Raw genomic sequence first — 144,179 nt, 5'->3', positions numbered from 1 at the left:
GCAGGACCATGGAAGCTTAAGTTTGGACCAAAGACACCTTTTCAGGCCAAAAAAGCAAATGCACCCATGTGTGTGAGTATGCTCCAGCGTTTGGAGAGGACAGGCTTTCTGCCCCATTGTTCAGGAAGAATGCTAATCCCCAGGCTTCAGAGATGGTGGCCATATTCTCTGGGGATTGCAGAATCTGGCTGTTACCCCAGCATTCTCAGAGGGTAGAACCTTCACTCCAGGGTTCAAAGAGAGCATAGCCAAAGCGCAAGCACTTGGAAGGGGTGGGGCTGCCACCACATCAGATCCAGAGGACAAAACATCATTCTATAGGTGACTCTGGGACCTTGACATCTAATGGAGTATGCCCTACAGGGTTTTGGAATTATTTGGGTCCCATGACCCCTGTTTTCCTTCCAGTTTCTCCCTTCTGGAATGGGAATGTTTATCCTATGCCTGTCCCTCCTTTGACTACCGGGGCAGATAACTTGCTCTCTAGAGTTTCATAGGTCCACAGATGGAGGGGAGTTTTGCCCCAGGACAGACACACCTAAAACCCATTTTGATGAGACTTTGTACTAGGCATTGTTACTGAAATGACTTAAGGCTTTGGAATATTGTGATGGAATGAATGTATTTTGCATATAGAAAAACATTTCTATTTTGGGGTCCAGAGGGTGGAATATGGTGTGATTTGAAGTTGCATGTACCCCAGAAAGACATATTCTTACCTGTAATCTGTTCCTGTGGCTGTGGATCTATTGTATGTAGGACCTTTTGATAAACTACTTCAATTGAGGTGTGACCCAACCTCACTCACGATGGGTCTTAATCCTCTTACTAGAGTCCTTTATAAACAGAAAGAACAGAGAGAGAGAGAGCAAACAAAAGCCATGGAAGAAAGAAGCTGAAAGCAATGAAACCTGAAGAGAATGAAGAGACCAGCAAACATTGTCTTGTGCCTTGACATGTGACAGAGGAGCCGAGGACTGCTGGCAGCTGGTCTTCAGGAAGAAAGCATCACTTTGATGATGTCTTGATTTGGACATTTTCTTGGCCTTGAACTGTAAATTAATAAATTCCCCTTTGTTTAAACCCACCCCCATTTCATGGTATCTGCTTTAAGCAGCCTAGGAAAATAAAGCATCGCTCTTTCTACCCCCCACTGGGTTCTAGGTCCTCTTGCCATTTTTCAATTATGCCAAGTTTGTCTCTTCCTTGAAAGCTTTCAACTAGTTCTAGAATATCCCCCCTAATCACACCCCCTTCAAGATGCTACTTCTTATCAGAGAAAGCCTAAAAATGTCACCCTGCCAATGTGGCCTTTCCTACCATCCAAACTAAAAACTCATTTATTCCCTCTTCAGTCCATGACCCCATGGGCTACAGAGCACTTCTCTTTGAAATGTGTCTTTGTTGTCTGTTTATTACTAGGATAGAAAGCTCCATGAGAACTGAGATTTGCCTATCTTGCTTACTGCTATATTTCCAGTACCTAGAACAGCACCTGGCTCATGCTACACTCTCAAATGAGCAAATAAATGAAAGAGTGAATGGATTCAGTGAGGAGGAATCCTCCTATACTCTCCATCTTCCTAAAAGTTCCACATAAAAATTACAGACATCACCAAGTCTTTGTCTACATATCAAAGACAAGGAACTCAGAGTTGTTCATTAAGAAGATAATCGTAATGCATGTTATGAAGAAAATTAACAATTATTTTCTAGAACAAAAGCTAAACACAAAGTCAACAAATTTATACTGCTTTGGAAGCTTGGTTGTTTTAAATATTGTGTCTTATAGAAAAAAACACATTTTACTTAGGGAGAGCGAAACAAAAAAAGAAAACCTTTTGAAACAAAATCCTCTGAATGAAAGCAGACCTATTTTAGATAAAATAAAAACATGTAAGACTTACTTAGTTGTTGTGGTAAGTGGGTAGGTAGGTGGTTGTAAGTTCTTTTATAGATTGAAACCCAGTGCTCAAAGATGTAGATGCTCAAAGGCTGTGAATTGTCTTAGAGCTGGGAAAAGACCATATGAAAACACCTGATTCAGACTTTCATTTTATAGATGAGGACAGAGAAGAACAATGAATGGTCTAACTTTCCAGTTTTGGAGGAGCCAAGCCTGAGCCAGAATGTAGAGTTCTTGAGCCACTTTCAATCCAGAGACCTCTTCATTTGACCAGGATCTCTCCCAAGTTCTAAGCCTATTTATACAAAGTTGCCAAAAATATCTTTTCCTTCTTATCAGCATTGGTAATCCTGGAGATTAAATTTCTCTTTAGCAATACTCTGCTGAACCTAAATTATCAGCACACTAATTTTTCTTTTTTTACCATGCCAATCCCAATAGTTCCTCCATAGTCATCTTTGCAGGCTCTTTTTCCTCTCCGTATCAAAATATCTCAGAATTCAGGGCCATTCTCTGTCTCCAATTTATCCCATAGCCAACTACTTCCAAATTTATCTTTGGCCTGATTGCACCATTTAATTTAGACTTGAATATCCAATCCTTATTTAACATCTCCACATGGATGCTAAATGGGAACCTCAAACTTAAGATGTCAAACACTGAATTTTTGTCTCAGTTCCACATACACCCAAGTTAGCCTTAAACCCACCTCTTGCATTTCAATAAGATGCAGCAATAATAGTTTAAGCCAAAAACATAATTCAGACCTGATTACTCTCCACTCTTCCCAAATTCAATTCATAAGAAGATACTGTCACTCCAGTTACTTTTTGTTTTCAAATGCAGGAGCATTATGTTACTAATCAAAATCCTTGGCTTGTAACACATCATCATTAGTTCAGGCATGACTTTCTTATCAACTCTTTTATGTCTCTCTCTCTCTCTTTTTCTTTTATAGAAGTTGTGGTTTACAGAACAATCATGCATAAAATACATTATTTCCATACACCATCCCCCCGAAAACAACTTACATTAGTTTGGAACACTTGTTATAATTGATGAAACCACATTTTTATAATTGTACTACTAATTAAAGTCCATGGTTTAATTTAGGTTTATGTAGTGTGTTATCCCATGGTTTTCTTTTTAAATTTTTATTCTGATACCATATATGCTGTAACATTTTAACAATATTCGGATATTGATTTCAGTACTATTTATGTAGTTCACAATGTTGTGCTACCAGCACCACCATCCATTACCAAAACATTTCCATAATTCCTAATAAGAGAACTGCACATTTTTTAAAAGACTTATTTTTATTTATTCCTCTCTTCTTCCCCCCCCCCACCCCCTTACCCCCGTTGTGTGCTCTCTTGTGTCCATTCGCTGTGTGTTCTCCTTGTCTGCTTGTATTGTCGTCAGGCAGCACTGGGAATCTGTGTCTCTTTTTTGTTGCATCATCTTGCTGCATCAGCTCTCCATGTGTGCAGTGCCACTCCCAGGCAGGCTGCGCTTTTTTGCACAGGGCAGCTCTCCTTGTGGGGCATACTCCTTGCGTGTGGGGTTCCCCTACATGGGGAATGCCCCTGCATAGCTTGGCACTCCTTGTGCGTGGTAGCACTGAATGTGGGCCAGCTCACCACATGGGCCAGGAGGCCCTGGGTTTGAATGCTGGACCTCCCATATGGTAGGCAGATACTCTATCAGTTGAGCCACATCCACTTCCCAGAACTGCACATTTTAAGCTTTACAGACCTATTCCCAACCCCCAGCTGTCCCCCTGGTAACTTATATTCTATTCTGACTTTGTTAGTTTGCTTATTCTAATTGTTTCATATCAGTGAAATCATACAATATTTTTTCCTTTTATGTCTTATTTCACTCATCATGATGTCTTCAAGGTCCATATATGTTGTCACATTTATCAGGACCTCATTTCTTTTTTTTAAACTTTATTTTATACATTTAATAATTGAAAATATAAACAATTAAAAACTAAAAAGAAAACACAGTTGAACAAAAACATACATTTGTCAATTAAATGTATTGGACAACCATACATTTTTAAAAAATCATACAATATGTTACCCAATATATTTGGTTCATAGTAATGCAATATTACAGTATTTGTCCTTCTGTGCCTGGCTTGCTTCTTACAACATAATGTCCTCCAGGTTCATTCATGTTGTCATATGCTTTGCGACTTCATTTCTTCTTACAGCTGCACAATATTCTATCGTGTGAATAGACCACAGATTGTTTATCCATTCTTCTGTTGGTGAACACCTGGACTGTTTCCATTTTTTGACAATCATGAATAATGTTGTTATGAACATTGGTGTGCAGATGTCTGTTCGTGTCACTGTTCTCAATTTTTCTGGATATATACCCAGTAGTGGTATTGCAGGGTCACGGGGCAAGTCTATATTCAACTTCTTTAGGAACTGCCAAAGAGTCCTCCATAGTGCCTGTACCATTCTGCAAACCCACAAACAATGAATAAGTGTTTCTATGTCTCCACATCCTCTCCAACACTTGGAGTTATCTGTCTTATTAGTAGTGGACATTCTGATAGGTGTGAAATGATAGCTCATAGTAGTTTTGATTTGCATTTCCCTAATCATTAGTTATGCTGAGCATTCCTTCATGTGTTTTTTTTTTTTTTTTTTGCTATTTGTATTTCTTCTTTGGACAAATGTCTACTCAAGTCTTTTGCCCATTTTTTTTAATTGGGTCATTTGTCTTTTTATTGTTGAGTTGTAGCATCTCTTTATATATCCTGGATATTAAACCCTTATCAGATATGTGATTTCCAAATATTTTCTTCCATCGAGTTGGCTGCCTTTTCACCCTTTTGACAAAGTCCTGTGAGGTGCAAAAGTGTTTAATTTTGAGGAGTTCCCATTTATCTATTTTTTTCTTTTGTTGCATGTGCTTTGGGTGTAAGGTTCAAGAAACCACCACCTGTTGCAAGGTCTTGAAGATGTTCCCCTACACTTTCTTCTAGTAGTTTTATGGTCCTGGCTTTTATAGTTAGGTCTTTGATCCATTTTGAGTTGATTTTTGTGTAGGGAGTGAGATAGGAGTCCTCTTTCATTCTCTTGGTTATAGATATCCAGTTCTCCCAGCACCATTTGTTGAAGAGATTGTTTTGTCCTGTTCACATTAGCTTGGTAGTTTTGTCAAAAACCAGTTGCCTGGAAGCAGCAAGATAGTGGTGGAGTAAGGAGCTCCTAGAGTCAGCTCCTGTTACAGGGCAGTTAACAAACACCCAGGGCTCTCTGGAGCTAGCTGAAGCACCTATTTGGGGCCCCAGGAGACCAGAAGAGCATCCTGCAACACCCTTGAAGAAGTGGAAGGAGGAGACTGAAAATACTCATAAGTAGAGCACCCCATGCCCCGGTGGCCGGTGCCCAACCTCTGCTGGAGGCATAAGGCGCCTTGGGAGCTGTTCCGTAGCTGGAATGGGGGAGGAAGAGAGAGACAGTTGGGCACCAATTTCAGCTATTGATGAGTAAATTCAATGGGCTACAGTATAATCCTGAGAACAGCTAAAGTCTGTCCAAGTCAGAAAGAGGCCGGTAGCCGCAATCTTAGCTCTGTGCCTGGGATGAGGGGAAGCAGGACAGACTGAAAATCCCAGTGCTGGTAGGGACCAGCTTCTTTCCATCCAGATCAGATTGCAGCTCTAGCCTAGGCCCCAGTGCCACCTCCAGCATGTAGGAAGCTACAGGGACCTGTGCCAGCCTTTCCTAGAAATTACCTGCCAAGCCGCTGAGGTGGTGATTATCCTACTCTAGGAGCACAAGCTGCCCCAGGAGCTATTCTGTGGCTGGAATTGGAAGCTCCATTTCCCAGAAACAGGGGAGGAGGAGACAGTTGGCTGCCAATTTTGGATACTGATTGGTAGACTTGGCTGGCTAAGATAGAATTCTAGGAATAGCTGGTGTGTGAACCAGCCCCAGTCAGAAAGAGGTCAGTAGCCACCATTTTGACTCTGCCCCCAGCTTGAGGGGCAGCTGGGCTGACTGAAACTCTCAGTGTCAGCAGGAACCAGTTTCTTTCACACTGATCAGTCTGCACCCTAGCCTAGGTTTCAGCCCCGCCTGGCAGGGAGGAGGCTGAGGAGCCCTGCCACCAGCCTATAAATGTAACTGCAGGTAACTTTAGCTGGCATAGACTGAAAATCAGAAGTCTACCAGGGCAACTGCAATCCTCTTGGACCCATACTGTATAGATTGCCGCCCACACCTGCAGCTCCATCCCCGCGCCAGGCAGGGGAGAAAGGGATGTGAAGCTTCATCAGTTTTCTGGGCAACTATAGTCTAGACCTGCATTTGGATTATTCCACACAGCTACGATTCTGTCCCTACCCCTGGCAAAGGAGAAAGTTGGAAGAAGCTTCACTGGTCCTGGTGCAAGGAGGTCAGCTTGAGCCTCCACAGCTTACAGCACCAACTACATGCTTGGCTCCTACTGCACAACCAGCAAGGGAGAAAGGATTGGAAGCCCTAAACTAAAGAGAAAAATGCATCCAGAAAAAATACTCCAGTAAGCCAGATACAAAGACACCAACAAAAAATACAATCCAAACCAAAAAACAGGAAGCTATGGCCCAATTAAAGGAACAAGATAAGCCTCCAGATGACATAAAGGAGTTGAAACAACTAATTACAGATGTTCAAACAAATCTCCTTAATAAATTCAATGAGATGATTAAAGAGATTAAGGATATTAAGAAGACATTGGATGAGCACAAAGGAAAATTTGAGAGCATACATAGAAAAATGGCAGACCTTATGGGAATGAAAGATGCACTAAATGAAATTAAAAATCATTGGAGGGAAGTGGGCTTGGCTCAACAGTTAGAGTGTCTGCTTACCACATGGGAGGCACATGGTTCAAAACCAGGGCCTCCTTGACCCATGTGGAACTGGCCCAAGTGCAGTGCTGATGCATGCAAGGAGTACCGTGCCATGCAGGGGTGTCCCCATGCATAAGGAGTGCACCACATAAGGAGAGCTGCCCAGCATGAAAGAAAGTTCAGCCTGCCCAGGAGTGGCACTGCACACATGGAGAGCTGATGCAGCAAGATGACACAACAAAAAGAGACACAGATTCCTGGTGCTGCTGACAAGAATAGAAGTAGACAAAGAAGAACACACAGCAAATGGACACAGAGAACAGACAACTGGGGCAGGTGGGGAAGGGAAGAGAAAAAAATATAAATCTCTAAAAAAACAAAAAACATTGGAATCATATAATAGCAGATTTCAGGTGGCAGAAGAAAGGATTGGTGAGCTTGAAGAAATGGCCTCTGAGAGTGAACATACAAAAGAACAGATGAATAAAAGAATGGAAAAAATTGAACAAGGTCTCAGAGAAATTAATGACAGCAAAAGACATGCAAACATACATGTCATGGGTGTCCCCAGAAGGAGAAGAGAAGGGAAAAGGGGTAGAAGGAATATTTGAAGAAATAGTGGTAGAAAATTTCCCAATCCAATTGAAGGACATAGGTATCTGTCCAAGAAGCACAACATACTCCCATCTGAAAAAATCCAAATAGACCAACTCCAAGACACATATTCATCAGAATATCAAATGCCAAAGACAAAGAGAGAATTCTGAGCAGCAAGAGAAAAGCAAAGCATACCATATAAGGGATATCCAATAAGATTAAGTGTTGATTTCTCACCAGAAACCATGGAGGCAAGAAGACAGTGGTCTGATATATTTAAGACACTACAAGAGAAAAACTTCCAGCCAAGAATCTTATACCCTAGCAAGACTGTCTTTCAAAACTGAGGGCAAAATTAGAATATTCACAGATAAACAGAAACTGAGAGAATTTCTAAGCAAGAGACCAGAATTTCAGGAAATACTAAAGGGTGTGCTACAGCCTGAAAAGAAAAGAAAGGAGAGAGGGGTCTGCAAGAGAATCTAGAAATGAAGATTATATCAATAAAAGTAAATAAAAGTGCCAAAAGTGATGAAAATAAAATATGACAGATAAAACTCAAATAGTCAGGAATAAACTTAACCAATGATGTAAAGCTCTTGTATTCAGAAAACACTGCAACTCAATGTTAAAGCTAATAAAAAAAAGCCCTAAATAACTGGAAGAACTTTCCATGCTCATGGATTGGAAGATGAAATAGCATTAAGATGTCAATTCTACACAAATTGATATACAGATTTAATGCAATCCCAATAAAAATTCCACCAGCTTTAAAGAAAAAAATTGAAAACATGATCATTAAATTTATTTGGAAGGGTAAGGGGTTCTGAATAGCCAGAAACATCATAAAAAGGAAAAGTGAACCCTCATCTCCAGACTTTAAATCATAATACCTATCTATAGTGGTAAAAACAGCATGGTACTGGCCTAAAGACAGACACAATAGACCAATGGAACCAAATTTATGGTTCAGAAACAGACCTCACAGGTATGGTCAAGTGATTTTTGACTAGCCTGTCAAAACTCATGCAGCTCAGGCAGAACAATCCATTGAACAAATGATGCTGGAAGAATTGGATATCGATAGCTGAAAGATGGAAAGAGGACCCCTATCTCACACCTTATCCAAAAATTAACTCAAAATGGATCAAAAAACTAAAAATAAAAGCAAGGGCCATAAAACTTCTAGAAGAAATTATTGGAAAATGTCTTTAAGATCTGGAGGTAAGTGGTGGGTTCTTAAAGGAGATAAGAGAAGGACTGAGTGGACTACTGATGTTTAATATATGTAGAAGTTTTAATTAGCTTTACTATAAAAGTATTGAAATGTGTAGAGTGCATGGTAACACACAGTGAGTAACAGCTAGTTTATAAATTGGGATGTGACTGAAAATGGTAGTCTATTTACATAAATACCAATTGACAGAATGCTAGAGAATAATCTAGGAACTGGATAGCACAGTAAACCAAGAGGTGTATGAGAATTATGGTTGATGGTACAGATGCAAGAGTATCTTTTGTTAGCTACAGCAAATGTATATCACTACTGTAGAGTGTCGGGGATGTGGAGAAGCATGGGAAAAATACAGCTGTAGTGACCTATGGACTGTCATTGGTAGTAATAATAAAATATTCTTGCATCTATGCAGAAGATGTACTGTGTTGATACAGGGGCAGTATGGAAAACGTGAGTCAAATGTACACTATGGACATAGTAACAATCAGGTGCTATTATTTTATCTGTAGCAAATGACACCACACATTGTGGTGTGTTGATGGAGGGGTGTTGTTTGGAAATTCTGCACATGTGCATAATTGTTTTATAAGTTACAGCTTCTGTCATAAAAAAATATATTTAAAAAATAATAATAGGGTGGATTGGGGGGAAAACACACCAAGTGTAAGACAAGGACTATGATTAGTAGTAAGATTTTAACAATATTCTTTGATAATTTGTAACAAATTTCTCATGACAATGCAAGGTGTTGGTGGAGGGTTGATGTATGGGGCCCCTGTATGATGTTATGCATGTTTGCTTTGTAAATTCCCAACTTTTACTATACACTTAATTGTTTTTGTATATTCATATATAAATGATATAAAGATAATAAAAACACAATTATTGGGGAAAACTAATTTGTTTAGTAGTAATATTTTGACAATGCTCTTTAGTCATTAGTTAAAAAGGTTTAACAACAATGCAAGTTATTGGTGGTAGAGTGAGTTATGAGAATCTTCTATGATGTTATATATGTTTGTTTTGTCAGATTATACATTTATTGTTTATATATGTTATGTATGAGTAATATACTTCAATAAATTTAATAAAAAATAATAAACAGTTGCCTGTATAGGTGAGGGTTTATTAGACTGGGTTCTCAATTCTATTCCACTGATCGATGTGTCTATCTTTATGCCAGTACCATGCCATTTTGACCACTGTAGCTTTGTAATATGTTTTAAGATCAGGCAGTAAAATTCCTCCCACATTGCTCTTCTTTTTTAGAAATTTTTTGGCTATTCAAGTGCACTTTCCCTTGCAAATGAATTTGGTTATTGTCTTTTCTAATTCTGTAAAATTGGTAAAAGTCGATTGGTATTGCATTGAATCTATAAATCAGTTTGGGTAAGATTGACATATTCATGATATTTGTTCTTCCAATTAATGAACATGGAATGTCTTTCCATTTGTTTAGGGTTTTTTTTTCATTTCTTTTAGCCTTGTTTTGTAGTTTTCTGCATATACATCCAGTACTTCTTTGGTTAAATTAATTCCTAGATATTTGAGTCTTTCTGTTGCTATTGAAAATGGAATTTCCCCCCTCAGATTGTTTAATACTAGTGTACAAAAACATTACTGATTTTTGTGTGTTGATCTTATATCCTGCCACTTTGCTGAACTCTTTTATTAGCTCAAGTAGTTTTGTCATGGATACTTCAGGATTTTCTAAGTACAGGATCTAAGTACAGGATCTTCTCTAAGTACAGGATCTAAGTACAGGATCTTTTCTAAGTACAGGATCTTCTAAGTACAGCATCTGCAAACAGTGAGAGTTTTACTTAATCTTTTCCTATTTGGATGCCTTTAATTATTTTTTTCTTGTCTAATTGTCCTAACTAGAACTTCTAGTACAATATTGAATAACAATGGTGACAGTGGGCATCCTTGTCTTGTTCCTGATCTTATAGGGAAAGCTTTCAACCTTTCCCCATTGAGTATGATGTTGGCTGTAGGGTTTCCATATATGCCATTTATCATACTGAGGAATTTTCCTTCTTTTCCTATCCTTTGAAGTGTTTTTATCAAAAAAGGATGCTGGATTTTGTTGAATGTCTTTTCTGTACTGATTGAGATTATCATGTGTTTTTTTCCCTTCAGTTTGTTAATATGATGTATTATGTTGATTGATTTTCTTATGCTGAACCAGCCTTGCATATCAGGAATAAATCTCATTTGGTCATGATGTATAAGTCTTTTGATATGCTGTTGGATTTGATTTGCAAGTATTTTGTTGAGAATTTTTGCATCTATGGTCATTAGAGAGATTGGGCTGTAATTTTCTTTTCTTATAGTATCTTTATCTGGCTTTGGTATTAGGGTGATGTTGGCTTCAAAAAATGTGTTGAGTAATTTTCCCTCCTATTCAATTTTTTTGGAAGAGTTTAAATAGGATTGGTATTAATTCATTTTGAAATGATTGGTAGGATTCACCTGTGAAGATTTCTTGTCCTAGACTTTTCTTTGCTGGGAAATTTTTGATGATGGATTCAATCTCCTTAAATGTAATTGGTTTGTTAAGTTCTTATATTTCTTGTATCATCAGTGTAGGATAGTTGTGCATTTCTAGGAATTTGTCCAATTTATCTGAGTTGTCTAACTTGTTCACATACAGTTTCTCTTAATATCTGCTTATGATTCTTTTTATTTCTCTGGGGTCAGTTGTAACTTCCCCCCTTTCATTTCTGATTGTATTTATTTGCATCTTCTCTCTTTTTTCTTTGTTAGTATAGCTAGGTGTTTGTCAATTTTATTGATCTTCTCAAAGAACCAGCTTTTGGTTTTGTTGATTTTCTTTATTTTTATTTTTGTTCTCAATTTCATTTATTTCTGCTCTAATCTTTATTATTTCTTTCCTTCTGCTTACTTGGGATTGGGTTGCTGTTCTTTTTCTAGCTTCTCTAGTTTTTCATTAAGTCTTTGAGTTTAGCTCTTTCTTTTTTTTTTAATATTTGCATTTAGGGCTATAAATTTCCCATTCAAGACTGCCTTCACTGTATTCCATAAGTTTTGAAACATTGTGTTCTCATTTTCATTTGTCTCAATATATTTACTGATTTCACTTGCAATTTCTTTTTTGACCCACTGGTTATTTAGAAGTGTGTTGTTCAGCCTCCACACATTTGCGAATTTACTTTTTTCCTGCCTATTATTGATTTCCAGTTTCATTCCATTATGATCTGAGAAGGTGCTTTGTATAATTTCAATCTTTTTATATGTATTGAGAGCTGCATTTTGCCCTAACATGTGGTCTACCTTGGAAAAAGATCCATGGGCACTTGAGAAGAATGTATAACCTGCTGAATTTGGATGCAGTATTCTACATATGTCTGTTAGGTCTAACTTGTTTTATCATATAGTTCAAGTTCTCTGTTTTCTTGTTGATCTTCTGTCTAGTTGTTCTATCTAATGATATGAGTGTGGTGTTGAAGTCTGTAATGATTATTGTAAAGATGTCTATTTCTCCCTTCAGTTTTCCCAGTTTGTCTCATGTATTTTGGGGCACCCTGATTAGATACACAGACATTTGTGACTGTTACATCTTCCTGGTGGATTGTCCTTTTTATTAATATAAAATGGGCTTCTGTATCTCTTATAATTTTTTGCATTTAAAGTCTGCTTTGTCTGATATTAGTATAGGTACCACTGCTCTTTTCTGGTTACGATTCACATGTAGTATCTTTTTCCAACCTTTCAGCCAGTTCATATACCTGGGTCTAAGGTGAGTTTCTTGTAAGCAGGAGATGGATAGCTCATTTTTTTAATCCATTCTGTCAACATGTTATCTTTTGATTGGGGAGTTTAAGCCATTCATATTTAATGATATTATGTAAATGCATTACTTACTTCCTCCATTTTATTCTTTGGTTTTCATATGTTCTATCTTATTTTTGCCTGTCTTTTTACTCTTTTGGTTATCCTTTCTGCTATTCATTCTTATTCATTCTTCTATACTCTGCTCCAAACCTGTTTCTCTCTGTCTTTTTCCTTCAGGTTCTAAGGTTTCCTTTAATATTTCCTGCAAAGGTGGATTCTTTTTTGAAAACTCTCTTTGTTTCTGTTTGTGGCTATTTTATAGTCATCTTCATATCTGAAGGACAGTTTTTCTGGATAAAGAATTCTCAGCTAGCAGTTTTTCTCTTTCAGTATCCTAATTGTATCACACCATTATCTTTTCACCTCCATGGTTTCTGAAGAGAAATCTGCACTGAATCTTACTGGACATCCCTTGTAAGTGATGGTTTGCTTCTCCCTTGCTGCTCTGAGAATTTTCTCTTCATCTTTGACATATGACATTCTGAGTAGTATGTGTCTTGAAGTAGGTCTATTCAGATTTATTCTGATTTGGGTACGGTGTGCTTCTTGAATATGTACGTTCACTTCTTTCATGACAGTGGGAAATTTTCAGGTATGATTTCTTCAAATACTCTTTCTCTCCCTTTTTCCTTCTCTTCTCCTTCTGGAACTCCCATGACATGTATGTTGTTGCATTTTGTGTTGTCATTCAACTCTCCATGCCCCTGCTCAATTTTTTCCATTCTTTTCTCTCTCTGTTCTTTTCTCTCTTCAATTTTAGCTGTTCTGTCTTTTGTATCACTTATTCTTTCTCCTCTCATTTCAAGTCTGTTGTTGTATGCCTCAAATGTGTTTTGATCTCACCTATTGTGTCTTTCATTATCATGAGCACTCTTAATTTTCTGTTCAGGTTTTCAAATTCTTCTTTGCACTCAATGTCTTCTTGATGCCATTTATCTTTTTCTATATTGTCTTTTAACTCACTAATTTGATTTTGGAAATTTGTGCACATCTGACTGATTAATTCTCTCAAATTCTCCATCTCTTCTGGGACTTTGATATATTCCTTTTCTTGGGCCATGTCTTCTATTTTCTTAGTATGGCTGTAATTTTTTGCTGATCTCTAGGCATCTGATTAGGATGTAGTTTACTCAGATGCTCAATTTCTTTCTCTTTTGTAGGGATTTAGTGGCAGGATGCTGTGTGTTACCACTGGTCTTTGATACTTGGCTTGATCAGGATTGTTAGGATTTTCCTAACTGGTTGCTGGTTGCTCAAAACTGGGCACTGGATCCAGTAATTGATTGTAGAGTCACTTCCTAGGGCCTTGGGGAGGGAGAAAAAAGCCAGAAAAAGCCTCTCCTATTTATTTTTACTTTTCTTGTGTGCACTTCCTTGGTCTGCCAGCAGGTTGCACTCTTTGACAGTTCTCAGTTCAATGCCTGATTGAAGTGTACTTGTTGCAACACAGACTGAATCTGTGTGACAGAGCTTCCTGTCTGGAGGCTATGAGCCTTGTAATTCAAACTTTCTCTGAGACAGTTCTCAAGCCTTCTCCATCCCCCACTCCCTTTTCCCGGAAATATTTCCACTCCCCTCTGAGTCCTCAACTTCAGTCCCAGTTAGTAGGGGAGGGGACTGGGAGGATTGTGTATCTTTAGCCCCTTGCTGGCTCCAAGGAAAACAATGGTGCAGCCCCACCCGGCCTGCAAGAGCTCCTGAGAAACAGCAGACCAAAGTTGTGGGTCAGAAGCCGAGTCAGCCTTAGGCTGTGTGTCTCTCTCTCCTCTTTCCTGGGGTAGTAGATCCCTGGAGCCTCCTTTGTCTGTAGTCATAGGCTCAGAGGCCAGAGAAGCCTAAAATGTCTTTAGTGTGGGGGATGTTGTCAGCAGCAGCAGCTGGTGTTTTCAGCTCATGGTTCTGTTGTTGTGATTCCTCACCTTTGTCCCTCTCTCCTCTGGGTGGTGTCCAGCCTTTGCCTGGTGTCCTAAACCTAGATCTTTTTTTAGGCTGTTTCAGCCTGTCCTCTCGCTATTTTTTCTGGAGGAGAAGAGAATACTGTGTTGTTCTAGTCTGCCTTCTTCCTTGAAGGGCTTCATTCCTTTTTATGGCTGAATAATATTCACATATATATATATACATACACATATATACATTCCCATTTATCCATTCATCAGCTGATGGACACTTGAGTTGCTTCCATCTTTTGGCAATCATGAATAACACTACTATGAACATCAGTGTGCAAACATCTGTTCAAGTCCCTGCTTTCAATTCTTTCGGGTATATACCTAGTAGTGGGATTGCCAGGTCATACAGTAGTTTTATACTTAGCTTTCTGGGAAAACACCAGATATCTTCCACACCAACTGCACCATTTTACATTGCCACCAGCAATAAATGAGTGTTCCTATTTCTCTGCATCCCCTCCAACACCTGTTATTTTCTGGCTTTTTTTTTTTTGTTTGTTTGCTTGTTTGCTATGAGACACTGTCAAGGTCTCATAATTAATGAAAAAGATTAAGAGAAAAAACTGCTTAGTCATATTCATATCTCACAAAACCAAACCCCATATTCTTTTTTTAACCTTTAGCATTAATATACTACCAACTTTACTTTTCTACAAAAACATTACAATGTTGTTGTTGTCTATAGTCTATAAATTACATAAGTTATATTTTCCTATGTATCACCATTTTCTTAACACCTTGTAGTAGAATAACATTCCTGTATTTATAATATTAACCAGAATCCTCATCTACTGCCAAAATCATTGTTATATATCCCCTAAATTATCCTCCAGCTGTCCTTCAAATAACATTAATGGCAGCCATTCTAATGGGTGTGAAATGGTATCTCATTGTGGTTTTAATTTGCATTTCCCTAATGGTTAATAATGTGGAGCATATTTTCATGTGCTTTCTGGCTATTTGTATATTTTCTTTTGGCATTTGGCATTCTGTATATTATGTCTTGGGGTAATCTATTTGGATATATTCTAATTCTAGTATGCTGTGTTTCCTGGACACGTATATTCATGCCTTTCAAGAGAGTTGTGAAATTTTCAGCCATTATTTCCTCAAATACTCTTTCTACCTACTTTCCCTCCTCTTCTCCTTCTGGAGCTCTTATAGCATGTATGTTAGTGCACTTTGTGCTATCAGTCAAATCCCTGAGCCCTTGCTCAATTTTTTTTTCATTCTTTTCTCTCTGTGTTCTTCTTTCTTTCCAATTTCAGTTTGCCTTTCCTCTACATCCCTGATTCTTTCTTTCAGGATTTCAAATCTGCTGTTGTGTGCCTCTATTGTATTTTTAAGTTCTTTCATTCCCATAAGTTCTCTTATTTTTGTATCCAAGATTTCAAAGTTTTCTTCGTGCTCACCTAGTGTCTTCTTAATGCCTGTTATTTCTTTAGCCTTGTTGTCCTTCAGCTCCATGATTTGATTTAGGAGAGTTGTATGACTCTCATTGATTAGCTGTTTCAAATCCTGTGTCTCATTGGTACTTTGACTTGTTACTCTGCCTGAGTCATATATTCCTTTTTCTTAGGTTGCCTTGTAATTTTTTTGCTGATGTCTAGGCTTCTAATTATGTGCAGAGTTTATTCTGATACTCAGTTCCTCTTGCTTGGTGATTTACTGTTAAGTAGCTGTGTGCTACCACTGTTCTTTGACTCTTGGTTCAACTTCTAGATACTTAAAATTACCTTTAACTGTTCAAAACAGGGCTAAGGACCCAGTAATTGCATGCAGGCCAGTTTCCAAGATACTTGGAGAGCCGGGTAGGCCCCTGCTTGCCTCTTTTGTTTCTTTTTTTGCACACTTTTCTAATCTGGCCAGCAGATGGCCCTCTCAAATCAGACCCCAGGTGTTAGGGGACAATGCCTTGACTGTAGCTCCAGGGTGTCCTCAGGGCTGGCCAAGCCTCACAAACAAACTTTCTGTTTGGCCGGCCACACCCTCCCTCTCCCTCCTCAACAACCAGCCAGGGACAGTTGGGAGAAGGCAAATTATCTTTAGCTCCCTGCAAGCTCTGAGTGCAAGCAATGTCAAGGCCCCACCCAGCTTGGAAGTGCGAGATCCCTCCAGTGCAACAGACTAGTTTGCTGGCCAAACTGTGAATTTGCTGAAGACTGTGTCCTTCCCTTATCCCTCTCTTGGGGAAGAGGGCCCCTGCAACCCCCTTAGTCTGTAGCCGCTACAGTCCACAGCAGCTGCAGTCTACAGACTGCTGTTTGCTCCAAAGTCGGGGGATAGACACCCACTGCTGCTTATGCAGTTTTACTCACAGGATTTTTCAGCCAGTTGAGAATCCGTTCTTCTGTTATTGATTTCTAACTTCTTTCTGTTGTGATTGGAGAATATACATTGTATTCCAATACTTCTTTAATTTATTGCGATGTTTTGTGTCCTAGCACATGGTCTATCATGGAGAGTTATCCATGTGCACTTGAGAAGAATGTGTATTTTGTTTTTATTGGGTCCATTAAGTGTTCTATGTCTGTTAAGTTTAGCTAGATTAGTTTATCATTCAAGTCCTATACTTCGTTATTGATCTACTGACTAGATGTTCTATCCATTACTGAGCGTGGTGTGTTGAAGTCCCCTACTATTAATTTAGAACCATCAAATTCTACCTTCAAATCTGTCAGTATTTGCTTGATATATTTGAGGGCTCTGCTCTTAGGTGCATACTTATTTGTAATTATTACATCTTCGTTCAGTGGTCCCCTTTATCAGTATATAATGACTGACTTTCTTCCTGGTAATTGTCTTTTACTTAATCTATTTATCCAATATTACTATAACCATCCTGGCTCTCTTTTGGTTACTATGTGCATGATATCTTTTTTCCATCATTTCACCATCAACCTACTTGTATTTTTTAATTTAAGGTGAGTCTCTTGCAGACATCATTTAGATGGGTCATGTTTTCTGATCCATTCTGCCAGTCCCTGCTTTTGGACTGGAGAGTTTAATCTATTTGTATTTAAAGTCACTACTGATAATATAGGACATTTTTCTGCAACTTGCTACTTAGCTTTGTGAGTCTTATAACTTTTTTGTCCCTCACTTCCATAAAACCTACTTTTTCTTATTAAGTAGTTTTATTGAAATATATTCACATACTATATAATCCATCCAGAGTGTACAATTCCTCTCATTATAATCACAGAGATGTACAATGATCACCACAATGTATTTCAGAATATATTCATTATGCCCAAAACCCCTTATTATTGACATTTAGCTTTGGAATGATAACTTTGTTTCTTTTTATTAATTAATTTTTTTATTTGTAAAGCTTTAGATTACATAAATGGTACATCATAATATAGGGGATTCCCATATATTCAAATTCCCTTTCCCCCGTTAACATCTTTCATTAGCATGGTACATTTATATTGAAGCATTTCTACTAACCATTGCTAATATTTTTATTATAGTTTACACTTTGCACCACATAATTTTATAGGTTTTGACAGAATGTATGATGGCCTACACCCATCATTACAATGGCATGCAGAACAATTCCAATGTCCCCAAATTGCCCCATGTTACACCTATTCTTCCCTCTCTTCCCCTCGGAACTTCCAGTGACTACTTCCTTTATATTAATGATACAAGTTCTTCCATTGCTAGAATAATAAGTTTACTTTAGTCCATAGTTGCATTCCCCCCTTATGTTTGTTTATTTCCTCAATCTTGAGGATTTTGGGATGGTGACACCCACTCTGTTTCTGATTGAGAGGGGGTTTCCCATGGTGCAGATGGATGGAACTGTCTTGTTGCAGTTAGTGGATACTTTCTGTTTTGGGACACATCATCCCTTTGTTAGTTGTCCTGAGTGAGTCCAGTCAACCAGTGAGTAGGTGTTACAACTTTGCTGAGATTCAGGGCTCAACTGGCATATGAACAGACCAAGGATTTAAGACTTTGGGACATATATTTAATGAGTGGTAATTATAAGTTCAAATAAAAGGGGCAGCAGAGCTATAAATTAATGAGTCTAACTCTGTTACATGGGGAGCATGCATCCCAAAGTAAAGCCAACTGACAGGGTGCCAAATTCCTGAGATCGTCTGCCCTGCCTATAGTGTCTAGATATCTGTAAAACCCTCAGGAGCCCTGCTGTTTGAGGCACTGTTTACTGTGGCAGTCAATGAGATCCTGCTGAGATGTGCAGAAGCACGACATCTGGAATGATCTCCTGACTCACTTTGAAATCTCTTAACCATAAAAATTCATTTGTATTTAATATTTCCCCCTTTTGGTGTAGGTCTTTTTACAAATGCTTTGCTAGCTGGCACTTGGTAATAATCCCTCAATGCCAGGGAGGTTCATACCTGGGTGTCATGTCCCACGCTGGTGGGAAAGTAATGCATTTATAGGCTTAGTTTGGCTTAGAGAGAGGCTACATTTGAGAACCAAGGAGATTTTCAGGAGGTAATTCTTAGGCAATATATAATATGAGGCTAAGTTTCAATTTCACAAGTTCAAGATTTATATATACAACCATTAATAAGGTCCTGGCATAATGGCCTGTTCTCCTTTGCTAGGCACTGCTTATGGAGTTGGGGGACTCTTGCTGCTCTATTAGAAAATGTAGCAGAACTTCCCAGGATGGGAATTCAATATTCTTTCACTTATTGTGTGGGTCTCCACCCACCAAGATAACGCCCCATGACCACTTGAATATATTCCTAAGCCAAAGAGGCATGTGCCAAGTACAATCCTCCCCATTCATTCCCCATCACTGACACTCCACACCAGTGAGCCTCCCCTGCCACAGTTGTGACACTTCTGTGATCCAAAACCTCACCAAAAAATAAAAGCCAAAAATGTAAACAAATAAAAATAACAAATAAAATATTTAAAAAATAAAAACTTTTTGTTTATCTTTCATCACTGGAAGATTTCTTTTATGTAGTGACAATTTCTTCTGTATGTTCCCCCAGTGTCTTTTTTTTTGCTTTATATTCAAAGAAGCTTTAGGTTATAGAAAAGTCTCATAGAAAATATAACAGATTCCCATATATCCAATTCCCTCCCCTGCTCCCACTCTCCCTTATTAACATTTTACATGTGTATGGTACATTTGTTACAATTGATGTACAAATATTGAAGTATTGCTACTAACAATGGTCAATGGTTTACATTATGGTTTACAGTTTGCACCATACACTTTCATAGGTTTTGACAAAATTTAAAATGGCCTGTATACATCATTATGGTAACCACTAACTTTCAATTTTTGAAGAATAAGATTCATAGTTACATGCAATAATATTGAGGTCTTGACATATTGGTCTATTTTCTTTTATTAGCACTGCCTATGTTCTCAAGAGACTCTTGCCCCTCTAATTGAGAACTTGGAAGGTCTCCCCAGAATGTCAGTTTAATATTTTCTGGTTTATTGTGTGGGTCTCCACCCACTGAGATAACACACTATGACCAGATGAACATTTCATATTCTTTAGAAACTTGCCCCAGGTGCACCGGATCTCACATATTCCCCCACCCCTGATGCCCTAGACCAGTAACCCTCTCCTGCCTATTTGTCAAAAGAACATTCCCACCATTGTAGTTTTAACTACAGACCTTCAAATCCCCAGAGTTTACCTGTTCCTGCCTCCAGCCCTCCCCCCAGTTCAATGGAAAGTTCAACCCAACCTCTACATTTCCCCCCCTTACATTCCAGCACCATCAAACCCAATCACATCATTGCACCACTATCACCCCCATCCACTGCCCAACCACCCCCTTCCACCTTAGGATAGATTTTTCCCATATTGAGCATTGACTCACCACCCTCTACTCCCTTCCTGTCCTATCTTCCAGACTCTAACTCTATGAGTCTGCTCAATTTGATTAAGCCATATCAGTGAGGTTATGTAATATTTGTCCATCGGTGATTGGCTTACTTCACTCAACATAAAGTCAAGATTCATCTATGTTGTCCATGTGTTACTACTGCATTCCTTCTTAAAGCTGAGTAATATTCATTTGTATGTATAAACCACACTTAGGTTTATCCATTCATCTTTTGATGGACACTTGGGTGCTTCCAACTTTTGGCATAGTGAATAGTGCCACTATGAACACTGGTGTGCATATATCTGTTCATATCCTTCCTTGCCTTCAATTCTTCTGGAGATCCCAGCAGTGAGATTGCTAGATCATATGGAATATCTACAGTTATCTTCCTGAGGAACCACCAAACCATTCTCCACATTGTCTGCACCATTCTAAATTCCCACCAGCAAGTTTTGTCAAAATCAGCAGTGGGGAAGCGACATGGTTCAACAGATAGAGCATCTGCCTACCATATGGGAGGTCCAGGGTTCAAACCCAGGGCCTCCTGGCCCATGTGGTGAGCTGGCCCACTTGCAGTGCTGATGCACTCAAGGAGTGGCATGCCACGCAGGGGTGTCCCCCCATGAACAAGGAGTGAGCCCCACATTGAGTTGCCCCATGTGAAAAAAGCACAGCCCACCCAGGAGTGGCGCTGCACACATGGAGAGCTGACACAGAAAGATGAAGGAACAAAAAAAGAGACAGAGATTGCCGGTGCTGCCAAGAATGCAAGTGGACACAGAGAACACACAATGAATGGACACAGAGAGCAGACAATGGGGGGGGGGGGGGAAGGAGGGGAGAGAAATAAATAATAAAATAAATCTTTAAAAAACAAACAAACAAAAAAAACCAGCAGTGGGCAAGGGTTCTCTTTCCTCCACATTCTCTCCAACAATTGCGGTTCTGTTTTGTGAATAGTTGCCTGTCTATTGGTGTAAGATGATATCTCATTGTAGTTTTTTCCTTTTTTCTTTTTTTTGTTTTGTTTTGTTTTTGAGGTAACAGGGCTGGGGATTGAAATCAGGACCTTGTATGTGGGAAGCAGGTGCTCAACCACTGAGCCACACTGGTTTCCCTGAGTTGGTTTTTTCATTTGTTTGCTTTTTGTTTTTTTTCTTTTTAGGAGGTACCAGGATCAAACCCAGAACCTCCTAAATTGGAAGTAGGCACTCAACTGCATGAGTCGCATCTGTTCCCCACATTGTAGTTTTTATTTGCATTTCCCTAATAGCTAGTTATGTTGTGCATATTTTTATGTGCTTTTTACCCCTTTGTATTTCCTCTTTGGAAGAGTGTCTGTTCAAATCTCTTGCCCATTTTTTAAATTGGTCACTTCACTTTTTATTTTTGAGATGTAGAATTTCTTTATATATGCTGGATATTAGGCCATTTCTGGGTAAATAGTTACCAAAAATTTCCTCCCATTGAGTAGGATGCCTTTTCACTTTCTTCACAAACTCCTTTGAAGCACAAAATTTTTAATTTTGAGGAGGTCCCACTTATCTATTATCTTTTGTTGTTTGCAGTTTGGGTGTAAAGTTTATGAAACCATTTCCTACTACAAGATCTCATAGATGTTTCCCTACATTATATTCTAGGAGCATTATGGTCTTAGCTCTTATATTTAGGTCTTTGATCACTCTTGAGTTAATTCTTGTATATGGTGTGAGATGGTGATCCTCTCTCATTCATTTGGATATGAATATCCAGTACTCCATTTGTTGAAGAGGCCTTTCTCTCCCAGTTGAATGGACTTGGTGACCTTTTCAAATAGGTTGACCATACTTGCAAGGATCTATATCGGAACTCTCAATTCTGTTCCATTGGTCAGTATATCTGTCCTTGTGCCAATACAAGCAGTTATGACTTCTGTAGCTTTGTAGTAGTAGTAGTAGTAGTTTTTAAAGTCAGATAGCATGATTCCTCCAATTTTGTTTTTTCTTTTTCAATATGTTTTTGGCTATTCAGTGCCACCTGTCCTTCCAAATAAATTTCATAATTAGCTACTTGATTCAGTAAAAATTGTTGTTTTAATTTTGGGGGGGATTGTATTAAATTTGTAAATCAATTTGGATTGGACAGTCATCTTAATGATGTTTATTCTTCCAATTCATGAACATGGAATATTCTTCTATTTGGTCTTCTTTGATTTCCATTAACAGTGTTGTGTAGTTTTCTGTGTACAAGTTCTTTACATCTTTAGTTAAGTTTATTTCTAGGTATTTGATTCTTTTAGTTGCTATTGTAAATGGAATTTTTTTCTTGATTTCCTCCTCAGATTGCACATTGTTAATGTACAAAAATGCAACTGATTTTTGCATGTTCATCTTATATCCTGCCACTTTACTGAATTCATTTATCAGCTCTAGAAGCTTTGTTGTAGATTTCTCAGAGTTTTCTATGCATAGGATGATGTCATCTGCAAATAGTGAAAATTTTACTTCTTCTCTTCCAATTTGGATATCTTTTGTATCTTTTTCTTGCCTAAGTGCTTGAGCAAGTACTTTCAGCACAATGTTAAATAAGAGTGGTGAACAGTGTGCATCTTTGTCTTGTTCCAGATCTTAGAGGAAAAGCTTTTAGCATTTCACCATTGAATATATTAGTTGAGGGTTTTTTCATATATTCCCTTGATCATGTTGAGGAAGATTTCTTCTATTCCTATCTTTTGAAGTATTTTTATCAAGAAAGAATGCTGTATTTTGTCAAATGCTTTTTCTACCTAAAAAGAGATGATCATGAAATTTTTTATCTCAATATTATGTTGATTGATTTTCTTATGTTGAACCATCCTTGTATGCCAGGGATGAAACCCACTTGGTCATGTTGTATAATTCATTTGATATCTTTTTTTTTTTTTTAAGATTTATTTCTCCCCCCCCCCCCCCCTCCATTGTCTGCTCTCTGTGTCCACTCACTGTGTGTTCTTCTGTGTCTGGTTGTATTCTTATTAGATGGTTCTGGGAACCTAACCTGGGACCTTCTGGAGTGGGAGAGATGTGATGATTTTCTTGTGCCACCTCGGGTGCCTGGTCTGCTGTGTCTCTTATTATCTCTCCTCTGTGTCTCTTTTTGTTGCATCATCTTGCTGTGCCAGCTCTCCATGTAGGCCAGCACTTCTGTACAGGGCAGTACTCTGCATGGTCCAGCTTGCCTTCACCTGGAGGCCTTGGGCATCAAACCCTGGACCTTCTGTATGGCAGATTGGAGTCCAATTACTTGAGCCACATCTGCTTCCCTGATATCTTATTGAATATGATTAGCAAGTAATTTGTTGAGGACTTTAGCATCCAGTTTCATTAGAGAGATTGGTCTGTAGTTTTCTTTTCTTGTAGTGTCTTTATGTGGTTTTGGTATTAATGTGATGTTGACATCATGGAATAAGTTAGGCAATGTTCCCTCTACTTCTATTTTCTGGAAGAGTTTAAGCAGGATTGGTATTAGTTCTTTCACAAAATGCTTGGTAGAATTCACCTGTGAAGCTGTCTGGTCCTGAGTTTTACTAAATTGGGAGGTTTTTTATTATTAATTCAATCTAGTTACTTATGATTGGTCTGTTGAATTCATCAATTTCTTTTTCATCAATGCAGGCTGCTTGTGTGTTTCTAGAAATTTGTCCATTTCATCTAAGTTATCCATCTTGTTGGCATACAATTTTTCAAAGTATCCTCTTATGATACTTTATTTCTGTGGAATCAGTGTTGATATACCCTCTCTTGTTTTTCTATTTTATTTACTTGCATCTTCTTTTTTTTTTTTCCTTTTTTGTTCTAGCTAAGGGTAATTCAATTTTATTTATCTTCCCAAAGAACCAGCTTTTTTTCCTAATTTCTAGTTTTTTTAATTCTAAACTTCATTTAGTTCTGCTCTTATCTTTGTTATTTTCTTCTTTCAGCTTGTTTTGGGTTTAGTTGTTCCTTTTCTATTTCCTCCAAGTGTACAGTTAGAATATTGATTTTAGCTTTCTTCTTTTTTAATATAAGCATTTATAGCTATAAATTGCCCTCTCAGCACTGCTTGTGCTGCATCCCGTAGGTTTTGATATATTGTATTCTAATTTTCATTCATTTCAAGGTAGTTCCTGATTTATTTTGCAGTTTCCTCCTTGACCTACTGATTGTCTAAAATTGTGTTGTTTAAATTCCATATATTTGTGCCTATTCTGCTCCTCTGCCCCATGTTGATTTGCAGCTTTATTTCACTGTGGTCAAAGAAATTACTTTGTACAATTACAATCTTTCTGAATTAATTGAGAGTTGTTCTGGAAAGCATGTGGTCTATTTCCTGGAGAATTAACATTCTTCTGTAAGAAGAATGTATATCTCACTGTATTTGGGTTTAATATTCTGTATATTAGGTCTAGATCCGCTAAGGTATTATTCAAGGTCTCTGTTTCTTTATTGCCCCTCTGTTGAGATTTTCTGCCTAATAGTGATAATGGTGTGTTAAAGTTCCCCACTATAATTATAGAAGCATTTATTTCTCCACTTAATTTTTTCAAAGTTTGCCTCATGTATTTTGGGGCATACAGATTAGATGCATAAATGATTATATTGTTCTTTCTTCTTGACAGATTACCCACTTTATTAATATATAGTTTCTTTCTTTGTCTCTTACAATAGTTTTGCATTTAAAGTCTATTTTGTCTGATATTAGTATAGCTACTCCTACTCCTTTTATGGTTATTGTTTACATGTAAAATCATTTTCCAACCATTCACTTGCAACCTCCTTTTATCCCTGGGTCTGAGGTGAATTTCTTATAGACCACATATAGATGGATCATATTTCCTTATCCATTTGTCAATCTGTGTCTTTGAAGAGTTTAATCCATTAACGTTCTGTGAAGGCAGAACTTACATTAGCCATAATTTTTTTTAGGTTTATATATATATTTTGTTTTTATTTCTCTTTATCTTTTTATTTACTATTAATTTTCCTTTCTATATGCCCCTCCAACTCTCTCCTCTTTATCCTTTCAACCTACATAACTCCTTTAATATTTCTTGAAGGGCAGGCTTCTTTTTCACAGACTCTCTTAATTTCAATTTATCTGTGAATATTTTGAATTCTCCCTCATTTTCGAATGCCACTTTCATAGATACAGAATTTTTGGCAGTTTTTTTTTCTTTTAGCACCTTAACTATGCGAATCCAGTGCCTTCTTGCTTCCATGGTTTCAGATGAGAAATCAGTACTTAATCTTATTGGGCTTCCCTTGGGTGTGATGGATCTCTTTTTTCTTGCTGCTTTCAGTATTCTCTTTGTTTTGAGCATTTGACAATTTCATAAGTTATGTCTCAGGGTAGACCTGTTAGGATTTATACTGTTTGGAGTGTGCTATACTTCCTGGACATGTATGTCCATGTTCCTCAAAAGAGTTGGGAAGTTTTCAGCTATTATATCTCCCAACACTCCTTCTGTACTGTTTTCCATCTCTTCTCCCTCTGGGATGCCTAGAAAGTGTACGTTTGTGTGTTTTGTGTTCTCATTTAAATTCCTTGAGTCCCTGCTGAATTTTTTCTATCTTTTTTATCTATCTGTTCTATTACATGTCTGATTTTAGATGTACTATCTGTGACATCACTAATTCTTTTCTCTTGCCTGTTCAAATCTGTTGTTATGTGCTTCTGGTGCATTTTTTATTTCTTGTGGTGTGCCATTCATCACCATCAGATTCATTATCTTTTTATTTTTTTTTATTTTTTATTTTTTATTTTATTGACTTTGTAATAATATTACATTAAAAATATATATGTGAGGTCCCATTCAACCCCACCCCCCCACCCCACCTCTCCCCGCCCCCAGCAACACTCCCTCCCATCATCATGACACATCCATTGGATTTGGTAAGTACATCTTTGGGCACCTCTGCACCTCATAGTCAATGGTCCACATCATGGCCCATACTCTTCCCCATTTCATCCAGTGGGTCCTGTGAGGATATACAATGTCCAGTGATTGCCTCTGAAGCACCATCCAGGGCAGCTCCATGTCCCAAAGACGCCTCCACCTCTCATCTCTTCCTGCCTTTCCCCATACCCATCAGCCACCATGTCCACTTTTCCCAATCCAATGCCACCTCTTCTATGTGGACATTGGATTGGTTGTGTCCATTGCACCTCTATGTCAAGAGGAGGCTCAGATTCCACATGGATGCTGGATGCAATCCTCCCACTTTCAGTTGTAATCACTCTAGGCTCCATGGTGTGGTGGTTGTCCTTCAACTCCATCTTAGCTGAGTGTGGTAAGTCCAATAAAACAGATTGTAGGTGCTGAAGTCTGTTGAGGCTCAGGACCTGGCTATCACATTGTCAGTCCAGAGATTCAAATCCCCTAAATATATCTTAAACCCCAACATTAACTGCACCTCCAGCACATTAGCATGAAAGTCTTATGAAGGGAGATCCCATCTGAGTCCAGATTCATCACACATAAACAGCATTTCCAAAGAGGGGCCATCTGACCTGGTAGTTAACCCCATCGGCCATGACCATAACTCCCATGGGTCTCTTTAGCCCTCAAAGGAACCAATATCTGGGGTTTGTATCTGCTTTATCTGTCTCTCTGACTCTGCTCAGTTGTGCATAAGGGCAATCCTTCTGCCAGCCTCCAGACTCTTTTTTAGAAACTCGTAGCCATATAAACTCATTTCTCCTTTCCATTTCCCCCTTACTTTAGGTCAAACAGCATTTTAAAGTCATGTTATTTTATGTAGACAGGGATATTCTGCTGATCCGCATTGAACCTTCCGTATAAGGTCATTTTCCAGTTGCATCATCAGTTGGTAGTTGATAGTGGTCCCTCGTTGCCAGGGAGGCTCATCCCTGGGTGTCATGTCCCACGCTGGGGGGAAGGCATTGCATTTACATGCTGAGTTTGGCTTCGAGACTGGCCACATTTGAGTAACATGAAGGCTGACAGGAGGAAATTCCCAGGCACAATGTTGCTCTAGGCCTTGTTCTTATTTTAGGCTTATCAGCTCACAAGCATAGTCATTAGCATCAGGGGCTCACTGTTGAACCCTCACTCCCTCCCGGTCCCCGCCGCTGCACCTGGGAGACTGTCGCTGCTCCCCTAGGGACCACGACAGAGCACCACTGGCCAGGAACCCAGTACCCCCCCTGCTGTGGTTTTTAATTGTTACCACTATGAGTATATCCAAACATTACCATGCACCCTGGACATATGTTCTGTACAGCTCCCTGTCAGCCATATACCACCTGTCAATGGCATCCCATACCAGTATCCCTCCATTGCCATTGTTGAAACACTCTGTGATCCAGAACTCCCCGAAATTTGAAGCCCAATATAATGTCAGGGTCCCTTACTAGGGAATGGCATATAGCGATGGGTTTAAAGGTTAGATAAAGAACACGTGTTTACTTGGAAAAAATTCTACATCCTATCTTTTTCTTTTTTTTTTTTTTTTCCCCCCTAATTATTCAGCTTCTCTTCACAGGAGCCCTAGACCACAGCAATGCATATATATAATGTACAGCACTCCCATACATCCACCACAAAACCTTTTCCCTTCCACAGTGCTACTCTTACACCCTATTCACATCATATTTACTTAACGTGATGTATAGAGTCTGAGACACTAGCTTTCTAACAAGGTGACATCTGTGCTTACACTATGGTGCATACTTTAGGATACACAGTTTTTTACATTCTTAGTTATCCTATGTTTTACATTATGGTTTACATTATCAGTCTGTTATCTCCTATATGTTATGGTGTAATATTACATGTTTTATATCCATCCTTGTGTACTCTCAAGAAACTCCTCTCTTACCCCCCATTTACCTTGGTTCCACACATTTAACATCCATTTTCCCTTCCACCTTGGTGCCCACAGTGACAGCCAACCTCTGTTTCCTGAGGAGCCACTTCCAGATATAGATGGAATAGTGTTCAGGGCCTAACTTGCTCAACTGCGCCAATGCCCTGGGAGCCACTCTTTCTCTCGAGGGATACAGTTCCCTCTATTTGATGGCATTAGTCCTCCCCAGGATGTGGGTCCACCCCCACTCTCACTACCTGGGTTTCTACCCCATGGTGTCACCCACTCTGGCAGAATGAGCATTTAGACATTCCCCAGGAGGCTGTCCTGCATCAGACCCTCCCCTCCGAGCATTCTAAACAGGTAACCCTCTTTATTATATTTTGATATGATTTTCTCGGCATTTTACTCTCCACCAACACCTGACCCTCTCCTGTGTTCATATGCTACCCCTCCCTCCCCCCACTTTTGGGCAGTGTTACCCATCCGTCCCTCCCCAGCCACCCTCAAACCCACAAAGCCCCAACCAAAGGCAACCCCTTGCCCCCCTTTTATCTCTTCTTTGTGTTCATACTTACCACCATCTCGTCTTAAATTCCACCCCTGCAGACATCGGCTCACATCCTTCCTCCACCCTCCGATTTCCTGTAAGCCTATCGTTCAGTCTCTTGCTATCTAGGGCACCTTGGTTATTTCATATCATTGAGGTCATGTAGTATTTGTCCTTCAATGTCTGGGTTGCTTCACTCAACATAAGGTTCTCAAGATTCATCCATGTTATCACATGTGTTTGTAGTGTGTTTGTTCTTACAGCCGAGTAGTATTCCATTGTGTGTATATACCACATTTTATTGATCCACTCATCTGTTGATGGGCATTTGGGTTGATTCCAACTTTTGGCAATAGTGAACAATGCTGCTATGAACATTGGTGTACATATATTGGTTTGTGTCCTTGTTTTCAGTTCTGCTGGGTATATACCCAGCAGTGGTATTGCTGGGTCATATGGCAAATCTATGGCTAGTTTTTTGAGAAGCCGCCATACTGTCCTCCAGAATGGTTGGATCCTTCTGCATTCCCACCAGCAGTGGATGAGTGTTCCCCTTCCTTCACATCCTCTCCAGCACTTGTATTCTGTTTTTTTCATAGCTGCCAATCTTATGGGTGTAAGATGGTATCTCATTGTAGTTTTGATTTGCATTTCCCTGATAGCTAGAGATTTGGAACATTTTTTTCATGTGCTTTCTTGCCATTTGTATTTCTTCTTCGGAGAAGTGTCTGTTTAAGTCTTTTTCCCATTTTTTAAATGGGTTGTTTATCTTTTTATTTTCAAGATATAGGAGTTCTTTATATATGCAAGTTATAAGTTTCTTATCAGATATATGATTGCCAAATATTTTCTCCCACTGTGTGGGCTCCCTTTTTACTTTCTTGACAAACTCCTTTGAGGTGCAGAAGGCTTTAATTTTGAGGAAGTCCCATTTATCTATTAGTTCTTTTGCTGCTCGTGCTTTTGGTGAGATATTCATAAATCCATTTCCTATTACAAGGTCCTGTAGATGTTTCCCTACACTGCTTTCTAAGGTTTTTATGGTCTTGGCTCTTATATTTAGGTCTTTGATCCATCTTGAGTTGATCTTTGTATAAGGTGTGAGATGGTAATCCTCTTTCATTCTTCTACATATGGCTATCCAGTTCTCCATACACCATTTGTTGACTAGGCCACTCTCTCCCAGTTGAAAGGGTTTGGTGGCTTTATCGAATATTATGTGGCTGTATATGTGAGGTTCTATATCAGAGCTTTCAATTTGATTCCATTGGTCTATGTGTCTCTCCTTATGCCAATACCATGCTGTTTTCACCACCGTAGCTTTGTAGTATGTTTTGAAGTCAGGTAGTGTGATTCCTCCAATTTCGTTTTTCTTTTTCAGTATGTCTTTGGCTATTCGGGGTCTCTTTCCTTTCCAAATAAATTTCATAGTTAGTTTTTCTAGTTCCTTAAAGAAGGCTGCGTTGATTTTTATTGGGATTGCATTGAATGTGTAGATCAGTTTTGGTAGGATAGACATCTTAATAATGTTCAGTCTTCCTATCCATGAACAAGGAATAGTCTTCCATTTATTCAGGTCTTCTTTGATTTCCTTGAACAATCTTGTATAGTTCTCGGTGTATAAGTTCTTTACCTCTTTAGTTAAATTTATTCCTAAGTATTTGATTTTTTTATTTACTATTGTGAATGGTATTTGTTTCTTGATTTCCTCCTGATCTTGCTCATTATTGGTGTACAGAAATGCTACTGATTTTTGCGCATTGATCTTATAACCTGCGACTTTACTAAACTCATTTATGAGTTCTAGAATCTTCGTTGTAGATCTCTCAGGGTTTTCTATGTATAGGATCATGTCATCTGCAAATAATGAAATTTTGACTTCTTCCTTTCCAATTTGAATGCCTTTTATTTCTGGTTCTTGCCACAGTGCTCGAGCAAGTACTTCTAAGACAAAGATTCATTATCTTTTTATGTATGCTTATGATTTCTTCAGTATGTTCACCAAGTGTCTTCTTAATACCCTTTATCTCTTTCTTCACGTCATTGGTTCATGACATTCATCTGGACATCCTTGATTAGTTGTTCCACATTCTGCATGTGCTCCTGTTTTTTAGTTTGTTCATTAGACTGAGCCATATCTTTGTTTCTTAGTATGGCTTGTAATTTTTTGTTGGTGCCTAGACATCTGTGAATTTTGAGAGGCTTATTCAGATGGTTTCCTTCTTTTTCTACTATAGGGTTTTATTTTGTTCTGTTAGTTCCTTTTTGACACTTGGTTCCAGTTATTCTATATTCTTGTAGTGGTCTGTGTTCCCTTGGATAAATATTAAGGCCATACAAAAGGAAAGAGAAATGAAGAAAAAAAGAATAATAGTAATAATAAAAAAGATAGAAATGAAGCAATAAAAATGTCAGGAAAATAAATAAGTGATAAATCATAAAAAAATACAAAGGAATAAGAATTTTAAAACGTGGAATAAAAAAATGAAAGAAGAAAAAATAGAATTTAAGACCAGAAAGATGAGAAAAGAAGAAAAAAAAGATAGAAAATTTAAAAAAATGAAGGCCAAACAAGAAAAGGTGGAGTGAAAGAAAAGCAGCAGAAGAGTGGAAAATGAAAGAAAGAAAAGAAATAAAGAAATTAAAGAATAATAAAAGAAAAGAAGGAAACAAAGAAAGGGAAAAATCAACAAACAAAAAACAAACAAAAAGAATCCAGGAAAAACAGACTTCCCTTTTAGCCCACTAGGAACCATCTCAGGCTGCTGGTACTTATTAATTAATCACCCTGCAACGTGCCCTCCACAGTTAAGGTACCCAGTTTTAGTGAATAAAATAAAGAATAAAAAATAAAATAAAAAATAGCAGATTGAAAAACCTAAAGCAAAAAACAAAAACAAAAACAAAAAACCCAAAACAAAAACTCTCAGTATATTAAGTTCCTTGTCATAAGGTGCTGGCTGGGTGCCTGACAATCCAGTGGATCACTCCCTGGATCCCTTCTCTTGGGAGATACAGGAATCGAAGCAGGGACCTAGTATATGTGACCTACACTGAGCTACACCCACTCCATAGGTGAGGTAGTCTTCTGAAAGCTTATATTGCTCTCCTAGCCCCTTGTACCTCAGGAGAGTTGGGCTTCTAAGAGTTGGCTGGCTATCTCTCCTGGCTTTCTTCTCTCCTGGGCTGCTTAGGTGCCTGTCTCTGCCTACCACCTAGCTGACCTAGTTCCTTTCTCTCCCAGGGTGGCTGGGTGTGTCAGCCTGCCTAATCTGATACTCCTCCCCTCTCCCTGGGGCTACCTCAGTGCTGGGCTGCAGTCCTTTTGGAGATTCAGTTGGGGCTTAGCTGGCCAAGCTCAATGAAGTAAACCCATTTTCTGTCCAGCAGACCTCTCTTCTTCCCATGGAGAATTATCTTTTCCCACTCAATTGGCTTCAGTGAGCCAGGAGTTTTACCAAGGCTATTTATCTTGAGGGTGGGATATATGTGCCATTCCCAGCCACAGGGGCAAGTACCTCATGGTTTTCATTTAGCTACTTTGTCTCTCTGTCCCTCTCCCTTCTGGCTGATGTGCGGCACTCCTCTAATCTGCAGATCCCCAAAGTAGTTCCCTTGGATACCTTTTTCCCCTTTCTTTGTTGTTTTTGAGAGAGCTGAGTCCCGCCTACCAACTTCAATGCCATCTTCCTAAAATCCCATAACATTGTTTCAATTGATTAAAAAATATTAAAATATTATATTTAACCACAGTTTGTAATTTGCATTAGTAGTATTTTTTGCATTTACCACACTATTGTTAAAACCTTTGTAATAATGACATACAATCGTTCAAGTTCATCAAAGAATATTCTTATATTCATACTATTAACCAGAGTAATTGTCCACAACAGTGTTCTCTGTGTACAATCCCATAGGTTTTTCTATGAAACTAGAAGAGGCGTAAGTTTATAGAAAAATCATGCAAAAAATACAGCATTCTCATAAACCCCTTACTGCTGCCACTTTGCACCAGTGTGGCACTTTCGTTACAACTGAGGAAAAAATATTAAAATATTATAGTCCCTTCACTGCAACTGATGAAAAGTATTACACCATTTCTGTTAACTATAGAACTTGTATTAGTCTGTCAAAGGGATGCCAATGCAAAGTACCAGAAATCTGTTGGCCTTTATAATGGGGGTTTATTTGTGGGTAAAAGCTTACAGTTCCAAGGTCAAATAAAGGCAACGGCAGAGATGCTTTCACACCAAAGTCAGCTACTGTTGATCCCAGTGTGTTGCCACATGGTGAAGCAAGATGGTCCCTGATCTGAGGTTTCAGCCTTCCCCTCTGTGCTTCCTCTCTCAGGCTCAGCTGGTCTTTCTTCACAATTTCAGCTTGTCTCTTAGTGCTTCCTATATCAGTGTTGCTGTTCCATGAGCTTCCTAATTCAGCTGTAAGCTATCAGGCAAATAGCTCCTCTCTGCCTGAGGCCTCAGCTGTTTGAGCCTTCTCCTTTCTGTCATAAGGCAAGGTAAAAAAAAATGACAGAGCTCTCTCTTCTTGTGTCTGAGTGGTTGTCCATTTATATCAGAGCCAGCAAGGGGACTCTGACTCAGCATGAACCTGAGTCATGCTCACTGACGTAGTTGAATAAAAAAGCTCTAAATCAATCTTAACAGCTAATCAAATCAAAGGCCCCTGAAATGAATTTAATGCAATCAAAGGGTATCAGTATCACACCCAGAGGACCAGATTAGTTTACAAACATAATCTTTCTCTTTTAGGGATTCATAAAGTAATCTCAAAACTGCCACAGGCCATGAGTCCCATTGGTTGTATTGCCTCATATATCACCTTATTTTCAACACCTTGTAATATGACATACATTTTTTTCTGGTTCATGGAACAACATTCTTGTATTTGTACTATTAACGACATTCCTCATTAATGCCTAATTTTATCGTCACTTGCTTTTTTGTGTTGTACCATATTGAGTGCCTTTTTTTCTATCTGTAGATATTTTTCTTCTGTTTTCCTTGTGGTTACCAAAGGGTTAAAATTTAACACCCTAAATATATAACTATTATATTGGGTTTGATATCAACTTCACTTCAAAAGCATTTACATACTTTTTCTATACTCCTCTGTCCCCATCCCATTTTTTGGGTACTTTTTACAACTTATATCTTTGTTCATTGTTCCCCAAATCTAGATTTATCATTACTTTTTTTTTTGAGGAACTGAGGGCCAGAGATTGAACCCAGGACCTTGTATGTGGGAAGCCAGTGCTCAGTCACTGAGTCACATCACCTTCCCTGAGTTGATTTTTTTATTTGTCTTGCTTCTTATTTGTTTTTGTTTATTCAGGAGGCACCAGGAACCAAACCTGGGACCTCCCATGTTTGAGGCAGGAGCCCAACCACTTCAGCAACATCTGCTCCCTATCACTTTTTTTAAAAAAAGATTTTACTCCCTTCTTTCTTTCTTTCTTTTTTTTTTTTCCTGTCTGTTTTATTGTCTCTTCTCATTTTCTCTCCTCTAGGATTCACCAGGATTCAATCCTGGAGACCTCTGGTGGGAAGAGAGTTTCCCTGTTAACTGTGCCACTTCAGTCCCTGGATTCTGCTGTGCTTCACCTTGACTCTCTCCTTGTTTGTTTGTTTTTTTGTTTTTGTTTTTTTTTGATGCATCATCTTGCTGCGTGACTCACTTGCAATGGGGCACTGGCTCATGTGGGCAGGAACTGGCTCACCACGTGGGCACTCGTGTGGGCACTGCCTTTGCCATGCAGGCATGCTTTCTCTTCTTCCTTTTCACCAGCAGGTCCCAGAGATTGAACCCAGGTCCTTCCATATGGTAGGCAGAAGTTCTATCACTTGAGCCATATCCACTTCTCCCATCATTACATTACTTTTTCTGCATTTGCATTTTAGCACCTGTAGGAAGAAGTGGAGTAACATACCAAACAATACAAAAACACTGTTGTTCATAATCAACAAAATGGTTACCTTTACTGCAGGTCTTTATTTCTTTATGCTGCTTTGAACCACTGTCAGGTGTCCTTACCTTTCAGTCTGAAGAATTCCCTTTAGCATTGCTTGTAGGACAGGTCTAGTGGTGATGAACTCGCTCAGCTTTTGTTTATCTAAGAATGTCTTAATCTTCCTCATTTTTTGAAAGTCTTGCTGGATATAAAATTCTTGACTGGCAGTGGTTTTCTTTCAGCATTTGAAGTATTTCAACCAACTGCCTTCTTGCTTCCATGGTTTCTGATAAGAAATCAGCATTCTATCTAATTGTGACTCCTTGGTATGTAACATTTTGATTTTGTCTTGCAGCTTTCAGAAATCTCTTCTTGTCTTTTACATTTAATAGTGCAATCAATATAGGATGGGTGTGTTTTTCTTCATATTTATCCTGTTAGGTATTCTCTGAGCTTCTTGGATATGCATAGTCACATCTTTTGCTAGGTTTGGGAAGTTCTCTGTCATTATTTGACTATTCCTTCTGTCCCTTTCTTTTCTGGGACTCCCAAAATGCACATATTGGCATGCTTGTGTCCCAGGGCTGTCTTATGCTGTTTTCACTTTCAAAACATCTTTTGGCCCCTCAGCCTGACTCATTTTAAGAGTCTTGTCTTCAGGTTCATGGATTCTTTCTTCTGCCAACTCCAATATACTCTTGAAAACTTCCTGGGCATTCTTCCTTTCAGTTATTGTGGTCCTCAATTCTAGGAGTTTTGTTTGGTTTCTTTTCTTTTTTTTTAATATTTATTTTTCATTTATTTCTCTCCCCTTCCCCCCCTCCCAATTGTCTCTTCTGTGTCCATTTGCTATGTGTTCCTCTGTGACTGCTTCTATCCTTATCAGCAGCACTGGGAATCTGTGCTTCTTTTTATTGCATCATCTTGCTGTGCTAGCTCTCCATGTGTGTGGCACCATTCTTCGGCAGGCTGCACTTTCTTTTGCGCTGGGCAGCTCTCCTTATGGGGCACAGTCCTTGTGCATGGGGCTCCCCTCCGCAGGGGACACCCCTGCGTGGTACAGCACTCCTTGCGTGCATCAGCACTGTGTGTGGGCCAGCTCCACATGGGTCAAGGAGGCCCAGCGTTTGAACTGTGGACCTCCCATGTGGTAGGTGGACGCCCTATCCACTGGGCCAAGTCCGCTTCCCGTGTTTGGTTTCTTTTCAAAATTTCTACCTTTTTACTTAGACTCCCATATTGCCCATTGATTGTTTTCCTGATATCCTTTAGTTCTTTCTCTGTCATTCTTTCATCTCCTGAGCAATTTTATTATAAAATTTTAAGGCTTTGTTCAGTATGTCCACTTCTCATCTTCTTCACTGGTCTTTTCAGTATTTTTATCCTCTTTCTTTGGGTGGGCCATCATTTCCTATTTGTCTCATACACCTGTTACACATTGCACATTTAATGCTTCACAATATTAACTCTGGGATTTATTTCCTGAGCTGCCTGTTTCTGGTTTTTTAACCAGCTGATGATAAGACATATTTTCTTGAGCTTCAGCCATCCTATCAAGAGGGTCTGCCCAAGGTGAATGCAGTATGCAGGGTTTTCTGTCTTTCTGGGCCTCTGCCTTGTCCTGCCTGGGCTTTTGCTTCTTAGTTTTCTTGGAGTTCCCCTGTTCACTGAAGTCCATTGTCCCTTTTGTTTCCCAGGAGACCTCCATAATTTTTTACACTCCTTTCATATTCTCAAACTGCTTTTGCCTAGAGGGCAAATTCTAAGAGAGGGGGTACACCAGAGAGGAGACTCCCAAGTCAGTCTTTTTCAGTCAAAACAGAGCCAGTGAACAACAAAGTGGGCACAGTTTGCCCAGGGGAAGGATCAGAAAGGTTGCCAAAATCTTCTTCAATAGCTCCCCAAAGCTGAGCTTTCCTGGCCTTCCCAGCAGACACAAACCTTCAGCTTACTGTCCCCCACAACCCTGAGGAAGCACTCCAACTTTAAAATCTCTATTGAATCCTCTCCTGTCCAGGGAAGGTTGAAACAATGGCTGCCACTGCCTTTGTCTGGGATATACTGAAACAGCAGCTGCCCAAATAGCTGGGCCCCAAATGATCTATATTTGCTAATCAAAAGTTGTGATCTGTAATTGGCCATGTCCACCCACTCTGGGGGAAGATGTTATTTATGACCCTTTCTGTCACCAGTAAGCTTGCTAGGGTCTGGACAGTAGTCACGAGATTGAGGGGTGGGTGCCAGTAGTCACCATGCAGAAAGCAATTTACTGCCCTTAGCCATAGCCTACCAGTCCCTTCCTCCTGCTTTTCCCTGTATGCTGTACAGTGTTCTTCTGGCTTCTAGAATTTTCAAATAGTTCCAGACAGTTCCTTCCTGGTTAATAACTGTTTTGATGGAATGACTGAGTCCCTAATCTGCCATCTTCCCTGGAAGACCCCCTATATATTTTTAATGACCAACAGCCACAAATCTATCACTCAACACAGGGACAAGAATATTAATAATGACTTACCATATTTGCTCATCCCTATTCCCTCCTTTTACCCTATCCCCAGAGGTAACCAGTATATTTTAATTTTGTGCTTAATACTGCCTTGTTTTCCTTTTCTTTAAATTGTTTTGTCCCTTATCTATGTATACCTAAACAATTTTAGTTTAAGGAGTTTTTGAACTTGTATGTATCTAAGTATATTGGGGGACTTTATGCAGGATTCTCTTTTGAGTATATGGAGAGGAACTGCTGTAAACAAATATTCAATTTTTCACCTGGTTTTTCAAAGTGGATATACTAATCAGTGGGAATCAGGGATGTGAGTGATCCTGTTGGCTGATATACTCTCCCAATACTTCACTTTGTTGGGCTTCTTAATTTTTGCCAGTTGAATGAATTTAAACATGCAATTGTGGTCTTGGTTTGCATTTTCCTGATTATTAACATGAATGAACATCTCAATATATTTATTGGCTCATATGTACTTCCAATTCTATGGAAGGCCTGTTTCAGTTTTTTGGTCAATTTTTCTATTAGTTTTTTCTTTTTTTGTTGATTTGTAGAATTTATGTATATATTTTTGACACTATTTAGCACTAATTCATTGTTGGTTATATGTGTTACAAATATCTTCTCAGTTTGTAGCATGGCTTCCTTAAAATGTCTTTTCATAGAGTTCTAAATTAAGAACTTACAAGAGAAAGTTTTTTTCTTTTATGGCTTTGTTTCCTGTTTAAGAATTTACTTAGCAGATCAAGAAAATATTTACCTATAAAGTCTATTAAAAATTCCAAAGTTATGCTTTTGACATTTAAATCCTTAAAAGAATTTTTTTGGTGTGTGTATGGTGTGAGGAAGAGACCCAGTTTATTTTCCTTTCTCTTCTGTGTCAGAAACCTTTAATGAATAGTTCTACCTTTGCCCTATCATGCTTCTGAGGTATTCCATAAAATTCCCAAATATATAGGTCTGATTTGGCGCTACTGTGCTCCATTGGCTATTATGTCTATTTCTACACTAATATCACACTGTCTTAAACACTTCAGACTCAAAAAAGTTGTTCCAGTAGGACAAGTTCTTTTTCTTCAGAAGTGCCTTCATCATTCTTTTTCCTCTAGCCTGCCACATAAATTCCAATTCCGGGAGGAACTTTGGGATTTAGTTTGGAGATATTCTGAATCTATAATTTATTTGGAAAGAACTGACATCTTTGTAATACTTTCTACTTAGAAGATGAAGTCACTCTAGCCCTCTTTAATGTCTTTTGGTAAACCCATATCTTCCTGTATATAGGTCTAGCACAGCTTTGGGTAGTTTTGTTCATAAACGTTTTAGAGAGGGTTTTGCAATTATAAATAGCATCTTTTTAAAAAATTCTATTTTCTAATTGTGACTGGTATTTAAAAGTATAATTTATATATATGGATTTTTTCCTTCATTTTTAAGTCCCATCAAATGTCATGTATTGCATTTAATTGTCATTATCTCTATAATTTCTCTTTTTAAATTATGGTAACATATATACAACATAATTTTTCCCATTCCAAGCCCCTCCCAAGCATACCACTCAGTGGAATTTATCACATTCACAATATTGCAGTACCCTCATCTCCATTACTATAATTTTCTCTTCACACCAAAAAGAGACCCTATATTTACTTTGCATTAACTTCCCATTGCCCCCTATCTCTGTAACCTATCCTCTGTCTCTGAGTTTGCATATTATCTGGTGTTTTCTTTGTGGTTACTATGGGGCTTACATTTAATATCCAAAACCTTTAGCAATCTCATGTTATATGATACCAACTTGACTTCAATAGGATACACTAATTATTATCTTAGTGCTCTCTGTCCCCCCAGCTTTATGTGATTCTTGTCACAAATTTCATGTTTATACATTATGATCCCCAAACCACTGATTCATGATTACATTTCAAGCATTTACCTTTTAGCTCCTATAGGAAGTACAAAGTGAAGTTACAAATAAAAAATACAATAGTACTAATATTTATTCTTATCCATGTCATTACCCTTCTGGAGATTTTTATTTCTTCATGTGGCTTCAGTCTATTTGTTTAGTGCCTTTTCCTTTCAACATGCAGAACTCTCTTTAGCATTTCTTATAAGGCTGGTGTAGTGGGTGATGAAGTCCCTCAGCTTTAGTTTATCTGGAATTGCCATAATTACTCCCTCAGTTTTGAAAGGCAGTTTCACCAGATACTGAGTTTTTGGTTAGTAATGTTGGCTTTTAGCACTTTATGCCATCGCATTGCTTTCTTGACTCCATGGCTTCCAAGTAGAAATCAGCACTCAGAATCTTATTGAGGATCCTTTGAACACGACACATTCTCTGTAGCTTTCATTTAACAGTTTGATTATATGTTGCAGTGTAGGTCTCATTTGTCTTTGTCCTTTTTGGAGTTCACTGAGCATCTGGGGTGTATATTCCTGTCTTTCATTAAATTGGGTAAGTTCATAGCCATTATTTCTCTGAATATTCTCTCTCCCCTTTTTTTTCTTATCCTTGTGACTCCCACAATGCATTTATTGGTATGCTTGATGGTTTCCCACAGGATCCTCAGGCTTTCACTTTTCTTCATTTTTTCTCCTCAGACTGGATGATTTCCATTCTCTTACCTTAAAGATCACTGGTTCTTCTGACAGCTCCAATCTGCTATCAACGACCTCTAGAAAATTTTTCTTTTCTTTTAGTGTGGTCTTGAACTGTTTGGTACCTTTTCATAATTTCCATCTCTCTACTGACATTCTCTTTGTGTTCATCTATTGTTTTCTTGATTTCATTTCTCTGACCATATTTTCTTTTAGCTCTCTGAGCATATATAGAACTATATTTTAAGTCTTTGGTATGTCCCAGATCTGATACTCCTCACTGATGGTTTCTAATACCTTAATCTTCTCCTTTGCCTGTACCATCACTTCCTGGTTTTTGTATTTTTTAAATAATCTTTGCTTGAAACCTGGAAATGTTGGTATTTTAATGTGTAGATTCTGAGGTGTCTGTTCCATATGTTTCCTTAAGCTTCCATACAACTAGTGTTATGACAGAGCTTTCCTTGAATGCCATGGATTTAACAACAAAAAAGAAAACACCTTCTGCTTTCTTTGCAAATTGACCTGTGCAAATGCTCTTTCAGAATTTACCCATATAATAAGTTTAGACAACTCCAAATCACTGGCACCTCCTGGATCCTTTCTATGTATGCATCTTGCCATGGGCATGATGTGTAGCCCTAGGAACTCCTCTGCATACACAAATATGGATGTTTCCTCTTTCCTAGGAAATAACATCCTCATGGTCCCAGATACCATATTATCTGTCCTACAGCCAGCAATCCCTTGTCCCAGGCAGCCATAAATTGACAACTTCCCCACAGCATTCTGGGACAACTTTCTGAGCTGCTTTCTAGCCTTTCACTCACAGGGCAAATTCTGAGACAGCAAACCCCACAAAGAGTTATCCTGGTACAGTCATTCAGGCCACTAGACCAGGCCAGACATACATGTTTCCAGTGTGTGCATAAGAGTTATTCTGCTTCCTCCAGGGCTGGTACAGAGATCTGCACTGACAGTGTGGGCTAGCTCCATACCAAGCCAGTGAGAATGGTGAATAATAGAGAAGGGACTAGCCAGTGCACCACAAAATACTACCACTTTTAAGTTGCCTTCTTCATGATTCAGCACTCATCCCATTACTGCAATCCTTTAACTATTTTTTAGAGCTTTGAGAAAGATGTCTGCTAATTCTTGCTGGTTGTTAAAAGTTTCTGTGGGAGGACATTGCCCTAAAGTTTCTCACTCCCCACAATTACATACTGATCTCCTGATCAGCCCCTTAATAAATTCTTCAGTTATGTTTAATAATTTTTTTAGCAGGTGCCAGGGATTAAACCAAGGACCTCATACATGGGAAGTAGGCACTCAACCATTGAGTCATCAAGCTATGCCTGCTCTATGTTTAACAATTTGATGGAAGACATTTTGGCTATATTGACTTTTATGTAAAGAGATAACTTATTCTATTTTCTTGAAGAATTTATGTAACATTAGAATAACCCATTGTTTAAAGTTTGGTAAAACTAATGATGCCTATAGTTTTTTTTTTTTTTTTTGATTGCTAGACTTTAAACTACTTCACTTCCTTTAACAGTACTCTTTCTTCGTAGACAAAATATAACATTTTCCCAGGAAACTTTCCATCCAAAATCTTCAAATTTTTTGGCATGTTTTTTATAATAACTTCTTTTTATCTGTTAAATATTTGCAGCATCTCTAGTGACACACCTTTTTTTTTTTTCTGAAAAGGCTTTGCCTTTTCTCCTATTGTGTTGGTATTGTAATGAATTTTAGTTATTACTCAGTCTTTTTATTTTGTCATCAATGAATTTTCCTTTTTCTTTCTTTCCAAATCTCTTGTAGCATCTCCTGAACGTTTCTCTCATTTTAAGTACTTTCTCTTCAATTAAAATTTACAGTGTTGCTGATTTTTATCTTTACATGGAAATTTCCTGAAGCCCTGAATGCTGAGAATATCTTTATTATGCTCCCACATTAGAATGATTATCTGGATCTAAAATTCTAGTTTCAAAATTATTTTCATATTTAACCTCAGATTCTTGAGCTGGGCATAATGGTGGTTTCAACCATACTATCCCATACCCCTAAGTCCTTTAGTCTGTGGCCTTCCATCCAGCCTGGCACCTAGTCCTTCCTGGAAAGAGTGACCAAAATTCTCTGAGTAAGGAACTTAAAATGGCAGCATCAGAAAACCAGCTCTCTCCTACATTGTTGCTGTGAATATACATTGGTTCAACATTTCTGGAAGGCACTTGGCAATGCAGATCAAATTTAAAAAAAACAAACAATACTTTGAATCAATAATTTTACTTTGAACCCAAAAATGTTCAAATAGGTACACAAAAGTATACTCATCACAGCAATATATTTTTAAAAATCCTATTCTTCAAAACAATTACATTAAAATCCTATAATCAAAACTGTACGGTGATTAAGATAGTGCAGATTTATCAATGGGGGAAATTTAAGTTAAAAAAAAACAAGGCTACTTTTTGTTTTAGAAATATTCATATGTAGGTGAAAAAAAATATGACAGTTGAAAGGCTATTCTCCAAAAATATTAATAGTGGCTTTCTCTGGATAGAGAGATGGACATGGTTTCTTGTTTCTTCTTTTTTGCTTTTCTATACTTACTGTTTTAGTTTCCTGGGATTTCAAGCAAATACCATAAAATGAGCTATATTTTAAAATGGGCATTTATTCACTTACTATTTGAGGCAGGGAAAAACTCCAAATCAAGGCATCAAGGCAATGCTTTCTTCCTGATGACTAGACATTCTAGGGCTATCTGCTTAGCTGTCCTTGGTCCTTAGCTTGTCAAATGGCAAATACATGGGAGTATCTCTCTTCCTGGTTCTGCTGGTGTTCAGCTTCTGCTGCTTCTTCAGGCTCTCTCTCATTCTGTCCGAATTCCATTCAGTTTAAAAAGGACTTCAGTGACAGGGTTAAGACCCATCTTGATTAGGCTGGGCCAAACCTTAACTGAAGTAACCTCATCAAAAGGTCCTACTTAAAATGCATTCACACCCATAGGAATGGATTAGGTTTAAGAACATGTTTTTCTGGGGTATATACAGCTTCAAAACACCATACTCCACCCTCTGGACCCCAAAAAGACATGTTATTCCCATATGAAAAATACATTCATTCCATTCCAATATCCCAAAATCCTGAAGTATTTCAGTAACAATGCTTAGTAATACAAATTCTCATCAAAATGGACTATGTGTGTAGTCTGTCCTGCGGCACAATTCCCCTTCATCTGTGGACCTGTTCAACCAAAAGAACAAATTATCTGCTTCCAATATACGAGAGGGCCAGGCATAGGATAAACATTTCCTTATGGAGAAAGAAAAGGAAAACCAGGGGTCACGAGTCTCAAGCAACTATGAAAACCTGCAGGGCAAATTATTAGATCTCAAGGTCTGAGAGTCATCTATAGAATGATGTTATATCCTTTGGGCCTGATGGCATGGCTGTGCTCTCCCCAAACACTGAGATGAAGACCCCATCCTCTCCAAGCACAGGGGTGGCAGTCAGGCTCTCTGTAATCCTTGGGCATAAGCCCCACCATCTCCAAGCAGTGGGGTGGCAGCCAGGCTCTTCATGAATGCTGGGGCACAGTCCCCACTCTCTTCAAGCGTTGGTGTGGCAGCACTCTTCCTAAATAATGGGGCAGAAGGCCTGCCCTCTCCAAATGCTTGGGCAGACTCAAGTGCCCTTTCCATACACATGGATGGGCACATTCTCTTGGCCTAAGGAGATCTCTTTGGTTCAAACTTCAGCTTCCATGGTTCTGCCCTTAAAGTCATTCTTCCTTCAGTTTGTCCCTTCTCTGTCCTTTTCAGCCCAGCTGGCAGTTGTTTTTCATACAAATGTTGCAAAAATGTTGTCGCCTTTGCATGTAGTTCACAGGGATCTAAACCATCAATTACTGGTTTCTTTGTGCCTAGGAGTTCATTTCTCAACTTATCCCCTTACTCTCTCATTTCACTATAAGGTCCAAGGAGATTTCCACATTTAGCTTGGAAACTTCCTCAGCTAAGTATCCAAGTTTATCACTTTTGAGTTCTGCCTTCCATCCAACATGGAAGAACTCAATTAACCAAGTTCTCTGCCACTTTAAAACAAAGACCATTTTTCCACCAGTTTCTGATTAACACATTAAACTTCTAAGGTCTCACTGGAAGTATGTTTAGCATCCATATTTCTACCAACAGTCTCTTCAAAGCGATCTAGGGCTTTTCTATCAAGCGCCTCACAATTCCTCCAGCCTCTGACCACTACCCAATTCCAAAGCTTTTTCCACACTTTTGATATTTACAGTAGCAGCACTCTACTTTGCTGGTACCAGAATCTCTCAGTTTTCTGGGCTGCTGAAGCAAATACCATGAAATGGGTCATGTTAAACAATGGGAATTGATTCACTATGATTTGAGGCTGGCAAACATTCCAAATCAAGGTATCATCAAAGCAGTCTTTCTTTCTGAAGATTGGACATTGTGGGGCTGACTGCTGGTGATCCTTAGTTCTAAGCTTGTCACATGGCAAGGTACATGGTGGCATCTCCTGGTCTCTCCCCTCTCTTCTGCTGATGGTCAGCTTCTGGCTGCTCCCTCTGGCTTTCTCTATGTCTGAATTTCATTCCAATTATAAAAGACTCCAATAACAGGATTAAGACCCATCCTGATTGAGGTGGCCCACACCTTAACTGAAGTAATCTCATCGAAAGGTCCCACTTAAAATGCATTCACACCCACAGGAATGGATTAGGTTTAAGAACACATTTTTCTTGGGTACATACAGCTTCAAACTACCAGATTTACTATATTCCCACCATGAGCCTCTTTACTCATAAATAATTCTAATAACAAACATTTACGATTTGGAACTTAAAAATCAAGTCGTTTTATGATCAATATATACTTTGCACATAACACTCCTTCAACTCACATACCTTCAATCCCCCTTGAGCACACAAACCCCTTATCTTTATATCCCTCCACTGTGCACTGCAGTGCATAACATATAGAAAGTATGAATACATTACATCAAGATGTTCTAGAACACAGTTCTGCGATAAAAGGTGACAGATGCCTCTACTTATTTACTTAACAAATCACCATTAAAAAAAGGGGGCTCTTTAAGTTACAAGAGCAGAATGATTTCTTCAAATTAAATATATTTCAAAGGCTAATATATAAAGCCAATAAAAATAAAGCCATTCTAGCAGGGAGAAGGAAGCTGAGTCAACTCAGTCATCCTCTTTACATCGCATAGATTGCTGTGCAATTTGAAAACTACTATCAAATACAATTCAACTGACCCAAATGGCAGGTCAGATCTAGAAGAGAAAGCAAAACACATTCAATCTAACAATTATTTATTTAGCTTTTTTCCAACTATAAATTACAATCACTAGTATTCCTGTAATTCTTCTTTACAGTGTGTTCAACTAAAGAATAAACTAACACAGTATAGGTCAGTTTAAAACAAATCACAGTATTTCTTAGTGTAATTTGCAAAAGCAAGTCTTGGACCCATTCCTTGGAAATAAATATCAAGTAACCATAAAAACAGTCAGCCATTTTCCAGTTATTCAAGGAGGTTCATGCATGTTTCACAGGCACAGCATCAGAGTTCCTCTTTGAAATATCCCAACTTTGCCAATGACATCTCTTTTCTTAACTGCATAACTTCCCAATACATCTGGTCAACTACACAAAAGAAGAGAAAGACATGTATATCATTTAAAAAAACCTCATTATTTTTCATCTTTCATGGAAAATTTAAGTTTAGCTAAAATGCCAACTGGGCATTTCCTAATGATGTATCCGATACCTAAGTATTCTACATATATTTCACAAAGACTTTTCTAAGTATTTGTAAAGTATCCCAGTTTTATCAACAAACAATATTCACAGTTTTGTCACAACTATTTGTTAGATTAATCAATGACCAGCACTCTAGTCCTTTTAAAAAAGGTATAGACATTTACGTGTCCTCAGTAAATATCAATGTTGTTGCCTTCAGAAATAATGCTCAATAACTGGAATATATTATCTACCTTATGGCTTTTCTTGCTCTAGTTTGCTGTTATGTTAGCCATTTTACTCTTCATTAATAATAAGATAAGTAGGAAAAAGGAAAACACAAGATAATCCAGAAAACAGTCACATTCTTTGTAATAATAGGGAGAGGTTTTATGTAGGCTCAAATTATAAATCTAAGTATTAAAGGATGATTTGTAAATTTCAATTATCTATACTTTCAAAAGCCTCCACATATATGGAAAGAAGTTGGCTCTATATTTCAAACAATAAAATGTATTCATGATATATGATGGGATTAGATTGAGATCAGCAGTCTCAACCAGGGGAGATTGTGCCCCCTCCCCCCAAGAGTACATATGGCAGTGGCTTGAGAAATTATGGGTTGTCACATGTGGGTGTTGCTACTGACATCTACTGAGTAATGATCAGAGATACTGCTCAACATCCTACAATTCCCAAGACCGCTTCCACAACAAAGAATTATCCAGCTCAAAATGTCAACAGTGCCAAATTGGAGAAATCTTGATTTAGATTTTAGCTGTCTTAAATCCTATTTGGCATAGGCACAGATAATAAACAGATTTTTAAATTAATAATATTTATTTGCTGCAAGCTCACACAGTATATGATGTGTACCAAAAACTGTGTAGAAGAGGGAAAGAAACTAGAGAAGATATCGCTATTATCACTGTCACCCCCACCATCACTCATGAAACTTTATTTCATAAAGTGAATTCTTTCAGTCTTCCCTACAAAAAACAGTTCAATTTTAGCAAGACAAAAAACATGCCTGATAATTTTACTTAATACAAATCATCTGTTCTCCAGTTTAAATTATATTACTAAGTATTCTAATATATTTCAATTTTATTAAAGTTATAAAAATATTATATAAAAGACTACTTTTATGTTGAGCAGCCTCCTGAAATTCAAGCATTAAAACCCAATTATATGAGATTCTAAAACCAAATATGAATGTCTGCAACATATCAGAGTTGAGAAAAGCTAAACTAAGTTTTTATCAGCATGATTAATTTTTCCATAGAAGATTCACTGGTTTACCCAGTTGAAAAATAATTGGCTTCTACCAGTATAAAGCATGATAATATAATCATAATATTTTTACCGTCAAAAAAATCATAGAGAAAAATTTCCCACGACTTCAAATACAAAATTGGCACAGACTTGTCTCTAGCCCAGTACTGCTTTTTCTGTTTTAAAGCAATTGTGTACTCAAGAAACACTGTTCCAGAACTGTTACAGACCGTATCAGTCTCTACCTGCTGTTTAAGATATCTGGTTATAAAACCATCAGACTATATTAAAAATAATCAAACATTTACATGAGGTTGGCTCTCCTGGATATATCATCTGCACATTTCTGATTTAGGATACAGTAATATTTATTCCATTCAGAATTATCCTCATGATTGCTTTATTAATTCACAAGTGAAAGTAGAAAATATAGGAAAAAAATTTATGGTAGCTCCTTCATGGCATCCATGAATTAAAATAAAACTGACCACTTCTAAATCTTGTTCATTTTCATTTCTTAAAGAATAAATTCAATCAGCTCTGCACTGTCCTCACTTTATCATTTGATTTATCATATACCTATAGTAATTAAAACAGTTCCTGCCTAAAATTCAAAATTAAAGTAAAATGAGACAAATAGGACTAAATAATTTTTTTTAAACAAAGACACCTGTTTACAAATTCTCCAAATATTTTATTAGGATTATAAAAGGAATTCAAAATAAATATATCAATAATGAATTTTATTTGAATATTACTACTGTAGTCTAGACTTTTTACTAAACTGTTTACGTAAATATTTATAATTAATTAAAAACACTTACCATCTTGCTGTTTCACGAGTCCCTGCTGAATATATCGAATGTATGTAAAAAAGTTACATACAGAAGTGATCTAGGCCAACAGAAGAAATGTCATGAACAGTCAAATGTCTCGTATCAAAATGAGTTTTATTAAAATTCATATTTAAGTTACTTACCCTGTATCTACAAAAAGGAGAAATATAATAATAGTTGCTTGAGTCCCCTAATTTAATTCTGTGTTTACAGGACTTACTCTGGCCAGTGAGGGCACATTTTCTGTAAAATAATGATAAATTTTAATGGTTTGGTTTGTTTACTATTAAAGGCATTTGCTCTCCTACATTCTGTACAAGTTGTATATTCATTCCATTAGACTAAATATTTGAGAGGACCTACTATGCACCTGGAACTGTTCTAGAGGCTGGGCTACAGTGATGAACAAGACAAAATTTCTGCCCATGTGGGGCTTATATTCTAGTATAAGCAATACCATTAACATTAACCATGGTTCTAGAAATATAAACTAGATGTTTTAAATATCTTCTGAATTTGTCTAAATAATTCTTAAGAAATACTTATTTTAGTACTATTTGTTACAATCACTACTAGGCTATGAAAAGAAAATATTGATACTCCTTTTTCCTCCGAATATACAATCCTAAGCAATGAGATTGATAATGCAAAAGGACAGTGAATGATTTACATTACAAATCAATTGAGAAGTAGAGTATAGTTGACACAGATGGTCCCAGAGGAAGAAGTCTTATGTGTGATTTAAATCTGTCCTATCCAGGAACAAATTTACACATAATTAATCAACTTCAGGGTAACTCTCAGCTTTTCATCAGGATTTCAACTTCTTTCTCAATTGAAAAAACTTAATGATAATTTTTCAAGTCTCAAAACATTATTGGTAGGTTACAGGATAACATGTTATCTGCCTCCAGATGGGGTAGTTTTGGGTTTGGTTGGTCAGTTTATATGCATTTAATGTGGCGCCTATGCCTAAGAACTACAGATGAATAAGCCACCTTATAAAAATACTGAATCTTAACAATATAAGTAGTTATATTGTTTTAATCTTTTCAATTATCATACTACAAAATTTAAAGTTTGGTATGGGGGCCTTTCTGGCTGGGATTGGGCTCTAAGTCTCTTGAAGACAGGGACTGTACACTTATTCACTTTTGAAGAGCTGGCACAAGAAGAGCCTGGCACACAGCAGGTATTCAGTGCTGTTGATTTAGTGATGGCCTCCTGTCACTGCAATGATCAAGATGGAGATGGCTTGTCTATCAAGCTGGATTTTAAACAGCTGGATTGGTTACCCTTCTAAACTAGGAGCTTGGCTGAACACAACTACCACTCTCTGTCAACATAAAAAGTAAATCTAAGTAAAATAAAGTAGCTACAGAATTTTGTATGTTATTGAAAATTAGATACTAAAGAAAAATATATTACATAAACATCAAATTTCAGCTACTTTTCTAGGAACAAGAAATATGATGTAAATGTACCTCTATATTAAGAAAATAAGTGAAAATGCATATAAAATAGTATAATTTTGGGGTGGCCTTTGAATCACACAAAAATTCTTATACCTTTACAAAGAGATTTTGCCTCAATCTTCCTTTACCAGCACAATTCTTGTAATGGTCTGTACTAAGTATTTAAAAGCACTCTCTATTTTCTTGGGGAAGATAGGAGATAAAGAAATTTAAGGAGCAAGTTCTAGAAGCCCTAGGAACTTCAAAAAGTTTAATTTATGCAAGGGAAAAAATATCAAACTGATAAAAATCAATTTACACACTATTTTTTGGAAAACAGACATATGCCAGTTTGTACTTTTTTCTAATATTAAAAGGACTCTGATAAAGTGGTTCAGAATTCCAACTTTAAAGTGTTTCTAAAATTATCTCATTTCTAAAGTTGTACATTCATCAAACTCAATATATTTTTACTTGAACCAAGATTCAATGCTGTCTTCTGACTAAAAATACCAATGTTCCTTTAACATCTACATTACTTACATATCTCTCTACAGCTCTAGGCCCAAGATTTCAAATCCTTGCCTGATATTTTCATTTGCAGATGTCAATATGCCTAATCTAGACTCACTACCTTCCCAAAACCAGAGTTTTTCCTATTAATTTCCAAAATTATTTTAAACCATTCATCCAGTCAGTTATGTCTAACACCTTTTACTTTTACCCATCTCCCACTCCAAAGTAATCCTCTCCTAATTTTTTCTTAAGATTTGCCACATCACCTTTACTTTCCAGACACTCACCATCCTCTAAACACAAATCGTTTTCTTGGATTTCAGTAATACGTACTATTCCTTCTGTGCAAAATGCACTCTTTTTTATTAGGTGGACAGACTATTTTTTATCTGTCGAAATTCTACCCATGCTTCAAAACCCAGATCAAATCTCCCCAACTGGAATGATGTAGGCTTCCTCAAAATTCCTATAGCACTATGCCACAAACCTGACCTATATACTACTAAATTCATTTCAACTGAGATCCCCAGTTGCTATCATTTGATATTTGTATAATTTTATGTGTGACACATAATGCAAGCACAAGTATAAAATTCTACAATAAAACTTTCAGGGTGAGTGTAAAACTGGACCCAACTCCAGATGTATTTGTGGTTCACAGAGCAAATACGTAACTAGGTACCCTCCATAAATGGCCACCCAAATACCAGCATTTAGGGAATGTAATGTGTATAACAGGAAACTGGAATAATCAGAAGACTCCTTCCTATACAGACTTCAACAAATATCTATTAGTTAATGTCAATCTATAGTCCTTTCCTCTTCTGGCTTCAAAATGACTCTAACAAGACTCAAATATCACTCTCTATAAGTTCTCAGGCTTTCCAGTCTCCTATACTAATCAAGTTCTTAACCACTAACTAAGGCAGCTTCTGAGTCACTTTTTTAGTTTGTTTTTGTTTTTGTTTTTGGAGGTACCAGGGATCAAACTGGGGACCTCATACATGGGAAGCAGGCACTTAACCACTTGAGTGATAATACATTGCTCCTCTAAGTCACTTTTTAAACACAGGCCAAGGGAAAACCTTCAGCTGTGCCAAAGGTTGTAGGTACTGTTGGTTTCAAGTCTTTCCTCCTCCTAGGATTGGATGGAAATAAATTTCCCCTGCTATGAAATGTAGGAGTCTTGTCTGTGAAGGTTTATAATGGTCAAATATCTCTCACATAAGGAAGAGAGAATTTACTTACCAAAATGGGAATCCTTTATAATGAAAGAACAAAAGGAAAGGACTAATTAAATCTTTTTGGTACACTGTTTTCATGCTTGATAAGATCTGATCTAACTCGGTGTCTTTCCAAACTACTTTCTATGGCAATCCTCAGAAGAAATACTTTACACAGAAATCTAGGACATACTGCTATACATTATATAAATATTACACAAACAAAAAATTTTCTACTTATGATCCACTAAACTGACTTCCTAATCCACTCATGGATCACAACCTGTGGTTATAAAACATGTTTCCAGTCCATGGTTGCTATGAGTGGATGTGAGGTACACATATTGGTGCCTATAGGTACAAAGCCTAGCAAAGAAGCAAAAGCAGGAACTCCACAGGCTCTAGGAACTTTAGTCTCTCGTCACAGAGCCATCATCTACATATAGTATGTGTATATTTTCATAATTAAAGGGGCTCACCTTTGATCCTGTTTGAAATGCTATATCCCATGCTATCTTAGGGTTTTTTATTTGGGCTGCATGGACTATAAACAGAAAATTAACTAGAAATTTAACTACATTTAAAACAAGAAAAACTAAAAAACAACACATAACAAAATTTAAAAACTCAGTATCTTTCACAAATCATTGATTTGAAAACATACTTTGGTCCTCCACATTCAACTGCGGAAGCTTTCACAAATCGAATCGGTTGTAATCCCACTGGTTCAATGCTTAGAGTATTGTTTTCCACAGCCTCCAGAACAGCTGAAGCCAACTTTAAAAAAATGAAGAAGTATTAGATGCTATGCTGACAAAAAAGCATCAAAATTGAATTCTATAGTAAACTGATTTTAAGAAGTATTCTCCCCCTAAGTTTTAATGGCCTAGTCAACAAAAAGGAAAGAAACCACATAATCTTGGTTTGAATACTTTTAGAACGCAAACGTTGTTATTAAAGGCAATTCAGTTATAGTTAAATATCTGGAAGAGGATTAAAGGCATTAATTCCAGTCTCTTGTTTGCTCCCTACCCACAATTATAAAAATATCCACTGTTAATGCCCCTTCAAAACGAACACTTTATTTTGCTACATTTGTGCATATTTAATATTGGTTATTTACCAATATTTAATATTTAATATTGGTTATTGACAACACAGCAACATATATTATAGTTACGTATTTTCTGAACTTATATTTATATGCACAAGAATGAGTCTACAAAAGAATTAACCAAATTACCAAATATTAAATGCCAGATGGAGATGGTAGTAACTGATAACAAATGAAACAGACATAACTTCTTTAGAATCTGACAAGATTACTAATACTGGCCTACTTGAATCTAGGTACAGAGCTATAATAATTAATAAATTAACATATCAAAAATGTTTTACTATTCACCTTAACGTCTCCTTAAAAGTAATATTACCATTAAAACCTCAAAAGACTAAACATACGGTTCTTAGAATTAAACTTAAATATTGATTTATAGGATATTTGTGGACACACTTTTCACATGCAAGTACAAACTAAAATTATGACCTTACATCTTGCCTTGTATTTTTTAATAGCTTTCATAGTTATTTAATCCACTTCATATTATCCTCTTAACAATCCTGTGCCATAGGCAAGGGAGGCATTACTTTTCCTGTTTGAAAGATGAAGAAACTAAATATGATTTTTAAAATATCATTTACAGATAAAGCCAATAAATGCTTTTAACAGAGTACACAGAACTTTCTTTATACTGACTCTCGGATAAGAATCAGAAAATAAGTCCTACTCCCGTACATATTTAACACTTCACTCCAACACAATACATATTTTAGTGCAAATGACCCATTGCTCAAATCAGGAAAGCTGTTCAGTAACTAAATGCCAAGAAATCACTATAATGTTAATACAGCATGGAGAAAAGAGTAAAATGTAACATTTTATAATTTACTTTTGTAAGAGATATCAAATATGTAACATGATTTACTAAAAGGTACACAAACAATTCTAATGCATTCCCACTGGAATGAAAAATAAATTACCTCACTTTTTGAGAATGTTAAACATGGAAAGATATCTTCCTGATAGATTTTGTCTAAGAAAGGGCATGTTCTGTCCATTGTGGGCTCATCCTTCCAAGATCTGAATTCATTATACAGAGATAAGTCAGCCTAACAAACCAAAAGAAAACACACACAAAAAAAATGTTTTTTAAAGTACAAAGCATAAAACCACTTTTATAAAACTAAAACCAAAACATTAGTGAAAAAGCAATGTTCTTCATATTAAAAACAAATGAAAAACTAGACGCTTCATCATTGTAGTACATGGTAGCAATTTCTCTTTTTAAAAAATTTCAAACTTCTACTCCTAAATGACTAATCATTCCCTTTTCAATGTGTCCTCTACGGATGTCCAATGATACTATACGACGATCCACCCCACAAAAAAAGGTCAGATGTTCTTTTAAAATACAAGTTGCATATTATTTGGAATATAAAAAGTGATGACAAGTCCTTTTTGAAAAGAGTCAAAAAGTAATTTTGAATCAAGTTAAAGTGTTTGACTAAACTGTGAATGACTAAATTGTGAAAACCAGTTTGGGGTCAAAAATGACTCTAATTGTTCTGCTATGACCTGAAAACACTTGTAAAAGAATTTCTAAAATATGTTTATTATATAAGCATCAAGATTAAAAGAAGCACATATATACACATATAATCCTCTTAACCTATCTTAAATTGTAACACTTATTTAGCTATTTTTGGATATCAGCATCTAGTAACTACCATCTGAATTACCAACAATAATCTACTGTTGGCACCCACCTTACTAGTTACTCCTCTAGTAGCCCTCTCTTTACCACCTCCCTATAATAAATTCTCCCCAAGTATTCTCAACAGATTCTCAGATTCCCTCAACCAGTCAATACCACCTGACGATATAAAGCTGCACCTATGTGCATCCACCCGAACACTGAGTATTCTCCCTCATCCTCCTACAGCTTTAAGTCATTCTTGTCCAGAAGACAAGAATGGATACACTATAGATAATGTACTGATTACAGCTATGACCTGATTACAGCTTAACCAGAAGTGCAGCTGGTCTCCATGAAAGTAGTAAAAAGGTGAATGCATCCAAGGTTTCTTATAAACTTTCTTTTATGGTGTATGATGGCAATATCAATGTAATTTTTTATCCCAATTCATAAATTCCTTCAATCAAAGCAAAAGGAAAAAAGGGTAAAGAATGGTAGCAGAAAAACAGTATTTCCATCTTTAAAATCACCTATTAAGAGATGACTATGTGCCAAGAACTATACTATATTCAATCCTCACAGTTGTGTAAGACAGAAATTATGATTCCCATTTATAGAGAAACTTAGCTTAAATAAAGTAACTTGCCCAAGGTTACAGAAGAGAGCAATAAGACATGGACCATAGTTAGTAGGTAGCACATAATAGTAATGTACTTTCATTATGTTTATATATTTCAATAAAAATTGAAAACTGGATACTCTTTTTAATCTAATCAATTATTTAATAGTTAAATTAAAAGTTATCTTATTTAGCAGTTACTTCTAGCTATGCACATTATTTCCAAATAAACAAAAACTAAAGGTGTAATGTTACGGATTTATAATTCTTTACAGATGGAAAGGGATGAGTTGTATTTTAGAAACTCTTCAGCATTTTCTGATATTGTCGGCTAAGGCTATATAATAAATCAAATGTTGACTTAATAAAATCATCTGAGAAAATGATGGGTGGGCCGAATACCATTAGTACCTAATAACTCTGTGCAAGGAATCTATAATATCATTCTTTTGCCTAATATAATATAACCAGTTGCCAATTCTTAAGAAAAAAATCACTCTGAAAAAAAATTATGAGAACTAGACAATATGAATAATTCTGTCCCTTCACACTCTAAAATTGTATAGTTCTCAGTTACTTTTTTTTTTTTAAGATAAAAGGCATACCTTATAATATCTCTCATTATCATGTTGCAAGGGAAAAATGAACAACTAAATTACAGATTAAGATTTTTAGGAAAAAAAAAAACTGTTCACAGTTTAGGAGAATGAGGAAAGGAGGTGATGTATGAGCCAGCCTTAAAGGAACAGAGGGATTATGTCAGGAAGAAGGTAGAATTGAAGGAGGTGACACCTGAACTGAGTTTTGAAAAATGAATAGGAATTAACCAGACAGTAAGAAAAAGAGAGTTCTCCAGCCAGGTGAACAGTATATATGCATGTGAGATCCTGTGTGGGGAGGGTGTGTGTATCTTCATGAGTGTGCTAAAACAAAAAAAGGAAGAAAGAAAAATGGGGAAAAAGTAAATGAGTCAAAATTCAAATCAAAGTGAACTAATCCCAAATAATTGCATTGTATGTATATTTAATGCTTATAGAGGTTAGGTTCTTAATGTCATGACTGAGTGCCCCATCATGTTTTCTACAGAAACATGAACCTGTTTTAAAAAAAATGGGGGAAAAGTGCGCCATGAATTACGGTTAATCCCCTTGGAACTTATGCCAATAAAGTCATGCTTTCTTATAGTGCACAATGATTAAGCGAAAACCATTTTATAATTGTACAATTTTTAAATTCAAAACAGCTCAGAATACTTCCACATTATCTTAGTTATCTTTATGTCCTGTCTTTAAAAATGATAAGGCTACCATTATTTCTACTTTTTGTTCCTTAATTATCTGAATGAACTCAGGACACACTTACTGATAAAAAATTCAATTTCTCCCAGAGAAAAGCAATGTGCCATTCTTCAAGGAAATCATCTTATTTTCACAAAGTTTTTATCTTCATATTTTGTTAGAGCACACTAGCAATAAATTTCAACCAGTCAGATAATTAAGCCACCCACTTTACTTTATGCAAAACATGACAATATGTTCCATAAGTGAAATATCAAGATTAAGAAACTTACCAAGTTTCCAGCAGGTACTCCAAGGTCAGTCAGGTAGCAAATAAAATTGAAGAATCCCTGAAAGCAGCCAGCTCTAGACAAAGCCATTCCCACCTTAAGATTGCATATTTTCTACTAAAATTTCTGCTGGCAAAAATCATAACCTCAGTGATGAAAATTAATAAATATCAATAGAGTCAGAGGGGACAGTCCTTGACGAGTTACCTCTTTGCAGTCTTTTACAATTGGCTGTATCACACTGAGGTCCTGATGACTGCCACTCATAGCACTGCTCATACTTTTATTTCTTGTATGCCCCTTTTTAAAAGGTGTCTTTCCACCTGGCAGAGGCTCTTGTGTAGGTGATGTTGGAGAACTGGACAAAACAAGTGTCTTCAGTGCAGCTACTTCAGCTTGAAGTACATCAATCTTGAAAAGAAATCAACATAGTTGCATACACTAAAAGCATTTTATGTCAGGTGCAGCTAAATGTTGACAATCTGTTCTGAAACACTTTCATTTTAAAGACAGAAAAAAATTTTATCTGTACATCTGGTGGAATAATAAAAGGGAAGTAAAACCAAGTTGTTTTTTTTACATTTTCTTTATTTGGTTCTAATATAAATGGATACCAAAATATTCACTATTAATTTTATATAGGCATTACCTATTTTCTTCTTTATAGTTTTCTGTACTTTGCAACTCTTCTAAAATAAGCACTATTTTAAAAATCAGAATCCAATAAATGTTTTCATTAAAACAGTAACCACTAATTTCTTTAAATTTTATACTATTAAAACTTACTTTTCCTTGTGCTTCTTTTAGCTGTTTTTCTGCTGTTGCCTGCTTGACATTCGCTTCTCTCACCATCTTATGAGCTTCCTGAAAAAGTTAAAATCTCAAACTTGGGAAACAAAGTATTTAGCATTTGCTTTCAAAACTTTCACTAAATTTCTATGATTGAAGCAAAGGTATACTATCAAAATTTAGCCTAGAAATAAATATTCAATATCAACTACTGAAACAGCAATTGTCATCAGATACATATTCCTATCAAGATTTAGGAATAGGTACTTTTCCTTTTATCTATCATTTATCCTATTCAATGACACCTGTTATCATTGAAGCAGTCAGTGATTCTGACTAATGCAAAAATATATAATGACCCACATGTCAACACCAATTCGTCTGCAGTCAGGCTTTGGTAATTTGGTAAATATTCATGTATTACTCATAGCAAAGACCAACACAAGATCCAAGTGAAATAGCAAGTACAAACATCTATAATACTGCAATTCATAGGCACCATGGCCGAGAAGCCTTAGAACTTCTAATAAAAACATTCACAAATGATGTTAAGTGATGATTCTGAACAGAGCACAGATTTTTAATAGAATCTTAATTTTTAGTACCACAAATGTGAACTCCTAGGTATTTAATTACTTTTTATTAATCTGATATTTACTTATCAAACCTTTTTTCATGCTACCTCTCTGGGAGGTACTGTTCTAAGTGCCGAGTAGATAATGAAAAATTAGACAACGTCCCACTACATTCTGATTACATTTTATCTATTAATCAAATAAAATATCAAGGCAAAAAGTCTGGATTATTCTAAGTGCAATATGGAGCTTTAAGGTTTTTTTAAAGGAAGAGAGTGATGTGATATGATATTTCATTTTAAACAGATTTTTCTGCTGCATGAAAAATGAAGTATAAGAGATTGATGAACTGGAATGGTATGTGGAGGTTACTTATAATAATCCTCTGGGATGTAAGAACATATATTTTAGAATTTGAATTTATAGGTTATCAGAAGGAAGGAGGAAGAAAGGGAAGAAATAAAATTCAATGATATTTAATACATGTTTTGACACTGGTATCCTCACTAGGTCTGTCAACTGCTCAGTAGTGGTGTGGAAGAGTGGAAATTCTCTAAATCGTAAGAGTTTGACAGTGACACTCCATTTGTCAATTTGCTTTTTACAGTACTGTAATGAACTGCAGTTTGTGTGTACCCATGAACATGAATCTATAGATTAGTTTAAATAAGAGAATCTTTACCATAAGTGTTTTATAATAAGATGACATTGATCATGAAAATCTAAGTACACAGTTATGCATGCTAGTTATCTTACGGGAAAATCTCTAACGACTGTCAAAATTAGGATTTGGTTAAGCATTTTTCTTTTAAAAAATAACAAATGTTCCAGATTTACTGAAATTTTCTGTGATGGAAAGTGGCTATCAATAGGAGGCTATATGAAGGATATTTTCAAAATAATAAACATGTAACCCATCCCTTCAAGATAAGTGACATTTAAACTATAAATGCAAAAGTAACTCATCTTATGGAAGAAATATTTGTTTGTATATTTGGAAGTAGATCTCATCTTCCATTCAAGAATAGACTATGCAATTCAGAACAAATATCCCACTGAGAACAATTAGAAAAGCAGGACAAAATGTTTTGTTAATGTGTTTGACAGCATCAAGGAGTTAACAAAATAGTGAAGAATTAGCATGTACCAAGATACAGGAAAAGAAGTAAATCCATAAAATTCAACTGGCATTTGCAGTGACCTTCCCCCTAGAAACATAAAGAATATACTGAAATGGTCAAACAAACAGGTAACTGAAGCCCCAAAAGGAAAGGGAGCTAGAATGGGACAGAAGCAATATCTATAAAAACAATGCTGAGAATTGTGCAAATAACAAAAAAAATCAAAATGAATATTAATATTTTAAGATTTTTCTATTGATCTGTCATTCTGAAGCTGAAATATTTAAGTATCATTCTATCAGTAGTCAGCAAACTTCTCTCTAAAGATCCAGAGAGTGAGCATTTTTCGCTTTGCAGGCCGTAAGTTCTCTGTCATAACTGCTCAATTCTACTATTGCAATGTGAAAGCAGCCATGCATAATATGTAAACAAATGAACATGGCTCTTTCAATAAAACTTTATTTATGGTCACTGAAATAAGAATGTCATGTAATTTTCATATCTCAAAAATTCTTCTTTTGATTCACACCCCCTCACTAAAGAAATTTCTAGGAATTTACATAAATGCTCAATAGAACCGAAAATTTAATATAATTATTTAATAAAGGGAAAACATATTTCCATTTGGATTGATATATTTGTGAGTTCTCAGATACTATTCATATAATTTAAAATTGAAAAAAACAAAATAAAACAGAACTTAGACCAGACTATCAACTGGATCTTAAATTGTTAAAGCAAGATTTTGAAAACAAGGTAATATATTAGAGCACACTCCTCTCCATAAATAAATATTTGAGTAAGGACAAAAGCTTTTGTGCATTTTGGTACTATTAAAAAACATTTAGCATTTTTATTATTGTCTCATTGTTATATATGCTCTTAGAAGAATACCCAGTACAAAAGGAATTCTCAATAAATAGTAGTTATCTTCGTCATGCATGAAGGTACATGCTCAAATGTTTCTTTTACTGATTGGGTACATCATCAAGAAGTTTGGCACCTACTGGCCTAAGTAAGAAACTACATAGTGGCTTGGCAGATGGTGTTAGCAATGTCAAAACAGAAAAGCAGATGTATTTGGTTTACATTCTGGAGGTTACAAGAAGTCAATGATAGTTTGAATGTGTGGTGAAAGAAAAGCCTCAATGACGACTCCTTTTCTATGGCTTGAGACAAATGCAAGAACTTTTATTACTTTCATAGTACTTTCAGCAAAAGTCAGGACCATGAATTTGAGTTCCAGCACTGCTCCTTAACCTTTCTATAACTCATTTTCCTCACAGGCAAAATGAAAACACCTGTTCTATATGCCTCACAGCTTTGTTGAGAGTTAAGTAGGCATATCATAGGCATTTACAAAAACTGGCTATCCAAAAAAACATAGAGTATCTTAAGACTACCTTTTTTCCCCACGTTAAATGCAGACTACTTTGTAAAGAATTCTTTCAAGTGACTTCATTTTATATTATCTCAAAATCTGAGCTATTAGGAGAAAAATACATGACTTCAGGGTTTTGAAAGTATGACACTTTATATATACACACATACATAAAATAAAGCAATCAAAATCTTTTATGAAACAGTGATGGTAAACTGAGATAATGAGGGCACTATTAGGACCACAGAAAAACTTTCAACACTTTTTTCCACAATTCATAAATTGGCTTGAATATAACTTTCTTCACTGTATTTTCACTGTACTTCAACAAAGTTCTTTCTTTCCTAGAAAGCATACACAATTTTATAGCTATTACCCACTGTTAGTTACCTATTCTGGAAACATGTTTTTTAGGTATATTGCACATTTGCATTTCTGATACTTTATACCTTGCTACAGTAATATACTATAAGAAAATTATTATTAAGAATTGTGAATTCATAAACTTTCTAATTAATAGTCTCTGCCATTTTAGCCTAAAATTGAATGGTTAACTTGTCCTTTGGAATGTTGTAACGAGGCTATGCAGGCAACCCCATCCATCATTTACCCACAAAACAAATGTTTAAGAAGTCCTAAATACCAAACGTGATATTTACATGTCCTGTTTGTGTCCTCTGTAAAAACTAAAAGCCAAAAACCTTTATATTCCTGTGTAATATATCATGAATAGAACAGAACAAAGATGCCTTGAGACACCATGTCTCTCCTGCAGAGGGCTGGCCACTGCCCACCGGATGGATTTGGTTGCTTTTGATGAGGTCATTCCTCAAGAACTGTACTCATTAGAGTGCTGAGGTTCAGAATCCTTTAAAAAGGATGGTCTCCAAGCAGCCAGTGGAACTCACCAGGGCCACTCTGCCTGGGACCACTTTTCCAGTCAGGACTCTGATCGGCTGCGAATGGGCTCCCCAGCCATGTGAGAGTTCAGATGTTGTATTTTCCTCTGATTTGGTGAGTGGCCGTATATACTTTCATTCTTTCCTATGTTTTTAATTGATTACTCTTTTTTTTCTGTGATTGCTCAATTGTTATAATCATCTGATATAACCCAAAACTCATTTGATTGAATAAAGCTGCCTTTGTATAGCATTTAGAATTTCTGCCTCTTCCTTAGAAGTTTCATTTTGTCTGTTCCTTTTATGTTGTGGGAAATTGGTTTACCTATTTGTTGCTTCCTGTTATTGTAGATGATGTTGCAATTGCTTCTGTTATTGTAAATGTTACCTTATTGTAGCTGTTGCAATTGCTTCCTATTATTGTAAATGTTACCTTATTGTACATGTTGCAGTTGCTTCCTATTATTGTAAATGTTGCAGTTGCTTCCTGTTATTGTAAATGTTACCTTATTGTAGATGGTACAGTTACTTCCTGTTATTGTAGATGATGTTGCAGTTCTGATAGCAAACAGCTGCTCATTAGTTTCCAAATAAATAGGATGTGGAAACTAGGGTTGAGGCTTCCAGTTCCAGAAGCTGTGAGTCCCCTGGTCCCATCTTTATCTCCTCTCTTGTCTCTCTCTCTCTGTCCTTTATTTAAGTTATATGCTCCCTTCCCTTTATGCAGACCTATTGTGAGCTGATCACAGCAATTCTACTTTGCCAAACTGAATATGTAGGCAAGTGCATATGAATGGAACTGCAGGGCCAAATTTAATTGCAGACAGGTAGCAAGTCAAAATTAACATAAGTAGTTTAATATATTGTCCTTCTTACATAAGTTTCCATATATCATTATAAAATTTGCTTCTAACGAAACTAGAGGGAAGGGAAGTTGTGTGTTCTATGTACAAAAATGTAACAAGTCACATATTTCCTATTACAGATTTTTAACTTCTCACTCTTCCCATCTTTAAATTTTCATCTCTGGTGACTAGCTAACTAAGCAAATAAATGAATTTAAAATGTTCACGAAAGAAAATAACTCCAAAAAGATGGAGGGAGAATGAGGGGTATGGGAAGTATGTGGATACATGAAAAGCACTACATATCTACAGAAGTCACACTGCAATGCTACTTATAATGATAAAAACTGTAGAAACTATATTTAATAGATTATGACCACCATTTTATAATTAGTAATGACTATGGAGTAACAATAAAAATGCAATCTGAAGAAAAAAATACAAGGTATATAGGATTCCAACCATATAAGAAAATACTTATAACCTCTAAAACAGAAATACATACTGCATAAATAAATATAGCAAGAGGTAATGGCATTTATTTTTCCTCTAAAATTTATTACATTAAAAGTTTTAAGAAAAAATTTTTGAGAAAATAAAGAAGTAAGTAATAACAACATTACCTATCCCAGTAATGAATCAACATTTTTGATAAGGAATTTCTGGAGGCTCAAGATCTCAACCCAAAGGAGACACTCTATGGCAATGCTTCCTAACCTGTGAAATATTATCTTTCCTCCCCAAACCTCCTCCTGCTCCCTGGAGGAGGATATTTTTAAGTTATCAAACTGTCAGGGAATACTACTAGCACTTTTTTTTCACTTTTTATTTTGAAATAATTCCAAACTTATAGTTGCAAAAATAACACAAACCCCATAGAGGAAACTCCAAATATCCACCCATTTTACCTCCTTTGTCATATCTATCAATTGATCATCTATCTTCTGAACACTTGAAAATAGGTTTCCCATATCATACTCCTTAAACACATACTTCCATGAACATTTCCTAAGAACAAAGGTTTTCACTTATTATATAACCACCTTAACATGGGTATAAAGTTTACTTTCTATAATTCAATTTTTCTTATGTCCCAATAATATCCATTTGAGCATTTTCTCCTCCATTCTTAGATCCTATCCAGTATCATGCATTGTATTTAATTGTCGTCACTTCTTTAATTTCTTTTTTCAATTGTGGAAACATAAATACAATGTAAATATTCCCATCCCAAACCCTCCCAAGTGTACCAATCAGTGGAATTCATCACATTCATAAAATTGCAGTACCCTCACTACCATCCATTACAATAACTTTCCCTTCACCCCAAAGAGAAATCTTACATTCATCTGCACCCCATCCCCCCACCGAAACCTGTACTCTGTCTCTATGAGTTTACATATTCTCTGGCATTTTCCTTGTGGTTTTCATGGGGCTTAAAATTAATGTCCAAAATTTGTAACACTCTCATTTGCTGTGACACCAACTTAAATAGGATACACAAACTATTTTTCTATTCCCTTAATCCCCCTACCTTTATGATTCTTGTCACAAATTACATGCTTATTTATGATTACATTTTATGCATTTGCCTTTTAGATCCTATGGGAAGTAAAAAGTGGAGTTACAAATCAAAAATATAACAGAATTGGTATTTACACTTACCCATTACATTATCTTTACCGGAGATCTTTATTTCTTCATGCAGCTTCAATTTACTGTCTAGTGTTCTTTCCTTTCAACTTGCAGAACTTTTAGTATTTCTTGTAAGGCCATTCTAGTTGTGATGAAGTCCCTCAACTTTTGTTTATCTGAAACTGTCTTAATTCCTTCCTCATTTGTGAAAGACAGTTTTGTTGGTTATTGAATTCTTGGTTGGCAATTTTGGGTTTTCAGTTTTTTAAATATGTCTTCCCACTGACTTGCTGCTTCCATGATTTCCAAAAATAAATTACTTAATTTTATTGAGGGCCCCTTGTATGTGATATGTTACTTCTGTCTTGGGGCTTTCAGATTTATTTTTTTATCTTTAGCATTCAACAATGTGGCTATAACATGGCACAGTGTGGTTCTATTTGTATTTATCCTGTTTGAGGTTTGTTAAACATCTTGGATATGTATATTTTTGCCTTTTGCTAAATTTGAAACATTTTCAAGCCATTATTTCTTTGAATATTCTCTCTGCCACTTTCTCTTTCTTGTCCTTTCAGCACTCACACAATGCATAGATTGGTATACTTGATGGTGTCCCACAGGGTCCTCAGGTTCTGTTCATGTTTCTTTATTCTTTCCTTGTTCTGATCCATTGACTGCTATACTTCAATTGTCTTATCTTCAAGTTCACTGGCTGTTTGTTCTGAAAGCTCCAATCTGCTGTTGAAACCCACTACAGAATTTTTCATTCCAGTTATCACAATCTTCAACTCCAGTATTTGTTTTTTCTTTTTAAAATTTCTATCTCTTTACTGAGATTCTCTTTCTATTCATCTAGCATTTTCCTGATTTCCTTTAGTTCTTTGTCAGTATTTTCTTTAGCTCTTTGAGCATATTTAAGACCATTTTTTAAAAGACTTCGGAATGAACCTGGTCTAACCCTCCTCATTTTTGGTTTCTAATGTTTTCATTTCTTCCTTTGCTTGGGCTATCACTTCCTGTTTCATTGTAACTTTTGTAATTTTCTTTGTCGAAATCCGTACATTTTGATATGTTAATGTGCTGTTGCTGGAATTTAGACTGAGGTTTCTGTTTCTTAAGCTAGTGCTATGACAGAGCTTTCCTTGAATGCCAGGAGCTAACAAAAAAAAAAAGAAAAAGAAAGAAAATACCTTTCCCTTTCTTTGCAGATTGACCTGTCAAGTGCTGGGTTTATCTGTATAATGAGTTTGGAGAAGAGCTCAAAGCCAAAGCATATGGTCCTCCCTGATCCTTTCTGTGCATCCATCTTGTCCTGGGTATGCAACTGCGGACCTAGGAATCTCCCCCCCATTTACACAGATATGAATGCCCCCTCTTCCCTACAAAACAGTAAAACAGTTTCTTCATGGTCCCACATTACTGTACTGTCTGTCCTACAGCCAGCAATCCTTGCCCCAGGCAGCATGGCTTGATTGTTCTTCCAGTGTTTTGTAGGAGAGCTTGGTGAACAGCTTTCTACATGCTGGGCAAGTTCTGGGACAGTGAGTCCCTCAGGTTACCACCAGACAACTGGGCCAGACATACAGGCTCTCAGTATGTGCATGAGGGGTTACTCTGCTCCCTCTGGAACTGGGATCAAGGATCCACACTGGGAATATCAGCCAGGGAAGATGCCATAAGACTCTACTGCTTTTAAGTGGACTTTTTCTTGATTTGGCACTTGCCCCGTTACTGCTACCCTTTAACTGTTTTCTGAGCTTTTGAAAGATGATTCTACCAGTTCTTGCTGATTGTTCAAAGCTTCTATGGGGGAATGGAGCCCTGAAGCATCCCACTCTACCATCTTGATCAGGGCCAGACTACTAGCATTTTTGGGGACAAGCCAAGGATGCTAAATGTCCTACAATGCCCGTGGCACCTCTATTGAGAAACACTGCTCTAGATGGCTAGAAATTTACGTGTAGGTGGCAGGCGGAAGATGAAGATATATACAAGAAGATGTGACTTCTAACGTTCCTTCAAATCATCCCATGTCAGATGACTATGTCAAAGAGTTTGCCCCCCCTTTATTCTGAAGTCAAATAAAGTTATTCTAAAGGAGTTTCTAAATACTTGCCAAAAGCAAAATTAAAATTAAAATTTATCTCCATTCTTACAACGTATGCATTTTTAAACATATTTTTTTCCATTTTACATCATTTTAAGGTGTAGAACCAACATTTCTTAAAGATTTTGTTTTTGTTGGTGTTTAGAGGACTTAATAAGTGAAGCTAAGCACATCTTTCTCAAGATTCCTTCCTAAAACAGTTCTAATCAATATATAAATAATCAAGATGCTGCTCTTTCCAAGATGTAAATAGACAGACCTACCTCAAACAGACTAGCTGTAAGTTCCTCTAATTCCTGTCCAAGTTGATCTCGTACTTTAGAAAGCCTCTCACATTCTTCATCTTTTAACTTCAGTTCCTATAAGAAATTGGTGATTTTTAATTTCCTTGGTTTGAAATAGTCAGTAGACTATATAATATTTATTAATAAAACTGCAAAAAATTAGTACTGTCCCCTCCCTTAAAATATTCACAGTGAAAATATTTATCTCGCACTAGTTATGTGGAAGGCAATCAGGCAAACCTAAAATTACAAAAAACCCCAACTAACACATTAAATTCTCACATTTCTTTCATAAAGCAACCAAAGATAAAATAAGCAATATATATTACATGTGAAAATAAACAACAAAGACATTTTTCCCTTAAATTTTATCTGAATATATTTATTTATACCAAGCAATTTCTTTGTGTTTATATAATTTTAATAGATGTTGGGTTTTTTTAATCTAAAATAGTTTATTTATAGATCACTTCATGTATTGTACTACAATTAGTCAAAAATTTCCACTAGGAGACTTTAGCCACTTAATGCTGCTACCAGAAGTAAAAGATGCATATCAGAATTTAAAATAAAGATGACAGTTAATGCCAACCAAATACTCTGTATCCAGCAAAACTGTCATTCAAAAATGAGGGAGAGTTCAAAGTATTTGCAGGTAAACAGAAATTAAGAGTTTGTCAACAAGAAATCTGCCATCAAGAAATATTAAAGGAAGTTCTGCAAGTTGAAAAGATTAGAAGGAGAGAAGGTCGGAGGGAGTGTAGAAAGGAATAGTATTCATAAGAATAACTAAAAAGATAAAAAGAGAAATAAAAACAAAATATGACATATATAAACCTAAATAAAAAATGGCTAATGTAAGTACTGCCTTGACAGAAATAACTCTGAATGTTAGTGGATTAAACTTTCCAATCAAAAGACACAGATTGGCAGAATGGATAAGGAAATATGATCCATCAATACACTGTCTACAAAAAACTCACTTTAGACCCTGGGACGCAAGACGGTTGCAAGTGAATGATTAGACAATGATTTTACATGCAAACAAACAAAAAAAGGGCTGGAGTAGATGTACTAATATGGGACAAAATTAACTTTAAATATAAAACTATTGTAAAGACAAAGAAGGACAATATATATTAATAAAGGGGTAATCTAAAAGAAGAAAAAAACAATCTAAACATTTATGCACCTAACCATGGTACCCAAAAATACATGAGGCAAACACTGGTAAAACTAAGGGGAGAAACAGATTTCACTACAATTACAGTAGGGGACGTTAGTACACTATTATCACCATTAGACAGAACACCTCAACAGAGGATCAATAAGGAAACAGGGACCTAGAATAATACATTAGAGAATCTTGACCTAATAGACACATTGAGAAAACTACACCCAAATACAGCAGGATTTACATTCTTCTCAAGACCACATGCATCATTCCCAGGACAGACACATGCTAGTCACAGGACAACTCTCAACAAGTTCAGAAGGACTGAAATTATACAAAATAATTTCTCTGACCACAATGGAATAAAACTGGAAATTAATAAGGGGAAAGAGAAACAGAAAAGGCACAAAAACAAGGAAGTTAAACAACACATTCTTAGACAATCAATGGGTCAAGGAGAAAATTACAAAAGAAGTAACTATCTTGAAACAAATGAAAATGAGAATACAATATATCAAAACCTATGGGAAGCAGTAAAAGCAGTGCTGAGAAAGAAATTTATAGTCATAAATGCTTATAATAAAAAGGAATAAAGAGCTAAAATCAATGACTCAACTGCACACCTGGAAGAACAAGAAAAAGAACAAAATAATTGTAAAGCAAGCAGAAAGAAAATAACAAAGAGCAGAAATAAATGAAATTGAAAATTAAAAAAACTAGAAAAAATTAACAAAAACAAAAGCTGGTTCTTTGAGAAGTTAAATAAAACTGACATATCCTTAGCTAGACTAACAAGAAAAAAAGACAGAAGATGCAAGTAAATAAAACAGAAAAATGAGAGAGGGGATATCAACACTGATCCCACGCAAATAGAGTATCATAAGAGGATACTTTGATAAATTGTACACCAACATGACGGATATCTTAGATGAAATGGACAGATTTCTAGAAACATGCAAGCATCCTACATTGATGAAAAAGAAATTGATGAACTCAACAGACCAATCACAAGTAACAAGATTGAATTAGTTATCAAAAACCTCTCTACTAAGAAAACCCCAGAATAGATGGCTTCAGAGGTAAATTCTACCAGGCATTTTAGAAAGAACTAACACCAATCCTGCTTAACCTCTTCCAAAAAATAAAAGTGGAGGGAAAATTGCCTAATTCATTTTATGATGCCAACATCACACTAATACCAAAGCCACAAAAAGATGACAAAAGAAAACTCTCTCTCTTCAATGAACCTGGATGCTAAAATCCTCAACTAAATACTTGCTAATCATGTTCAACAACACATCAAATGAATTACACACCAAGACCAAGTGAGTTTCATCCCTAGTATGAAAGGATTGTTCAACCTAAGAAAATCAATGTAATATACCACATTAACAGATCGAGAGAAAAAAAATCACATTATCTCTATTGATGCAGAAAAGGTATTTGACAAAATACATCATCCTTTCTTGACCAAAAAACAAAAAACAAAAAAACTTCAAAAGATAGGAATAGAAGGAAACTTCCACAACATGATAAAGGGTGAATATGAAAAAACCCACAGCTAACATCATATTCAATGGTGAAATGCTAAAGGCCTTCCCTCTAAAATGTGGACAAGGCAAGAATGCCCACTGTCACTGCTCTTATTTAACACTGTGTTAGAAGTAATTGCTCGAGCACTTAGGCAAGAAGAAGATATAAAAGGCATCCAAATTGGAAAGGAAGAAGTAAAAATTTCACTATTTGTAGATGACACGATCCCACACATGGAAAGCCCTGAAAAACCTTCAACAAAACTTCTAAAGCTGATAAACTAATTTAGTAAAGTGGCAGCATATAAAATCAACACACAAAAAATCAATAGCATTTCTGTACACTAATAATGAGTAATCTAAGGAGGAATTTTTTTTAAATTCCATTTACAATAGAAACTAAAAGAATCAAATACCTAGGAATAAACTTAAAGATGTAAAAAACTTCACAACACTGTTAAAGGAAATCAAAGATGATCTAAAAACTGGAAGAATATTCCATGTTCATGTATTTGAAGACTTAAAATCAGATGTCTGTCCTACTCAAATTGACTTACAGATTTAACACAATCCCAATATAAATTGCAACAGCACTTTTCACTGAATTGGAAAGGCCAAAATGAAATTTATTTGGAAGGTGCCCTGAATAGTCAAAAAAACATTGAAAAGAAAAACAGAATTGGAGGAATCATGCTACCTGGCTTTAAAGCATACTACAAAGCTAAAGGGGTCAAAACTTCATGGTACTGCCACAAGGATATCCTTGGAACCGAATTGAGAGAACTGAATTGAGAGTTCTGATATAGATCTTCACATATATGGTCAACTGCTATTTAACAAGGCCACCAAGCACACTAATTGGAAAGAATGACATCTTCAACAAATAGTGCTGGGAGAACTGGATATCCATAGATCAAAGAATGAGAGAGGATCACCATCTCACCCTGTACATAAAAATTAACTCAAGATGGATCAAAGACTTACATGTAAAAGCCAAGGCCATAAAACTCCTAGAAGATAGTGTAGGGAAGCATCTACAGGATCTTGTAGTAGGAAATGATTTCATAAAATTTATACCCAAAGCACAACCAACAAAAGAAAAAAATAGATAAATGGAATCTCTTCAAAATTAAATAAGTTTGCACTCAAAGGAGTTTGTCAAGAAAGTAAAAATACAGCCTACTCAATGGGAGAAAGTAGTTGGGAACCACTTATCCAGTAAGGGCGTACTATCCAGCATATATAAAGAAATCCTACATCTCAAAAATAAAGACAAACAACCCATTTAAAAAATGTGCAAGAGATTTGAAGAGACACTCTTCCAAAGAGGAAATACAAATGGGTAAAAGGCACATAAAAAGATGCTCAACATCACAAACTATTAGGGAAATGCAAATAAAAACTACAGTGAGATATCCTCTTACACCTATTAGATTGCCAGCTATTAAAAAAATAGAAAATTACAAGTGGTGGAGAGGATGTGGAGGAATGGGAACCCTCATCCACTGCTGGTGGGAACATAGAATGCTGCAGCCATTGTAAAGGATGGTTTGGCAGTTCCTAGAAAGCTAACAATAAAATTGCCGTATGACCCAGCAATCCCACTGCTGAGTACATACCCAGAAGAATGAAAGCAGGGACACAAACAGATAGAAGCACACCAATGTCCATAGCAGCATTAGTCACTATTGCCAAAAGTTGGAAGCAACCCAAGTGTCCATCAAGAGATGAACAGATAAGCAAAGTGTGGTACATACATATAATAGAATATTACTTGGCTGTAAGAAAGAATGAAGTAGTAACACACGATAACATGTTCTTGAAGAACTTATGTTGCATAAAGTAAGCCAATCACTAAAGGACAAATTTTGCATGACCTCACTGATAGGACCTAAGCCTATTGGGCAGACTCAGTTAGAATCTGAAAGTGTAGCAATTTGATATTATTGATGAATTCAAAAAAGAAATATTGGGTTATGTTTGTAAACTGATCTTTTCCTCTGGGCATATTAGATTATATTGGATTCAGAGGTAAACCTCTTGTGCCAGTAAGGAATTCAGTCATCACCCCTTGTTGGGTGGGATCTTGCAGATAAAAGGCATGGCAAAAGACAGAGTTGGAGGGTTTTTCATGTTGGAGTTTTGACGCTGGAGTTTGATGCTGAAGCCTTAAGCTGGAGCCTCAGGAAGTAAGCACAGAGAGGAAAGAGAAGCAAGCCCCAGGAAGGGAGGAACCCAGGAAGCCTGAACCCTTGCAGATGTTGGCAGTCATCTTGCTCCAGTGCATGAAAATAGACTTTGGTGAGGGAAGAAACTTATGCTTTATGGCCTGGTATCTCTAAGCTCCAACCCCAAATAAATACCCTTTATAAAAACCAACCAATTTCTGGTATTTCACATCAGCACTCGTTTGGCTGACTAATACAACAGGCAAAATCCATGATGAGGTGTGTATGGGGGGAGGGTTGGCAATGGAGTGCAGTGATGGTGATGCAGGGACGTGAACTGGGTTAACAATGCAGGAATGTGAGCGTGAACAGGGTGGGGAGGTTGGGATGGAGTATCCATGGAACCAAGGGAGGAAGGAACAGGTGAACTCTTGGGATTTGTAGGTCTGTGGTTGAAACAACAATGGTGGGAATGCTTTTTTTGGGCAAAAATGGCAGGGGAGGGTAAGTGATGCAGGGCATTGGTGGTGGTGGGATATGTGGGAAAGGGTTCACCTGATACTTCTATGGAATATGAATGTGTTCATCTTGTCACAGGGTGTTATCTCAGTGTGTGGAGACCCACACAATAAACAAGAAAATATTAAACTTCCATCCTGGGAAGTCCTGCAATGTTCTCAACTAGAGGGGCAAGAGCACCTCAAGTACAGAGGCAGAGCCTAAAAGAAGAAAAGAGATCAGAGTATGTCAAGCTCTCAATATTAATGCATGTAACTATGAACCTTTTTCTTCAAAAACTGAAACTTAGTGGTTGTCATAGATTTCAAGGGGAAGAGAGAAGAAATGGGTGGAACATGGGCATCTCTGGGGCACTGGAGTTGTTCTGCATGATTTTGCAATGACGGACACAGGCCATTACACATTTTGTCAGAACCTATAAAAGTATATGGTGCAAAAGGTTAACCATAATGTAAACCACTGACCATGTTTCAATATTTGTTCATTGATTGTAACAAATGTACCAAACTCATGTAAGATGTTACTGGTAGGGGATGATGTAGGGGGCAGGGAGTAGGGTGCATGGGAATCCCCTGTATTTTCTATGACTTTTCTGTAACCTAAAGTTTCTCAGAAAAGTAAAAAAAAAAAAAGACACTGGGGGAAAATATGAAAGAAACTGTCAAAATATGTAAAAGAGAAAAGATCTTATGGCACAAGGCCAAAAAAAATTTGTTTTAATTCTTTGCATGTGTTTATTTCATCATTTTGTTGTTGTTGGCTTTGGCTTTGGGGAGGTTTTGGGTTGCATAGGGGTTACAGCTGTGGTAGGGAGGGATAACAGATCTGGGGTGCCCATTGGTGGGGGGATGTGTGTGGGGCAGTACGTCTGGGGCATGCCTCTATAGAATATGTCCATGCAGTCATGGAGTGTTGTCTCAGCGGGTAGAGACCCACAGAATAACCAATGGAAGACTGAGTTCCCACCCTGGTGAGTCCTGCTTCACTCTGTCATAAGAGTGGCAAGAAATCTCTTGAGTATATGGGCAGTGCCTAGCATGGAGGGTGGACCAATGCACCAGGCCCTTGCTATTGTTACTTGTACTTATGAATCTTGTTCCTGTAAAATCAAAACTTGGCCCGGTAGTATATATTGCCTAAGAGTTACCTTCTGAGGGCTTCCTTGTTGCTCATATGTGGCCTCTCTCTAAGCCATACTCAGCATATAAATTCACTGCCTTCCCCTCACCATGGAATATGACTCCCAGAAATAAGCCTCCCTGGCACTGAGGGATTAATACCAACTGCAAACTAATGATGCATTTGGAGAAAGACCTAGACCAAAAGAGGGAAATATTAAACGCAAATGAGTTTTTATGGCTAGGAGATTTCAAAGTGAGTTGGGAAGTCACTTCAGAGGTTATACTTATGCAACTCAGGAGGATCATACTGTCTGCCACAGCAACAGTGGCCCAAGTAGGGGTGCTCCTGGGGGCTCTAGAGACATCTAGACACTATAGGTAGGGTATACAACCCCAGGAAATTGCCACCCCATCAGTGGGCCTTAACTTGAAATACATGATAACCCATCAAGCCCAGTGTATCAAAGATAGATTCATTTATAATTTTCCTACATATATTTCTTTCCCTCCATTTTATATGAACCTATAATTACCCATTAAATATATGTCCCAGAGATTTAAATCTTCTGGCTATTCATATGTCGGGTGAGTCCTGAATCTCAGCAGAGGTGCTGCCAACACCTACTCTCCAGTTCATCAGATTCAACCAGGGCAATTAACAAAAGGATGATGATGGACAATGCCAAACCCAAGAAGCAAAGAGTTATCTGCAACTTCAAGCAAGATAGTTCTATCCATTTGCCTCATGGGATTTAAGCCCTCTCTCAACGGAACCAGAGTGGGCATCACCATCCCAAAGTCCTCAAGATAAAGGAACCAACAAACATAAGGTGGGAAATGCAAATATGGACTAAAGCAGACTTATTATTATTCTAGTAATGGAAGAACTTGTAACACTGATAAAAGGACAGTGGTCACCAGAGGTTCTGAGGAGAGAGGAAGGGAAGAATAGGTGTAACATGTGGCATTTTTGAGACATTGGAATCATTCTGCATGACACTGCAAGGATGAATACAAGGCATTATACATTTTGTCAAAACCTATAAAATCATGCAGTGCAAAGTGTAAACCATAATGTAAACTATAGACCATGCTTAGTACCAATGCTTCAACAAGTGTTCATCAAGTATAACAAATGTACCACATTGATGAAAGATGTTGTTAATTGGGGAAGTGTGGGAGGGGAAGGGGGAGAGGTGGGATACATGGGAATCTCCTATATTTTCAATATAACATTTATGTAATCTAAAGCTCCCTTAAAAAAAAAGAAAAAAATTTTTGCAAAAATTCCTAATTCTGTAACAAAAGTGTGAGAATATCAACTTCAGTATATCAATTGTAGTGGTGAGTACAACATGAACTATAACAAGTTTGTAATATTAATACAGGGTGTTAATAACTGGGTGAGTTGAGGGAAAAATACACCAAATATAAGATATTGGCTATTATAGTTAGTAATAATATTTTGATGATGCTCTTCCGTAGTTTGTAACAATTCTTACAAAATAATGCAAGGCGTTGGTGGTGAGGTAATGAATGGTAACACTGCATGATTATAGGCATGTTTGTTAAGTTCACAACTTTTACTATACACTTATTATGTATGTTCATGTATGAATGATAAACTTCGATTGTTATAGTTTTAAAAAAAGAAACCAACAATGAAAAGATACTTAATGACAAAAATCACAGCCTACAATTAAGCATGACTAAGGTCACAAATAGATGTAAAATTTCCATTATTAAGATGTCAAAAATACGCATTTTTATATTTTGAAGTAGCCCTAACATAATCTTTCAAATTTAAGAGATTTTAAAAATGTTTTAAATTAGTCTCAATTAGTAAAACAATGGGTTAGTCATGCTGCAATTGTGGTGGCAGCATAGTTTTTGAATACCCCAAGGACAACTCCTGAAAACCAAATATACCGAGTAGGATATCAGAAGAACCCAGTGATTACATTTTTAACAGAACTGGTGAAAAAGAATCCCCACTAATCTTGGAATATAAGGGGATATGGGTAAACTGCCAATAATGCAGGATTAGCATCTGTGCAGAAGTATAGCTGTGTAAAAAGTAAAAGGGAACTACTAAGCAAGGTACTCTACAAGCCTCAGAACCCATAAGTCTAATTACCCGAAAAGGATAGGACTCTATCCTGGGTGGAACAAATCTGAGAACAGGTGGCAAAAAAGGGAATGTTTTTCACAAGTTGAAGATAAGTTAAAAAACTCACAAAGCAGTAAATAGTACTGTGAAGTTCTAAATTCTCAAGAACCTCAGAAGTATCCAGCACAATGTCCCTTCAAGAGGGACAGAGCTTCAGCCTAAGGGAAAAGGTCTTGGGATCTGAAAATAAACTGAACAGAATAGAAACAGAGATGGAAAGCTTGAGACAGCAAAAAAAGAAGGGGCAGTGGTAAGGTTCCAAAGGAAACAGATCCCAGAGCAAAATACACTATCTTATGATGGAATACTAAGCCTGCAAAGCTCTCAGAAACCCTGGACTAGAGGAGAAAACCTTGAACAAGACTTAGATCTCAGAGACAGAAGTGGCTATCAGATACACCACATTTTGAGACTTAATCTCTGTGGTCTTAAGTATGTTTAGGTTTATACCAATTGATTTGTGAGAAGCAAGCTTTATTCCCAGCTAATACTTAATTCTTAGTATTGCTTAGGGTAGGGAACAAAATCTCTGAAAAATAAAGGGTATTATTATGCTAATACCCTGAACAAAAAAAGTCCACACAGCACTTTTATCAATAAATGTAAATGGGCATAACTCAGCTACAAATACAATGATATTCAGATTCAGTAACAAAGCAAAATCCATCTCTATGCTCTATACAAACCACACCTAAAACAAAGTGATTTAGACAGATTAAAAATGAAAGGATGGGCAAAAGTGTACCAAAAATATAATACAAATAAAAATAAAACAGGATTTCAATATTGATATATCAGACTAGGGGAAAACAATGTAGAACCAGGTAGGCAGAGTCGACTCTCTCACAAAAAAGAACAGAGAAAAGGTAAGAATCTATCTGGAAGGAGCTGCTCTGGATATATAGAGAATGAGAAGGTGCTCTGAGTCATTCAGAGGGTACTGGAAAGATAAAGAAGCCAAAGGAAAAATGTGAGTTGTTTGCTCCTGTGGCTGGAAATGTCACATATACCCTGCCCTCAGGGCATGTAGCGTCAGTGGGGTCCCTGGCTCCCTGCTGCCAAATAGTAAGAAGGAACATTCCCTGGGAGGAAGAGGGATCTGACAGAGCGTGGAGAGTGATTTCTCTCTGGTGAGTTTGGCCAGCTAAGTCCCCTCTGAATCTTGGAAGGGACCCTGACCCAATGGGCAGAGGAGATGGTGGATCTGCTCAGGCAGACTGTCACACCTAGCCTCCCTGGGAGAGAAAGGAACTAGATTAGAGAGGGAGTGGAGACAGGCACCTAATCAGCAGGGCTCTGGCAAACTGCAGAAGTCTAATAGAAAGGGGGGGGGGGGGGGGGATACAGCCTGATAAGCTTTCTGAAGCCTAATTACCTGCAGAGCCAGTTTAGCTCAGTGGAGGGATTCCTACCTTGAATATAGAGGTCCCTGGGTTTCCTTAGAGATGTGATCCAGAGAGTGATTCACCAGGTTATCAGGCACCCAGCTGATATGTTATGACAGGTAACATAGACATTTTGTTTCGTTTTAGGTTTTCTTGGATCTGTTACTTTTTATTTTTAAAATGTTCCTGTATTTTTTTTTTCCTATTTTACTCCCTAAAACCCAGTACATCATCTACAGAAAGCAGGCTGCAGGGTGATCGACTTATGAACATCATAAGGCTGAGAAGCTTATTAGGAGCCTAAGAGCGAAGGCTGTTTTTTTGTTTTTTTTTTAATTGCTGCTGTTTTGTTTCTTGTTTGTTGTTCCCCTTTGTTTCCTTTTTTTTTCTTTTGCCTATTTTTTCTACTGACATTATTTCTTTTCTTCCTTCATTTTTATATCTTGTTTTCTGTTGTTTTTCTTTCACCTCACCTCTTTTTGGTCTTCAGTTTTTATTTTATTTTTATTTCTTTTCTGTTTTCTTTCTTTTTCTTTTCCTCTCATCATTCAAGTCTTTTAATTCATTCTATATATTTTTCTCTACTTTGTTTTTTATTTCATTTTTTCTACTCCATGTTTTTAATTCTTATTCCTTTGTACTTCTTATGATTTATTTTCCTGGGTCTTATATGGTTCCTCTTCTACCTTTTCTGTATTATTATTATACTTATTCTTTTTCTCTTAGCACTTTCCTTTTCTCTGGTCCTAATATTTTTTTCCAAGGAAGCACAGACAACAGCAAGTAAATAGAATAAGAGAAACCAAGTATCAAAGTGAAACCTTGCCACACACAAAAGAACAACAACAAAATAAACCCTAGAGTAGCAAAAGAAGCTAACCAACCAAAGACGACCATCAAGATAAACAGATGCCTAGGCACCAACAAAAAATTACAACCCATACTAAGAAACAGGAAGACACGGTTCAGTCTAACAAACAAACCAAGAAACAGGAGGAGATGGAGAACATGGAACAATTAATCAGAGATATCCAAACAAATATCACGAATTAACTTGATGAAGTGAAGGAAGAGGTAAAGGATATTAAGAAAGACACTAGGAGAACATACTGGAGAAATGTAAACCTACATAAAAAGATAACAGATGGTGATGAATGGCACAATAAAACAAAAATACACTGGAAGCACATAACAGATTTGAACAGGCAGAGAAAAGGATCAGTGTCATGGACGACATATGAAATCAGACAATAGAACAGATACATAAAAAAGAACAAATCAAGCACGGACTCAGGGATTTGAATGACAACATGTAATGTACAAACATACACATTATAGGCATCGCAGAAGGAGAAGTGCAAAGGGATAAAAGGTGTGTTAGAGGAAATAATGGCTGAAAACTTGCCAACCCAATTGAAGAACATGGACGTACATGTCCAGGAAGCACAGGGCACCCTGAACAGTATAAATCCTAACAGGCCTACTCCAAGACATACACTTGTCAAATTGTCCAATGTTTAAGACAAAGAAAGAATACTAAAGCAGCAAGAGAAAAGAGAATGATGACATACAAGGGAAGCTTGATGAGATTAAGTGCTGATTTCTCATCTGAAACCATGGAGGCAAGAAGGCAGTGGTATGACATAGTCAAAGTGCTCAAAGAAAAAAACTCCCAGCAAAGAATTCTCTACTCAGCAAAGCTACCATTCAAAAATGAGGGAGAGTTCAAAATATTTACAGATAAAGAGAAATTAAGAGAGCTTGTCAATAAGAAACCTGCCCTTCAAGAAATATTAAAGGGAGTTCTGCAGGTTGAAAGGAAAAAACAGGAAAGAGTTGGATTAGAGTGTAAGAGTAACTTGAAAAGAGAAATTAAATCAATATTGATATCAGACTAGGTAGAATGCAGGGAAAAGATTGTTCAACAATACAAAGGAAACATCATAATGCTAAGGACTATAATTCACAATGAAACCTTTAAAATATTCTGGAAAAACATGAAAGTGAGCTAAAAAAAAACAAACAAAACAAAAATGAAGATATACTATGTTCTTAGATAGAATGGCATCATAAATATGTCAATTCTCCTGCTGTTAATAAATAAATGGATATACTTAATAGCAGGCACTTTCAAATGCTAATTCTATAATTATATCTGAAAGCTACATCAATTCCTTCAATATTCCCTACAATGCAAGCATATAATGGTAATTCCTCAGGATGCAAAAATCAAATAAGATGCAGTCTCCTCGGTTTCAGTGATAGGGTATACATAGGAGGAAGTTCACCTAGGCATACATATAAGGTATATAAAAGTGTTCAAATTTTCATGAGGTATTGTCACAGTGGGTGGAGAGTCACACAATAACTGAAAGAATACTGAATTCCTGTCCTGGGGAGCTCTGCCACATTCTCTAATGGAACAGCAAAAATCCTCCAAGTGTAGGGGCAATGACTAGTGAAGAAGTTTGGTCCACTGATGGGCCTTTGATACTGCCAACTATGCTTATGAGACTTTGCTCTTGAAATTGCAACTTAGCCTAGTGCTGTGGGGTGCCTAAGAGTTACCTTCTGAGTGCCTCAATATTGCTCAAATGTGGCCTCTCTCTAAGCCAAACTCAGCATATAAATACATTATCTTCCCCCCAGCATGGGACACAACTCCCGGGAATGAGCCTCCCTTGCACTGAGGGATTACTACCAGGCACAAACTAGCAATGCAACTGGAAAAAGCTCTTTAATAAAGGGGGTGGAGTGGGGGGGTAAAGACAAATGAGTTTATATGGCTAGGAGACTTCAAAGTGAGTTGGGAAGTCATCCTAGAGGTGATACTTATTTAGGTTTCAGTGGCCCGTAGACTGCCAAAGTAGATACTATCCCAAACAGTGGGGGTCCTGAGGGCTCTGGAGACACCCAGGTACTATGGTCATGGCAGATAGCTCTGGAGTTTGGTGCCTTGCCAGTGGGGCCTTCTTTGGAGTTTGTGCTCCCAAGTGCAAAGGACTTGGACTTGGTTGTGACTTCTCTACACATGCCTGCTCTGTCCCTTCTATTTGAACCTATAGTTTGGTGCTGGAGTTGGTAAGTGTACATCCAAGAGACCTGAATCTTTGGGTTGTCCATGTGCCACCTGCGCCCTGAGCATCAACAGAGTTGCAACACCTACTCTCCAGTTCACTGGACTCATGCAGGACAACTTACAAGGAGGTGAGGGACAACCACCATACCAAGGAACCAAGAGAATCTATATGTGCAAGCAAGAGAGCCATCCATCAGTCATACGGGATCAAAAGGGGGCATTATCCTAGAATCCTCAGGTTTGGGGAATAAAATATGGACTAGAATACACTTACTGGTATTCTACTATAGACTGACTGTAATTCTAGCAATGGAAGAAATTATATCATGGATGTGGAGACAGTGGCCACTGGAAGTTCAGTGGGTAGGGAGAGGGAAAAACAGGTGTAATACAGGGGCATTTCTGGGGCATGGGAATTGTCCTGAATGACAATGCAACAACAGATACAGACCATTATATATCTTGCCATAATCTAGAGAACTGAATGGGAGAGAGCATAAACTACAATGTAAACAATAATCCATACTTATTGACAATGTTCCAAATGTGTTCATCACTTGCAATGAATGTACAACACTAATGAAAGAGTAGACTTGCTGGTGTTCTACTGTGGACTTGTTGTGATTTTAGAAATGAAAGAAATTAATATCATTGATGTGGAGAAAGTGGCCACTGGAGGTACTGAGGTCAGGGAGAGGGAGAGGGAGACGGAGAAGGAGAGGGAGGTGTAATATGGGAGAATTTTCAGGACTTGGAGCTGTCCTGAATGTCACTACAGCAATGGATACAGGCCACTGTATATTCTACCATGACCTAAAGAGTAGGAGGGAGTGTGGACTGCAATGTAGACTGTGGTTCATGCTTAGCAGTAATACTCCAGGGTTTATTCGTCAAGTGGAGTGGATGTACCACACTAATGAGGGAGGTTGTTATGAGGAAGGACGGGTGGTGTGGGGAGTGGTACATATGAGAATCCCTTTGTAGGAGTTTGATATTATTAATTCCAAAAAGAAATACTGGATTATGTTTGTAAACTGATCTTTTCCTCTGGGCATGTTAGATTATATTGTGCCAGCAGGGCATTCAGTTCCCACCCCTTGGTGGGTGGGGAGTCACAGATAAAAGACATGGGAAAGCACAGAGTTGAGGTGTTTTAATGTTGTTGTTTTGATGGTGGAGTTTGATGCTGAAGCCTTAAGCTGGTGCCCCAGAAAGTAAGCCCACAGAGGAAAGAGAAGCATGCCACAGGAAGAGAGGAACGCTGAGCCCAGGAAGAAGCAAGTTCTGGGAAGAGAGAAACCCTGAACCCAGAGAGAAGCAAGATCCTAAAAGGGAGGAACCCAGGAAGCCTGAACCCTTGCAGATGTCGGCAGCCATCTTGCTCCAACATATGAAAATAGACTTTGGTGAGGGAAGTTACTTATGCTTTATGGCCTGGTATCTGTAAGCTCCTACCCCAAATAAATACCCTTTATAAAAACAAACCAATTTCTGGCATTTTGTATCAGCACCCCTTTTGCTGACTAATACAGAATTTGCTACGAAGGAGTGGGGTCATGTTTTTGCAATTACCAAAATGCTGGAACAGTTTTATAAATGGGTAAGGGGTATTTTTTGGAGGAATTGTGAGATGCTTGATGAAAAAGGCCTAGACTACACAACCAATCCAGTGTCCACATAGAAGAGGTGGCATTGGATTGGGAAAAGTGGACATAATGGACAAAGGGTATGGGGAAAGGCAGGAAGAGATGAGAGGTGGAGGCGTCTTAGGGACATGGAGCTGCCCTGGATGGTGCTTCAGAGGTAATCACCGGACATTGTAAATCCTCACAGGGCCTACATGATGGAATAGAGGAGAGTATGGGCCATGATGTGAACCAATGTATATGAGGTGCAGAGGTGCCCAAAGATGTACTTACCAAATCCAATGGATGTGTCATGATGATGGGAACGAGTGTTGTTGGGGGGGGGGAGGGGGGGGGTGGGAGGGTGGGGTTGAATGGGACCTCACATATATATTTTTAATGTAATATTATTACAAATTCAATAAAAAATAAAAAAATTAAAAAAAAAAAAAAAAAAAAAAAAAAAAAAAGAAAAAGGCCTAGACTGCTTTGAAGAGACTGTTGATAGCAATATGGATGCTAAAGAGACTTTTTATAATGCCTTAAAAGTAAATGATGAAACTATTACTGGAAACTGGAGAAAAGGCAATCCGTGTTTTAAAGTTGCAGAGAACTTAGCAAGATTAACTCCTGGTGTTTTATGGAAGGCAGAATTTGAAAATGGCAAGCCTAGGCATTTAGCTGAAGAAATTTCCAAAGTAAACCTGGAGAAAGCTGCTTGGCTTCTGCTTGCAACTTATAGCAAAATGCTAGATGAAAGAGATATGCTGAGGACTGAACTGTCCGGTACAAAGAAAACAGAAACTAATTCTGGAAATTCCAAGCCTCTGGAAATCAAGCTCCCAGAAGAAAGTACCCCATTGGAAGACTTTAACTAAACTTAGAACTTGTAAATAAGTATTAAAGATGCAGATATCTCAGAAAGATCTGTGGAGCGTTTTACTGTCTGATGGCTTGGACCCCTGCTTCTAGCATGCTAAACCAACAAGGTTTTGAAAGAACTTTATGAACAAAACCACTGTCAGCTTGGACTAAAAGGGACATGGAAAGGAAAGACTGAAGGAGAAAGAGCCTTAAGACATCACCTTGGGCCAAGAGAGGAGCCCCACCCATGTGTACAGAGAGGGTGACTTTGCACCAGCAGTTGAAGGTGGTGGATGTTCCCACCCGATGTTCTGGGAGAGTTTTGCTGTCCCAAGGCACAGAGAGGGTGGAGCATATTCCCCAAGGATTATGATGGCTAAGGTCAGCACCCCACAGGTCTGAGAGGGGTAGACCTGTCCCCCATGGATTAGGAAAGGACAGGTGGTCAACTCCTTGCTCTGAGAGGGTTGAGCCTGCACGCCAAAGATTAGGGAAGGCCAGCTGGTCAATCTGTTGCTCTGAGAGGGTTGAGCCTGTATGCCAAAAGTTAGGAACGTCCAGGTGGTCAACTCATTGCTCTGAGTGGGTTGAGCCTGTTTGCCAATGGTTAGGGGGAATGCTGTCTTCATGTCACTATACTAGAGGGGTTATGACTCTAACCCAAAGATTGGGTAAGGTGCGGCAAGCACCCCAACACTCTTGGAGTGTGAGGTCTGGAGCTTGGTCAACACCCAGATGCTTGATGAGGGTGGAACCAAGAAAATGGTCATTGGGCAAGCATGTGGGAAGGGTGGGTTCCCATAAGGCACCAAGGAGAAGAAACCATCCTCTTAAGAATGACTCTCAGAATGAAATCAATGGAGGATGCCCTTCAGGTTTACTGAACTGTAGAGGACCCATAACTCATGTTTCCCTCCCAATTCCTCCTTATTGTAATGAAAATGTTTAACCTTTGTCCATTTGTGTATTGGAAACAAATAAATTGTTTTGTAAGTTTCAGGGGTCTATAGCAGACAGGACTTTGTCCCAAGACAAACTGTATTTCTTTAAATTGATTGTGATAATGATTTAGTACTTGCATTGTTACTGATTTAAAGTTTTTTCGAATACTGTAATGTCTTTTTTTGGAATTCAGAGGGTGGGGTGTAGCAGTTTGATATAGTTATGAATTCCAAAAATAGATACTGGATTATGTTTGTAATTTGTAATGATTAAGTTATGATTAGGGCTTTTGATTGGGCCATGTCATTAGGGCTGGCAAAGGACAGAGTTGAGGGTTTTTGAAGTTGGAGTTTTGATGGTGGAGTTTGATGCTGAAGCCTTAAGCTGGAGCCCAAGGACGTAAGCCCACAGAGGAGAGAGAAGCAAGCCACAGGAAGAGAGGAACGCTGAGCCCAGGAAGAAGCAAGTCCTGGGAAGAGAGAAACCCTGAACCCAGAGAGAAGCAAGACCCTGGAAGGGAGTAACCCAGGAAGCCTGAACCCTTGCAGACGTTGGCAGCCATCTTGCTCTAACATGTGAAGACAGACTGGTGAGGGAAGTAACTTATGCTTTATGGCCTGGTATCTATAAGCTCCTACCCCAAATAAATAACCTTTATAAAAACCAACCAATTTCTGGTATTTTGCACTGGCACCCCTTTGGCTGACTAATACAGAAGGTTATCACCAAAGTCCCTTTTTAATTTTTGACTCAAGATTATAAGTCATAGCGTCACAATACAGTTTCTTCAGTCCTCACTTGAAGTTTCTTGCCTTAAAGGTTTCAAAATCTAAGTGATACTGGTAAAGCAATGCCTACTCCAGCTCCCACAGAATGGTTTCCAGTTTCCTCCTCAATACACAGGGTGATGGGCAGGCATGATGTCCAATTCCCACTTTTCCTCTCATATGGTGTACTGAGACACTTCCTTACTTTCCCAGTGGCAGGATTATAAAGTAGTCGGCAGAGAAAAATCTGAGAAAGGTCATGAAAACTACAGCCTTTGACCATTTGTTCCCTTTCACTGTTAGAACATGAAAGTGAAGCTCTTGGGAATTGAACAGCCCATGGTCAGACAAAACCTCACTCTTCTACTGGCAGTTAACAAAGACAATTTTTTCCTAGAAAAAGGAACACTTTCCACCCCCCACCCCCCCACCCTCCCACCCCTCCACCCCCGTGAAAGGCCAAGGTTGAGGACTGCTGGGCAGGATTGTCCAAGTGTCAGAGCAGGTTCTACTTCTTCAGTTTATATATATATAATTGAACTCTGAGAGTTCTTTATATATTCTAAGTACTCGTCCTTTTATGGAAATGTAGTTTGCAAACATTTCCTCCTAATGTGTAACTTGACTTTTCATTCTTTTAACAAAGTCTTTCACAGAGCAAAAGGTTTTCATTTTGATGATGTCCAATTCTTCAATTTATGGATTGTGCTTTTGGAGTCAAATCTAGAAACTTTTTGCCTAGTCCTAGACCTTGCAGATTTTCAAAGTCTTTTCCTAAAAGTTTTATGGTTTTGGATTTTACATTGAACTCTACAATCCATTTTGAGTTAATTTTTATACAGTTGTGACATTTAAAGTGAGGTTCATTTCTTTGCCAATAGACGTTCAATTACTCCAGCCCCATTTGTTGGAAAGGCTTTCTTTCCTCAATTGAATCGCTTCTGCTCTGTTGTGAGAAATCAGTTAAGAGTATTTGTGTGGTTCTATTTTGGGTTCTCTGTTCCATTTCCTTTATTCACATGTCCATTCTTATGCCAAAACCACACAGGCTTGATTACTCTAACTATATAGTCTTCAAAACAGATTCCTTCCACTTTATTCTTCCTTTCCAAATTGTAATTTGGTTCCTTTGCTATTCTTTCCATATAATGTTAGAATAATCTTCTCTACATCAACAATAAACTTCGTTGGGCTTTTGACAGAAATTACATTTCTGCATATCAATTTGGGGAAGATTCAAATCTTTAATACGTTGAGTCTTCCAAACCCTAAACATGGTACGTCTCTCCGTTTATTTAGATCTTTGAATCCTTTCATCGTTTTGCAGTTTTTAGCATACACATCCCACACATTTTGTTAGGTTTACACCTATTTCACTGGGGGTGAGAGGGAGAAGCAATTATAAATGGTATTGTATTGTGGCACACGGTATCCACATGTTCATTGCCAGCATATAGAAATACAAGTGATTTTATGTTTATCTTGTATGCTGCAATCTTTCTGAAGTCATTTATGAGTTCAAGGACTTTGTTTTGATTTTGGTGTTGGTAGATTCCTTGGGATTTCTGATGTAGTCCATCATGTCCTCTGCAAACAGTTTTAGTTCTACCTTTCCAATCAGTAAGTCTTTTATTTATATATATATATATATATAATTACACACACACACATTTTTTTTTTGGCCTTACTGAACAGGCTATAAATTCCAGCACTACATTTAAGAGTAGTGAGTGGACATTCTGGCCTTGTCCCTGATTTTAGAGAGAAAAAATTTAGTCTTTAATCACTAAATATGTTAGCTGTGGGTTTTTATAAACACTCAAGTGAGAAAGTTCCTGTCTGTGGGAGGCAGAATAATGTCTCCCCAAAGATATCCACATTCTCATCCCCAAAACCTGTCAGTGCATTATGTTACATGACAAAGGAAAATTAAGATTACAGATGCAATTAAGGTGGCTAATCAGATGATTTATACAGGGAGATCATCCCAGATTAGGCAGGCCCAATGAAATCACAAGGGCCCTTAAATGTGGATGAGGAAGACAGAAGAGGAGGCCCAGAATGATGCCACATGAGAACTCAACCTGTTGCTAGATTTGAAGATGGAGGAAAAGGGCCACGAGCCAAGGAATGTAAATAGGGTCTAGAACAGGGGTTCTTAACCAGGGGGCCCATGAGCTTGAGTTGAAAAAAATCGACTTATCTGCATTTCCTTCACTTATGAATGTATGCAATAAACTACAGTAGTATTCATTTCACATTATGTTGCAGTTGTTGCATATCTCGAGAAATTGCTTACTTTGCATACTTTGAAATTACAGAAGTTGTTAGACCCGACACTAGTTGAGTGTCATAAAACTATCTGCCACTACATTCTGAGAAGGGGTCCGTGATTTTCACCTGACTGGCAAAGGAGTCCATGGAACAAAAAAGGTTAAGAACCCCTGCTCTAGAAGCTGGAAAGGGCAGGAATTAGAATGTGCCCCGAGAAAGGCACAAGGCTCTACCAACACCTTGATTTTTGCCCAGTGAGACCCTTTGCAGAATTCTGAACTATCGATAAGGTGATAAATCTGTATTGTTTTAAGCCATGAAGTTTGTGGTCATTTGTAACAGCAGTCATAGGAAACAGGTAACACCCTCTATTTCTAGTTTTTACGGTTTTTATCATGAATGAATATTGAATCATCAAATGCTTTTTCTTCATCGATTGTTATTATGGTGGATCACACTGACTGGTTTTACAAAGAACCAGCTTTGCATTCCTGCAATAAATCTCACTTGGTCACTATGTATAATTATTTTTATATATTGATAAATTCTGTTAAGCTAATATTTTGTAAAGGATTTTTGCATCTATATTCATGATCGGTAGTGGTGTATTTTCTTATACTGTCTTTGGTTTTGGCATCAGGATGTTAACTTCTTAAAATAAGTTAAAAAGTGTTCCCTCCTCTTATGTTTTCTGGAAGAGATTCTAGAATTAGTGTTAATTTTTCTTAAACATTTGAAAGAACTCTAGTGAAAGTGTCTAGACTGGGACATTTCCTTACTTTGGGGGGCTTTTTAAATTACAAATTTAGCTTTCTTAATATTTATAGGGCTAATCAAAATATTTCATATTGGTATTTGTGATGATTTTGTTTTTTGAGGAATTTGTCCATCTACATTATTATTTAAACATGTAGAGTTGTTCATACTATTTTCTTCCTGTAGTTTCTGATGCCTGCTGCATCTGTACTGAAATACACTGCTTCATTGCTGCTCTCTGCAATTTCTGTCCTTTTTCTTTATCAGCTTGCTGGAGGTTGTCAATTTTATTGACCTTTTTAAAGGACCAGCTCTTTGTTTCACTTATTTCCTCTACTGTTATTCTATATTCAGTATCACTGAATTCTTACCTCTATTATTTCTGTCCTTCTTTCTTGCTTTGGACTTATTTTGCTCTTCTTTTTCTAGGTTCCTGAGATAGGAGCATAGATTGTTGATTTGAAACTTTTCCTCTTTTCTAATGTATGCCATAAGTGCTATAAAGTTCCCTTTCAAGCACTGGTTTTGCTGTGTCCCACAAAGTTTGATCTGCTTTATTTTCATATTCAATCAGTTTGGTGTATTTCCTTTGAGATTACTCTTCAGTCCATGAGTTATAGAAATATGTTATTTAGCTTCCAAGTGTTTGGAGATTTTCCTGTTACTTTTCTGTCCATAATTTCTAGTTAGATTTCATTGTGATCAGAAAACACACACTGTATGATACCAATTCTTTGAAGTTTGTTAAAGTTTGTTATGACTTGGAATATTATCTATCTTGTTGTATGTTTCCAGGGCACTTGAAAAGAATGTATATTCTGTGGTTGTTAGGTGGCGTATTCTATAAAAGTCAGTTAAAACCTCTTGGTTAATGGTGTTGTTTTGTTTATATCCTTTCAGATTTTCCGTGCAGTAGTTATATCTGTTGAAAGGGGGTGATGAATTCTCCATTTGTGGATTTATCTATTTCTTAGTTTTATCAGTTTTTGCTTCACATATTTTGTAGTTGTTTGCTGCACATACATTTAGGACTGTTATGTCTTCTCATGCTGGATGAGCCTTCGATCATTATACAATGTCACTCTCTGTTTCTGGTGAATTTCAATGTTCTGAATTTTACGTTATCTGCTATTACTATACCCAATCATTTTCTTTTAATATTTCCATGCTAGATCTTTAGCCATACTTTTACTTTCGATCTGATTATATCATATTTGAAGTGGATTTCTTTTAGACAACATTTGGTTGGGTAATTTTTTTAACTGGGGTTTTTAGAACATTTAACATTTAATGCAATTATTGGTATGTTAAAGTTCATGGCTATCGTTTCTTTCTTTTTCATTTGTTGTCTTTTTCCTGTGTTCCTGTGAGTTATTTGGACATTTTAAGAATTCCATTTTGATATAACTGTAGTGCTTCTGAGTATATCTCTTCATACAGCTTTTTCAGTAGTTGCTCTAGGTATTACATAGATATATACATCACAGTCTATTGTTCATTATCAGTAAGATAAAATCCTTTTACCTTTCTCCACTTGTATATATACACATCACAGTCTACTGTTCATTATCAATGTGAGTGAAATATAAAACCTTATCTTCCTTTAAATCCTTTTACCTTCCTCCAGTTGTAACTGCCTTAAATACACCGTTAAAAGCTTTTGCTTAAAGAATAATACAAATTAGAAAACTCAAGAGAAATACTATGTTTGTAAATTAATCTATTCCTCTGGATGTGATACCCTTTGATTGCATTAAATTCAGTTTAGAGGCCTTTGATTCGCTTACTTGATAAGATCAATCTAGGGCTCCTAATTGGACAATATCAGTGAGGTGTGACTCAGGTTGAGTCTCCGCCCTCTTGCTGGGTCTGATATAAATGGAAACACAAAGAGACTCACACAGACAGATACAGGAAAAGGAAGCCATATGTCTGTTCCTGCCATGTAAGAAAGAGGACTAAAGGACCACTTAAACACAAAGCCCCAAAAAAGCTGCTCAAGAGGAGATGGTGAGCCCAGAGGGAAAGGCTGAAACCTCAGCAGAGATAAGCAGCCATCTTGCTTCACTATGTTACAACACTGCCAGGATCAACAATAGCTGACTTTTGTGAGAAAGCATCTCTGATGGTATCTCAGTTTGGACTTTTCACAGCCTTGGGACTCTAAGCTTTTATCTCAAATAAATCCCCATTATAAAAGCCATCCCATTTCTGGTACTTTGCATTGTACCCCTTTGTCAAACTAAAACAGTAGATCTGTTAGAAATAAACTCTCTTAGTTTTCCTTCATCTAAGAATGCTTGGCTTCCACCTCATTCCTTAATATTATTTTTCCAGGATACAGGCTTTAGATCAACAGATTTTTTTTTTTTTTTTTTTTAGCACTTGAAAAATGTGTCATTTCTCTCTGCCCTCCATGGTTTCTTGTGTAGTATCTGCTTTAATTTTTCCCCCAATAGGTAAGGTGCCATTTTTCTCTTGCTGCTTTCAAGGATTTTTGTCCCCCACCCCTTTAGTTTTTAGCACTTTGACTCAGAATATGTCTTAGTGTGGATTTCTTTGGGTTTATCCTCTTTGGGGTTCAATCAGCTTTTCGTATTTTTCTTTTGACAAATTAATATCTGAGTACTTTTTTAGCCCCCACCCTCTTTCTCTTTTCCTTCCAGAGCTCCAATGACATTATGTTAAATCTTTTCTTATAGTTCCATAGGTCCCTGAGGCTCTGGCTCCCCCTCTGCTCCCCCCCTCCCCACAGTCCCAAACAACTCCAAAACCAAGCAGGATAAACTCCATTAGATTTCAAGATCTGAAAATCATCTGTGGATGTTTTGTCCTCGAGGCCTGCTGGAAAGGCAGGCCCTCCCACACCCTTTCCAAGGGCTTGCACTTACTCTCCCCAGGTACACTGGGACATATGTCCTACCTTCTCTGAGCACTGACTGTGGCTTGGCTCTCTGCAAATGCTGGGGCACAGGCCTCACCAACTCCAAAAACTGGGGTGTCAGCACTCTCTCTGAACAATGGGGCACAAAGTCCCAGCAGAAGGCCTGCCCCCTCCAAGCGCAAAGGCAGACTAGGACCACACCTTCTACACAAGTGGATGGGCCCACTTCCTTGGGCTGAGGAAATTTTTGGCCCTGACCTGTGCTCCTGTGCTTCCATGGTTCTGCCCTTGAAGTTACTCTTCCTTCAATATCCCTTTCAGGCATGCTTTTGTTCATAAAAATTTTGTAAAACCTTGCTAACTTTGCATGCGGTTCCAGGTGGTGTAAACCATCACACACAAGAACTTTCCAAAGATCCTTCCTGAATAATTGCATTTCCAACTCTAACTGCCACTAAAATGGCTATTCAGTTAACTCTCACATGGAACCCTGTTCCCTGGAGGCTCATGTGCCAGAAGTCCAAGGATATGGCTGATACAGCTACTTCTGGCCCTAGTCTCAGGGCACACTATCTGGATAGGCCGAGAGTTCTTCAAATCATCAGCTGTGGGTTTCTTCATGCTTAAGCATTCAGTTTTTAGTTTATCTCTTTCCTCTTGCATTTAACTATAGGCTGCTAGGAGAAGCCAGGCTGCATCTTCCACACTTAGCTTGGAAACCTCAGCTAAATATCCAAGCTCATCACTTTCAAGTTCTGCCTTCCATCTGACATCAGAATACAATTTCTCCAAGTATTCTGCCACTTTATAACAAGGATCGCCTTTCCTCCAGTTTCCAATACTACATTCTTCATTTCCTTCTAAATTCTCATCAGAGGTAACTTTAATGCCCATATTTCTACTGACAGTCCCTTCAAAGCAATCTATCTAGATCTTTTCTATTAAGTGCCTCAAAATTCTTCCAGCCTCTATTCATTAGCCAATTCAAAAGACGTTTTCACATTTTTAGGTATTTGTAACAGCAGCACCCAACTTTCTAGTACCAAAAAAACTCATTAGTTTCCTAGCTGCTAAAACAAACACTGGCAATAGATTGGCTTAACAACAGGAATTTGTTGGCTCATGGTTTCAGAGGCTAGAAGGCTCACTTCCTCCAGAGTCAGTATCTTCTGACTAGCCAGCAATCTTTAGGGTTCCTTGGCTTTTCCACTACAAGGCAAGACACATGGCAGCATCTTTTCTTTTCTCTTCTGGAGTCCTGACTTCCAGCTTCTGGCAGATCGACATGGCTGCTTCTCTCTGTGGCCTTCTTTATAAATCTTCCAGTAACAGGATTAAGACCCATCCCAATTCAGTTGGGTCACTGAAGTAACCTCATCAAAATGTCCTTTTTACAATGGGTTCAGACCCACAGGAATGGATTAATATCAAGATGCTTTTCTGGGGTACATAAGTCTAAGCCACCACAGTGTAAAATCATCAAATAGTAAGTCTAATCTCAACCATATGTCAGTCAGCTTAAACAGAAACAATACAAAAGCATTAACACAGAAAGGTAAGGAGAAACATAAAATAATATTAATAGCATTAACAGAAACTAGCATTTGGGTACTACTATGAGATAGACAGTGAGACAGGGATGTTATATGATTTTTTTCATTAATTTTTACAGCACCTAGAATATTTATTATCACGATTGTACAGATGAAAGAAACGCAGATTCAAGAAGTTGAGTTATGATTTACAAACTGGTAATTTGGCAATGACAGATATGGTAAAAAATCATCACAAATTCAGGACCCAAACCTCACATTTTTAGTGGCAGGCCACTTAATTATGCATAAAGTAGTGACCATAGCTCTCTATTAAGTCTTTGAAAATGACATAGAAATAAATGTGAAATCAAAATGACAGATGACTCCATATAAGGAATTAAGAACTAGAAAACTAACAAAAGGACAAATAGGAGTAAATTTATAAAATTTAATCGCAGTCTCAGAAAAAGAATAAGACATAGCCAGAAATTTGGAAACTGCAGGAATTTTAAAGATCAAATGGAAAAGAGGTTACAAGGACAGAAAATTCCCCAAGCTAAGACACTGAAAATACTCACACCCCGCTGAACAACAAAGGTAACATTACTTTTTTTTTTCATAGGAGGTACCAAGAATTGAACCCAGGACCTCATACATGGGAAGCAGGCACTAAAGCAACTGAGCTACACCCACTCCCTTAAAAGTACATTTTACTGAAACATTTCTTCAAAACAAAATGACTTGGTCTGAATGACTTAAAGTAAATGACCATCAAGTTGACCATATGAAAAGACAGAAAAACACTCATGTGGAATAGAATCCATTTGCATTACAGGTAATTCAAGACAGGGAGCAGACAATGCAGGGGACACAAGAAGAGTTTCAAAATCTCATTTTGCTAGTTAGCATTCTTAAATCAGTTTCTTTCCTATCCAGCCAATTTCACAGATATCTAAAATGTCACCCAAAAGAGCTGAGGCTGGGCAAATGTGAAAGGTAAGGATAGGGCTATACTGATTTCATTTATGAGTTCCTCTGCCTCACGGAAAGTATTAATTTAGAATATAATATATGGAGAGAAAGAATACCGTTTTTTCTTACCCTCTGAGCTTTTGCAAGTTCTTCTTTTAATCTTTCATAGCCTTTTTCTCTCACTTCCAAAACAGATGGGCTTCGTAAGCGGGACAGACTATCAGTACTCAACCCAAAAATATCATCATTGCCATCGCAAGCCTCTGTTATTGTAGCACCCTGTAAAAACTCCCTCTCTGCATTACAGCTGTCCTTTCTTGTAGTTAATTTAGTTAAACCAGCTGCAACTCCAGAGGTAGAAGAGGATGCTGGATCTGTAACATGGATGCTATAAAGAAGAGAAATGTTTCTCAGAAAACATCAACATACAATCATATAAAACTGGCATAAACACAAAAGTCTAGAACTGTGCTATCCAAAATGTAACGTCTATATTTAATAGTGTATCCTCAGTCACACTATGCAGATTTCAAGTGCTCAATAGCTGCATGTGCCTAAAGACTACTATATTAAAAACACCACAGGAACAGAACATTTCTATCATCGCAGAAAGTTCACTGAATAGTGCTACTATAGGAGTTAGAACTATGGCCTTTAGGCCAAATCAATACTGCCACTGTTTTTCTATTAATAAGTCTCACAAGCCAAAAATTGTTTTTACATTTTTAAATGGTTGGGGGAAAAAAAATCAAAAGAATAATAGTATTTTGTGGCACAAAAAGTATATGAAATTCAAGATTCAGTGTCCATAAATAAGTTTTATTGAACACAGCCAGACTTATTCAGGTATGTACTGTCTATGGTCGATTGTGCACACTAACAGCAGAGTTGGGTAGTTGCAACAGGGACTCTGTGGCTTACAAAGCCTAAAATATTTACTATCTGATCTTTTACAAAAAAGGTTGCTGACTTGTTGCTTTACATAGGGAAGCTTATATTATTCACATTTTCTATAATAATGAAATTTAAAACAAGGTAATCAAGCAAACTGCCCATTTTCTTAATACAATATTCCAAAATAAGTGCTTTAATAATCTCCTACCTGATACTAGATATTTCTGCACAATTTAAATGTCTGGGGGATGAATACACAGGTTGTGTCGGAAGGTCAGAAACATCTAATGCATTAGCCTGGATAGGGGTAGAGCATAAAGCTGAAGGATGTGGCCGGTAGATGACACTTGGTGAGTTAGTCTGCTCTTGAGTTCCTGATTCAGACACACAAAGAAGGTCTGGAGAAGTAGGTGAAGCAAGGTTTACTTCATGGAAGCCTTCCAAGGGATCTTTAGCCATAGCAAAATCCTCATGATAAGGAAACCTATGTTAAAACAAAATACAGATAATTATCTTTATATGGTGACATTTTTTTGCTAGATTAAGATACACAAATTATAAAATTGCTTTAAGAGTAAATTATAAAGTTATAATAAGAGATAGCAAAGGAAAAAATGATTAAGTTCTTCCCTTCACTGGGTTGCCATGAGGATAAAGGGAAGACAAACCATATACAGAACCTGGCATTTAATACGATCTCAATTAATATTTGCTATTACAGTCAGCTATTGTATTAACTCACTAATATTAAAACTGCATGCTTCAGTTTTTCTATAAGTAAACATTTCATATAACTACTCAATTACATCACAAAGGTTGCATGAAAACTAATTTTATTTATTTGCATCTTTTTTTCTTTATCGAGCTAAGGGCTTATGGATTTTGTTGATCTTCCCAAAGAACCAACTTTTAGTTCTGTTCATTTTCTGTATTTTTTTTCCCTCCATTTCATTTGTTTCTGCTCTAATCTTTATTCTTTTTCTTTCTGCTTGCTTTGGGATTGATTTGCTATTCCCAAAGTACTAATAATAGTACTTTGATACCTGTGATACCTTCCCAGAACGTCAAAATCCTCAAATACAAGCACTATAGTAATTCCTTCAATAAAGCACAAAAACATTCATTACACTAAATGAAATTTTAATTAACTCCTTAGAGCCTTAAAAAGAGGCATCAAATGTTAGACAAGTAGAGAAAATCAAAGGTTCCAGTAAAATGTGGAAAGGAAAAGCTGAACAGTTGAGTGAATATTTACATATTCCTCAAAATTAGAGAATACTACATGTCACAGACCTTCAAGGATATAAACAATCAAAACTAAAACTATTTAAATCTTCAAATGTCAAATTTCAAACCCACATAAATGCTTTCTTTATTGTAGCAACTAGTAATTCCAGTCTTCAAAATCAAACTAGTCCTTGATTTTTCAACCAAAATATTCATTGTGCCAAGTGAAAGCTTATTTTAACAAGCAACTCAGTGTTTACACTAAGTTAATACTCCATTAACTAATTTTTTTTTTTATCTCAAGGAATATCTTTTATTCTTTATTTACAATCCACCATCACATACACAAACACACACTAAGGAAATATCTAATTCTGAATAGTTCATTTTTACTTGAATATAGTTTTACAATCAATTCACTTTAAGGCAGAAAACCTTTCCAAAAGGTTTCCATTAAAATTTGAGAATTTATTAGTTACAATTTGTGGTGGGTAAAATTGCATACCCCAGTTTGGACAAATTCTTGGTCTTGGTCCCTATTCTGGTGTGTGTGGACCCATCATAAATAAGATCTCTTCAAGATGTTACTTTAGTTAAGGTGTGGCCCAACTCAATCAGGTTGGGCTTCAATCCAGATTACTAGAATCCTTTATAAACCGTCAGAGAGAGACGTCATAGGGGACGGTCAGAAGCTTAAGAGTCAATAGAATCCAGAAGAGAGAGGAAAAGACACCACTATGTGATGGAAAAGCCAAGGAGCCAAAGAAGATTGCCAGCCAGTCAAAAGATACCAATTCTGGGAGAAAGAGAACATTGCAGCCTCTGAAACCATGAGCCAATAAAATCCTGTCGTTAAGTCAACCTATTCTATGGTATTTGTTTTAGTAGACAAGAAATTAAAACATTGTTTATGACACCTCCTTTCTTCTATCACATATACTTCTAATTCACCTTTCTATATTTTGAAGGTTTATTAAATCAGAGTGTGAAATCATTTGTATTTCTGGAAAAAGAAAATGGTACAACTCCTATGATGAAAAATGTTGCACCATCTAGCTAAATTACATACTGATTAAACCTATGACCTAGTATGCCCACTTCTAGGGCTTTATCCCATAGATACACTGGCAAAACAAAAAGGAAAAGATAGGTGCCTAAGGATAACAGCATTGCTTGCTGTAAAAAGAAATGACAAATATTTACATACTGCTACAAAGTGATGTTCAGGATACACTGATAAGTAAAAAAGGAGCAAGATAAATAACTGTATATACTATACTACATTTTATATAAGAAAAAAGAATACAAATACAAATTTATTTACATACACATAAAATGCATATATATTTATATGTATATATGTTATTTTTTTAATGGAAGGATAGTAAAAATGGTTACCTTTTAAGAGAAGGAAGAAAACAGGGTGGAGGGATAGTCATGAAGTTAAGACTTCTCTGAATATATCTTGCTTCGTAGATTTGAGTTTGGAACCATATAAATGATAAAATTAAATTTAAAATAAAACCCCTAAAAGTAAACAAGTGAAGCTAACTGTGTACTCAGCTGGTAGCTTAACCACATAGAAAGGAATTATTTCAAATGATTTTAAAACATAGTAATGTGACTGTATATCTCTAGTGGGATATATTCTAAAGACAAAAGAAACTGAAAAAAATCAAACTTTTCAGTAGTCATATTAGTACTAATACTGATATTGTTATTCTGTAACTATTATATATATTAGGATAAAGCAAATAAGCTATGTTCATGTCATCCAGAAAAGATCATCAGCATATGAGAAAAGAGATATAAAGTCAAAGAAGTAAAACCTTGCAGCCCTAATTTTGAATCATAAATATCAGAAAAAATATTTTATTAAAAAAAATTGCTATCTATATCCATTGAAAAGGTCTAGCAAAAGTGACCAACGCAGAAGCGACGAGTACCCATTGTGGCCAGAGTAATACCATTTCCTATTAAAAAGAACAAGCACTCCTTGAAGAAATGGCTAATTACAGGCCTGGGGTAGAAATGTACAACAAAATCCTGGAACACCTTGCTACACCAGGAAGCAAGAAAGCTACCAAAAGCTGATATTGGAGCTTTATCAAAAGGACTACCAGTGACCAAAGATGGAATAATTTGAACAGCAAAAAGAATAATATCTGCCATGAACTGAAACACAAATAAATTTCAATCCATGAGTTCATAATGATATTAAAAACAAAATAAAGCAAAACCCCACTGGTCTCCATTTTGACAAGTGTTAGGGAACTTATTCATTAATTCTGAAAGTGATTAATAAAAGGAAAGAATCAAGCATCTATTCTGACTATCCTGAACTTTAGGGAACCAAACAGTTGATAAGTTCTTTTTAAAAGAATGCCATCTAACAAATATAGCTTTAAATAAATCTAATGAAATAATGGATCTAGGCAATAATTACCAATAGCTATTAAAACCACAAGGTACAAAGCTGATTTAAAAGTGATGTTATAGAAAATGGTAGACTAGGGTCATGGTGACCCCACACCACAGTATTTCATCCATTCTTTCATCAAGTATTTATTGCAGAGCTACTATGAGCCAGGCTCTCAGAAAAGAAGATAAAAAGTCATCTGACTCCAAAAAGTCTCAATATAGTGGGAGAGACTGACAAGTTGAGACAAATGATACAGTATGATAAAATACCACAGAAGATGCAAAGAATACTAAGAGAGCACAGAGGATGGCTGATAAAATCAGGGGCAAAGAGCCCCCAGAAAAAGTAAAGTGAAAGCCAAAACCCAAAAAAATAAGTAGGGGATATGAGAAAGAAAAAGCCCTTCTCAGGCATGTGTAAAGCATAAAAGCAAAGTGCTTATAGAAAATACAAAAATCCCATAAGCTGGCACACAAACTATGAACCAGAGAGACAAGCCAAAAGAGGCCAGTTTGACTCCTGCCACTACTAGTTATATGACCTTAGATGATTTGTTGAGGCAGTCTGTGTCTAGGTTCTCTCATCTTGAAATCTGCGCCTTGGTTTTCTACTTTACAGGATGATGACTAAAAGGGAAAACATTTAAGCATTTAAGACATTACCTCAGAGCAGTGCCTCCATCTAAAGTGTTTCCTTTCTAGGGGATACATTTAAACATTATTTAAATTCAAGTCAATTCTGAAAACAAATTATTTTAAGATTAAATTTAGTCCCTTTTTCAAGCATGCAAATTTCTATTAAATGTAATTTAGCTGCTAATCACACTGGTCTGAAAATCTTTTGTTCCTTAAAATATATATAACCTTTAAAATTTATTTTACACTCACATTTCTTATGTGAGTAAATAAAATTATTTTCAAGCCGGACCATGTAATGAATGATATTAAAACTTAATTTCAATTGGAGATTACCCCAATTCATAAATTAAATTTGTCAGTACCAATATGTGAAAAGGATGGTCACATTAAATTCTTTTTTTTTTTCTTCTCGTGGGGCGGCTCTCCTTGCAGGGTGCACTCCCTGCACGTCGGACACCCATAGGCAAGGGGCACCCCAGCATGGCATGGCACTCCTTGTGTGCGACAGTACTGCGCATGGGCCAGCTCACCACACAGGCCAGGAGGCCCTGGGGATCACACCCTGGACCTCCCACATGGTAGGCGGATGCTCTATCAGTTGAGCCACATCCGCTTTCCACATTAAATTCTTATAGGTGAATTATTACTAACACAGTTTGGCTTGCTTTATTACTCAGCTCCAAGAGACTAACAGGGAAAAGGTGATCAAAACAACTTGTTCCTAATTTCTAAAATGCATTTCATGTTTTGTTTTTTTTCTCCCAAGAAGTCAGTAGTATTACAATAAAAACCGCAGCCAATATTTACTGAATGCTAATACTGGTGATAAGAATGTCACATGGATTGACAACTCATTTAATGAATGTCTAGAGAAACAATTGACAATTATTTTTTCTAATTAAATGTATTTTCTAAATGAAAACAAAAGATATCTCTAGGACCACTTAAGAAATTAAGATGAATTTATAAGCAGTCAGAGAGAGAAGTCACGGGGAGCAGTCAGAAGCTTAAGAGTGAATAGAGGGAAACGGACTTTGGCCCAGTGGTTAGGGCGTCCGTCTACCATATGGGAGGTCTGCGGTTCAAACCCCGGGCCTCCTTGACCCGTGTGGAGCTGGCCATGCGCAGCGCTGATGCGCGCAAGGAGTGCCCTGCTACACAGGGGTGTCCCCCGCATGGGGAAGCCCCACGCGCAAGGAGTGCGCCCGTGAGGAGAGCCGTCCAGCGTGAAAAGAAAGAGCAGCCTGCCCAGGAATGGCGCCGCCCACACTTCCAGTGCCGCTGACGACAACAGAAGCGGACAAAGAAACAAGACGCAGCAAATAGACACCAAGAACAGACAACCAGGGGAGGGGGGAGAATTAAATAAATAAATAAATCTTTAAAAAAAAAAAAAAAAAGAGTGAATAGAATCCAGAAGAGAGAGGAAAAGACACCACTATGAATTTATTGGTCGAATATTTTCAATTAAACATCTGACGAACATGGATAAATGGACATGCATAATTTAAATGAAATCTAGGAACTCAGTTTATATCAGTAGTCCGAAAGAATAAATAAAATCAAATTTTCTACAAAAGTACATTCCTTTTATTTGACTTACCTTAAGTGAGAAATATAGGAATTTGCTTTTAGGGAAAAAAAAACCAAACATTTCAAAGCTATAATTTTTATATATTTCCATATCAATTTAAGATATCTGAAAATCAAATAATCTGAAATCTGAATTTACTGAAATTCCTCAAAGCACTACATTTGGGAAGTGAATCATTTTCAACCAGGAGGTAATGTGGCATCGGAACCGAGTAGAAATAGGATATGACAGAGAATAAGGGTTTAGGGTACTAATGAAATTAAAATAGGAAAGAGTGACAAAAATCAGACTGGAGAGTCAGATACGTGACAGATAAATTAAAGCCTCATTTAACATGGAAAAAGTTGCGTGGAGTTTATCCTGAAGAAATGAAGACTGATATGGTCATATGTACATTTCAGAAAAACGACTCACAAGGCAATGAATATTTGGCTACAGAATGACAGTAGAGGCAACTGATTAAGAGGTTACTGCAACAGTCAAGTCAAAAGATTATGGGATCTGATCTAATGCCAACGTCATGCGTTGGTATGGAGATATATATATGGAAAACATTCCTAATAAGCTTCATTTACACACATGCATACTAATATAGCTAATCCTCACAGGGTCCCTCTGAAATATGTAGCCCTGTTTTACAAATAAAGAAACAGAGGCTCACAGAAGTTAATTAATTTAGACAGCTAATAAATAACCCTGGTCCATCTGACTAACATCTGTGGTCTCTCCACCACATCATTGGTGCTTAATACATTTAAGATCTACTTAGAAGGTGAAATTGTTGGAGGTAGGAAAAGAAGGTGGAGGAGGTATGGAATAAAAGTTAGATCAAGACAGACAATCTCTAAGGTAAGTCCTCCATATACCAACCATAACAAATGAACAATCCACACAGAAGTATACTGTTTAATCTCTGAAACATTATCTTACTTTCAGAAAGAGAAAACATAAGTTACTCTAATGTACTGTTTCTTGAAATAGGCGTATACTACTGCTTTGTGTCCTTTCTATTCTCTTACTCTTCATTCTTGCTACCATCATTTCCTGTTCCTACTGAGGTTTAAAATGCTGAATATTCAGCTCCTTGTAGGACTCAGAAAAGAACAACACATAAGTCTAAATAAATAGAAGACTGACTTTACTATAGTGGTCTTACTCCTATTTATCTTTTTTAAAGTGCAGATATTTGATACTAAGAAATTAGTGTTAATTCTTTAAGTGTGTAATGGTCCTATAGATGTTAACTGCCCCCATCTTTTAGAAATACATACTGATATATTTACAGATGAAATTGCACAATGCCTGGAATTTGCCTCAAAAGCAAACAAGAGGGGGAGAAGTGAATGGGGCAGAAGTGACTTCTGTTGATGGTTACTGGGACCAGGTGATGGAAACTTTGAAGTTCATTATACAATTGCACCTAGTTATTTCATCTGAAATTCTCCATAATGAAAAAGTTTAAAATAAGAAAAGAACCAATTCAAGATTTGTACAAATACTACAGAAAGGAGGGGAAGGGGGAAACTAAGTGTTTTATGTGTACATGTCTGTGTATATGTATAAAATAATTTTCTAATTAAGCTCGACCATAACTTCAAAGTTGGCTTTCTAAACTAACGTTCCAGTTATTTTTTAAAAAGTCACATTTACATTTTAAGAAACATTCTATGTTTACAATTATGAATTTAATAACCCAAGTGAAAAGTTAGTAAAATGGTCAATCAAGCTCCAAAAACTTTTCACTTTTATTAAAATAGAACACAAATTAATTTTTATTTACTAATTCCACTAGAATGCCTCATAACCTGACATATTTGAGGATGTCAGTTTTAATAGTTTCTTATATTAAGGATTTTCAGAAAATACTCAAAATTTATAATATACTAATACTATATTGTATTTAGTTACAAACCCTTGGAACATAAATACAAAAAATTGTTTTCCAAATATCTTTTTCTTTATTTTGTATATGTAAGAATACACGTCAACTAAATATTCAGTTCGTCTGATGAGTCCCTACTCGCAGACCCCCTGATCCCAGCTCTCTCATTCTTTTTCTCTCTCTTTCACTCTCCCTTTTCTCTTTCATTCCCAATACCTTTCGAGTCCAAATCTCCAACATTTTATAGATAGCCCTATCAAATTTTATTTAACTTCAACCTATAAAATTTATTTGTGAAAAAAAAAATTCAATTGGCACTCAAGTATGCATTGACTGGATAAATAAACAATCTTCAGTCTTTAGAGAAGGGATGAATAGTAAAGCAGTGGAGAGTAGAGGCAATGAAATCCAGTATATCCCTGTTTAAAAAGACAGAGATAGAATAGGAGGTACCTTGAGAAAGTATTAAGAATGGAGAAACTGAATTTTTAAGGTTTGGAGAAACCTGAACATTTTATCAGACTAGCTTTAGAAAACCTACTTTTCAGTCCAGATTGTCGTTAACTAGTTCTGTGTCCTTGGGGAAGTTACTTAACTCCTCTGAGCCTCAGTTTCTACATATGGTGGTGCTACTTTCCCCACCGTTCCCCTCCCCCCCCCAATCTACATGTGATAAAATCAAAAGGCTTAATTGTTAATATAAAAATGTTTTGCAAACTGGAAAGCAAAATACAAATGTATGACAATTATAAAGAGCCAAGAAAGAAGGAATTAGTGATGAGGAAAATATCATCAGCACACAGAAGTGTCTGTTTTACAAATCATAAGGGATCCTTATTTATCTGAGATAAAAGGAGAAAGGAGGAAAAACAGTTCTGAGGTATACAGTTCAAATATGATTCTCTTCTCAGCAAGGAATTAGTTAATCCTACTGATTTATTGCTTTTGAAATTTACTTTGGTTGTTCTTTTCTACTTTATCCCCATCTGTCAACCAGGTACTTCAAAACAAATACTCAATACTCCTTCTCTTATCTGGACACATCAAATTAATTCACTTGTTTAACTGGTTCTAAGTCTGTACGCTCCGTTTTGCTTTCAAAGGCACTCTCACATTCTTTAATAGTTTCTTCAAACTAGATTATCAATTCAAATACTTAGAGTTTTCTGAACTTCCAGTATGCTTATATTTACAATGGTGTTGTTGACTACAAGCAATAAATCTCCCAAACTTGAACTACAATAATTTTCACTCTTTATTCCTCTAATCTAAGTAATCATAGCTTAGGACTTTAGCTACTTCACCTTCAACTTTATCTTAAGTTTCCAATATTCTAAGCTAAAACAAGAATTCTTTTTCCCTTTATTTTAACTTTGATTTTATAAAAATTAAACTTATAAAGCTACCTAATTTAATTACAAATTGAGAGAGAAAGTACAAGGTGAAAATAAAGAGAAAATTAACACTATTTGTTCCAGGAATCCCTCTCTCCCTTCCACTAGCCCCTTCAATTCACTCTCTGAATACTCATTTCAATTTCTACTGTTAGATCAATTTCTTTTTTTTTTTTTTTTTAGTTTTTATTTATTTATTTAAATCCCCCCCCTCCCCCGGTTGTCTGTTCTCTGTGGCCATTTGCTGCGTCTTGTTTCTTTGTCTGCTTCTGTTGTCGTCAGCGGCACGGGAAGTGTAGGCAGCGCCATTCCTGGGCAGGCTGCACTTTCTTTCGCACTGGGCAGCTCTCCTTACGGGGCGCACTCCTTGCACGTGGGGCTGCCCTACGCGGGGCCCTCCTTGCGCGGGGCCCTCCTTGCGCGCATCAGCACTGAGTGTGGGCCAGCTCCACACGAGTCAAGGAGGCCTGGGGCTTGAACCGTGGACCTCCCATGTGGTAGACGGACGCCCTAACCACTGGGCCAAGTCGGTTTCCCTAGATCAATTTCAATATACCCTAATACTCTTCCACTGACAATGCATCACCAAACACAGCACAGTATCTACTGGGTACCAGGCCCAATGCTAAAGCTATAAAATGGGTCACTATGACTTTAAGCCCTGCCTTCAAAGCACTTGTCAACTAATGAAGAGACCACCTGGTCAATTAACACAAATATAATATAAATACCAAAACTTATAAATACTAAAATACAGGAATGCTATGGAGGCAAAAAAAAGGGAGAAAAAAAAGTACCACCTGGCAAAAGATAGTAATACAGAAAAGAAGAAACTAGCTAGAGGGAAGCAGACTTGGCCCAATGGATAGGGCATCCACCTACCACATGGGAGGTCCGCGGTTCAAACCCGGGCAGGCCCGTGTGGAGCTTGCCCACGCACAGTGCTGATGCGCGCAAGGAGTGCCCTGCCACGCAAGGGTGTCCCCCGCGTAGGGGAGCCCTATGAGCAAGGAGTGCACCCCGTAAGGAGAGCCGCCAAGCGCAAAATAAAGAGCAGCCTGCCCAGGAATGGCGCCTCACACACGGAGAGCTGATGCAGCAAGATGACACAACAAAAAGAGACACAGATTCCCGTGCCGCTGACAACAACAGAAGCAGACTAAGAAGAACACGCAGTAAAATGGACACAGAGAACAGACAACTGGGGCGAGAGGCAGGGAGCGGGGAGAGAAATAAATAAAATAAATCCTAAAAAAAAAAACTAGCTAGAAAAACAAGTTTTCAAGTACTCAGAAATTTTATTTTTAGGCAATCAAGTGTATTGAAGTTCTTAACTTTAGTAACCAATTTTACCACCCTTTGTTGAGCTGAATTTTAACTAGAATTATATTGGACAAAGGTTTAGTGTGAAAAAGTGTTAATTCCTTAGAATAGCCTCAAAGTCTTGCCCATCACCTCAACACATAAATATCTCTATCCACTACTCTCCTTTCTTTGCTCCCACTCCCCATCTATTCCAGCACTTTGTCTTATCTGGCACTTATTAAAAGTACAATAAAAAATATGTATGTGAAAAGTGCCTTCCTAATTTTGAGGAACTTATAAAAGTAAGAAATGGAGATGATTATATGACCTACACTCCAAGCTCCTATGAATACACTCCTTTAAACCTCACCCACTATGACCTTCTGAGTAGTTGCTCAGTACATAAATTTGATTACAACACCATGACACATTAATAATTACATGTACACTAATATTAAGTATCTCATAAAAGGTAAATTAAAAACAATTCTTCAGCATTACAACCTATACATAAGGAGGTGGGAGAGCACAGTGATTAAAAATATGGACAATGAAGACAAATACCCTGCCCGCCACTTAACTGCATGACCACGGGCAAGCTAGTTAACCTCTTGGTTTCTCAAGTATAAAATAGAGATAAAGGATTACCTATCAGCCCTAGGTTGTCATGAGAGTAAAAGAGTTATTACAATATAAAGTGCTTAGAGCAGACCTGGCATGTGATAAAGCACTAGATAAGTATTAGTAGATAATAGTAGTAGCAGTAGTGTTATTACCACTGTCAGAAAACTTGGGTCTTTTTTTTTTTAATCAGAAATAGAAATAATAGTTTCTTTCATTTGTGTCCCTCTTTATAAGCAAGTTCTTCTTCAGAAGATGTAGTCAAGGAATTGAAGGAGCAAGATCAGTAATAGTTCCATTTCTGGCAGTCACTCCCAGTTTTTAATCCCACCTGTGTGACCTCTGACAACTAAGTAAACATGGGCAAGTTACTTCACTCCTCTGAGCCTCAGCCTCCTCATTTGTAAAAGGCAAAAGCACCATCTGTATCCAGGAATGTTGTGAGGACTAAAGGATGGTACTTAATACAACAAGCAGTGCCTGGCACACTATCTTCTCCCCTCCATTATGAGGTTCATATTAGCTTGAACCATATGAAAACACCATTTTTTATGTAGCTCAAAAATATCCAATATTGGTAATTTCATATTATAGTAGTAACTACATTCATTCAAAGAGTGCAATGGGGCCTAATTAGAAACCCTTCCGCAAAGCAGCTGAACATTAATATTTACCCTGGTGAAACAACAGAGGTATTCAATACCGCCGATGAGTTGTTTGCCAAACACAAAAATGAGAGTTATAATAAATGTATCCACTTCGTCTCACAATGGCACATGCTAATAAATAACATTACTATAATGAAAAAATTAAAATAGCTTTTTCCTAATAAGAAATGCATTATTGTAATAAAATTGCATAACCACTAAGTTTATTTTTACAAATTCTACAAGGGACATAGGGTTACGTCACATTAACGATCACATTTGGAATACAATGTCTGTCCAAACATGAAAAGTCCCTAATCAAAATGCATAGCACTGGTAAATAAATAAGAAATGTAACAAGAAGGGCTCATAAAACTGGTGAAATATTTAACCAGTAAATATCAAATATTTACTATGATTGGTCTACAAACCTATTCCTTTTCCTTGATTTGTCATTCATCATTTTTTTAAAAATTGCATGAACAACAAAATAAGAATGAAGATAATGAGCAAAAACTGGGACTTTCAGATTTATAAATAGAACGGTATTGTTTTGTTTTGTTTCAAATCTCTTATCGGCCTCTTTTCCAATTATGTAATCATTCCCATGGCAAAAAGACTATATGGCTCTTTCCCGACAATGAAAGCAAAGAGTTGAAGGGGGGCTGAGGCGGCAGGGAAGTGTGAAACAGGTAGGCTTGGTATATGCTACCTTTCCACGGAACTAAACAGTCTCTCAGGAATCAGTACTAACCCAGCGCTCTTAATCTGCAAGACCTTACCCTTTAGCCATCACAGATTTTTGTTGTTTAAATCTCATAAAAACTGGAAACTCTTCACGTGCCGCAGACTCCACTTAACCTCACTCCTCGAGTCCACTAAGCTCGCTTTTCCCCGGGCGCTCGGGGCGAGATGTCAGCGCTGGAAGGGCAGAGGAATGACGTCTGTGCAGCTCCCCTCAACTGCCCGAAACTAAAGTCAGGCTGCACTGGCTACGTCCTCACCGCGACTCCCGGCGCTCGCTCTTCCCCGCCAAGTTTCACCGAAACCTGCCGAGGGTGACCTCTACGCCTCGGCATCGCGCCGGGGTCGCCGCTTACTCAGTCTCGGGCAGGAGAGAGGCCCCGGTCCAGCGCTACCGCTTCATCCCGCGCCGAGTCCCGGGGCGATGTGCCGCCGACGAGGCCGGGAACTCTCTGTACAGCCCGACCCCGAGCCCACGGCTCCGGGCTGCGGCCGCCCCGCCGCCAGGCAGCCGGGCTCCGGGCTCTCCGCCGCTGGCGCCCGGGACCGCGCGGTTAATGAGTAACACGCCCGAGGCCGGGGGAGCCGGGTCGACGCCACTCGACGCCCACCAGCGGCCGCGAGCTGCCCCGGGGCGCCAAGCTCGCCCCGGCCGCCGCGGGTCCCCTCCTGCCGCGCCCTCCTGCCGCGCCCTCCGCCGCGCCGGGACCTGCACCTGCCGCGGCCGCCCCTCCCGGCCCGCTCGCGGGGGGCGGGCGCGCGGGCGCTGAGGGGGGCGGTGCTCCGGCGCCCGCGCCGGGGCTCTCTCTCCCGCAGCCGCACTCACCTGACGAACGTATCGCGGCCGCTGCCCGCCCTCAGAACGCTCGCACGGCCGCAGAGAGCGCGCCCTAGGCAGCGAGCGGCGGAGGGAGACTGAATTCCGAGGCCGCTCCACTCCGCCGCGGCGGGCGAACTGCGCTGGGAGCCTCCGAGGGAGCGCGGGACTGCGCCTGCGCCGGGAGCGCGGCCGGGAGCGCGGCGCGGCCTTCCCCGCGGAGGGAAGGCGGGGCTGTCTGGGAGGGGCCGGCGTGCTGCCGAAGGGGCGGGCAGGCTTCGCGCCCCCTGGCGCCTGGCGGGGCTCGTCGCAGGTGGCGGGGCTCGTCGCAGGTGCCGCGATGCGGGCCCCAGGTGCCAACGTGGACGGTTTCCCTGGGAACCGGCGCGAGGTGGCGCCAAGCCGCGTCTCCTGGGCCGGGAGAGGCGACCTTGGGTTAACTTCGAGTGTGTTGGGTTAGCCAGACGTCGGAAGGGGAACCTTCGCTGCGAGCTGAGGGCCTCCAGAACCAATCCTTTATAATGTGTGTGTGAGGGCAGGAGGGCGGGTAGAGAGAACCCAGACGGCGTCATTCCAGCAGCAGGAGCATTCGAGAATGTCGTTTCTTTATCTGTCTTCTCTCATCTTTCGTGTCAGCTGTTTCATCAAACTTCTACCCCCACTTTAGGGCCTCCAGGTAGGAAAGGTGAAATTACAGAACTAAGCTCCCAAAAATCTGACCAAAAGGCAATCACCGTAACTGTCTCTCTGTTTAGTAAAAGAGATACATGTAATTTATGTGATACAATTATTAAATAGAATGGTTATTCAGTATATTGGTCACATTTTTAGAGACGGTAAAGAAGAGGAGTTTATGTGTATTGGAATCAAAATTCTTGGATTTGAATTTGCCATCTACTAGCTGTGGGACCTTGAAGCATGTCAATCTCTATGAGGACCAGTTTTTTCATCTGAGAAATGGGAATAATTTGAATACCTACCTCACTGGGTCACTGAGAGGTTAAATCCTTTAATACTTAGTGTACTGCATGACACACAGTACCTAATGAATATCAGCTATTTTAATTGATATCATTATTACTATTATCATCCACTTAGTAATCCTAAGACAAACCTGGGTCATCATTTTTTACCCTCTTATGCCCCATCTCCAATATATCACCAAGTCCTACCCATTCTAATTCTTAAATTATTCTTAAATCTTCCTTTTGTTACATAGTCACTGCCACTAGATATAAACTTCCTCATTAAGGGACTCTTCACTCTTCTGTCTTACTCCATTTACTTGGTTAATCGTACATCAAACATTTATTGTGCTCCATCTGTGTGTCTACTGCTAGACTTGGGGAACCATTAGATGACAGTCCCTACCACCCAAGGGATCAAACCTAGCTGGGAAAACAAGTATATTGGTAACAAATAAATGGAATAACACTCAAATCCATCCTTCATGCTACTTATTTTTTTAAATGCAAGCTGAAAATTGAGTATTAATGTGTCATGCAAGACCCTTCATTAGTTGAGCTGGACAGTGCCCAGCCTCATCTCAAGATATTCTATTCCTACCTGTACCCTAAACTCAGTATACAGCAAATTACTTGGATCCCCAGCCTTAACTCTTACACATCCCTGTTTTTACATATGCTACTGCTTTTCTTGTTATGTCTGTTCCCGCATTCTTCCTTACCTGACTATTCCTGTTTGTCCTTAATTATTCAGCGTCAGTTCTGTTGTGACTCCTTCTCTATTGCTTGCCACCAGCCCTGTCCCACCCCAGTATAGACTAGGGGCTCCTATTCTGTTTCCATAACATTTGACCTCTTTCTATCACTTATCACCTAGAATTATAATTTTGTCTCTTTTCTTAATGAGACTATGAGCTTCTTGAGAACAATTACAAGGCCTGACATGCAGAATGATTGGCTCAATAAATGCAGAAAGACTGAATGGCATACAGACGGGGTGCACTGTTTTTGTATATAAAGGTTTAGAGGGCAGGGTCTGTGATATATTCTACACAGGACCTAAAGCATTTATGAGTCGGCAGGAATACTGAGATAGCCACATGCCTGTGTTTTATGTTGGTCAATTTACAAATCACCTACCATCCACGTTGCTCTTTGAAATGTAATTAGAGATGTTTCCTCTCACATACTTAACCTGCTAGCCCAGTTTGAGAATGAGAAGAGTAATATGGGTAATTCCCTACAGTAACACTTCAGTGTCCTTGCTGCACAGAGTTCAAGATACGTTATAGAATATAAAACACTCTGAATCTCAGCCCGCAAAATGTATGTCCTTTATTTTATGCATGATTGTTCTGTAAAGCCACAACTTCTCCAATAAAGGCAAAAAAATTTTTTAATAAAACATCAAGAAAGATTTTGTAGTGTGCCTGAATTTGCCTTCTTTCCCTTCTATAAGAAAATAAATTATACAGTTAATATTAAATTCAACCTAAATAATATTAAATTCTTTCAATCTTAAGACATTCCCATGCATATCTGGGGCCAGAAAACAAAGAGATGAGTGCAAAGATTTTAAAAATCTAAAATTGAACAAATCTTTCTATGGTTGTTACACATAATTATAACTTTTATTGTTTGTTTGCCTCTGTTCTGTTTTCAAAGTTAGAAGAAATGTAGCATGGTATTTTCTAGCCTCAAGCTGATTTTATGTTAATTATCTCATAGTTCCTTTACAAAAACATTTTTAAATCAATTTTGTTGATACATATTAATAAAGCATAAATCCATCCTAAGTGTAAAATCAATGGAATTCAGTATAATCACATATTTATTCATTCATCATTTTAATCATTCTTATAGCACTTCCATTATTCCAATAATAATAAGAAGAAAAACAAAACTCTTGACCTCTCAATCTCTCTATTCTTCCCCTTCTGTGCAAAGCTATACTTCTTTTTCCTTCTCTCTAGTATATTTGTATTTATATTTGGTAAAAACAGTCTCATATATGCAATATCATCCATATTTGTGTTTTATGTGAGGTTTTACTAATACAGTCCCATGTTACAGTTTTAGCTTTCCTTCTACTAATATACATTACCTTAGACTCCCTCTCAACTGTCATGCTCATAAGCACTGCTAGTTAAATTGTGTAAGCATGATAAGCTTTCACCATTTCTATTCATTTCCAAGGATTTACAAACAACCTTTTTACCAATTCTGCACAGATTAACCCTCAGCTATTTTCTGATGACCTATATTTATCTACCCTCCTATTTTCTGGTGGCCTATATTCCAATTATTAACTCATGAGTTTACATGATATATTTAGTTCATAATAGCACAATTATACAGTATTTGTCCTTTTGTGTCTAGCTTGCTTCACTCAATGTCCTCCAGGTTCATCCAGGTTGTCATATGTTTTGTGACTTTATTTCTTCTTACTGCTGTATAATATTCCATCTCATGTATACACCACAATTTCTTTACCCATTCATCAGTTAATGGACACCTGGGTTGTTTCCAACTTTTGGCTTTCTTGAATAAAGCTGCTATGAACATCAGTGTGCAGATGTCTGTTCGTGTCCTCCTCTCAGTTCTTCTGGATATATATCTAGTAATGGTATTGCCGGGTCAACTTTCTCAGGAACTGCCAAACAGGTTTCCACACTGGCTGTCCCATTCTGCATTCCCACTAACAGTGAATAAGTATTCCTATCTCTCCATATCCTCTTCAACATTCACAATTTTCCAACCTTTTAATAGCGGCCAGTCTAATAGGTGTGAAATGATATCTCATAGTTTTGATTTGCATTTCCCTGATCACTAGCAATGCTGAAATTTTTTTCATATGTTTCTTCACCATTTGTATTTCTTCTTTGGACGTTGTCTCTGCAAGTCTTTTGCCCTTTTTTAAAATCACGTAGATTTTTTATTGTTGAATTGTATGATCTCTTTTGTATATCATGGATATTAAACACTTCTCAGATATGTTATCGCCAAATATTTTCTCCCATTGAGTCTGCTGTCTTTTAACCTTTTGGCAAAGTCCTTTGAGATGCAAAAGTGTTTAATATTGAAGCGGTCCCATTTATTTTTTCTTTTGTTGCTCATGTTTTGGGTATAAGAATTAAACTACCACCTACCACGAGAATTTGAAGATTTTTTTTGATATAGTGGGACAGATAGTTATTCATGGCAAACATATCAATGAGCTGCCAATAACATAAGAAACCCTCAGGCAAAAACTAGGTGAAAGCACAGTTTGGCAGTTTCTCAGAAAGTTAAGTATAAAAGTACAATATGACCTGGCAATACCACTTCTAGGTATATATCCAAAAGAAAAGTAGGGGCTTGAGCAGACACTTGCACAATGATGTTCATTGCGACATTATTCAAAATTGCCAAAAGATGGAAGCAAACCAAATGTCCATCATCTGATGAATGGATAAATGAAATGTGGTATATACATAACAATGGACTATTACTCAGCTGTAAAAAGAAATGAGTCCTGATACATGTGACAACGTGAATGAACCTGAAAGACTTTATGTTGAGTGAAATAAGACACAAAAGGATAAATATTGTACGATCTCACTGATAAGAAACAATTAGAATAAGCAAACTCATATAGTCAGAATCTAGAATATAGGTTACCAGGAACAGGGGTGAGGGTAGGGAATGGTGAGTTAAGACTTAAAAAATAATTAGTTTGGCTATGAGTCTTCAAAAAAGAGTCAGGAGGTCATCAGAGGGGACACACTTACGCATGCCTCAGCAGGGTCCCAGAGAAGGCCAAAGTAGATACAACCCCAGGAACTGGTTCTCCTGAGGGATACAGAGATCCATAAGTTCTATGATCATGGCAGATGGCTCTGGCATTCAGTGCCATGTCAGTTGGCCCTACTTTGGAGTTTGTGTTCCTGAGTGTGATGGATTTGGACTCAGATGTGACTTTTCTACACATGCCTCTTCTGTCACTTTTACCGGACCTGTGGTTGGCACTGGAGTTGGTGTATACTCAGGAGACCTGAATCTCTGGACTGTCCATGTGACAGCCAGGCCCTGAGTCTCAGCAGACTTGCAACTCCTACCCACTGGATTATTGAACTTACCCCAGCCAGCTAACAGGGAGGTGAAGAAGGTCAACTACCACACCAGGGAGCCAAGAGTGCCTACAACTGCAAGCAGGAGAATTGCATCCAGCATCCATGTGGAATCTAAGCCCCCTCTCGATATAGAGGTGGAGTGAACATAACCATCCCAGGGTCCACAGGATGGAGGAATAGAGTATGGATTAGAGTAGACTTACTGATATTCTACTATGGAACTATTGTGTCTAGTAATGGAAGAAATTGTAGCACTGATGTGGAGAAAGTGGTCACAGTAGCTGCTGAGGGTAGGGAGAGGGAAGAAGAGATTTGATGTAGGGGCATTTTCAGGACTCGGAGTTGTCCTGGGTGGTACTGCAGGGACAGATGCTGGACATTGTATGTTCTGCCATGGCCCACTGGGTGGACTGGGGAGAGTGTAAACTACAATGTAAACCATTATCCATGTGGTGCAGCAGTGCTCCAAAATGTATTCACCAAATGCAATGAATGTCTCATGATGATGAAAGAGGTTGTTGATGTGGGAGGAGTGGGGTGAGGGGGGTGGGGGTATATGGGGACCTCTTATATTTTTTGAATGTAACATTTTTTTTAAAAAGAGCGAAAAATATATAATAAAAAAGAAAAAAAGTAAACATGGTGAATAAGGAATCAAAAAAATAAAGAGTTCCTATTGGAATGATGGAAATGTTTTAATAGATGGTGGTAATGGTCAAACATTGTGAACATAATTAACAGCACTGGATTATATATGTGAATGTGTTTAAGGGGGAACCGTTCAGTTGTGTATATGGTAATAGAGTACAGTTTTTTAAATCCATGGGGGAAAAGTTAGGGTGAAAGCAGTAACCCAGACAATAAATAATAATGGCAAAATGAAAATAAAGAAAGCTAGTTACAGGGGGAAATGTACAAAAAATGTATTTCCTTTTCTAGCAAAATAGTTACTTGTGGACTAGTATTTGGGTTGCTAAAAAAATTTGCTTTTGCAACTTCTGTACCCAAGCAGAGCTGCCTCTAAAGTGTCTTCCTTAGATCAATCACAGACAACTCCACATATCAGGCTCCTTTTCTGATCTTAGAATAAGCAACTGAAAAATTTGGAACTGAGAGAAAGGGTTAACAAAGTAGCTTGGACTTATAAAAAATAGTATGATTCCCTTCAAAAGAGCCATTTTAACAATTCACATAAGGAAAAGGAAATGTTTTGGGAATTGGCTTTACAGGTCTCTCTCTCCTTTCTCTCTCTCTCTCTCTCTCTCTCTCTCTCTCTCTCTCTCTCTCACACACACACACACACACACACACACACACATACACACTGCCATCAAATTTAAACTAATATTTATTTATTGCTTCTCTGTGCCACGCATGTGAATCATCTGCAGTAAGAAGAAAGAAAAGGAGAGAAGAGTTTCAGTTCCAGGTTCCAGGTAGTCCTGAGGTTTAATTACATCTTGGCCACAGTTCTGGTGACATCCTTGTATCCTTAAAATTATTCCACCTTTTTGCTTAAAATATCTTTGAATGGATTCCTCTTACTGGGCTCCAGATAATTATCATACTCAATACATTTTTGCAGAGAGATTAGCACCTATAGTATTTAGGATATAGGACAGAAAACTTTAAATAACAGCAACTTAAACAAAATAGTGTTCCTCTCATTAAGCATCAGCAGTTCAGGGTTGGTGTGGCAACTCTGTGATCAACAGGGACAGACTTCGCCATCCTGATGCACCTTTTACTGTATTCTATAATGGCTGCTTGAGCTCCAGCTATCACATGTTATTCCAGCCAGCAAAAAGGACATATGGGCAGAAAAGAACACACCTTTCTATTTAAGGACAATTGCACTGCACTTACACCCTGTTAGTCAGAATTTAGCTGCAAGGGAAACATGTAGTCTCTCTTGAGTGGCCATGTGCTCAGCTAAAAATTAATGGTTCTAACACTAAAGAAGAAAAGAATAGCTATTGGAGATCACTTTCTCTGGTTCCTCCTTTGAGATGGGGGTTAGGATGAGAGAGAGTGATCATGGGGGTAGAATATACAAAAGAGAACAAGGTATTGTTCAGTGATAGTGAGTGATGCAGATTAATTGGCCCATAGAACTGGTACAGGAGGATGGATAAGGCTGGAAAGATATGTGGGAGCCAGATTGTAGATGATCATAAACGCCAGTCTGCAAAACGTGGAATTTGGTGGTGAGGAGAGAGTTACTGAAGGATTTTAAGCTGGAAAGAGAAAGGATCAAAATAAAGCCTTGGGAAGATAAGTGTGGTATCAATTCCCAGAATGTACTTGCAAGGGTTGGGGTTGGGAATGACTAGAGGTAAGGAAATTAGATAGGATGCTACTATGAGCTAGAGAGAGCTATACTGCCTTCAGAACAGGAAAGGGGGGACATTTCAAAGGATGTATTTGTCTAAAGTGACAAGTGATTAGAGAATATAGTGACTGTTGCCCCACTCCCGAATCCACGTCACCTTTCTGTATGTGTTTTGTTGTTTCATTTTGAGGGCATCAGTTTGATCAAATCAACGAATATTTAGTGAACACAGTATTAGGTGTCTTCAGAACTGTAAAAATGAATAAGTCATCATGCCAGACATCACCTTTTGAGATCAGCACAATGATTTAACTTAGAGAATCACCATATTCAGGGCATATGAATCAGATGGAATGGCATTCCAGCCCTGACTCCAGGACTGAGCACGTGACCAGAATTGACAAATCAGAGAATCCTTCTACCTTTGTGATTGTTTCAGTGATAAGCAAATGATTCGAGCAAGGCCAATAAGAACTAATTCTATGGGGAAATTGTCAGGAAAATTGAATCTCTCTGCCAGGATTGTTGAGAAGATTTAAGTCTGAAGCTGCTGGAAGTGATCTTGCCAGCAAGTGGAGAACCTGCCTGAAAATAGAACTAACTTGGAGAAGGCAAATCTGAGAGAATAAAAAAAAAAACCACTGTGAATCCTGATGGCATCATTTGACCTCCTAGATCCAGCTGAAGCCAGGGACCCTAAACTTTTAGTTATATGAGCTGGTAAATTTCTCTGCTTAAACTACTTTGTGTTGGGTTTTCAACCATTTGCAACTGAATATAAAGGTGAGGAAAGAGTCACTGATAATTCCAAGCTTTAAAAACAGTATCATCTACTTGTATCATACATAACATTAACCAGGCTTGGCTCTGATAAATTTTATCTATTCCAAAATACCAAATCTACATTCCAAAAATTGTGACCATAATGCATCCTTGAATATAGAAGCCATATACTAACAATAGCAGAGCAGAAGAATGATTCCAGGCTTCTCATTAAATAAAAATAATTAAAACATTGCATCGGTTTAAATTACCAACTTTTGAAGATAAATATAACTCATAAGCGAAATATAGGCCATGGTAAGATCCTTGGGTGCATTCGAAGTGTGGTGAGAAGTCATTGGACAGTTTTGATCAGGGAAGTGACATGATCAGAGTAACGTTTAAGAGAAGCAGTCTGGCAGCTGTAGCTATAGAAGAGGCAGGAGTAGAAGCAGACAACCAGCTAAGCAGCTACTGCTGTCATCCAGCTGAGAAACGCTGGTAGATTGGAATAGGACAGTAACAATGCCATCAGAAATAGTTGTATTCAGCACTAAGATCCTAAATAATAAAGTACATTTATGTTTTGATGTGTATGTTTAAAAATTAGGCGTGAAACATATGACAATATGGATGAAACTGATGGACATTAGGTTGAGTGAAGCAAGCCAGTCACGGAAGGACAAATACTGTATGATTGTGCTGTTATAAACTAAATATATTATGTAAATTTATGGAGTTAATAATTAGAACATAGGTCACCAGAAAATAGGAGGGTAGAGAATGGAAAGCTGAGGGTTAATCTGTGCAGAGTTGGTAAGAAGTTTGTCTGTAAATCTTTGGAAATGAATAGAAATCGTAAAAGCATCATCATAGTGTTTGTAACTAGCAGAGCTATTACATGAGTATGACAGTAGGTGAAAGGGAAAGTCTAAGTTCATGTATGTTCCTAGAAGGAAAGCTAAAAACTGTAACACTGGACTGTATATGATAGTAAAACCTCATGTAAAACACAAATATGGGTGATATTGCATATATAAGACTGCTTTTCACAGTGCTGATGCGCGCAAGGAGTGCCCTGCCACGCAGGGGTGTGCCCCGGGTAGGGGAGCCCCACACGCAAGGAGTGCACCCGTAAGGAGAGCCACCCAGCATGAAAGAAAGTGCAGCCTGCCCAGGAATGGTGCCGCCCACACTTCCCGTGCCGCTGACAACAACAGAAGCGGACAAAGAAACAAGATGCAGCAAATAGACACAGAGAACAGACAACCGAGGGAGGGAGGGGAATTAAATAAATAAATAAATCTTTGAAGAAAAAAAAAAAGACTGCTTTTCAAAATATAAATGCAAATATACTGGAGAGAAGGAAAAAGAATAGCAGTTGTGTATGGCAGGAGAAACAGAGAGAGAGAGAGGATGGTTTTATTTGTTTTTTGTTTATTATTATTATTGGAATAATGAAAGTGCTCTAAAAATGATTGAAGTGATGAATGCACAAATATGTGATTATACTGAATACCATTGATTGTATACTTTGGATGGACTTATGCTTTCTTAATATGTATCAATAAAATTGATTTGTTTTAAAAAAATAAGACTGGCTGGCCAAGTCCTTCTCCCTCCTTCATGATGTGTGTGTACTCCACTTTTGTTTTCACTGCTTTTTCCTTTAAGAGACACTTTAAATATTTCTCTCAACCATACTTTGCTTATATAAGAATGTATTCACGTTAAAGCTAAGTGGCTAGAACAAAGAAACCCCACAACATGATGATCTAAATATAGCATTTCTTTCTCTCTCATGTAACAGTCCAGCTGGCCAATACTCTCTTCCACAAGGTCATTCAGGGATCCAGGTTCCCTCTGTCTTGAAGCTCCACTGTCCCCTAACATCATATGTATGGTTGAGGATGGGTCACAGGCATAGCTGTTATTCTATTTTATATAAAGTGGAAAACAGTGCAAGTCCAGGGCAAGTAAATAAGCCCAGCATTAACATCATTTTTCCATGAGAACTTAATTACCCAACCACACATGGCTACAAGGGAAATGTAGTCTTCAGGAAGCCATTTGCCCCAGAAGAACGGAGAACCAGCAGTCTGCCACACAGAAGGACGGGAGTAGAAAGGAGGAAAACCTACTTTGTGGCATATCTAACACATTCATTCATTCATGAATTCACAATCAAGCCATACTATGGTTAAATTGACCCTCACGTGTATTTGCCTGCTTAATCACGTAAATATATAGATAAATTCTTCTCTTTCTTGAATGGCTTTCTAGGGAGTCTTAAGACTCTTTGTCTTTTAAACTTTGCCTTATTTTGATGTTTTATGGGCATTCATCCATATTTACTGAAGAACATTCACATGCTAGAGACCACTAATTTAACAGATCTGCAGAATATTTCTGAGATAGAAAAAAATGTCTCTTTCACCGTTCTATGAGGAAAACATTCCCTGCCTCAGTAACTTCCCTATTGCTACATATTTTATTTTGGCCAGTCTTATATATAAAAACAATTCCTACGCTATTACATTTGCCAAGACTTCTCAGGCAAACATCCATGTCCCTGCATATCAGTCTATTGATATTATTCAGTGCCTACCTACAAGGTGCAGGTGGTAAATGATATTATAATCACCTGACAAGCTTGTTTAATGTGCAGATTCTTGAGACCCAGGCCTTCTGAATCAGAAGCTTTGAGGATTAAGCCTAACTACTGAAAGTTTTAACAAACATTGGAAACAATTCTTACTACTCTAAATTTTAAGAAGTAACAATAATAGATACAAGGAAGTAAAGCAGAAAGCTTTCAAAGAATTCACTCTATTCTAGTTGGGATGACATGATGCATAAACACAAAACAGTGACTTTTAAAGTATACTGCAGAGAAACTTCCAGTATTACAGTGGTAAACATGGCATTCTCTATTCCCCCTTCCTCTCAGAAATTACCCAATAGCAAGGAAAATGACAAAATTGTAACGTTCATTTTCATTGAAAACAGGAGACATCTGAAACCCTAAACTACAAACAACTGGAAGTGCAGTGAAGGTCAAACAGGGTTGCAGGAGGAATCTGAGAGAAGATTTCAGTGACTGCAGATCTCAGAAAACATCAAAAAAAAAAAAAAAACACCACATTTCTCAAAATTAAGGGACTTAGGGACAAAACCAACAGTCCTTTGTTTGAAACAAGGGAATCAAGTGTGTGGATTGGTAGCAGTCCATTCCTTCAACCTGGTTTATTATAAAAGAGAAGCAGGGAAGTCAACTGAAAGAAGAATTGCTCAGAAAAGTCATATTTGCAAGAAGCATTCTGTTGGTGGGGCAGGACAGAAAAGGAAAAAAGAAGACTGCAACATGAGCAGCCCTGCAAATGCCAATCTCTCTTAGAAGCAGAAACTAAAGGGACTCACCCACACAGCCTTATATCATGAAGAGAATTCCTGCTAGGCTGAAACGTGGTCCAGATTGTTCTTCAGCACAAACCCCTTGCAAGTAATAAAAGAACTCTTCTTCTTCCTTAATGATGAGTAATTCATCAAAAAGGAACCAGCATATAAATATCGTAAGAAAAAAAGAAGAGAGGAATAGGAAAAAAAATGGCATATGCAAATCCTCGTCAGAAAAACAGCTGCCTTTAAGCAAAATTAATTTGTTTAAGGAGAAAAAAAGGCTTCAAACTGAAGGACGCTATTGTTGCTCTAAAACAGGAGCACAGAGCAGCCACTAAAGCTCATGGAAGACATGGCAAAAACTGGAATAAGATCATTATGGTATCTAAAACTAACAAGAGATTAATTTCTAACATAGAAGGATAACTCTGAAACCAACAAGAAAAACACACAACCATCAACAACCAAAAAAAAACTGGCAAAGGAACAATTTATGGAAGATAAAATCCAGAAAGTTAACAAGCATATGGAGATGCTCAAACTCATGAGTAAGCTGGATCATGCCAAGTGTTGATGGCGAAGTAGGACTACAGGACACTTAGGGAAGTTGCAGCAATAGGGTTTTCATGAACCCTTTTATAGGGCATTACTAGATGCTAAACTTCAACCAAAAGAGATGAATTTAGAAATAACAGAAAAAAGAAACTGGTAGTGATCACTGAATCCATTTATCTTTAGAACTAAGGCTAAAATAAATGTGAGAATTATAGTTAGAGACCAGAAAGTAAATATTATAAATCCTGACACTATAGCAATGAAACAAGCAATGAAAGTTGAAAGAAAAAATAAATAGGGTAAACATTAAGAAATATAATATAATTAGAGGATTGGGAGGACAGGAATAGGAAATGTACTGCCCACAGCTTTAAATAATATCTAAAGAATAAGGGATTAAGAGTAACTTACAAAGATAACTACTGATAAAAACACATACCTTCCAACTTCAAAAAATACGCAAACACAAAGAATATATAAGCCATACAGTGAAAAAAATTAAATGAGCAATACCAACTGAAAGAATAACAACAAAGATAATAAAACTCAACTTTTATCTCAATAACTGTAAAGAGATTACACTTACCAATTAATTGAAAACATTTCTCAGGTAAGAAATCCAAACAAACCCCAAGTATATGGTATACACATAAGATACACTGAAAACAAAGTAATTTAGGAAGATACAAAATAAAAGGATAGGCGAAGGCTTACTAAGCAAATTAAAGCCAAGATCAAGATTTTTTACCAAACAAAATTTAATTCAGGGGGAAGATATTAAATGAGACAAAGAAAGGCACTTTGTAACAACAAAGTGGGAAATGTAAAATAAGATCTCAGACTTATCAATATCCATAATACAGAACTGAAATTTGTAAGGCAACATCTATAGCAAATTTAAGGAGAAATTGGCAGAAAAACATAACTTATTTACCTGTCTCACCCAGGACAGGGCAAGTGCACACACACACACACACACACACACACAGAGTGGTGGTTTGAAGCTGCATGTACCCCAGAAAAGCATGTTCTTACACCTAAACCATTGCTGGGTGTGAACCCATTGTAAGGAGGACCTTTTGATGAAGTTACTTCAGTTAAGTGTGGCCCAGCCCAGTCAGGATGAGTCTTAATCTTATTACTGGTGTCCTTTAAAAGTAGAATGAGGCAGCGGACTTGGCCCAGTGGTTAGGGCGTCCATCTACCACATGGGAGGTCTGCGGTTCAAACCCCGGGCCTCCTTGACCCGTGTGGAGCTGGCCCATGCGCAGTGCTGATGCGCGCAAGGAGTGTCCTGCCACACAGAGGTGTCCCCGCGTAGGGGAGCCCCACGCACAAGGAGTGCACCCCGTAAGGAGAGCTGCCCAGCGCGAAAGAAAATGCAGCCTGCCTAAGAATGGCACCGCACACACGGAGAGCTGACACAACAAGATGACGCAACCAAAAGAAACACAGATTCCCATGCCGCTGACAACAACAGAAACGGACAAAGAAGATGCAGCAAATAGAAGATGCAGCAAATAGACACAGAGAACAGACAACTGGGGTGGGGGGGGGGAGGGGAGAGAAATAAATAAATCTTTAAAAAAAGAAAAAAAGTAGAATGAAATTCAGACAGTGAGAGAAAGGCCAGGAAGCAAGAAGCCGCACATCAATGGAACCCAGAAGAAAAGCAAGAGACCAGGAAATGCCACCATGTGCTTTGCCATGTGACAAGCTAAGGACCAAAGATGGCCAGCAGCCAGCCCCAGAATGCCACAGTCTTAGGGAAGAAAGCATCTTCTTGATGTTGTTTTGATTTTGACTTTTTTCCCAGTCTCAAACCATGAGCAAATAAATTCCTATTGTATAACCTGACACATTTCATAGTATTTGCTTGAGCAGCCTAGGAAACTAAAACACACATGTATACACACACACGAGAAGTAAGGATAGAGAAGACCTAAATAAAATAATGATGCATTTTATATATGCGTGTGTGTGTTTTATGTTTATAGGTTTATATAAATATGAGAGAATAAAATACAACTTTCATGCATCCATAGATTTACAAAAATTGATTATGTATCAAAATGGGCTTCAGACAGGCCTGAGGTTTTTGTCTATAATAGGCAAGGGACATAGTCCTTTATTCTCAGCCCCTATAACTAAAGGGTATTCTCTTTTTATTTCCTTTACATATGGAACTTCCAGTTGGGAAAAAAAGTTTGAAAACCATTGTGACACGTGCACATACTTACACAACAACTTAAAAACATTTAAAAAAAATTTAAGATGTGCAGTTCATATGAATAGAATGAAAGCACTATGAAATAGCAGTATCTGCTAGGAGAGCTAACTGACTCTAATTAGCTAAACACAGAAACTTTACAAGGCTATCCCTTGGTAGAGTTTGGTATCAACATGGATATTTACTCGTGGTGAGGTACCTGCAGTGAAAGAGGGGGAAATGTTTCAAAACTAAATGATCCAATGGAGATACATGGAAAAATACAACTAATGTAATGTATGGACTATACTTAACAGTAATAATGTAATATTTTTACAGCAATGGTAAAGAAGGTACTGTGTAATGCTAGGGATCAATAATGAGGATATATATATTGGAGTAATGAAAACATTCTGAAATGGACTGAGCTGATGACAGCACATCTCTGTAATGAAACAGAGCCACTGAGGGTACACTTTGCAAGGCAGGGGAACAGGTAATACAGTGAACCCCTTGGTAAATGTGTTTAACAGTTGCCATGATCTCAGTTCACATGCCTGCTTTGAGCATGTGAACTGAGATCACGGACTGTGGTTAACACTAAAAATATGAGAACATTCTCTCTTGATAACAAATATACAATACTCATCCATAGTGTTACTAATAGGATGGTTTGTGGCACTATAAGCTACGGACTATATATAGGAGAAATAGTATAACGATATTCTTTTATCAGTTGTAACAAATGTACCACAACAAAGTAAGGTGCTGGTGGTGGGGCAATGTATGGAACTCCTGTACGGTATGCATGAGTTTTTATAAACTCACAACTTCTTAAATTAAAAAAAAAATTAATTGAGTCAATACTAATATTCAATACTAACACAAACGAGAGGTCCAAGGCTTCTCACATCATTCATCAGGAGACTTTGTGATTTGAGCTTTGTCAGAAAAGTTGTTTTCCTGATGTGAAGATGGAAGTTATCATGTTGTGAACACTCTTCATGCCAGTGCCCTTCACCATCATCTGTTCGAAAAAAGACAAAGCAATGTATGCAATCTGGGTGTATCTTAATGCAGTCACATGGCTAGATTATGAGGCTTGTTGAAGAGATGATCTGAGGTCAAGGACTTCTGGGAATTCAAGGGCTCTGAGAAGCCCAATTTGTTCAACATGCACAAGCCCAAGACTGCTTTCTTGCTGTTCTGATGAAACATCTGAATATAGTGAGCTTGAAATCACAGAAGAAAGGTAGGGCTTTTGTTTTATGAAGTGAAGATTTCAGACTCAAGCCAGATATGTGACCTCAGATCATGGCAACTGCCTTGAGCTTAATGGATTGATAGATTTCAAGGAGTTGCAGTACTAATTTGGTGGAAATAATATCCAAATTTCAGAAGGCACTTATTTTGATGAATGTGCATCATACTTTAGTTTCTGCAGCTGCTTTTGGTGTGCAAACCTCAAGATGTGTTTGAATTACCAAGTCACTCTCTTATCTATGCAGCTTGGTTGCAAGAGGATTTAATTTCACTGACCTGAAAGGGAGCTATGCCTACAAAAAAAGAAAAAGCCACAGTTTAACTAGAATTTGAGAAGTGAATATGAACCACATATGAATCATAAAACCATCCTAAATTTCAATTTACATGGTTCTTTTTCCAGGTTGAAGAAGAGCAGAAATTTGGAGAAAAATTCACCTATACACTTCTTGAATATAGTCTGGAATTCTGAAGAACTGTTCAGTCCCATACATAAACCTCTTGTCATTGGCATAATCAAAATTATAATTGATGAGTTTCTGTTTTAGGTAAATATCTTTTAGGACTGGAAATACTCTGACATCATCCTTGGGTGAAATAATTCCTGCCAGACCAGCAGAAACTTTTGGCTGCAAGGAATGGGCATCTGTGCCCCCAATTAATTTCCAGCAATGCCAGCTCAAAGCTCAGATGATTTAGATCATTGTAGAGTCTGGCCTTGAGGCAAAGAACAGGAAACACTGTGGGAACATAGCTTAGTATAGTATGTTATAAGGAGTAAATGAACAATATAAAGCATTAATTGGTCTGTCTCTCAGGGTTCTGAAAATTCCAGTATATTGTAATTAAGAGGCTTTGAGTAAAACCTAGCCAAGAAATGTCACCCTGAATTTTGGTAGACTATAAGTACACTTTTATTAACAGAATTGACTACACAATTCTGAAGGATTCCTTTTATATATTCTAAAATCCATAACTTCAAGTTTCATCAAGAGATAATTCAAGCTACATGCCTATGGATTTCTGATTATGGGATCAACTATTTTTGAAATATGGACATCATTTTCTAAAGAATTAGAGAGGGTTTCTGCTGTGGGCATGACTTCTTATAACAGTATTTTCTTTTTCTATCTTGGGAAATCATTCAGGAGCTAAAAGAATAAAACCACTCCACCCCCTGAAATCTGCAAACCCGATTTTTATTTTGTTTTGCATACTTGAACACAAGTATGATACTGAGACTCCAAAATATGTGTAAGAGTTGCCAAAAGCAGCTGAGATTGAGCAGAAATTGTGTGGAAGGAAATAGAAGCAGAATAAAGACAGATTTGAGCAGCAAGAAAACCCAACTAGATAGTACTAGCAAAAGAATAACTCCTGAAGGTGAGGAACAAACCCTGAGTTACAAACCTATATCCTTTATTTGCAAAATAGGATGTCAGAACTGGGGCAGGCCATGCTGGAAACAAAAGTTCCCTGTTCCCAGATTGATTGAGAAAAGGAGAGTAAGTAAGGCAGCACAAAGAATCACATGGATAAGCAAGCCATACTTGTTGGAAGCAATCTGTTCATGTGGCAAAAGAAAAGAGAAATTGCGCTTCATGAAAACAGCCTCTTTCCACCCTCACTCCCAATTGCACTGTAGATTCTTGCAATTAGTTGGTCCAGGAAATACCATTTCATTCAATGATGAGAAATAAGAAAGGGAATTAGACCAATATCATACCAATATATAGAAACTATAACAAATATTTTAGAGGAAAAAAGCAAAACTTAACAGATGAAAATCACTTCACTAGTAAAATATCACTATAGCAGATGAAAATTTTGAAAACTCTTTCTGAATTAGAAAAAAAATGAAGCAATTGCCTCTATAAAGAGAAAACCATTGAAGAGAAAAGCAGGAACTCAAGGAAGATATAATGAGATAACAAAAAGTGATGAAATGTGAAATAGAAGAATTCAAGGAAGTAGTAGAAAAATCAAACCAGTACAGGGAAGTGGACTTGGTCCAGTGGATAGGGCATCTGCTTACCTCAAGGGAGGTCCGCGGTTCAAACCCCGGGCCTCCTTGACCCGTGTGGACCTGGCCCACGTGCAGTGCTGATGTGCTCAAGGAGTGCTGTGCCACGCAGGGGTGTACCCCACATAGAGGAGCCCCACACACAAGGAGCATGCCCCAGAAGGAGAGCCGCCCAGCACGAAAGAAGGTGCGGCCTGCCCAGGAGTGGCACCACACGAAGGGAAAGCTGATGCAGCAAGATGACACAACAACAACAAAGAAGAAACAGATTTCCGGTGCTGCTGATAAGGATGGAAGTGGTCACAGAGGAACATGCAGCGAATGGACATAGAGAGCAGACAACGGGGGGGGGGGGGGGGGGGGAGTGAGAGAGAAAATAAATAAAAAATAAATCTTAAAAAAAAAATCAAACCATTACAGAAATGAAGACAAAATTAGAATATGAGAGAGAAAAGAAACTTCAGAGAAAATAATAAAGAATACAGAGGAAAGGAAAATAAACAAAATGAAATGGAAAAAATAGAACCCCAAAGGATTAGAAACAAAATAATTGATATAGAAAGATTTTTTTAATAAACTTATAATCAGTACCTCTAAGGAAATAATCCAAAATAATAGAACAAAACAAATGTTTAAAGACCTAACTGAAGAAAACTCTCCTAAGTTTAAAGAAAACTTCTATTTATTGAAAGGAGATATTATATGCCGTAGTTATTTTACCTGGTATAAGTACTGACTTCAGAGAAGAAGAAAAACTTTGGGAAGATTGTAAATAATAAAGTCGCTTATGAAGGGGAACTGTTAGGCTGACCTCAGATTTCTGCATGACAACATTCACTACCAGAAGACATTGGAGAAACAACATAAAATACTCAAGTAGAGAAAGTAAAGCAGGAACTTTCTGCCTAGCTAAACCATGTTTCAAGTATAAAGACTACAAAGAGTTTTAACTATGCAAAATCTCAGGTAACATTATTCCTATTAGCCCTTCTTAAGAGGACTACTGAAAGATGAACTTTGGACAACAAAAGATACTTGTGGAAAGGTCAACAGAAGGACTGCTTGTCAAATTGTATATTTCACTACTGAACTCTTTCCAGCATGCCTTCTGGAAAATCTTCAACCTCTTCTCTGAACATTTCATTCATCGCCTTGCTCAAGAAATCTGTCTCCCCTGGCATCCTGGTTCTCCTGCAGCCATCTGCAGCATTGGCTCTCTTCTTCTCCCACATTCCCATACACCTGGGCCATGTTGGTCTAGGTACACCTTTTGCTCCTCAGAGCCACTTTCAGACTTTTCTCATTGCCCTCCTTAAAATTTTCCAATTTTAAATCTCATATTATCACCCTGAATTACCAAATAATTCTTATTTTTGCTGTCATCTATTGACACCTGAATCAGTCTTTCATTTTTTCTCAATGATATTAGCTCGTAGCTCATCATCGCACTCTCTCTCTTTACTCTTAATTCTTGGTAGCTTCAATATACATCTTAGATGATCCCTCTAAGATACCAGTCTCTCCATTAAACACCTCAACTCAAATATCCTTGTTCTCCGCCATGCCTCAGTCACTCACCCGTGTGGTCATGCTCGAGAGCCGTCATATCAATAACTTCATCATTTTAATTTCATCACTCTATTTCTAACCTCCCACTTTCTATCTTTCCAACCTCCTCCTTTCAGTAGATCCTTTGATCCCTGATCAGGGGGAAAATAACATATACACAACGTTATTGATTGTAGTAGTATTCTTAGGAGAATACTGAAAACAAGCCAAATGCCCATCTTTAAAGGACTCATTAAAACTTTTCAGGCAGGGACCAGTTACATGAACCAGGAAACAGAGACCTGTATGGAGAGGGCTGCCTGACAGGAGCTCTCATCATCAGTCCTGGGCTGCACTAACTGTGACTCAGGAAGGAAGAAGCCTTGCGAAAATACCCAACCCCTCTCTTTTCACTCTCTGGGTTTTTGCCAGTGGCTCCAATTGTTCAACCAAATGAAAGACCACAAGGCAGAAAGGCCTTCAGGAGCACAGAACAGTGTGGATAATGGTGAAGTGTGGTTCTGGAGAAACAAATGGAAGACATCCAGCACAGAAGGATTTCTTTAGTTTGCAGTGGTCAAGGAAAAAAAAAAAAAAAGGTGGGATTTGTGCCAACCCTTGCAGAATTTATGAAGAGAATAATAAAGAATAGTCCAGGGTGGTCAACCAGCAAGAACAAAGGTGAGATGGTAGGAATGAGAAACATGTGGTATTAGAAACCGTGGCTACACAATTTGGTTATAAATGGGAGGGAAAATGGAAAAGCTTGAAATGCCATATTTCCTAGCTTTGGACTGGTATGAACTCATGCTGATGGGAAGTGGGATAAGTGATTTTATACATATATAAAATAAAGGAACACCACTTCAGAGAGACAAAAGGCCCAAGTGTAGATTCTAAGAATAGGAAAGTTATAGGTGCCTTTCCTGATTTAGAGAGTCACTGAATCTGAGAGGTACAGTTTAAATTTCATGCAATTGTCATACCACTAAAAATCGCAAAACACATTTCATTATTATGGCTGTCATGCCAAAAAAAAAAAAGAGATGTTGCAATATGTTTACCTGGAAGTATTGACTAGTTCTTCAGGCTTAATGTGATAAATAATCAGAAAAGTGGGACAGGATGTTTGCATTAAAAAGTATTAAATTGTATCATATAAAATAAAAACATACATTGCTCTGGTTCTAAATTAAGTAGTTAGATTAGATTTTTTTTTTTTTTTTAAGATCCTGGAGCCTTCTCTGTTTCATTCAACATTTACTTATCCGTCAAACACCTGTAGGGGCTACGTTACATTAACAATCTTGTACTTTTTATGTGGTCTGATCAATTTTTAAAATAACTTGATGTGGATTTGCTTTTAATTATAGAGCTGGGCTGTTATTAAGCTTCTCAGAAAAAAAAAAGGATACTAGAATATCCTATAGTTTGGATCCTATACTACAATAAAATCTACCGTCTGAAGGGGTTAGTGGCCTTAAAAAGAAAGTATGGGTTTCATTAAAATCAGGAAAGTTTGCACTTGTCCTAGCTGTCCTTTAGGGTAAAGGGGAACAGGTACCAGCCTCCAAGGCTTAGCAGTATGCTGGAGACTGCGGGGGGAAGGGCTGCCTAGAAAACAGAAAACACAGATGGAATTCGTGTTGCTCCCTATCAGCGGTCATTACATTCAAGACTGTCAAGGTGTCAGGATGGAGGAATAAAATATGGACTAGAGTGGACTTACTGGTATTCTACTATAGAACTATTGTGACTCTAGTAATGAAAGAAATTGTATCATTGATATGGAGACAGTGGGCATGGGAGTTGCTGAGGGAAGGAAGAGGGAAGAAGAGGTGTGATGTGGGGGCATTTTCGGGACTTGGAATTGTCCTGAATGATATTGCAGGGACAGAGGCAGGACATTATATAACCTGCCATAACCCACTGAATGGAATGGGGGAGAGTGTAAACTACAGCGTAAACTGTAATCCATGCTGTGCAGCAGTGCTCCAAAATGTATTCATCAAATGCAATGAATGTGCCACAATGATGAAAGAGGTTGTTGATGTGGGAGGAGTGAGGTAGGGTGGGGAGTGGGATTTATGGGAACCTCATATTTTTTAATGTAACATTTTGCGTGATCTATGTTTCTTTTTTTAAAAAAAAAGACCAAAAAAAAATATTTAAAAAAAAATTAACAAGAAAAAAACACAAGATAAAGCAGTTTTCCTCCAAAATGCAGCTATAAGCTGAGGTGGTTTTTGTAAAAATGAAAAGCATGTAAAATTTCCTACATGGTGGTCTTTTTATCACCAATGAACACTTCAAACCCCTTGTTGGGGAGTGCACAGTGACACCTGCCTCCCTAAGTTCTCACCCCATGGCCACTGCCTGAGTAATAACATCTGCCAGATAGTACAGCTCAGGGAACCCAGGCTGGGCAAAGTCAGAATTCATAGAATTCCATGCCTTGATTTATTCAAGACATGTATTCATTGATAACATGACTCAAATAGAAAGGCTGTGGGCATATGTAGAAATGAAAAGCAATCCCCCCAGACTTGGGAGCCTCCTGGGGGAGCAGCAGAGCCTGCCAGTGTCACAGCCTGCCATCTGAAAAGCCAGCAGATAGCAGCCAGACACCTCAACTTAGAATGGCCAGACCTTGGGCAAAATGCAACGTGGTGTAATGAATGCAGTCAAAACGACTGAATCAGCAAAGCTCCAGACCAGTGTGGTGACTCGTTTTAAACAAGATCTTGTTTTCCAAATTATTGTTAGCACTTTATATTTGTGCCCCCAGGGAGACTCGTCCATATTGCTTAAGGATAATTGCTGCAGCGCTGTTTGTAATGTGACAATTTGGGAGTGACCTGAATGTCCATGAATAAGGAAATGGCCAAATAAATTATGGCCTATCCATTCTCTGCAATGTTAGGTTGTGGTAGCTCTAAAAAAAAAAATGAGTTTGGGGAGTGGATGTGGCTCAAGTGTTTGAGCTCCTGCCTCTCAAATGGGAGGTCCCAGATTTGGTTCCTGGTGCCTCCTGAGAAAACAAAAACATACAAAAGCAAAACAAAACAACAACAAAAAAAGCAATTTAGGAAAGCCGATGTTGCTCAGTGGTTAAGCACTGGCTTCCCACATATGAGGTCCTGGGTTCAATACCCAGCACCTTAAAAAAAAAAAAAAGAATGCATTTGGTTTCAAAAAATACTGACATCAAAAGATGGCTATGTGTTTTTTTTTCTTTTTAACAAAATGTAAATATCAAACAATGTGTGTAATATTCTATGTTTGCAGGATTTCCATTTTGCAAAACAAGTGCACTGGATGCAACCTTTACATACCTTCTAGGATTTCCTCTCCTTCCTCCTTTTTCTGAAGGTAACTCACACATCCCTAACGCACCCCTATGATTGGCTGAGCTCCCTGAGCTGGCAGGAGCCCTGGGCCCCCACGGCCCTCAGGCCTCACTCCCTGAGCCCTGTTCACAGCAACATCAAGTCACCGCTCCCTTTCTAGACTCGGAATTGACTTCTGGAATGACTGCCAAGGGGCTGGGTATCTGGGTAATATGTCCCTAATGGGTGAACTTTGACCAAAGGGAAATGTGAGACAGGAGGGAAATGGGCAGGAAAGTTTCCTCCCTTTTCTCCTTGTGGTGGACTACTCTGACGACGCTCCCATTAGGTAGCCCCAGAATTACAATAATAAAATTTGGTTACCTTGAAATTGCAGGCAGGAATGGGGAAAAGAGTTGACACAGGCGAATGACTTTCATTCATGCACTATTTATGGCTTGCCCACTATGGGCCAGGAACTGTTCTAAGCGCTGGGGACTCAGAAGTGAAGAACTGGGACAAAAGTCTCTACCCACATGGAGTTTATATTCTAGAACTGGGGAGCTTAGGTTGGGAGGGGCATTAACCAAAAATTTCAAGAATTCATTTTAGCCCTTAGTTCCAAGCAAGGCCAGGCCTGAACAACTTGTCAAAGCAATAGAGTTTCTGTGTCATTTCATCCCCCATCATCCTCTTTCTGACCTCCTGTGGTCCATTTTGCTTCATGCTCTGCAACTTCCCTTCCCCTGACAACTTACTCTGGGCTCTGTATCTGGTCAACTGAATCTCAAACTCTTGGGATGGAGCCCAGAAATCTGATCTTAAAAAAGGAAAAAAAGCTCTCCAGATGGTTCCGTTGAACAACCAGCCTGCTTCAGTCCTTTTTCTTCTCCTTGTGACCACCCATTAAAATTTACTCAATTTGTGTCCTTTTCTCCAGGATCTTGCTCACTGCATCCCAAGGTAATGCTATTAGCTCAAGCGAATGTGTTATGCTGTGTTAACTTCACAATGCTAATACCAACAGTGTCTGATATTTGCAGCATGCTTTTGTGTTTATAGAGCATTTTCACATATAGTAACCTGATCTGTCTTTTCTATACCCCAGAAAATTATGTTCTTAGGCTAACCCATTCCTGTGCCTGTAAATGCACTGTAGGTAGGGCCTTCTGATTAGACTCAGTTAAGGGACCTTTAATTAGATCACTTTTGAATGGATCAGCTTAGGGCCGTTGATTGTGCTACCTCACTGAGGAGACGCAGGATAAATCACCCTCTTGCTGGGGTCTTATTAAACTGAGAACTGAAAGCAGAAACACACAGAGAAAGAGAACTGCCATTTTGACTCGGCCATGTGAGAGAGAGGATTCCAGAGATGATGATCTCTTGCCTGCCTTCGTGCCTCGCCACACGGCAAGAGTCCAGAATTGACCTTTGGTGAGACAGCATCTCTGATGAAACCTTGATTTGGACATTTTCACAGCCTCAGAACTATAAGATTTTACCTCAGATAAATTCCTTTATAAAAGCCAACCCACTTTTGCTATTTTGCATAGGCAGCCTTAACAAACTAAAATATAGTAACCATTTTATTTACACTGCAACCCCAGGAGATAGGCAGGGCAGGTTTTATCTTCCTCTTTTTACTGCTGAAGAGACTAAACTTGGGAGATGATAATTCCTTTGTCCAGGGTCATTCAGCTAGGAAGAGCAGAGTCATCATGTGGATCCTTTCAATTCACAGAGTGCTGTTTCCCCTGTACCATTGTGCTTTCTCTCCACGTAACAATTTTAATCATTTAATAACATTTCACTATAGTAACTTTAATGGTGGAAATACCAGATTCCAAAGTGGGCTGATGGAAAAGAATTCCTGAGGCAGTTGTATTTTTGGAATCAATTAGATAGATCTTCTATCCCACCTTCAGGAAGAGCCAATGGGTCAGAATCATTAGCAAGTAGTAGATATACGACTTGGTGGACTCAGTAACACAGCCCATGGGCCAAGATTTCCTGGCCACAGGGGTACTTTCTGTCTCTTTTGGTACTATTGCTGGTTTCTTCTCCATGCATGCTATTGGTTGGCAGGCAACTGCTCCCCCAAACACACACCCTCACTCACTGCCCTACCTAAGAGCTAGTATCCACTTAGCATCACTTGCTCCTCCACACTCCCCATATCTGATATTGCTAGGGAGACCACATAACTTAATGCCCAAACCAGAACAAGTCTGAGAGAAAAAAGGAGGCACTATTAATAATTATGCATGGACAACAGGTGTAAGTCAATATTCTCTTGGATAAAGCAGGTGCCTCCTTATCACCACCAAATAAGAGGTAAAAAAAAGAAAACCTGACTCTGAATTACAGGGTTTTTTTCTTGCTTGCTCTGCTTCTCATAAAGGTGCCAGTATGTATGAAAGACTCTTATACCACACAAAAGAAAATATTCCTAAGAAGTTGCATACTACATGAATTTTTGAAATTTCAAATGCCTATTAAAGCTAGCAAGTTAAGGAAGCTTGTAAATTCTTTGGCCATGTTTTTTGGTTGTTTAATAAAAAACCCTTTTGCAATATGCATTGCCATCTCTTAATTAAGTTTGTAAAGTTTAATTTTTTATAACAGTTTCTTAAAATATAACAATATAGATTGACCTCTATTAACATAATAAAACATGTAATTGTCACCAAAATCCTGTAGATAAACATATGTGAAGCACACCCAGGCTGGAATCTGCCCTGTTAATGCATTGTACTATAACGGATACTATTTTCCACTATTTATGTACTATTTATATAAATAACTTATTTTATTTACTTTGTGGTTTTTTTAACATTTTAAAATGCATATGATTATTGTGAAGAAAAAAGTAAAAAGTACATAAAAGTAGAATTCAGTAATAGAAATCACCTAGTGTCATCGCCTCACAAATAACAAAGATGAGCACTGATATATTTATTTGCAAATCCTTTCATTTATACAACTTTATTTTTACTTAGTTGTGATCATACTATATATAAAATGTATCCCTCTTTTCAGTTGTTATAATACACATAGTTCCCCATGTTATAAATTATTTATAAACATAATTTAAAATAACTGCATAATTCTTTATGTAGGGAATGGGTTACTTAACCATTCTCAGATTGTAGGACATTTAGGTTGACTGCCAACTTCTTATTATTATAATAAATAAAATCACAATAAACACTTTACACTAAAAGTTTTTCTGTTATTTTTGAAGCTAAATTCCAGAAACTAAAATTATCTAAAAAAATGAATGTGTTTAAGTCTCTTGTTACATAATGTCAAATTGCCTTCCAAGCAGTTTACCATCAACAATGAATGAATATGACAATTTTAGCCTACCTCACCAGTATTATTTCCATATTTGAAACTAGATATATATTTTTCATTCTGCTTTTCTTTGATTTATAGAAAAACTGAGCTATCTCCTATATACTGGTCAACTAATTATATTTCTATTCCATGAATTGTTTGTTCATATCCTTTGTACACTAGAGTTTTTAATAAAATTACAGATTACAAACATCCATAACATACCTTAAAGAGTTCTTTTCATTCAGACTTGATAAAAAAATAACAAAGATTAAGAATGATTGTGTGGATTCTGAAGTGAGAACAATATAAAATTTTCTATAAAGTGAACTTAAATGTGATTATATAGCTGTGAGTCAAAGAAAGGCTGAACGAATTCAGAAAGATTGAAATCATACAAAACATTATCTCTGACCACAGTGGAGTCAAGCTGGAGATTTGCAAGGGACAGAAGCCCAGATTTCACACCACGATTTGGAAATTAAACAGCACACTCTTAGAAAAACAGTGGGTCAAAGAGGAAATCTCAAAAGAAATCAATGACTACCTTGAAACAAATGATAATGATAACACAACATACCAAAATTTATGGGATGCAGCAAAAGCAGTACTGAGAGGGAAGTTTATAGCCATAAATTCATATATCAAAAAAGAAGAAAGAGCAAAAATTGAAGAACTAACTGCACATTTGAAGGAATTAGAAAAACAACAACAAAGTAACCCAACAGGAAGAAGAAGGAAGGAAATAACAAAGATAAGAGCAGAACTAAATGAAATAGAAAATAAGAAAGCACTTGAACAGATAAACAAGACCAAGAGCTGGTTTTTTGAGAAGATTAACAAAATTAACAAACCTTTAGCAACACTAACAAAGAAAAAAAGAGAGAAGATGTAAATACACAAAATAAGAAATGAGAAAGGCGATATCACCACTGACCCCACAGAAATAAAGACTATCATAAGAGGATATTTTGAAAAACTATATTCCAACAAAAATGACAATCTAGAGGAAATGGACAAATTCCTAGAAACACGTAAGCAGCCCATATTGACAAAAGAAGAAATTGATGATCTTAACAAACCAATCACAAGCAGAGAGATAGAATCAGTTATTAAAAATCTCCCAACTAAGAAGAGCCCAGGGCCAGATGGCTTCACAGGTGAATTCTACAAAACATTCCGGAAAGAACTGACACCAATCCTGCTGAAACTATTCCAAAACATCGAAACAGAAAGAACATTACCCAACTCCTTCTATGATGCCAACATTACCCTAGTACCAAAGCCAAACAAAGACATCACAAGAAAGGAAAATTACAGACCAATTTCTCTAATGAACCTAGACGCAAAAATACTTAACAAAATACTTGCTAATCGTATTCAACAACACATTAAACGTATTATACACCACGACCAAGTGGGATTCATCCCAGGTATGCAAGGATGGTTCAACATAAGAAAATCAGTCAACGTAATACACCATATAAACAGATTGAAGGAAAAAAATCACATGATTATATCTATTGATGCAGAAAATCATTTGACAAAATACAGCACCCTTTCGTGATAAAAACACTCCAAAAGATTGGAATACAAGGGAATTTTTTGAACACGATAAAGAGTATATATGAAAAACCTAAAGCCAATATTGTTTACAATGGAGAAATCCTAGACTCCTTCCCTCTAAACTCAGGAACAAGACAAGGATGCCCACTGTCTCCGCTCCTATTTAACATTGTCTTAGAAGTACTTGCTCGAGCACTGAGGCAAGAACCAGAAATAAAAGGCATTCAAATTGGAAAGGAAGAAGTCAAAATTTCATTATTTGCAGATGACATGATCCTATACATAGAAAACCCTGAGAGATCTACAACGAAGATTCTAGAACTCATAAATGAGTTTAGTAAAGTCGCAGGTTATAAGATCAATGCGCAAAAATCAGTAGCATTTCTGTACACCAATAATGAGCAAGATCAGGAGGAAATCAAGAAACAAATACCATTCACAATAGTAAATTAAAAAATCAAATATTTAGGAATAAATTTAACTAAAGAGGTAAAGAACTTATACACCGAGAACTATACAAGATTGTTCAAGGAAATCAAAGAAGACCTGAATAAATGGAAGACTATTCCTTGTTCATGGATAGGAAGACTGAACATTATTAAGATGTCTATCCTACCAAAACTGATCTACACATTCAATGCAATCCCAATAAAAATCAACGCAGCCTTCTTTAAGGAACTAGAAAAACTAACTATGAAATTTATTTGGAAAGGAAAGAGACCCCGAATAGCCAAAGACATACTGAAAAAGAAAAACGAAATTGGAGGAATCACACTACCTGACTTCAAAACATACTATAAAGCTACGGTGGTGAAAACAGCATGGTATTGGCATAAGGAGAGACACATAGACCAATGGAATTGAATTGAAAGCTCTGATATAGAACCTCACATATACAGCCACATAATATTCGATAAAGCCACCAAACCCTCTCAACTGGGAGAGAGTGGCCTATTCAACAAATGGTGTCTGGAGAACTGGATAGCCATATGTAGAAAAATGAAAGAGGATTACCATCTCACACCTTATACAAAGATCAACTCAAGATGGATCAAAGACCTAAATATAAGAGCCAAGACCATAAAGACCTTGGAAAGCAGTGTAGGGAAACATCTACAGGATCTTGTAATAGGAAATGGATTTATGAATATCTCACCAAAAGCACGAGCAGCAAAAGAACTAATAGATAAATGGGACTTCCTCAAAATTAAAGCCTTCTGCACCTCAAAGGAGTTTGTCAAGAAAGTAAAAAGGGAGCCCACACAGTGGGAGAAAATATTTGGCAATCATATATCTGATAAGAAACTTATAACTTGCATATATAAAGAACTCCTATATCTTGAAAATAAAAAGATAAACAACCCATTTAAAAAATGGGAAAAAGACTTAAACAGACACTTCTCCGAGGAAGAAATACAAATGGCAAGAAAGCACATGAAAAAATGTTCCAAATCTCTAGCTATCAGGGAAATGCAAATCAAAACTACAATGAGATACCATCTTACACCCATAAGATTGGCAGCTATGAAAAAAACAGAAGAATACAAGTGCTGGAGAGGATGTGAAGGAAGGGGAACACTCATCCACTGCTGGTGGGAATGCAGAAGGATCCAACCATTCTGGAGGACAGTATGGCGGTTTCTCAAAAAACTAGCCATAGATTTGCCATATGACCCAGCAATACCACTGCTGGGTATATACCCAGCAGAACTGAAAACAAGGACACAAACCGATATATGTACACCAATGTTCATAGCAGCATTGTTCACTATTGCCAAAAGTTGGAATCAACCCAAATGCCCATCAACAGATGAGTGGATCAATAAAATGTGGTATATACACACAATGGAATACTACTCGGCTGTAAGAACAAACACACTACAAACACATGTGATAACATGGATGAATCTTGAGAACCTTATGTTGAGTGAAGCAACCCAGACATTGAAGGACAAATACTACATGACCTCAATGATATGAAATAAACAAGCTGCCCTAGATAGCAAGAGACTGAACGATAGGCTTACAGGAAATCGGAGGGTGGAGGAAGGATATGAGCCGATGTCTGCAGGGGTGGAATTTAAGACGAGATGGTGGTAAGTATGAACACAAAGAAGAGATAAAAGGGGGGCAAGGGGTTGCCTTTGCTTGGGGCTTTGCGGGTTTGAGGGTGGCTGGGGAGGGACGGATGGGTAACATTGCCCAAAAGTGGGGGGAGGGAGGGGTAGCATACGAACACAGGAGAGGGTCAGGAGTTGGTGGAGAGTAAAATGCCGAGAAAATCATATCAAAATATAATAAAGAGGGTTACCTGTTTAGAATGCTCGGAGGGGAGGGTCTGATGCAGGACGGGCTCCTGGGGAATGTCTAAATGCTCATTCTGCCAGAGTGGGTGACACCATGGGGTAGAATCCCAAGTAGTGAGAGTGGGGGTGGACCCACATCCTGGGGAGGACTAATGCCATCAAATAGAGGGAACTGTATCCCTTGAGAGAAAGGGTGGCTCCCAGGGCATTGGGGCAGTTGAGCAAGTTAGGCCCTGAACACTATTCCATCTATCTCTGGAAGTGGCTCCTCAGGAAACGGAGGTTGGCTGTCACTGTGGGCACCAAGGTGGAAGGGAAAATGGACGTTAAATGTGTGGAACCAAAGTAAATGGGGGGTAAGAGAGGAGTTTCTTGAGAGTACACAAGGATGGATATAAAACATGTAATATTACACCATAACATATAGGAGATGACAGACTGATAATGTAAACCATAATGTAAAACATAGGATAACTAAAAATGTAAAGAACTGTGTATCCTAAAGTATGCACCATAATGTAAGCACAGATGTTACCTTGTTAGAAAGCTAATATCTCAGACTCTGTACATCACCTTAAGTAAATATGATATGAATAGGGCGTAAGAGTATCACTGTGGAAGGGAAAAGGTTTTCTGGTGGATGTGTGGGAGTGCTGTATATTATATATATGCCATGCTGTGGTCTAGGACTCCTGTGAAGAAATGCTGAATAATTAGGAAAAAAAAAAAAAAAAAAAAGATAGGATGTGGAATTTTTTCAAGTCAACATTCTTTATCTAAGTTCTTTATCTAACTTTATCCAAGTTCTTTATCTATCCTTTAAACCCATCGCTATATGCCATTCCCTAGTAAGGGACCATGACATTATATTGGGCATCAAATTTCGGGGAGTTCTGGATCACAGAGTGTTTCAACAATGGCAATGGAGGGATACTGGTATGGGATACCAATGACAGGTGATATATGGCAGACAGGGAGCTGTACAGAACATATGTCCAGGGTGCATGGTAATGTTTGGATATACTCATAGTGGCAACAATTAAAAACCACAGCAGGGGGGGTACTGGGTTCCTGGCCAGTGGTGCTCTGTCGTGGTCCCTAGGGGAGCAGTGACAGTCTCCCAGGTACAGCGGCGGGGACCGGGAGGGAGTGAGGGTTCAACAGTGAGCCCCTGATGCTAATGACTATGCTTGTGAGCTGATAAACCTAAAATAAGAACAAGGCCTAGAGCAACATTGTGCCTGGGAATTTCCTCCTGTCAGCCTTCATGTTACTCAAATGTGGCCAGTCTCGAAGCCAAACTCAGCATGTAAATGCAATGCCTTCCCCCCAGCGTGGGACATGACACCCGGGGATGAGCCTCCCTGGCAACGAGGGACCACTATCAACTACCAACTGATGATGCAACTGGAAAAGGACCTTATACGGAAGGTTCAATGCGGATCAGCAGAATATCCATGTCTACATAAAATAACATGACTTTAAAATGCTGTTTGACCTAAAGTAAGGGGGAAATGGAAAGGAGAAATGAGTTTATATGGCTACGAGTTTCTAAAAAAGAGTCTGGAGGCTGGCAGAAGGATTGCCCTCATGCACAACTGAGCAGAATCAGAGAGACAGATAAAGCAGATACAACCCCCAGATATTGGTTCCTTTGAAGGCTAAAGAGACCCATGAGAGTTATGGTCATGGCCGATGGGGTTAACTACCAGGGCAGATGGCCCCTCTTTGGAAATGGTGTTTATGTGTGATGAATCTGGACTCAGATGGGATCTCCCTTCATAAGACTTTCATGCTAATGTGCTGGAGGTGCAGTTAATGTTGGGGTTTAAGATATATTTAGGGGATTTGAATCTCTGGACTGACAATGTGATAGCCAGGTCCTGAACCTCAACAGACTCCAGCACCTACAATCTGATTTATTGGACTTACCACACTCAGCTAAGATGGAGTTGAAGAAGGACAACCACCACACCATGGAGCCTAGAGTGATTACAACTGAAAATGGGAGGATTGCATCCAGCATCCATGTGGAATCTGAGCCTCCTCTTGACATAGAGGTGCAATGGACACAACCAATCCAATGTCCACATAGAAGAGGTGGCATTGGATTGGGAAAAGTGGACATGGTGGACGATGGGTATGGGGAAAGGCAGGAAGAGATGAGAGGTGGAGGCATCTTTGGGACATGGAGCTGCCCTGGATGGTGCCTCAGAGGTAATCACTGGACATTGTAAATCCTCACAGGGCCCACTGGATGGAATGGAGGAGAGTATGGGCCATGATGTGGACCATTGTCTATGAGGTGCAGAGGTGCCCAAAGATGTACTTACCAAATCCAATGGAAGTGTCATGATGATGGGAACGAGTGTTGTTGGGGGGGGAGAGGGGGGATGGGGGGGTGGGTTTGAATGGGACCTCACACATATATTTTTAATGTAATATTATTACAAAGTCAATAAAAAAAAAACAGATTAAAAAAATATATAGCTGTGAGTAATTACATAAGCAACAGAATAGTGATGTTCAATGGGATTCTGATATCAGTACCCGTTCAAATCAGGAAATGGCAAAACCCTGAGCCAGGGAGGCAGCTAAGACAGTGTTCCCAGTCCTGGTCAGGCTGTGTCCTATTTTACGTTCACAGTCTTAGTTTCACTGACTTTCTTCCCCAGTGTTTTAATGTTGAATCATTTCTTGCCTATTGTTGTGGATGCTAAGGCAGTGATAATTGCTATCTTTACAGATAAGAAAACAAGGGGTTTGGAAAAACGTAATTTACTCCAGGTCACACATGTAGGAAGTAATCAAACCCTTTGTTGATTCAAAACCACATATTTTTTCACCAACAGGTTATTACCTGAAATTCAGAGTATTTAAAGGCATTCAGGAGAAGTAGATGTGGCTCAAGTGATTGGGCTCCAGCTTACCATATAGGAGGTCCAGCGTTCAATACCCAGGGCCTCCTGGTGAAGGCAACCTGGCCCAAGCAGAGAGTTTGTCCACGCTGAGTGCTGGCCAGCGCAGGAATGCTGGCCCGCATGGATAGCTGGCGCAGCAAGATGACACAACCAAAAGAGACACAGAAGAGAGACAATAAGAGACACAACAGACCAGGGAGCTGAGGTGAGAGATTGAGCTCCTCTTTCCCACTCCAGAAGGTCCCAGGATCAGTTCTTGGTGCTGCCTAAAGAGAAGACAAGCAGACACAGAAAAACACACAGTGAATGGACACAGAGAGCAGACAATGCTGCGGGGGCGGGGAGGGGGACAGGGGGAATTAAATAAAATAAATAAAATAAATCTGGGAAGCGGACTTGGCCCAGTGGTTAGGGCGTCCATTTACCACATGGGAGGTCCGCGGTTCAAATCCCGGGCCTCCTTGACCCGTGTAGAGCTGGCCCACACACAGTGCTGATGTGCACAAGGAATGCCCTGCCACACAGGGGTGTCCCCGTGTGGGGGAGCTGCCCAGCGCGAGGGAGGGTGCAGCCTGCCCAGGAGTGGCACCGCCCACACAGAGAACTGACGCAGCAAGATGATTCAACAAAGAGAAACATGGATTCCTGTGCCGCTGACAACAACAGAAGTGGACAAAGAGCACGCAGCAAATGGACACAGAGAACAGACAACTGGGGTGAGGGGGAAAGGGAGAGAAATAAATACATAAATCTTTAAAAAAAATTTTTTTTAAATCTTTAAAAAAATGAAAATAGAGAAATTCAGGAAAAGGAGAAAGTGAGGGTACTGAAAAATTTACTAAAAGAGCAGTCACTAAGTAATTGAAGTGCCTTAGCCATACTGCACTGGACATCAGCAATATAGAAACTTTCTTTTCATATGCTTAGATTATATGTTTCAAATTTTATAAAAATTTCTACATATCCATAGTTTGGTTCTGTTAGGTACTATTTTATCTGAGAGGCTGCATGGCATAGCAGATAAGAATACCACTCTGAAATCCATCTGCCTGAAGTTTGTGTGTATGTGTGGGTGCATGGTAACATATATGTAACATAAAATTTACCATTTTAACCATTTTAAGTGAACAAGTAAAAAAACTTTTAATTGTTAAGAGCAATAACTCTCCACTCCTCTTCCTTTAGCCCCTGGTGACCTCTAATCTACTTTCTGTCTCTGAATTTATTTGCTTTAGATATTTTGTAAAAATGGAGTCATGCAATGTTTGTCCTTTTGTGTCTGGCTCATTAGTTAGCATAATGTTTTCAAGGTTCATCCATGCGGTAGCATGTATCAGAACTTCACTCCTTGTTATGGCTGAATAGTATTCCATTGTATGGATATACCACATTTTGTTTATCTATTCATTTATTGATGGACATTTCGGTTGTATCCAACTTTTTGCTATTGTGAATAATGCTATTATGAATATTGGTGTACAAATATCTGTTTGAGTCCCTGCTTTCATTTTTTGGGATATAGACCTAAGAATGGAATTGTAGGGTCTTATAATAATTCTATGTTTAAGGAGCTACTGAACTATTTTCTCATTGCATCCTCCTGAGATTTTTTTTTAAAGCCTGAGTTTTAATCCTAACTTTGTGACTTGCCATTTATGTGACTGTAAGGAAAGGTTTAAGTATAATTTTCACATAAAGATGAAGTCAGAACCTGCCCTGCAGTTGGTGGAAGAAAGGTAAGGGGTTCCAGCAGCTTAGGTGCCAAGAATCTGACAAGTGGTTCTAAGGTGAGGGTGGGGCCAAAGCAAGGGCCAGGCCAATAGTGAAAGCGGTACTGAATTTGAAAAGCGAGTCCAGGAGTGAAAGTGGTTCTGAGCCTGCCCAGCCTGCTGGAACGTAGGGAATAGGGAGCAGGGACTCAGAGTGGGAACCCCTTAAGTTATTTAGACCTATAGGATAAGCTGTAACCCCTGAAGTATCCAATCAGTGGGAAACAGGGGAGGGAACTTTGTGTTAAGGTTAGGTTATAAATATTTTTTCTTGCTGTTTGGCATGCTGGCCATTTTATCCAGGTCCCAGGCCGTTCTTGTAAGATCTTTAATAAAATTATTTTCTCCTCCACAATCAGGTGAACTTGTTCTCTTACAAGTGCAGCTTTCTTTCTACCACGACTTAGGGACATTGCTCAAATGCTTCATGCCTCAGTTTCCTCATCTCTAATAAAGGGGGTAATAATAATACCACATAGAGTTGTAGGGAGGAGTAAATGAGTTAATACATGTAAAGCACTTGCAGTAGGTTGAATCACATGCCCCCAAAAAGCACATGTTCTTGGTCATAGTCTGGATTCCTACAGGAGTAAACCCATTGAAATGGGACCTCTTGAAAATGTTATTTTAATTAGGATGTGGCCCTACTGAATGAGGGTGGCCTTAATCTGATTATTGAAGTCCTTTTTAAGCAAAAGAAATTCAGACACAGACAGAGAAAGATGCAGAGAAAAGCAAGAAGCAGGAAGTCAGTAGGAACCAGGAAGGAAATGGAGAGGACACACCTTGTGATGGGAAAGCCAAGAAACCTGAGGATGACCAGCCAGAATGCTACCCCATACCCTGCCACCCTCCTTCCCCACCCCTCTCACCCCCACCCTACCCCCTAAGAAGCCAACCTTCTAGGTTTCAAAAGCAGGAGCTAATAAATTTGTATTGTTAAGCCAGCCAATTGCATGGTATTTGTCTTAGCAGCCTGGAAACTAAGACAGTATTAAGGCAGTACCTGAGACATGGAAAATGCTCAAGACATGTTAGTTGTTCTTATTATATGTATTAATCATGTAACTTCATGACAACCCTGTGAGAAAGATACTAGTGATAACTCTTTTACTGATGAGAAAACAGAGATGATGTTATGCTATTTAATTATATAAAAGCATAATGGAAAACACTATTCAAAGCTAAAAGAGGACCCCTGGCTGTAGGTGTGAATCAGATTTGAAAAGCACAAATACATCAATGAAATGTAAAAAGTTAAGGAAAATAACTTAAATTTTGCACTGAAAACAAAACTAATGTTGAAGACTCACAAAAAGTTTGTTGTCCATGTTGAACGTACAAGAACTATTGCAGCGATTTTAAGATGGTTTTATTTCTGTCATGAAATCTCAGAAACAGACCATAGCAGACCTAGAGAAGTGGCAGATACGCTGACAGATGCTGCAGTTGCCCTCCTACTACTTAAATACCACTTACCCCTATTCTAGACAGGCTTTAAGTTAGACTACAGAAGCCTGTGATTCACATTTGCACATAATTAATACATGTATTGAAAACATATTTGTGCAGCAATATATACTTACATTTTGAATGAAACATGCATGTACCTCAAACACTTTTTAAAAATCCATCTTTATTCTGGGAACAACCATGCATCAAAATCCCAGGAGAGGAAGCAGACCTAGCCCAATGGATAGGGCATCCTTCTACCACATGGGAGGTCCACAGTTCAAACCCCGGGCTTCCTTGACCCATGTGGAGCTGGGCCATGTGCAGTGCTGATGCGCGCAAGGAGTGCCCTGCCACACAGGGGTGTTCCCCGCGTAGGGGAGCCCCACGCGCAAGGAGTGCACCCTGCAAGGAGAGCCACCCATCAAGAAAGAAAGTGCAGCCTGCCCAAGAATGGCACCACACACACGGAGAGCTGACACAAGATGACGCAACAAAAAGAAACACAGATTCCCGGTGCCGCTGATAAGGATATAAGCGGTCACAGAAGAACACACAGTAAATGGACACAGAGAGCAGACAACGGGGGGAAAGGGGAGAGAAAGAAATAAAAATTTAAAAAACAATAAAAATAATAAAAAATCCTAGGAGAAGTCAATATAACTAAAATCTTTTCAGCATCATTTTGTTAAGAAATAAGACAATAAAGGAAACAGTTGCACCTATCTTCTTCCTCTTTCTCTTATTTAAGGTAAGACCTTAGCTGAAAGATGTTCTCCTTTTATGTCCTAGGGCACTCTTAGCCCTGGTTCTGGGAGGCAAATAAGAAGTTTGCAGGCCTTGCCCTCGCTTCAGGTTGGGGTCATGGCCATGGGACGGATTCCAAGGAGGGAAATTGGGCAGGACTCCGCCTGGTGCATTCCAGGAATTCTGCCCACTCTGAAAGGCCTTTGTTGCGTGTTTGAAACCCTGCAGAGCACTCACAACAGCTAGAGGCCCATTGCCATCGCCCGCCCCGTGCTAGCTTAGAGGCTGGCGGGAAAGAAATCCGTCCCAGGCCCTTGTTGGTTCGTGGAGATCGTCCTCGGAATCAAAGATCCGTTGGACTCTTCGGGTAAGACTCCTTCCGGGCTTTTGATGAGAACCCGCATCTGGGGGGTGTGTGTGTGTATACGGAGATTTTAAAACATTCACCACCGAGGATAGTATAATCCAGCAATAAGAAATAAGAATAAGAAGAACAAAGTGACAAAGAGAAGATATAACAGTTACGCAAAAACAACAGCTAATTAATCCCCAAGACTAGATGAAGAAGCTAAGGAACTGATTAAACCTGTCAAGATAAAATGATGACCAGACAGCAACAAAAATCTACAAACCAAACCAGTAATCAGGAAAACATGGCTGAATCCAATGAACAAACTAAAAACCAGGAAGGGGAGCAGAACTTCGCACAAGTAATTAAAGATCTCATAACATATATCACAGACAAATTTAATGAAGTAAAGGAAGAGGTTAACAATATGAAGACAACACTTGGAGGGGAAATTGCAGACATATGCAAAAAGATAACAGATATGATGGGAATGAACACCACAGTTCAAGAAATCAAAAATACACTCACAGCAAATAGCAGCAGATTAGAAGAGGCAGAGCAGGGAATTAGCGATGTGGAAGACAGTATATCGGAAATCAAACAGATAGTAGAATTGATCGATAAAAAGATAGAAAAAATCCAGCTAGGACTTAGGGACCTGAATGACAATGCAAAACGCACAAACATACATATTATAGGCATCACAGAAGGAGAAGAGAAAGGAAAGGGGTCAGAAGGAATGTTACAGGAAATAATGGCTGAAAACTTCCCACATCTACTGAAAGAGACAGGTGTACATATCCAAGAAGCACAGTGCATCCCAAACATCATAGACCCCAACAGGCCCACCCCAAGACATATACTTGTCAAATTATCCAACGCTCAAGACAAAGAGAAAATTCTAAAAGCAGCAAGAGAAAAGAAAACCGTCACATACAAGGGAAGTTCCATAAGATTAAGTGCTGATTTCTCATCTGAAACCATGGAGGCAAGAAGGCAGTGGTATGATATAGTCAAGGTACTAAAAGAAAAAAAATTCCAACCAAGAATACTCTATCCAGCTAAACTAGCATTCAAAAATGAAGAGTTCAAAATATTCACAGATAAACAGAAATTGAGAGAGTATGCCAATAAGAAACCTCCCCTTCAAGAAATTCTAATGGGAGTTCTGCAGGAAGAAAGGAAAAAACAGGACAGGCAGAGTTGGAGGAGAGTGTTAGAGCAACAAAAAAGACAAAAAGAGAAGAAAAAACAAACAAACAAACAAAATATGACAAACACAAGTCCAATCAAAATATGGCTAACATAAATAATTCCTTGAAAGTAATAACACTGAATGTCAACGGATTAAACTCACCTATTAAAAGATTCAGACTGGGACATTGGATAAGGAAATATGACCCATCTATATACTGTCTACAAGAGACACATCTTAGACCCAGAGATTCATGGAGGCTGAAAGTGAATGGTTGGAAAACAATCTTACAAGCAAACAATAACCAAAAAAAGTCAGTAGTAGCTATATCAATATCAGACAAAATAGACTTTAAATGCGAAACAATTGTGAGAGACAAAGAAGGTTGCTACATATTAGTGAAAGGGACAATCTGTCAAGAAGAACGAACAATCATAAATATTTATGCTCCTAACAAGGGCGCCTCTAAATATATGAGGCAAACACTGGAAAAACTAAGTGAAAGAATAGATGCATCTACAATTATAGTGGGGATTTTAATATACCACTATCAACTCTGGACAGAACATCTCAAAAGAGAATCACTAAAGAAACAAAATATTTGAACAGTATATTAGAGGAGCTGGATCTAATAGATATATACAGATCATTACACCCAAACACAGCAGGATATACATTTTTCTCAAGTGCACAT

At 37.9% G+C, this 144,179-nt stretch overlaps 1 protein-coding gene across 3 annotated transcripts; it reads right to left on the bottom strand.

Moving 5' to 3' along the window:
- Positions 1 to 44,578: 44,578 nt before the first annotated feature.
- On the bottom strand, positions 44,579 to 105,575 carry RAB3IP (RAB3A interacting protein). 3 transcript variants are annotated; one of them, XM_058308414.2, is made up of 11 exons: positions 105,351 to 105,575; positions 92,259 to 92,534; positions 91,286 to 91,544; positions 65,369 to 65,464; positions 56,540 to 56,617; positions 55,961 to 56,164; positions 52,852 to 52,980; positions 51,476 to 51,588; positions 47,762 to 47,861; positions 47,607 to 47,676; positions 44,579 to 45,411 (listed from the first exon to the last, which is right to left on the bottom strand). In XM_058308414.2, exons 2-11 carry the CDS (start codon positions 92,507 to 92,509, stop codon positions 45,329 to 45,331), a joined length of 1,383 nt encoding a protein of 460 aa, XP_058164397.1. In that variant the 5' UTR covers positions 92,510 to 92,534; positions 105,351 to 105,575; the 3' UTR covers positions 44,579 to 45,328. The 3 variants fall into 3 exon arrangements, with proteins under 3 accessions (XP_058164397.1, XP_058164396.1, XP_058164398.1); XM_058308413.2 differs by lacking the exon at positions 105,351 to 105,575 and adding an exon at positions 104,563 to 105,123; XM_058308415.2 differs by lacking the exon at positions 105,351 to 105,575 and adding an exon at positions 104,881 to 104,970.
- Between the last annotated feature and the right edge of the window lie 38,604 nt (positions 105,576 to 144,179).

The sequence above is a fragment of the Dasypus novemcinctus genome, chromosome 12 (genome assembly GCF_030445035.2).
Source record: "Dasypus novemcinctus isolate mDasNov1 chromosome 12, mDasNov1.1.hap2, whole genome shotgun sequence".
NCBI lineage: Eukaryota > Metazoa > Chordata > Mammalia > Cingulata > Dasypodidae > Dasypus > Dasypus novemcinctus.
This window is presented reverse-complemented; position numbering and strand designations above follow the sequence as displayed.

Coding starts and splice junctions, on each gene's coding strand:
- RAB3IP (XM_058308413.2), bottom strand. CDS start 104,600: ATGAGATTTAAACAACAAAAATCTGTGATGGCTAAAGG. Junction 91,545..92,258: donor GCAGAAATATCTAGTATCAG/GTAGGAGATTAT, acceptor TCTTCTTTATAG/CATCCATGTTACAGATCCAG. Junction 51,589..52,851: donor TAACATTCTCAAAAAGTGAG/GTAATTTATTTT, acceptor ATTTTTTTAAAG/TTGGCTTCAGCTGTTCTGGA.